This window comes from Amia ocellicauda, chromosome 1, assembly GCF_036373705.1.
Source record: "Amia ocellicauda isolate fAmiCal2 chromosome 1, fAmiCal2.hap1, whole genome shotgun sequence".
Taxonomy (NCBI): domain Eukaryota; kingdom Metazoa; phylum Chordata; class Actinopteri; order Amiiformes; family Amiidae; genus Amia; species Amia ocellicauda.
Genome location: NC_089850.1, coordinates 20,743,183 through 20,863,992, shown reverse-complemented (window position 1 = coordinate 20,863,992; position 120,810 = coordinate 20,743,183). Strand labels below are relative to the sequence as shown.

Below are 120,810 nucleotides of genomic sequence, written 5' to 3'. Positions count from 1 at the left end.
CTTTCTTTTGCTTATTTTGTTGCTTTAGTAGTTAATTGTAACTGGTATCAGAAGATAAGCATCAGTTTGTTCTGAATGAATGAATGAAGCAAGGTGAAGACATTATGTAATATCCTTTTTATAAAGGGACTCACTCAATGTAATTGTCAAAAAAATATATTTATATACTTATACGTGAATAAACGATAGATGCCTGCAATACTGATGATCTTTATCAGATCGTGTGTGTTCACATCACAGTGTGAACCCAGACTGTTACATATCCATTATACACATTGTGGCACAAATATCCATTCAACCTGCTTGTAAAGTCTGATTATTTCTCTCAATTTATTTTGTATAACCTCAATGGATGATGTTACTGTATTGCCAGACCTTCTGAAGTATTAAATGACATCAAAACAACGAACCATGCCAAAACGGCCCCGAATGTGTTTGGGGCTACGATTCATGTATATGATTGTTACATTTTGATTATCATCCCTTTCTTTCCTTTTTTATACATGCTTTTATTTGTACTACATAATGTATTTGCTTTATTAAAATATTTAAATGTATATCCTGATCTTACAGTGCATTGTTTATCGTGATTCCAGTGGAGTGGAGTGGAGTGTCTTCCTTTGGAGGGACACCTCTCAACTCTCCTGCATCTTGCTCTGACCATGCTTAGTTTTCTCTTGTCCTACAGACATGTTTAAACCAATTTCTGGAAACAAATATGAAGACGTGACTCCTGTGTTTATTAGAACCTCTTGGACGAAACAACCTTTTGTTAAAAACAAGCAGATCATGCTAAAAAGTTGTGTGCGGCCAGCTGTCACTGGGACCTGGTTTACTGAGGTGACAGCCAATCCAACACAAGCACTGGAAACCTGAGATGGAAACACTCGTGCTTTACAAAAACAACCATAACAAAACACAGGTTGGAGCTGGGGCTTACACCTGGCATTAACTGGCGTCTATTTTTCCATGTATATTCGAAGACATTGGTCAACACTCCTGCAATGCCGAGTTGCAGCCATGCTCTGTGAGTGGACACACTCTGCCCTTGCTCTAGCGTTGCCCTTTCTATTAATTATACTACTGTACTTTGATTTGAATTTTGTATTGATTCATATTACTGCACTTTCACTTTTGTGAAAACTAGCATTTAAATAAATAAATAAACCATCCCCTCCCCCAGGATGCAGGAACATCCTGAATGACCTGCAGCTTCACACACGCAGTCTAGAGGCTGAATCTCATCTTCTACCAGTCCAGCTAAGTCCAATCTAATAGCTGATGATGAATAGCTAACGTGTTCCCAGTATTTGAAATTCATGATTTATTTAAGGGTGGCCTACATACAGAATTAACTACATGGGGGGGACTCTGGGATGGGTTAGAGACCTCTGACTCTTATTAATATACTTGTTCTATGCTGGCAAATTGCATCTATATATATGTATCATGATACGACCACTTAAAATAGGATTGGTTACAAAAATCTTTCTGGTTCCTCCTCGTTTTTAAGACCAGTCTTTGGGACTCTATCCACACTCTGACCATCATAAATTAGGCTTCCATTCTCACAAGGTGAATCGGCTTCCCTTGTTCCTCCCTGCTTCATTGGTCACTGCACACCAAGCCCTGCAGCTGCTCATCCATCAAAAGTGTCAGTCACCTCAGTCAGTGTGGTCCTGTAATGTACTACACCCTTCCCCACTGCAACCGAACACTGTACTAATCATTTGCTGCAGCAGTAACAACTGTATAGTGATGCCCCTATTGTGGCTCCAGTGTGCAAACCTCCCCTGTGGTCCCCAAGTTAACAGCGAGCAAAACATGAAAACTGTCAGCTTTAACACAGTTCACTGCCTCTGGCCTTCATTTTTCCTTGTGACAGAGTTTGTTTACCCATTAGGTTTATTGTAAATGTATCCAGTCAACATGACTTCGTAATGAAACAGCCATCCAATTTAAATTCCACACTGAAAACATCCTCCTGTTGTTTCCAATTATTCTCAAACACAAATGCCAGCTTTATTTCTTAAGAGGATATTTATTCTTAACTGAATCGCACTCTCCTATGACGAAGAATCATTGAGGATGAACGTGGCTTGAACTCACAACAACTAGGAAGCCACAGTTAAGGATGAACTGCTCAGCTTCTGAGGGTCTGCTCTGGCACAGGTGCGTCCAACATGCCCGGCCATCCCTGGCTAACCTTTGAGATTCTGCAGTACAGTACTCAATCCACGTCTATATTTAGCCGCACCTATCATTATGTGGTGAGAGGGACCCCTGCAGTGCAGACTGATTCTGCTCTGACCTTCACACCTCTGAAGGCAGCTGTCACTACATGATTGGAAAGAGGCTGGACTCACATGAATGGCACAGATTCCACTTCCAACGATTTCTCCATTTAATAGGATTGTCAGCCGCAAGTGTAGCGTAAGGTACACTTATAAATTTCAATTAAAGAAGTGAATTTATAGTATCACCTTATCACGAATCCTGGAATCTTGTAGAACTCAATTTCTGTAATAATTGGACACAGACACCAATTCCAAAGATATAAATTGTCAAATTTATTCAAAAACAAAGACTAAATGTAGCACTACACTAATTATACAAAAGGGAAAAACTAATTAAAATTCAACTCTAGATCAACAAATCAAAGACAAATCACTTCCGTGACCAAATCAAAGACCATGGGATCGCATATGATAACACACAAATCGTTAAACAAAAAAGGTTATAAACACATTGACTACAATACCGGTTAGTAAGACAAAGGTGAGTCTCTCATTAGTATTGTTAGTCAGACATTAAATAACTACGCAGGTTAGTATTTAATGTCAGGTAACTTCTTGTTATATATATATATCAGTCTCATTTACGTTTAGGTGCCGAGAAAGATCCTATCATTACTTGTTACCACAATTTCCCTTAACTGATTATTATTCAATGATTAAGGATAGGCAGGGCCACCAATAATCTAATGTCTATTAACTTGTGTCAATTTCAGACTAAACAGTTAAACAGGAATGAGAAGATATTTCTCGGCGTTGACAGATTTTATTTCTAAAATTATCAACAAAACAGTTTAATGCAACACACATTTATATTTAAGAAAACTAAATGATATTACACATTCTAGAGTTATGAATCACAGATTAACATTTCTAATTGATTTCTCAAATGTCATGAATCATGAACTCCAAACTGTTAAACTTATCTGAACTTCGTCGCAGAGAGGCCTCTCTGTCTTCAGGCTCAGATAACGGCACACGTTACGAGGTCCGTGTGGTTTGGAACAAAGGCAGTCCGGTTCGGCTTTGTCCAAGAACTTCCACTCAGTCGATGCACCTGGAAGTTGGGGTTTCACGAATGTAGAGTCTTTTCCAAACAGATTTTCCACTGGTTTGAAGGCTCCAAGGTTGTGCACAAAATCTTCTTTGTAAGCAGGGTCTCTCACCGTAGTTACTTGAAGACGAAGTCTTTGAGGAAAGCAGGGCCCTGTTTGTTCCAAGGGTTAAGTTTCTTAAGACTCAATAGCTATTTAAATGACTGAACACTTTCGTATACAGTCGACTTAGTCAATTGTCCAGCTGTAAAACTCCACTGATCAGGTGGGCACAGGCGGGCAGCGCAGTCTGTAAAGTTCTTTATTTAATAAAGTCCTTTAAAAGAATTCTTCGTACGGCTCAATCTCCTTCTCCCAGTTTAACTCTTCTGTTGCCGGCAAAGACTTGGTTGGTTTCTGGTTCCGGTTCTGGCAACAGAGCTACAGGTTGAGCTGTGGCAGCGAGTTTCTGGTTCAGGTGAGAGAGAGAGAGAAAGAGAGGCCGTGCGCTGTTCTTTATAGTCTGTCAGATCAATAGGTGATTGGTTCTTGAATTTTTGAGATTGGATTTCGGATTCAGCCCCAGTGTCCTATTGGAGGGGGGCTTGATTTATGACTGATGTCAATCCATGCCATCTTTTGGAAATGCCGGTTGGCCCGGGTTCGTAGCTCTATGTCGGGATTTCGGCTCTCGTCCACTTCAAAGAGTTTTTATCACCTACAGGCCCCTTTCTCCAGACATTTCACAGCAGGACTCCAAACCATTCGGCCCATTCTCGGTGCCATCCTCCCCAAAACTGTCACTTTGATGTAAACCAGTTCCAAGCTGATGAGTTAAGGAAATCTGATAACTTCTTTAGATCAGTGCTTCAGCTCAGAGCTAAAATGCTCTTATCAAAATACACCCAACATAACGCTACACAAGTCTCTCTTCATTCACTTCAGCACATTTAAACTCTTCCTGAAAACATATCACATATTCCTTTGGGGGAGTGGAGGACTCATTTCAATTCCATATTCATTTGGTATGGTGCTCTCCCCAAACAGATCAGAAATACTGCTTGGAGGGGACGCCACCATTAGGCCCAGACCTTAAGCCGTGAGAGATCTACCCCCAGAGATCTACTCTACTGTAATGATCTGGCATCCTATCACAGGTTTTGGTTCTCTCTCCTCTGTGTGGTTTAAGTTTCTTTGTATTATTGCCATAAGCTTTTGTGTTGTTTCTCTTACTATGTGAAGCACCCTGGAGTGCAAAATGGAGTGATTCTAAATTAAATACAGTGGGGGAAAAAGTATTTGATCCCCTGCTGATTTTGTACGTTTGCCCACTGACAAAGAAATGATCAGTCTATAATTTTAATGGTAGGTGTATTTTAACAGTGAGAGACAGAATAACAACAAAAAAATCCAGAAAAACGCATTTCAAAAAAGTTATACATTGATTTGCATGTTAATGAGGGAAATAAGTATTTGACCCCTTCGACTTAGTACTTGGTGGCAAAACCCTTGTTGGCAATCACAGAGGTCAGACGTTTCTTGTAGTTGGCCACCAGGTTTGCACACATCTCAGGAGGGATTTTGTCCCACTCCTCTTTGCAGATCCTCTCCAAGTCATTAAGGTTTTGAGGCTGACGTTTGGCAACTCGAACCTTCAGCTCCCTCCAAAGATTTTCTATGGGATTAAGGTCTGGAGACTGGCTAGGCCACTCCAGGACCTTAATGTGCTTCTTCTTGAGCCACTCCTTTGTTGCCTTGGCTGTGTGTTTTGGGTCATTGTCATGCTGGAATACCCATCCACGACCCATTTTCAATGCCCTGGCTGAGGGAAGGAGGTTCTCACCCAAGATTTGACGGTACATGGCCCCGTCCATCGTCCCTTTGATGCGGTGCAGTTGTCCTGTCCCCTTAGCAGAAAAACACCCCCAAAGCATAATGTTTCCACCTCCATGTTTGACGGTGGGGATGGTGTTCTTGGGTTCATTCCTCCTCCTCCAAACACGGCGAGTTGAGTTGATGCCAAAGAGCTCGATTTTGGTCTCATCTGACCACAACACTTTCACCCAGTTCTCCTCTGAATCATTCAGATGTTCATTGGCAAACTTCAGACGGGCCTGTACATGTGCTTTCTTGAGCAGGGGGACCTTGCGGGCGCTGCAGGATTTCAGTCCTTCACGGCGTAGTGTGTTACCAATTGTTTTCTTGGTGACTATGGTCCCAGCTGCCTTGAGATCATTAACAAGATCCTCCCGTGTAGTTCTGGGCTGATTCCTCACCGTTCTCATGATCATTGAAACTCCATGAGGTGAGATCTTGCATGGAGCCCCAGACCGAGGGAGACTGACAGTTATTTTGTGTTTCTTCCATTTGCGAATAATCGCACCAACTGTTGTCACCTTCTCACCAAGCTGCTTGGCGATGGTCTTGTAGCCCATTCCAGCCTTGTGTAGGTCTACAATCTTGTCCCTGACATCCTTGGACAGCTCTTTGGTCTTGGCCATGGTGGAGAGTTTGGATTCTGATTGATTGATTGCTTCTGTGGACAGGTGTCTTTTATACAGGTAATGAGCTGAGATTAGGAGAGTCCCTTTAAGAGAGTGCTCCTAATCTCAGCTCGTTACCTGTATAAAAGACACCTGGGAGCCAGAAATCTTGCTGATTGATAGGGGATCAAATACTTATTTCCCTCATTAACATGCAAATCAATGTATAACTTTTTTGAAATGTTTTTCTGGATTTTTTAGTTGTTAATCTGTCTCTCACTGTTAAAATACACCTACCATTAAAATTATAGACTGATCATTTGTTTGTCAGTGGGCAAACGTACAAAATTAGCGGGGGATCAAATACTTTTTTCCCTCACTGTAGATCACCACGGAGCACTTTACAGAGTCAGAGAAGGATACAGACAAGCAGAAAGGTTATGAGCAGCACTGAGATTGAGGATTGTATAGATGGAATAATAGAATTCCTTTAAAACTCCATCAGACAGAGAGAGACCCTGACTCTCGTCTGGTTCACAACAAAACTCTTATACAAGGAAACAGTTCTGTCCGGTATCCTATAAGGTCCCAGACTCAACCATTTAATTCACTTGTTGATCTGATCTACACTGGAGATATTAATCAGTGATTTATTCCTACAGTTTGCCCATTTCAGACAGGGGGTGCCATACAGAATCATGTTATATAACAAGACTATCAGATCCTCCCACTTAGTTAGAGATTCAAAATTCAGAAAGAAAAAGAAAACTCAATACATGTCTGCAAAGAGAAAAGCTATTTATTTAATTCTCAGTTTGATGGATTTTATTCCTTCAGTTGTGAGGTTTCAAGTTACAGTCCCACCATAACTGGATTTCCCATCTAAAACAGTGCACAGCTGCCCACCTCTTAATCCCTGTTATTTTTCTATTTTTAACTTCACAATGTAATTTCCACTTGTCCGCCTCTTGCAGGAACTCTATTAATTAAATAAAAGCAATTCTGTCCTTGATTTCCTAAAGCATTATATAACCTCCCCCTCCTGGATACTCGCGTTTTCTCTAAGGCAGCATTGTCTTCATGCTGTTTGACAGAGGGAACACCCGCGCAAAAGTCTACATTTTAAGGAGGGTAAAGTTGATTCTTATTTGATAGTAACGACAGAAAAATTGACAATCTGTTGTTATTCCAATAAGCAACAACTAGGAATGAATCTCACTCGTCTTATTCTATTTTCACCATTATAAACACCAGATTAGTAAAAATGTCTGGTCCCCTACAAGAAAAATGAAAAGAAAAGTCATTTTATTTATAATTGTCTCAGAACCACAATATTACCTGCTGTTAAGTCATGACCTCAAGACAAGACTCACCATAAATTACACTTTATTGAAAATCATTTTTAAAAGGATGGCAGCCCTAAGGGGATACACTGCACCTACGCAAGCAAGCATCTTCAAAGTGTCAGGCACATTTGGAAAAATTCAGTGATTGTTCTCCTTTCTCAGTGGGATTTCAGTGGAACTTCCCAAAGATCTTACTGCCATTGCATTTCAGGGCAAAGTTTATAAAGCTGCTCTACTTATGATAGGGGAAACTATTGTCACTCTTTTAATGTGTACATTTAGAAAGGTAATACATAAAAGCAATAAATAAACAACAAAAAAAACGACTCCACTTTATCTTAAACCTGTTCTGCTGAACTTATCCTCTTAAGCTTGTTAATTTGCTTGTGACAGCACTAATGTGCTCGATATCACACCAAACCACATTCCAGTGGCATTTGCTTTCCAAAAGGATTTTGATGCCATGAAAAATACTGACGCGTGCAGTGTGGGTCTGTCTGTAATTACCCATTAAACTGCAACAGTGAGGGATCTGATGGGACAAGTCCTGTTTTTAAATCATGGGGTGCAAATGGTATATTATTGCTAGACTCAGATGGGAGTTATATTGTTAACTAGATCATCAGCAAAAGCTTTTTCTTCTCATAGGTAGATGTTGCCCTGGTCTAAATCTGGGTGAGGGTAGGGTGCTTTTCCTGTCAGATATCGAACATGTTGGTAGTAATTAACTTGAATTGGTGCAAAATCCAATATAACTGCAACCTGATCTGAGCAATGTAACAGTAATATAACAGCCAACTGTTCTTTCAAAACAATGTAAACCATCTGATGTAATTCCCAGTGAATGTCCTCAGTTTCACTGGGGCACCTGGGTAATACACACTGTGTACACAGAGCCTCCACTGATGCTGCTCTCAGTGCTGCTAATCTGTGGTGGGATGTGAAGTGAACGCCCAATGAAAAAGGGAATATTCATCCAGGAAAAACAGGAAGGAAAACTAAGGTGATGCAACAATGAAAGCTCTGCAGCTCTTTCAGTGCCAGAGCCCCCAGCTACACAGAAAAGAAGTGTGTGTGTGCGTGCGTGTGTGTAAAACATGAAAACATCCCTGAATTTCAGAAAGCAGTAGAGCTATAGCTGCTACAGTTTTACAGTGAGGGAAAAAAGTATTTGATCCCCTGCTGATTTTGTACGTTTGCCCACTGACAAAGAAATGATCAGTCTATAATTTTAAAGGTAGGTGTATTTTAACAGTGAGAGACAGAATAACAACAAAAAAATCCAGAAAAACACATTTCAATAAAGTTATAAATTGATTTGCATGTTAATGAGGGAAATAAGTATTTGACCCCTTCGACTTGGTGGCAAAACCCTTGTTGGCAATCACAGAGGTCAGACGTTTCTTGTAGTTGGCCACCAGGTTTGCACACATCTCAGGAGGGATTTTGTCCCACTCCTCTTTGCAGATCCTCTCCAAGTCATTAAGGTTTCGAGGTTGACGTTTGGCAACTCGAACCTTCAGCTCCCTCCAAAGATTTTCTATGGGATTAAGGTCTGGAGACTGGCTAGGACACTCCAGGACCTTAATGTGCTTCTTCTTGAGCCACTCCTTTGTTGCCTTGGCTGTGTGTTTTGGGTCATTGTCATGCTGGAATACCCATCCACGACCCATTTTCATGCCCTGGCTGAGGGAAGGAGGTTCTCACCCAAGATTTGACGGTACATGGCCCCGTCCATCGTCCCTTTGATGCGGTGCAGTTGTCCTGTCCCCTTAGCAGAAAAACACCCCCAAAGCATAATGTTTCCACCTCCATGTTTGACGGTGGGGATGGTGTTCTTGGGTTCATTCCTCCTCCTCCAAACACGGCGAGTTGAGTTGATGCCAAAGAGCTCGATTTTGGTCTCATCTGACCACAACACTTTCACCCAGTTCTCCTCTGAATCATTCAGATGTTCATTGGCAAACTTCAGACGGGCCTGTACATGTGCTTTCTTGAGCAGGGGGACCTTGCGGGCGCTGCAGGATTTCAGTCCTTCACGGCGTAGTGTGTTACCAATTGTTTTCTTGGTGACTATGGTCCCAGCTGCCTTGAGATCATTAACAAGATCCTCCCGTGTAGTTCTGGGCTGATTCCTCACCGTTCTCATGATCATTGAAACTCCATGAGGTGAGATCTTGCATGGAGCCCCAGACCAAGGGAGACTGCTCCTTTAAGAGAGTGCTCCTAATCTCAGCTCGTTACCTGTATAAAAGACACCTGGAAGCCAGAAATCTTGCTGATTGATAGGGGATCAAATACTTATTTCACTCATTAACATGCAAATCAATTTATAACTTTTTTGAAATGCGTTTTTCTTGATTTTTTTGTTGTTATTCTGTCTCTCACTGTTAAAATACACCTACCATTAAAATTATAGACTGATCATTTCTTTGTCAGTGGGCAAACGTACAAAATCAGCAGGGGATCAAATACTTTTTTTCCTCACTGTATATGGGGGGATAGTGTTATAGAGTGACTTATGTAACTGCTTAAGAAACTCAAGAGGATTTGAAATGTAGGTAAGAAGGGAAAACTCTGTGGAATATCACCAGTAATGAGAGGGGAGAGCGCACGACATGTGCCAAAGTAATCAGTGAATCAGTCTCCCTGGCTTCTTCCTGCACAAACTGATGACCAATCAATACAAACCCTCATAGCTGCTCTTCAGCTTTTAACAACAATCACCTCAACCAGCGTTACTTCTGTATCTACATCCCTCCTAGAGATAAACACTATCCTAATGAAGTCCCCATTCATAATTTCCTTGTGTAGTGCAGCCCTGTTGGAAATTAGGAGGACTGGTTCTGGACTGGACTATATCTTTGCATAAGTATGCAAGTTAAAAAGAATAGTGCAAAAACAAAAAACCTGAGTGAAACCTCTGGAGTCATACATTCGCAACAGACATACAGATATGTTGTTTTCTGTGTTGTCCACTACGCTCCAGTGCTTCTCGTTTATACAGCACACTGGAAAACATCTCCACCTTGCTGGAGTGGAAGAAACTGACCTTTACCTACAGTGAAGATCATTCGTCCACAGTGGTCAGAACTCGAAGGAATCCACAGCTCACCCGTGTGATTGATAAACAAGAGCAGAAGGAGTGGAAAGCAAACAGACAGAAGTGACAAGCTAAGCAAAAAAAATTAATAAATAGAAAAAACTGTCTTGATACTCACAGTAGGAGAAGTTTTAATAGCGGCAGCAGGCGATGATACAGAAGCAATAACAGTTGAAGCAGAAAGCCATTGTCAGATGTTGTGATTTAATGGTAGGTAGCAGGTGCCCTTTCATTTTCTCCCAAAAGCCTTCTGTGTCAAAACAGGTCCACTGGCACTGTGTTAAATTAACACACACATTAAATATAAATCTTCCTCGAGCATAGCTTCTTGCCCTTATCATTTTATCAAAATGATAGTAATTATGTCTGGCTTTTCTTATGGCTTTTGTTTTGTTTTGTTTATAATCCAAAGGTTTTTACTGTGCATTTGTACAATCCTGCTTGTCGCATTACTGGAATCATTATGAACACACTAGACACAGGTTTAAATTACATCTTCTGTCACCCAGGACAACAATTTCTATAATCTAAAACACTTTGGGCTCATGGGTTATTACGGATTTACATGTACACCTATGCTTAGAATCCTGTCCCCCATTAGTGAATACAGATGCACCCAGAGGCTTCACTATGGATAACTGCAGTACCTACCAGTGTATTCAAACTGTAATACATTGATAACTGTGTATGCTTTATTGTTAGAGCTCAGCTTTAATAGCTTTGTATTGCCAGCCTCTCTCAGAATTTAGGTAGCAAAACAAAATGTACTTCAGTTCCTCATGTTGAACGACTTACTGCTTTTCAATGAACTATTCATTCAGTTCTTACTCTCTCATGTAGACATGCATTATAGATTAAATGGGAAGTCACTAATCTTCATGACTTTGGAAACAAAGTGGATGGATGTTAGTAATTAGAACACAGTCCTTAGTGGCAGCTCAGGTGAAGTCTGATCTGTGTGTCATGCACAGCCCCATGCATGTCTACTGGGGGAGCTGCCCATGAAAAGGCCTCTCTGTCTCTATCCTCTACACAACTAAAACAAAACACCACAAATACAATTTTCTTTAAAGCTGCAACAAATGTGACTTTGTTGAGTTAAAGGCTTATCTTCTAGTGAATTCTCTCAAACTATAGATTACAAATCAAATTATCAACAACCGATATTTTTTCTTTAATAGTATTTTTAATATATTCAGAGACAACATCCTTCTACAATTTAAAAGAAGAAAAACCATTGTCAATGCCATTGTTACGTGGTGATTTAACTATGTGTAACCCCACCTTGGTCACTGTCACTCAGTGTTGGCAAGGCATCTGTACACCTAACATGAGCACCTGAAACATAGGGTTTAACATTTCAAAACACTAGGAGATTCCTGGTTCCCAGGCTAAAGGTTTCATTGTTCTCCCTGTATTCCCTGCAACAAGGTATTACACTTAGGGCTCGTTCACACTAGAGGTTTGTTTCGTATTCAGTACAGTTCGGTTCTTTTGGAGAAGAGTGTAAACAACAAATTTCACACTGGAAGGTCTTGGTTCTTTTTCAATCAGGAAACGAACTCCACATTTCACCCAATAATGTGTAGTTTTGACTGTACAGTCAGTGACTTAAGATAACAGGTGGATTTATATTAATTTGTTCATGTACTTATTGTTAATGGTAACATCAGTAATCTTAACAATTGGATATTGGGGTATATCCATCAAGGGTGCTCAACAACATTTCCATATTTGTTTCAAAATGTAATAAAATACAAGTAAAGTTAACATGCATAGATAGAGCGTACAATTTGATATAAAGATGCCGAAGCGAGCCAGTAATTTTTAATTCATTTAGCGGCTTATTTGTACTTTTGTTTGTGTGAAAAAGTGTCAGAAATAACAAATTGCTTTAACAAAACTTCGAATACAACCCATTATGTTTAATGTATTATGTAAAGTAGCACTATATTTTTTAAAGGTATGGCAGTAGCAGTAAAATACTCCAGAGGATATTTATGGATGTTGCACTGCGCGTTCAGACTGTTGTCATAGATTCTGAAACTGAATTGCTTTGCTGGTCAGATCTGCGCACAATGATGGCATTCGTATTATATTTATTATATTATATTTGGTTGGTCAAGTGTTTGGTGGACTACTGTATGTAGTTACTGTATTACCTTCATATATATATATATATTTGTTATTTTACGCATCATGCTGCCATTTCTTATATGCACTAATCATGTACAATGTACACCGATCAGCCATAACATTATGACCACCTGCCTAATATTGTGTAGGTCCCCCTTTTGCCGACAAAACAGCCCTGACCCGTCGAGGCTTGGACTCCACTAGACCTCTGAAGGTGTGCTGTGGTATCTGGCACCAAGACGTTAGCAGCAGATCCTTTAAGTCCTGTAAGTTGCGAGGTGGGGCCTCCATGGATCGGACTTGTTGGCCAGCACATCCCACAGATGCTCGATTGGATTGAGATCTGGGGAATTTGGAGGCCAAGTCAACACCTTGAACTCGTGATTCATCAGACCAGGCCACCTTCTTCCATTGCTCCGTGGTCCAGTTCTGATGCTCACATGCCCATTGTAGGCTATTTCGGCAGTGGACAGGGGTCAGCATGGGCACCCTGACTGGTCTGCGGCTACGCAGCCCCATACGCAACAAACTGCGATGCACTGTGTGTTCTGACACCTTTCTATCAGAACCAGCATTCACTTTTTCAGCAATTTGAGCTACAGCAGCAAACTGAATGTCTATCAGATTGGTGGCTACAGTCTATGGGAAATACAGTCTCTCCCACTTAAGTAAAGTGCCTTACACATGCTATAATATAGATGCATTTTGGTTTTCCTATAGGTTACTACCCTGTGACGCTTTTTTGTCCCGTTCCAAAATTTTAGTCCTGTATGACACCTTTTGGTCCCAGATTACATTTTATGTTTGCATATAACATTTTGGTCACCTGTGAAATGTTTTAGTGCTCTATTACGTATTTTGATCATGTATGACATTTATGACAAGTCCTCTATGACATCTTTTGTTCACATATGACAGCTTTGTTTTACATGTGCTTATTGGGCTAGTGTTTGCATATTGAAGCGATTATGATGTTTAAACAGGCAGTTACATTTAAGTTTTCTTGTGTTACATATTTTTTTAGCTTGGCAATCATTTAACTATCATTTCCACAACACTATAACTTATTTTTAAGGCATTTTGCTAACCTCAGCTCCAGTTCTTCCTCCTGGAGTAGTATGATAAATCTCAGCACATTCTCATTTCCCTGAGTCGGCAACCGCCTCTCTCTGTGCCTCTGACAGAAGGCTCTTAACTATTTTGTCAGTGGATATAAGCTTTACAGTAAATGTTGTAAACTAAAAGGATGTAACACAAATTGTGCATTACTGACACTTTCCACCTCCCCCGAGAGAAATAGACTTGGAGTTAAAATGCACTAATTCACAGCACATACATGGTTTTCTGGGTACCCATCGATTAGCAACTTATGACTACAATCAATTAAGTCATTAAGACCTGGATGGGATTTGGAAACCAGAAACCCCTGTGACCCCCAAGGACTGGAGCCCTGCACTAGTCACTGATATTATTTATATGAAGCAGAATTCAGATTTTTGGCTTCAATATAATTAGGCTATTTTGTTGACCTATGATAAATGGGATTAAAATACCGTGCAACTGGGACAAGCTGCCCAATATAGTGGTAATTTAATATGATTAGAAGCTGGATCCATGGAAGACCGACAGCTTTTGCAACAGCTTGAACTCCTTCAGACACGGGATCAGTGCACTAGATCCCCCAGTCAACCACAGCTCTGTGGAATGCAGGTTCACATTCTGACACAGTCAAAGCATATTACACAAAACATGGATTCAGTGTGCTTCACCAGGTTAACCAGGAACAACAGGAAACAATATGGCCGCTGCTCCTCCACTGCAACAGGCTGGATTTACATTTACTTACTTGTACTCATTGTTCATGGATATATAAAGGCATAACAAACACAAACTGCTTTTAATTCTACAAATAAAAATAATAACCAGCATTCTCGAGAGCACCAAACCAGATTTCCATTACTTATACCTAGAACTTATAACCTAGAAGTGCATTTAACAGTTTATAATAATAATAATAATAATAATAATAATAATAATAATAATAATAATTATTATTATTATTATTATTATTATTATTATTATTATTATTATTATTATTATTATTATTATTATTATTATTATTTAAAATATCTTTTAGGTATGCTGTTTACAACCTGGAATCGTTATTATTCAGGCAGTAATCGGACATTCTCAGTTACTTTGAAAACACAGTCCATTGCTTTAATTAACACCAAAGAAGACTGCAGATCAAAACAGAATGAAGACGTGTTCCATCATAAAACATCTAATTAATTTGACACTTCCGTTCAAAGACAAACTTTAAAAAGCCCCTTTTCATTAATGATTAATGTAAGAGGAGTGATTGATGCTCTAGAGATGTTCACAAATCCCCCTTTTTAGTTTTGAAATAAAGAAACAGGACAGGTATTGCCCCGATTCTGTTCAATGTAATTTTCATTCAGGGTGATGTTTTACACAAGTGTTTGCACTCTTTACTGCAGTGATTTGGAGTGAACACCTATGTAAATTTTATGGGTCTCTTTACAGTGTATATTTATGCTGAAGAAGAATAGCAGCTGTTTAACTCACAGACTCTGTTTATACACCGTTTATTGCTGGAAACAAAGTACAAACCAGCATAGTGTAAATCTTCTGTCTGCACAAACAGTAGATGGGAGAAGGTCTAACGGCCAAACAATAGGAATTAACTGCCCCTGCTCTATATCTCATTTTGAGGGATTTTACATCTTATGCTACCTATGCAATGTTATATTCAGAGGAGATTTTAACTTGCCCTTGTGAAAAAAAAAAAAACATTTTTCTTAGGAATATTTCAGTCCTGTACAAGTACGGAATAATGTCAATATAGAAAACACAGTGTTATGGTCATGCAGAATGACATAAACATTAAAAAATAAAATTCATAAATAATAAAATGATTACTGTTGACTTACATCCTCCACTGAGAGCAGTACAGAAGTGTGTGCTTCCAGCAACTCTGTGCTCCATAAATGGTACATCAAAGAGCATCACTGTGATTGACATTCTCTTTCTGCACATCATCATCCTGGATCCTTCGAGTTTTCTCCTCGTTCTGAACATCCTGCACAATTAAAGAAATGCTCTATGCACTGTGGCCCATAGTCATAAAACATTTAGCATCTGTTCTTCCTAAGAATTACACAAACAACAGGGGAGGGCCACAAAAACAACTTTCAGAGTGCTAATCAAAGTTAATAAAAGAAAATTAAATGCTTATATTTTTGTTCCATTGGGTGTTTGTTTTTCAGCTTTTAAAAAAGGTAAATTGTAAAGTAAGTTGTAAATTTTAATATGATTACAGTTTTGTGAATATGACCCAATATTCAAGATTAAAAAGAAAGACGGGTTGGCCCAGTCACTAAAAATCCTTTCATTATATGCATTGCTGACCACAAGACAAAAATCGCCCCCCATTGATTGCAATAATTATTTCTTGAAATAGTAAATATATACATGGATTAATGAGGGGAGTGCACACATTCATATTGCAGAACCAGGATGAGAATTGTCAGTCCCTTCATGTAGTCTTTAATTAACTTGTAAGCACAGTATTTGTGTTTCTGCTTATCAATGTGTGTGTAAGCTTGTAAACCCTGCAGTTTAATTAGAGATTATACCTAGCGACATGGTTCATCAGGAGCGCACAAAAAGGGCTGTAAAAAGAGAGATTTTTAATCAAGATAAACCTGCAGATGAGTAATAATTCAGTTCACCCTCCTGCGTCTGCATTAACGCTCTATGAAAATATGACCCCCCCCCCGCCGTTTTCCATTTAAAATTAATCAGCCTAAAATGATACATTGACATCATCATGGCCTTGATCCCCCCAACCTGCCCACCCTTTCCACATAAACTTCCTATCTGGCTCCTATCGTTCTCTCTGGCCAGTGCTGTTGCTTGGACAGGGATGGTGAAGAGAAAAGGGTATTTCATGCATACAGCTTGGTCTGGAGGCAAATCGTGCCAGTCATAATAGAGGGGGCAGCGACAGCGACTGTGACTGCGGGCCACTTACAGCGCGGTGCCGCTGTCTCCATCGCTGCGCTCTACGTCACGCTCCAGTTGGTGCCACCATGCTCTTGTTTGCTGAATCAGAAAAGGAAGAAAGAAAAACTAATCTGAAGCATTGCAAACAGCTGCTATAACTAGAAGACATGCTTCCTCACATCCCGAGACCCTCAGAGCAGGAGAATGAGATGGTCAGCTGTGTGGGATTGCAGATGTGTGTGACTTCTCTCAGAGAATCACTCTCACACATACAGTCACTCACATATTTACCAGTCACCACTCCACAACCCCCACCCCAGGGTCTGTGCTTTCTGCTGGTCAGCATTTTCAGAATGATCAGAGACCTACATCTGCAGTTAACACTTACTGTACACAGGCAGCTGTAGGGTAATATTGACTATAAACACATTCCACTCCCATGTAGGGTGTGCTGACCCCCCACTTGGATTTCATCACAAAACCTGCTACTGCAGTGGTTCTCAAATCTGTCCTGGAGTACCACCTACCCTGCTTTGTTCCAACTGAGCTCTCAATAACTTAATTGAACCCTTAATTGAACCTTAATTTAACTAATAATGTCCTAAATCAGAGCCTTTTGATTATTTTTAACAGTAGGGGTTTTAAGTTAAGTATAAAATTGTATAAAGAAAATATTAAGGAACCAACTTATTATCAGTTACACCATTTTAGAGTCAAATGTAACTACATTTCTTCAATTAAGCGTTCAAATAAGTTATGACAGCTCGGTTGGAACAAAAACCAGCAGGGTAGGTGGTATTCTAGGACAAGTTTGACTGACAAATCAGTGCCCTGACACAAGAGGGGTCTGACTGCTCTACCAAGTGTGGCGTGAATACTGTCACGGGTTCATGTCTTACACTATGAGAGGTGTCTCCCCAAGACATGACTTCATAGACCCGAACAAATACAACTACTGAACTAAATGAAAGGCAGGTGCCATGGGAATCCCAGTATCCTGCATCACAACAAGGCACATCATGAGCTACTTTTCACTTATTAGTTCAAAGAGGGTAGGAATGGAGTTCCCTCCCAACACAGATGATACTATATGGACTACTCAGATATTTATAACATATGTTTAAATATATATAGTGTTCTGTAAATGCATTACAAGTATTTGACAAGTATAATGAAACTATACTGTAAATATATGAGTCATCCACATGGGATGTTCTATGATTTGCCAGTTATCTGCAGTAGCCAGATCTCTCTGCACAGACGAGTCTAATGAGAAACCTGGCACTGTGGGACAGGCTGACCGCAGCTCCAACTGCTGCTGTGAGCAAGAGCTGCCCTGTCCTCACCAGCACCGCGCTCATTTCATTGTTATTAACCTCCCTCCCTCTCTCCCTATCCCTCCCTCATTCCCTCTCTCTGTGCCGGCAGCATTGCTCAGCAAAATCATCGGCTAACCTCAGCTCTCAGCGCTGTCTCTGGGATGTTAATGTCCTGTTAATGCCCTGTCCCTCCATTTATGCAGGAGGAAGTGAAACCAGCCACAGACTTCTCTCCACTGTTAAGGTGACAAGAATAGTGGTTAATAGACTATATATATTATTTATTTTAGTCTCTTTATTTATTTCCACACCTTGTATTGTTTCAATCTGTAAAGCTCTGTGTGGCTACCTTGCAAATGGCACTATACCAAATTAAAATTGATTGATCTCCTGTTAATAGAGAATTCAAAATAACCCAGACATGTAACCTAAGTTTCTTTGTATTATTGCCATAAGCTTTTGTGTTGTTTCTCTTACTATGTGAAGCACCCTGGAGTGCAAAATGGAGTGATTCTAAATTAAATACAGTGAGGGAAAAAGTATTTGATCCCCTGCTGATTTTGTACGTTTGCCCACTGACAAACAAATGATCAGTCTATCATTTTAATGGTAGGTGTATTTTAACGGTGAGAGACAGAATAACAAAAAAAAATCCAGAAAAACGCATTTCAAAAAAGTTATAAATTGATTTGCATGTTAATGAGGGAAATAAGTATTTGACCCCTTCGACTTAGTACTTGGTGGCAAAACCCTTGTTGGCAATCACAGAGGTCAGACGTTTCTTGTAGTTGGCCACCAGGTTTGCACACATCTTAGGAGGGATTTTGTCCCACTCCTCTTTGCAGATCCTCTCCAAGTCATTAAGGTTTCGAGGTTGACGTTTGGCAACTCGAACCTTCAGCTCCCTCCAAAGATTTTCTATGGGATTAAGGTCTGGAGACTGGCTAGGCCACTCCAGGACCTTAATGTGCTTCTTCTTGAGCCACTCCTTTGTTGCCTTGGCTGTGTGTTTTGGGTCATTGTCATGCTGGAATACCCATCCACGACCCATTTTCAATGCCCTGGCTGAGGGAAGGAGGTTCTCACCCAAGATTTGACGGTACATGGCCCCGTCCATCGTCCCTTTGATGCGGTGCAGTTGTCCTGTCCCCTTAGCAGAAAAACACCCCCAAAGCATAATGTTTCCACCTCCATGTTTGATGGTGGGGATGGTGTTCTTGGGGTCATTCCTCCTCCTCCAAACACGGCGAGTTGAGTTGATGCCAAAGAGCTCGATTTTGGTCTCATCTGACCACAACACTTTCACCCAGTTCTCCTCTGAATCATTCAGATGTTCATTGGCAAACTTCAGACGGGCCTGTACATGTGCTTTCTTGAGCAGGGGGACCTTGCGGGCGCTGCAGGATTTCAGTCCTTCACGGCGTAGTGTGTTACCAATTGTTTTCTTGGTGACTATGGTCCCAGCTGCCTTGAGATCATTAACAAGATCCTCCCGTGTAGTTCTGGGCTGATTCCTCACCGTTCTCATGATCATTGAAACTCCACGAGGTGAGATCTTGCATGGAGCCCCAGACCGAGGGAGACTGACAGTTATTTTGTGTTTCTTCCATTTGCGAATAATCGCAACAACTGTTGTCACCTTCTCACCAAGCTGCTTGGCGATGGTCTTTTAGCCCATTCCAGCCTTGTGTAGGTCTACGATCTTGTCCCTGACATCCTTGGACAGCTCTTTGGTCTTGGCCATGGTGGAGAGTTTGGAATCTGATTGATTGATTGCTTCTGTGGACAGGTGTCTTTTATACAGGTAACGAGCTGAAATTAGGAGCAGTCCCTTTAAGAGAGTGCTCCTAATCTCAGCTCGTTACCTGTATAAAAGACACCTGGGAGCCAGAAATCTTGCTGATTGATAGGGGATCAAATACTTATTTCACTCATTAACATGCAAATCAATGTATAACTTTTTTGAAATGCGTTTTTCTTGATTTTTTTGTTGTTATTCTGTCTCTCACTGTTAAAATACACCTACCATTAAAATTATAGACTGATCATTTCTTTCTCAGTGGGCAAATGTTCAAAATCAGCAGGGGATCAAATACTTTTTTCCCTCACTGTAGATATGTACCTCCGCTTTGATGTCCTGTTTCTGTTCGTCCTATGAATCGTGTTCACCGTTATCTTTTGGAGGCAGAATGTATTAGTTTAATACAGCCTCGTAATACCTGCTCTTATTGAACTGAGAGTTGAATGACTCCCAAACTGTTTTATTTACAGACACAATGTTTCATCCTCCTTTTTTATTATGTCTGCTTGACCTGCAGAGAACCTTCTTTCACAGCTGCCCCTAAAGTTCAAAGCAATCAAAATGTGTAATGTGTGTCATTGTTTTTTGAGGGGGGTCCCTTTCTTTGCTTGTTTCTCTTGTAACTTAGCTACATTTTAAAGATGCTCTTCTTCTCATACTGATAACAGACCTATACAGGTGTCTTTTGCACCAATTAAATAATTATGTATTCCAGCAATAAAGTCTAAGCTCTTGGCCATTGAAACTACACTGTTTTGCCCTTCCGTCCAGAGAGTGCAGTCTGCATGGAGTGACGGGTAAAGAGACAAGAAAAATGAACCAGTGAATGGAAAGACATTCAGAATCCTTAGTGCTGTGCTGCACTGTATTAGGCTGTAGCAGTGGAGGCCAACATGTTCCTGGAAAGCCAAAATGCTGCAGGTTATACAGGTCTCTGTAAGTCATCAATCACTGGACACCCTGAACACGTGTAAATTGTGTCTAATTAACCCCCACAATTGGATCAATTAAGCAGTTAACAATTTGGCTGGCCTAAAAACCATAAGGCTCTGTGGCGCTCCAGTAGCAGGGCAGGCCCTCTTGGGATGTGGACACAATTTGGGTGATTAAGCCAAGTTTTATTTGTGCCTTGTCGTGTAAATCAGACAATTCACTTCAAGTCATTCGAAGGGCATGAATGCTCTCCACTGGGGCCAGAGCTCCTCAGACACAATCTGGAAGCTGCTGCAGGCGTTTTCAGACCCCTGTTTGAAGCTCATCTAGATCAAACAGAATGGAAAAGGTTTAGAGAAACAGGCGGGTCTTAAACACAGTGTATTGGTCTCATATTCCTTGTAGATTTTGTTTTGCAATAAAACCACTGCCTTTCCTTTTCAGTTCCCCAGCACAGTCGACCCTGGAGAGCACATGAAGTTAAAGGAGAAGAGGGTTACGCAGCACGACTCCAAACAGTCAGACCTAATAACCTTCAGTTCTGCACACTGCCATTTCCGAGAGATGCTCTTCAATGAAAATAAATGTAATTACCACTAATTATGGGCTCCAGCTGTTTGCGAATTATGGATATGGGCGGCAATTATTTTCTACTAGGGGCAAAACGTGTCCGCTGGACATTAACTTTTCTCTGAGGTATCTCCTTAACGGTGAGCCTAAATTAAGTAGTCTTTGAGAGACTTCATTAATGTCTGTGCTTGACTGTACTTTCTTTCCTGCAGCTTTGGTCATGAGAAGTGAAATCAGGTGACTGTGAAAACATACTGTCAAACACTACTGGACCAACCACAGACAAGACGTCCCACTCTGCTATCTCTGTTTCGTGATTTTCTGATTTTGAATTGTACAACCTCTGGACAGGTCTGTTTGGCAGTAAACTTGCAGTGCTGGTGATGTATTTTATTTTCCGAGCTCTGGTTTGTGTCAGGGAAGAGACAGCGATCATGTTGTCATAGTAACAGGCAGTTTCTCGTCTGAAACCATGTCAAAAAGGACAGCGTGTTGTTAATTGTAAACGCAGTACAAACACTGACTCCAGGTCTGTCATTTCCTAACACTAACTTTTTGTAGTTTTCTGTTGCGGTTTGTTTATTTAATTTTTGGTTTGTTGTTATTTAATTGCTGAACCTGACTGGCATCATCAACAGCAACCAGAAAACTACATCCATCATCCTTCCCCCTGACTGGCTCCCTTAGAAAAAAATAAAGAAGTTATATAATGCTTGTCATTCATGTCAAACTCTCTTTCCCAAACCTGAAGCTCTTTGATAAGCAATTAGTATAATTGTGTTATACCAGGCTTCAAAAATGTCGTTCTGACATCCAGTCCGGTCTCACATCGGAAGCTCAATCATTCATACCGTGTCACTGGCTCCCAGGCCTCAACTGCAGGGCAGGCTCCTCGTTGTGCGCAATTAAAACTTCAGACAAGACCCCGAAGATAAAGTGTTGCTTTATTGAGTTTTCTAGGGGAGCGAAGAAGGAGTTTTTAAAACCACCTCTGCCTGGCTCGCAGTGACAGACTGACATGATTCCCAGACTTAAGATGAAGCGTGCAGGCTGGACCAGACGCACTCGATGGATTCTGAAAGCACGTACTGAGTTGTAATACGAACCAGTAACCTCGACTCAGAACGTCTTTCGAAGGAGAAAATATGATACTCTATATTACAGCCTGCTTTAATTATTTATTTGTATGTATTTTATTTTCGTTTTTTTGGTCAAGAGGCCATGTTCTGAAAACGTCAGCTGACTTTGGACTGTCATGATGACACACCAGCCCTTCAACAGTCAGATATTCGGTATTCCTGTACTGTTTAGTACTGAGCCTTTAGTTCAGTTTATTTACTTTGGGAATTTAATTTGATTTGTGGAGAAGCTACAGGAACAGACTCAAACTCTTGTAAGTGTTGTACAGTGCACTACATAGTGTTGCATAATTGCTGCCTAGCAAAACCCAAGGGAATCGTTTTCTGAAAGACACAGAAACTTCATTGCCTGCTTCCCAGAGATGAAAGAATGGCTGTGTGTTTGATATGGAAACCGAGTTACAGTCATATGCCATTCATGTACCTTGTATCAGATGCCACCCCACACCCTGATAGCACCTCCTCCGCATTGCTCTTGCTCTCAAAGTCCATGCAAACAACAAATATAATGTTGGTTATGTTGTCCTCAGATCCTGGTGCTCCAGTGGGGGTAATACAAACAGAAGTTCACAACTCTGTGTAAAGAAGCACCTCTTACTTCCCTGTTTTGAATGTACCTATACTTAACTTGCACTTGTGACTTGTGGCCCTTGTTTCTTTATTGAGCTATAAGTAATTCTGCTTCGCCTCAACAGATGAACTCTCTACAAAAACACATGGGGGGCTCACAATCTTAACAGTAGCAGCCTGAGAAAACCTCCACAACAACAGAGGTATTCTGTAAACTTGGTGGCGAGAAATGAGGGACACAACAATGCTCGATATAAACACGGTCTAGCTACACACACCGCTATAGTACCAAAAAACTAAGAAATAATGTGTCCCACCACTATCAGCCCAGCGTTTTCTGTCTGAAAGGGTATAAATGGTAAAAGTACCCCACCTACTGTCAGCCCAGTGAAACAACCTGGGACTGTGGAAGAGTTCCTCTCCTTGTCTTGCTGAGGTCTCACCCAAGTCCCATATATCCGATGTTGTTGTCACATACACACTTTGACCAGTGTTGGCCATAAAAGCCTGTAGCTCTTTCAAAGTTGCCATTGGCCTCTTGGTAGCCTCTCTGATCAGTCTCCTTCTTGCTCAGTCATCCAGTTTGGAGGGACGGCCTGATCGAGGCAGGGTCTTGGTGGTGCCACACAGCATCCACTTCTCAATAATCATCTTGACCGTGCTCCAATGGATATTCTAGGACTTGTACATTTTTAAACCCATTTCCTGATCTGTGCCTTTCAACCACTTTGTCCCAGAGTTCTTTTGAAACTCCTTGGTGCTGATGGTTGAGTCTTTGCTTTGAAATGCACTGTCCAGCAGAGTGAACCTACAGGAACTGTTGATTTGATCCTGAGCTCATATGATCCATTACTACACATGAAAACAGATCAAGGCCATTTAACTTGTGTGATTTTGAAGGAGATTGCTTATACCTGAGCTAAACTGTCAGCTTTACAGAACAATTTTCTAATTATTCATCTGTGGTTCAGAGCGGGAGTTGAAATGAATTTAGCAGAAGACATCAGTAAGTTATCCTAGCCTAGCCACTTTGGAAACCTGTGGAGAACCAAATATAACCAGCTGCAGTATAATAAAGTTTAACAGCACCTCCAAACTGCATGAGTCACACATTTTCTTGAATTTTTCTGAAGTTTAAAACAGGTATTACTCGCAAGGTACCCAGACTAATTCACAGCTGGAATGCATTTTTTCATATCTCATATCAGATCCTCTTGTTAAGCAGAGGGATTGTTTTCAATATTGAGATTGAGCCATCATTATTATTACTGGATTTGAATATATATAAATCACACACTTGTTTACTTGTCTGAGAGAAGTTTGAAATTATATTCAGATTGAAGGCTCTTCTTCAGAATAAATGAAACTATAAAGCTACAAACAGTACTTTTCAGGATTCCTACTCAAACCGCTCAAACACGCAGTCCTCAACCTACTGCATAGCCCAGAAAATAAATTCTCTCCTTAATGGTCCGTTGTCAAACTTAGAATGAAAAACTGGTGCTATGTGACAGAAAAGTGACACTTTACAACTCCTTTATTGGATGGTGTTTTAGCCAAGATACAAAGCTAGCATCATTGCTAGCAAACTCTCTGGTGCAAAATTCTGAGTCACTTTCTATCCTTGATACTGTGTTTATTATATATTAGCTGTGCATTCGTGCTGTATTTCATTCCATTACATTTGTCTAAAAGGTTTTTCTAAGGTCGTAAATCATCAAGAGGAGAATACGTGGGGACTTGATCCAAGTCTTCAAAATCATGAAGGGCATTGACCACATCAAACCAGAGGAGCTTTTCCAGATCAGCAGGGACACACGCACACAGAGAGTTGTCACAATCTGGAACAAACTCCCCAGTGATGTGGCTGAAGCTGAAAATTTGGGCACATTTAAAAATAGATAGGATATATATAGGATAGGATCCTTAGATCACTTAGTTATTAATGGACACCAAACAAGCACAATGGGTCGAATGGCCTCCTCTCATTTGTAAACTTTCTTATGTTCTTAAGTGGGCCAGGAAACTATGGTGCTATCCTGGTAACCGTTTCCCTGAACTCCCTGTACAGTAATTTATCCAGATTGGACAATAGCCCCTACAATGCAAAGCAGTATACAAATTAATGGTGAAGGGTGGCCTTTTGCATTGTGCAGTCCACTGCTGTTGTCACGAGTGCTCTGTGACCTTTGATCTTTATTAAACTGATTCTATAGAAGTGACTGAATGCTAAACCTGTGTGATGTGAAGAGCAGTGCAGTGTCTGTCGATTAGCTGCTGGAGGTGTCTGGATGAGGAGCGCTGTGAAGGTGTGCCAGCTTCTGCCTCGCCAATGATGTGATCCCACCTTCGGGGACGGATACTCCCCCTGCTGGAGCCCGAGTCCAAGTGCTTTTATTCTTTTATCCTTTTATTGATGATGATTGTTTTTAACTGTTTTAATGTATTGAATTTTTAATTTTGATCCTGATTTGTCTTAGTTTTTTTGTGGTTTTGTTTTGTTTGTGATTTGTCTGGTGCACTGACCATTATTCTTTCTTTACATGCATTAGATTGTTTTGTTTGGTTCTTTGATGGTTTTGATATGTTTTTTTTTTATCTAGTGCATTAACCGTTAAGTTTTCAATGCACCAGATTGTTTTTTTTGTATTATTGACTTTAGCTGAATATTGACCTTTTGTTACTTGAATGTAATTAGTTTACTGTAATTATTGTTTTATGCACGTATCACTTGGTTTTGTTTCAAGTTCTGATCATGATTTATGTCAGGAGTTTAATAATTGTTTAGAAATGGATTTTACAAACTTAGAGAGTATTACAATCTGTTTGTTTTTATATGCAATGTACAATACTATAACAAATAAAACAGTATTCTGCTTTGCCAATGGCATTTATTGAATTCTATAATTATAAAAAAAGCTCAAGCAACCTGGATCTGTATGACGTTTCATAGCCTATATGACAAAGCTGTGGGAGTAATTCATGATTGTCTGGATCATCATCATCATCCAATGGAAATAGCCAGAAAACTAATAAACCTTTTTTTACATCATAACACTTTAATCTGCAAAGTCAAATAAGGAAAAGCCACAATGTGGTACAGGATACAAAAGTGTTATAAAGTGTTATACACAACCAAACACTGTCATATGGGAGAAAAACAATGCAATAAGGGAATAAAAAGTGTTATATGCTAACAAAATGTTTTATACAGGACTAAAAACATGTTATACTAGTGGTCAAAACGTGTCACACTGGACAAAAACGTGTCACATGACAGAAACGTCACACTGGACTTTTGTCAATGTGACATTTTTTGTCATGGACAAAATGCATCCATATTATAGTATAGGTGTTGCTAGATTTGACGAAATGCGAAGTATCCTTAATATTTACATATAGAAGTGATTATTTACTACCACCCTATTTTACTGTAACACACTGTATACTATAATATTATTCCCACACAGACGTGTGTTAAAAATACACACTAATGTGTTGTGCTTTGACAGACATGATACATTTGACACATTCGTTCTAAGAGTGAACTACAGACAATGTGTCCATGTCGGCGTTTTGATGTTCTTGAAGAATTAGTACGTCTGCACTGTAGCTCCTTCAGATCTGTGTGCTCATGGACATCATTACACGTTTCTTCTTTATTTTTGTTCTTAGTAGCTAGGTGAAAACAGTATACACTGCAATTAGGCGGAAGGTGTTTATTTTTACACCCAAATAAACTGGGTCAGCAGTACAGAGGAACCGCATGTGATACCGAGATCGCTGTGCCATCGGGTTTGATTTACAAGACCTGAGCACAGAACCAAACCCGGTCTGATCTTAGATTAGACGGTTCACTGGTTTCTGTCAGACACAGTGTGCAGTGTCTCCACAGCAGCGATGTGTGTGTGTGTCCAGCTGAAACTGCGACGACACGGACACCGTGACTGACATGACGGTGTCATCCTGTAGCCGGCTACTCCCAAGTCTAACGTCGCATTCTGGGGGCGCAGATGTGCGCAGATCTGTAGAATCCCTCCGATCCCATTGGTGGAGCACCGCAGACCCGCGCAGAACTGCGGACATCTGCGCTATGAACGCGAGCTAAGCTTGCTAGAGAGAAAAACACCTCTACAAAGCAGGGATCTGGAGCGACGTGGCGGCGGGGCACCGGCAGATACACAGCACTGCTCGGAGAAAGAAAGGCGGGGCACCTTCGCGTAGGCGAGGAGGAGGAGGAGGAGGAGGAGGAGGCAGAGGGTGAAACTCCGGCTGCAGCGCACGACACGTCCTCGGATCCACGTGGAACCTGTCAGGGACCAAAACACGTCCGTCTGTCTGTCCGTGCGGCCGCACTGCAGGGCGGCGGGTCCGGCTCACAGCCCACAGCGCAGCAGCCACCATGGGACAGGCGCACTGTGCGGGAGGTGAGCAGTATTTGGCAGAGCTCGCCGGCTCATGGATGCGTGTTGTGTGCAGTGAGTGAGTGCAGGTGTGCCCGGACCCGGGCTGTGCGAGCGGGACGAGCGCCCGGTACAGCGGCCATCCTGAAACCAGATACAACAATATTGCAGATGAGTAGAAAACGGCTTCAGCGCGGTAAAGCTTGTTCATGTCGGGCATTGTGACCTAGAAAATACAATTATATATATATATATATATTGTGTGTGTATGTTATGTTTTATATAATAAGAATAAAAAGTATTGGAATAAAACATCAATAATATAATATGTCATGTCATTTTCAAGAAAACCTAAAATCTGCTTATTGTCGGCTTAAAATGATGTTCCGTCTACTTCTCAGTTGTGTTCTGTGGATTACGCAGTGGCTAATGGGCTGCACTATTTGATAAAAATACACTCCAGCTGGTGTCTTTACGCTAAGGGCGCTCCTCGCAGCAGCAGCTCACACTGTCGTCCCTGCAGGCCGGCCGAGGCTCCGCGGACGCGGGTGGGGGCTGATGGCCGCGCTGATGGCGGTGCTGGTGTTTCTCTCACAGCGGGGCCAGTGCGCACCCCAGGGCTCCAGCAGGTAGGCCCCTCTGACGGAAACTCAATATGACACATTTTAATGTATTTGTTACATATTTAGAATACATGCGTATATAAACGTATATTACAAATATCCGAGGTTTCCACATGGTAATTACTGAATATGGGTCACCAACTCTACTACTACTAGTGTTATTATAATGATGAATACCATGGTCACACAAGACCAGTAACTAATACTGCGCCAAGGTGGGGGGTGGGGGGTGGGGGGCTATTTAGTTGGAATGGAAAAAAAAGAAAAAGAAAGCTTTGCATGTCTGATCCCGGGAAGTCAGCCCTTGTGGGAGCTCTGGCATCTCAGATGCTCATGACAGCACCACCCAGGAAGCTCTTGTAAGTAGTGGTTAAGAAGCCAAGCCCCAGTCTGCTGAGCGTTCACTCACAATCTCAGAGCTCTCCATTCCTCCCTCCCTCTGGTTTACCAGCCTCACCGTCACCAGCCGCCCTGCCGACATGGCTGATCTGCCAGCACGAACTCCCTCCCTCACAGAGCAGGCATCTGCCCATGACATGAGTGGGTAGCACTGAGCGCACAGGATTTTCTGTGCTGTGCCAGTGCTGCAAAGAAAGAAATTACATTTACAAGATAATCACTTTTGTTTCTGGGTATATATATGTTTACACTAGTTGTATATATACTATGGTTGTCACATTTACAGGGTCTCGGCCCAGGAAAGTCATTTAGGGGGTGGTGCTGGCGCAGTGAACTCCTGCCAAGAACTATCACAGTGTGTATCAGGGTTCAATGCTCTTTATTTTAGCTTGCTATCTACATTATTCAAAGCTATCTGCATGATTCAATTAAAATTAAACAATCTGTCCTCTCTCTCTCTGTCTTTTCCCCACCTATTCTCTCCTCAGGTCAGATGCCCAGCCTGAAGCCCCTGCCTCCACTGGGACATTGGAAAACCCCTTTGGCACCGGGGATGAGGAGCGCAGGTAATGTCCGTGTGGTGTGTGTGAGTGTGTGGCACGCTGGTGGTCGTGTGTAGAGTGTAGAGCGCTGGCAGTGGAACAGCGGGAGCGGTCGAGCGCGAGTGTGCACGGTCATTGTGTGTGTGTGTGTATGGGTGTGGCACTGGTGCGTGTGCAGAGTACTAGCAGTGAAAGTATTCTGTTCTTGCACAGGCTGCTGCAGAGCTACATCCTGGACCGACTGAAGGAAGGACAAGGGAGCCCCGATCACATGACAAGGGAGCAAGGTAAACCATGAGGATAACCCGACAATAATAAAATAAAATTACACTTAAAAAAATAAATAATCAAATATCTTCAGTTGTCATAGATATTGTTTCATGTTTGAAGCATTTAATAATAATTGTGTTGTCCCTTTGTCTCTAGTGGAAGTGCACTCTCACCAAAGGAACATTGTTGATTTTGGGGGGAATCTCCACTGCATTTATTTTTATAGAATAAAAGGAGTAGTGGGAATGAACACAGTCATGCGCTGGAATATGGGAGCCAAGAAGGGCATGACAAATCTTCTAGCAGGACAAGGGTCAAGGTCGAACTCAGGCAGACATTAAAGCAATGACCGTGGAGTGAAGATTATACTCTAGCCAATCACAGAGCAGCTTTCACAGCCATTTCTCTACCTGTTGTCTGGTTTATTGATGTCCTCCCATGCTGTGAAAGAAGGCTATATTCAACAAATATGAAAGTGTATTCTACAGTGAAGATACTTTTGTGTCTAATCCTTACGTTTTTTGATTTATAAGTCAATACCGTGGTGTGAGGGGCGTCTCTATGTGTACAGCAGATATTGTGCAGCCAGAGCCGCCCAGCCCTTACTGTCCATGTCTCCTGCCTGTCACTCACACACCCAACCTTCCCGTCTCACCTGCAGAGATCTTCTACCTGTACTCTCTCCACGACTATGACAAAAGCGGGCAGCTGGACGGGCTGGAGCTGATGGCCCTGCTTTCTGACTTCCTGTCCCATCAGGACCCAGCACAGCAGTCAGCAGAGTCTGTGAGTAGAGAACGCCTGCCCCTACTGATCCACACCACGAGTGTGAGCATTTGCATGTGAGTTTCCCTGTTATGCAAATCATAAAATAACAGCAGGAAAAAAGCAGCCTCACACAAAAACGATAACAAATACTGTGTAGTACCGTTGCCCCTCTCTGCCTCTCTCCTTTCCTCCTCCTCTCACCTCTCTGCCCCGATCCTGCTGTGTTTCAGGTGATCTCGACGGTGGACGTCCTCCTTCAGACTCAGGACCTCAATCAGGATGGGCTGCTGGACCCCTCGGAGCTGCTGTCCCCCGCCTCTGAGCGCCACGCAGCCCCTCTGGATGTCGACGAGCAGGCGCAGGCACCGGAGACGGGCATGGATGCTGACACGGGGGCACCGGAGGAACAGGGAGCCCAGGAGCCGCCCTCCCCACAAGCCAAGAATGAGGAGGAGGAGAGTGTCCCACAAGAGGAGCCCCAGCCTCACCTTGAAGCTCCAGAACCACCAGGTACCAACCATGACAGCCAATTTCAACAACAGCTGGAGCTCCAGAACCCAGATGGTGAGGTTCTAGAACAGCACCACGAGCAGCCTGCGCATCAGGGCCAGTCTGAGATGTGACCTTCGCCAACGGCAGGAAGGGGTCAGACTTAGGAGACGCAGCTGTCCGCCTCGCCATGCCACCCCAGCAAAAAGAGAGGGGAGCTGCCAAACAAACAGGAGGGGAGGAAGAGATTGGAGGGAAGGGGAGAGGAGAGGAGGGGATGGGATGGGAAAGCGGAGATTAGGGGAGAGGAGATGAGAGGAGTACCACTTTTTATGTAAAGCTTTGTGCACTTTTTTTGGTACTGAACCACCAAAGCCCAAAAAAAAATCAAGAAAGAAACAAAAAGTAAGGTTTTCGTTACGCTGTGATTTGTATTGTTTGTTTTGTTTTGCTTAATTTTGTTTGTTTCCTTTTCTTGGGACTGCTGTTTTTTTTTAAAGATGAACCTTACACATACACACTTACACTTAAACACAGACACACACACAGACTTGACTTCATTAGTTTTGGAAATGCAATAATTGTTTTTGTTTGCTTGGCCTGTTGGTTTGTTCATCATCTTTATTCACCATAGTAAGCCAAGTGTTTTTCATTGCAGTAGTTTTTCCACTATGGTACGACTGACAATAGGAAATGGAAAAATGAATTAAGGGCAATGCAGGGCCTGACCTCTGGAGGCCGCAAACCAGTCCTGGAGTTTGTGTTCCGCCAGAGAGGCCCTTTTAACGATGCGCACATTTGGTTCCCTATCATTTCATTCTCTCACACTTCGCATGTCCACGCATTCAATGTCCATTATGATTCATGCGACTCTTTTAGCTCCTTGACTTGAATAAATATTAAGCACTCAGAAATTATGTCAGATATGAAGAAGGTCGGCAGCCCTGGTCCTGCAGAGGCACAGTCCCGCAGGTGTGACAGGTATCTCTCTATCCACAACCGCTGCCGAATTAATTCACTCTCCACTCTCAAGTGCTGTGGAGTTATCAAAAACCAGAAGAGTCCTCACAGCCCAGGACCAGCATATCTGTAAATCGAAACATAATGAATAACCTTGACTTGACTTTACATTTGGGTGTTAAATTTTGAATTACAATACCTGTTTCCAGAATCATTATTAATATGACAAGTATTTTTGCTTGATGGGTGGGTTTACTCTAAAAACGTCCAATCGGCCCCATCGGTCTAATCAGCCCGGATTTTCATAAGACATTGTTTTTTCATAAGACATTACATTTCTGCTATTGGAACAAGCGGTTTGTGAAATGGATGTTATGTTTTTCACCTGATTTTAATTATTAAAAAGAAGGAAGAAAAAAGGACTGTTTGTTTGACTTTTGTTTCAGACATCCTGGATATTCGGGGTGATGTGAGCTTTCAGACTATAGTTCAGAACCTCGGATATAGAGAGTCTAATCTTTTGTAAACCCCGGTGCATAGCAGCAGAAGCAGGAAGTCAAAGAACAGGTCATTTATACACACAAAGGCAGTTTTCGATGGTATAACCAAAACTGAAAAATTACCAAACTAATAGTGCTAAACCAGTGGGAACTTATTTCTGTGCTGCAGAATTCACAGTTGCTTTATAGCAGCGCCAGCAGCCCTGTTTCTGAAGTGCCACACAGCCAAGGTGTGCTCCTTGTAAAGAACTTGAATTGCCATGTCTGTCAATGCAGAAAAATTCATGCTGTAAATGTATAGCAGTACACCCTTATTTAACAATCTTTACTTTATTACTGTGCATTCCAGTGTTTCTGGAAGTGTTTCTCTCACACCAAGTTTCAACAAGTTGTAAAAGGCACTGCACAACTCTCTTACACGAGCAGCTGAGTCTCATACAATTTCCATCACGTTTTGTCAGCTACAGTACTGTGCTGTAAGTCTGAGTTATCTAAAATCAATTAATTGAATCATTGGTGGCAACAGACACAATCTGGATACATCCTGACTTTTTCTTCTGCAGACAGAATCTGATAATTCCAGATGTTTTTTCCATTTTTGAGTTATTACGGGTCAGTGTCGAATGGATGGGTTTGTGTTGTGTGGACGGGTCGGTATCGGGTGGACGGGTCGGTGTCAGGTGGACTGTTCTTGAGAATTTACTGTTACATGTTCACAGCAGCTGTGTGTCTCACGGTCGATGGTGTGGGCTTGTGAGCGCTTGTCCTCTGTGACAAGGCAAGATCAACACTCAGTGCGTCTTTAGAGACCGAGAACATCAGGAGAGTGAAAAGTGCCTGCCCAGCCCAGTCCTCTGATAATCTGATTGTCAGCTGCTGGCCTGTACAGTCCCTCTGTGCCCTCAGTGTCCTGGAATGTTTGTCCTCCTCCGTGTCTCTTTAAATCTTCGCCAACGTGTCTAACAGTTGTAGGAAACAGCCATTCGTGGGCGAGGTGCTCAAGACACTGAGAGCTCAGAAATCATCATCCCAGCCGGATAGGTCCTCGTCCTCCAGCGTTGTGTCTGGAGGGAACCGGTCAAAGTTTATGTACGAGGGACCCTAGAAGACAGAACAGGACAGGACAGGAGAGTTCATCTTCAATCTTTCAGTTCTAGGAAGGAAGGAAGGACACAATGGTGACTTCCTGATTCCTGAGTAGCAGAACCCTAAGTCTGCTTAACTGGTCAAAACATTTCACATAAGCCACTTAAATGAATCCCTGCTGAAACTGAATCAATATAACCCTAGTTCACATTTCAGCCTCACCAAACCTTTACCCTGGAGCCCACAGACACATTAGGGCTTCTTAAAGCTCAGCTCATCCCGAGCCTCTCAGGAAGGCGTCTCGAGCCCTTTCTGCAGCTCTCACCTTGCGGATGAGACACATGGTGGGCGCTTCCAGCTGCCCGGCCCTCAGCTTCAGCCAGTTGATGCTGCCAAACCACCTGAACACAGAGGAGGGTGTCAATGCCCTGAACATGGGGACGGATGTTAATGCCAGCATGAGACAGTGGGCCCAATCCCCCAGAGCCAGAGCGATGCTGCCCTCTTATACGATACCACTGCCACACAGAATAATTGTCAATTAAAGTCACTTCCTAATGGATTATAAGAGTTAATTGATTCATTTTACGATTAATTAAATCAACAGTTATAGTTGACTTATTCCAACCATATTTGGTTATATTTACATATCAATTCTGGTGCCCATTGATATCATGTATTTTGTTTTTGTGTGTAATCTCTCCGGGGACGATGTTCCTTGCTGGGTGGCTCAGAAGCAGTGTCAGGGTCGAGCAGTTAGATTTGGAGCCCAGACCTCTCTCCACCACTCCACACTGCTGCTGGGTGGCACAGTGGCACAGGCGCACAATTTAATAGAGGTGTGGCACCAGAATAAAGCTCCTTGTGCATCCCTACAGAGATCAGACATATTGAATATCCACAGTAACCGTCACCTGTGGTTCCGCACATCCTTGATCCCGTTCTTGGTGTTTCCTAACCTTTGACCCGGGCGCTGCCTACAGGAGAAGACCAGAGTTACTCAGCTCGTGAAACATTCAAACTTCACACCACCCTGGAAACTCAATGTTGTGAAAGCGCTGTCGTTTGAAGTGGAAAAAGGCCTAATTCCTCTAGAGAAAAGTGCTTGAATTGAATTTGGATTTTCAAATTGATTAACAAGGCAATCTAGATCACAGCAGGTCTTGTTTCGTGTTTGTTTCTGAGGCCTAGTTTGTAGCCCTCAGTATGGAACTGTAATCCTTTATTTATTTAGTGCTGCTATTTCAGTGCTTCTCTTTCTGTTCAGTTTCACTTTCTCAGAAAGGCAGGAGGTCAGCTTCGTGCACACAAATTATATTCAAATTGTTTCTGTTTATCATCACTGTGATGTCCCTATCTTTGTATCCTCATTCATATTTGTTTCATGGAGGTTTCCCTGTGTAGCACAGTGAGGAGCAGAGAAGGGTACCTGCACAGCTTGCTGACCAGAGAGCGGGCGCCCTCACTCAGGAAGTGGGGGAATTTCAGGACCCCATCCAGAATCTTACTGTAGATCCTCTGGGGGTCTGAGCTGCTAAAGGGGGGACTGCAACACAGAGGAGCCACAGAGCACACAGAAAGGGAGACCAAACAACATAAATGACATTAAAATTAATTAGGAGGACTCTGTCAACATATTCCTATTCCTAATCCTATCCAGAGCAAACAGTGGGATGGAGGGAGTAGCCCCTCACTCACCTGCCCGTTAGCAGCTCATAGACCAGGATCCCCAGGGACCAGAAATCAGCTGCAAAGTCATGGCCCTCATTCTGAAGGATCTCAGGGGCCAGGTACTCAGGAGTGCCGCAGAAGGAGTACGTCTTCTGCCCTCGGGACAGCACCTTTGCAAACCCAAAGTCCACCTGCCGAGGGAGAGGGGCGAAGGAGGACGAAAGCTCAGAGAGGTAGGGTCATAGTCAACCGTGGTAGAAATTTATGGTAAAAGAGGGGGAAGCAAAGTGAGGACAGGGTGAAACTGAGGGAAGGCCGTGGGAGAGGGTTTTCAGATTTACAGGATGATTCTCTCACTTCCTTTGAGATACATGCATAAATTACAGTTACATAATATGCAGGAAGGAAGATGGGAGAGCTCACCAGCTTCACATAGCCGTGTTTGTCCAGCATCAGATTCTCCGGCTTCAGGTCCCGATACACAATCCCCTTCTTGTGGAGATAAGCGAAGGCCTCCACCACACAGGCTGCACAAAAAACCGCGATGGGCTCCTCGAAGCGCCCGCTGCCGACAGGAGCGCAGACACAAGCGTGAGTGGCCTCAGACAGGGTGATCAATACAATTAAATCACTGTGATTTTCCCTTACATTTCTCTGAGTTTGGTCCAGAGCTCCCCGCCACAGCAGAACTCCAGGAGCATGTAGATGTACCTGGTGTCCTTGAAGGCAGCATGGAGTCTGTCAGGAAAAAACAGCACTCAGTTGCAGGGGGAAATGATTCACTCGACAACAAAAACATGCAACGAGCCGACAGATTCCTTTGCATCACGAGGAGGGGGAGAACACGTGAACCTGCATGCCATTGCTTCCCTAATCCTTCTAACCTCATCTCTCTGCCTCTCCCCCCTCCTCCTCCTCCCTCCCCTCTACTCCACTCTCTGGAGGCCTGTGGAACTGCCACTCAGCTTCCAACAAGGCCGACTTCATCTCCGCCTTCGCCTCCCACCACTCCCTGGATTTCCTCGCACTCACCGAGACATAGATCTCCCCGGACACCTCTACCACCCCTGCTGCCTTATCCTCTCAGTTCGTCCTGTCCCACTCCCCTCGTCTTACCGGGTGGGGAGGAGGAACAGGGCTCCTGCTCTCCCATTCTCTCCTCTTCTGTCCCCCCTCTCTCTCCTCTATCATGACCCACAGCTTTGAATTCCATGCAGTGGAAATCACCTCTCCTTCTTCTCCTCCAAGATGCAGACATCTTCAAGCTCTTCAACAGTACCCCCTCCTCTCCAATCACACCCAAACCTCCCACCGACCAAGCTTCTTTTTCTTCATTCTCACCTGTCTTGGACTCTGACGTTTCCGCTCTCCTCCTACGTCACAAACCTACAACTTGTGCCCTGGACCCTCTCCTTTCTCGCCTCCTCCAAGCCACCGCTCCTGATTTGCTCCCCTTCATCTTCTCCCTCAACTCCTCACTCCTCTCTGGCTGTTTCCCCTCTGCATTTAAACAAGCTGCTGTCATCCCACTCCTCAAGAAACCTACCCTTGACCCCACCTCTCCTCAGAACTACCGCCCTGTCTCCCTACTCCCCTTCCTCTCAAAGACTCTCGGGGGGGGTCCACCATCAGCTCTCTGACTTTCTGTCCCAACACTAACTCCTTGATTCTCTGCAATCCGGCTTCCGCACAGCTCACTCCACTGAGACAGCTCTCCTGGCTGTCACTGACTCCCTCAGCTGTGCTCGGGCAGCCTCCCTCTCCTCCGTCCTCATCCTCCTTGACCTCTCCACAGCATTTGACACTGTCGATCACTCCATCCTCCTCTCCTGCCTCGCTGATCTTGGAATCTCTGGAACTGCTCTCACCTGGTTCTCCTCCTACCTCAGCGACCGGACCTACCAAGTGACATGGCGAGGTTCCTCATCCACCCCCCAGCCTCTCCCCAAGGCTCCGTCCTGGGCCCCCTCCTGTTCTCTCTCTACACTCGCTCCCTGGGCCCCCTCATCGCATCCCATGGTTTCTCCTACCACTTCTATGCTGATGATGCCCAGATCTTCCTGTCTTTTCCCTCTTCTGACCCTCTCATCCCCTCTCGCAGCTCTTCCTGTTTGTCTGCTATCTCCGCCTGGATGCACTCGCACCACCTCAAGCTCAACCTCTCCAAATCGGATCGCCTGTTTTTCCTCCACTCTTCCTCACCTTCTGCTGACCTCCCCATTTTAATCCCCGTTAGATAGCACTTCATAGCATTTTTCATGCTTCTTACATTATTGATTGATTTTCCTCCTTGCTCCCTTTCCTGTAACCCTTGACTGTGACCTTACATCTTAACGGCACTTAGCTTTACTTTCCAGGATGTATGTCCGCACTTACTGTACTTAACTGTATAAATTGGAAGTTGTAAAATGTATTATATTTTGAATTGCTTTGTTTAATGTAAATTTGAATTTGTAATGTTTGATGCCTTGTACTTAAACTGTATTCTTGCACTTTGTATTGGACTTGTGTTGTAAGTCGCCCTGGATAAGGGCGTCTGCCAAGAAATAAAAATAATAATAATAATAATAATAATAACACTGCAGATATGCCATTCTGACCTCACAATGAAGTTGCTCTGGATCTCCTGCAAGAGGCGCTTCTCCAGTTTGATGTGCTCCTCCTGTTTCTTGGCCACAATGTGTCTCTTGCTGACTCGCTTTAGGGCGAAATACTGGCCGTGCTCGAGATTTGTCACCTGAGCAAACAGACAGTGACATCAGAGACACGAGGAACACCACACACAGGACTCCACACCCAGCATGCCCATTACTTGGGATAAAGGCAACTGACAAAAAATAATAATAATATTCATGTGTTGCATCTTTAAACACTACAACACTACTCTCTCTTTGAATCAGAGCTAGGCTGAGGATGTTGTGAACCCACCAGCTCCACGCGTCCGAACCCCCCCAAGCCTAGAGTCACCGGGTCACCATGGAAGCGCCCTTCTTGGTACAGCACGGGTACAAGGTCCTGTAGTCGCAGTGTAGTGCTCAGCCTGCAGGGGGCGATGGAGAGAAGAACAGAATAGAGGTGGCTCCCTGCTTAACCAGCACAGGAGAGGGTTTGAGTACGAGGGTGTCCCCTGACACAGAGTGGGACTTTCTCTGCTCTTCTTGTTGGAGGTGAAGGTGTGTTTGGAAGGGAGGACACCCACCCACACAGAAAAACAGAGAACTATCCTGAGAGTGTGTCATAATTAATTACCATATGCCCCCGGAGTTTCACAAATGGATTGGAATATGTTTTGAAAATTGAATGGCAGATATAATGAATTCATATCCAGCACAGTGGACAATATTTTTTATATATATATATATATATATATATACATACAATATATATGAGTGTGATTGTTGAAATATACTTTCTCCTCAAGGTCTCAGCAAATGGCTCACCTCTTTCTCTCTGGCACCACTGGGATTTCAAAGACCTCCGAGCTGTCAGCATAAGAGACACACAAATGTAAGTCTTTGCAGGGGAAAGTTATATTATTTTTTCCTTCACACACTATTATATTGTATAACCCCTACTCACTCTATATTCACAGGATATCTCAAAATACCCAGACAATATAAACAAAAATGTGATTATGGAAATGCAGCATATGTGGGACAGAAAAGAAAAAAGAAAAGAGCAATAACAACAAGAGCAATAGCAATACTCACTCATCAGGCAGTTCCAGATTTTCAAATGGAATAGTTTCTTCAAAAACCCTGAGTGCAAAAGAAAATTGTCAAAACTTTATATATTAAAACACACACTCATCTCTCCCTCTCTGCCTTTACAATGATTTGTTATAGCTGGTAATCCACAAGCTTCAAAACCTAATAAAACAAAATAAAATCTCTCTGTCTCTCTCTCTCTCTCAATAAATATGAGCTCCTATAAGAGGGTGCTGGACTCACTCCTTGTCGATGGAGATGCAAGTGACCGGTCCCACTGCGGTGCACGTTGCCGTTCGCAGGATTTCACTGGAAACAGGAAAAAAAAACAGATTAAACACCTGTACAGAGAAAGTTAAAACCAATGGAATCCAGGAATGCAAGTTCATTTTGAAATTTTTAAAAACTTTGGAAGACATACATTAACTGCTGTTCTGTATAAAGTTTTCCATCCCCAAAGCAATGAGTCTCAATCAATTTTTCTAGTACATTTTCTACTGGACATTTTCTAGTCTAGTTGCTTCCAAATCAGCTGTCCTCATTTCTCATTGAAATGAAGGAAACCCCACTGACAGACTTTTAGCAGAGGCACTATAGATCAGAGAGTTTGTGGCTATATACATTAACATGGAACAAAGAAAAAGAAAAGAAAAATCTTTTTCCAGTAACCAGCAGATAAAAGGATTAGGAACACAAGAGGATGTTTGTGTCAGAAAATGAAAAGATGTACTAAATCTTGGGGAAATTTTTTTTGTTTTCTCTTTTGTGTTGTGTTTTTGACAGCAAACAAGCTAAAGACAGTACAGCAGGAAGATTTGAGCAGACACTGAGAAACCTGATTGGAGAGACAGAATAAAAGACTATCCACAGGTGGGATGTGCGTGAACAGTGCAGGCCGCAGGTTACCGCATCAGGGCCAGCTCCCCAAAGTGCTCCCCCTTCCCCATGAGCCGCAGAGCCTTCTCCTGCCCGTTCACCTTCTTAGTCACCTGTACCTGAAACACACACACAGACAGGGAATCAGAGGGTCCTTACTCCACAGAAACATGGCAGGGATCACAGTGCGTATCCTCAGAGCCCTGGAACACTCCCTCACCTCTCCTTTCAGGATGATGTAGAACGTGTTGCCCTCTGCTCCCTCGCGCACAATTACCTCGTTATCCTGGAACTTACACTGGAAAACACAACACACGCGCGCGCACACACACACAAAACAACATTATTCATTAAAATTGAATACTTTTGATTATGGAGCCAGGGCTTGTGCAGTTCCTAGTCTGAACTACAGCCAGGGGATATAATGCATAACATATTGGCAAGGGCAGTGTCAAAGATTAATTGCACTGTTGTGGTGAATGTCAAATACTAATGCCAGGTGTCAGACATGCAGCTACAGAGCTACCCAGGTACGTAGGTCAGTGAATAGGATGTGGTTACCAACCTCCTCCATGGAGTCGATGATTTTTGAGAGCTGAGTGTCACTGAGGTCCTTCAGGGTCTTGGCGCTGTAGAGAGACATGGATACAGACGTCACCTCACCTGCACCTCACCTGAAACTACTGTTCATGGCTGCATTCCCCAATTCATTGACAGAGACTGTGAGACGATTTGCTGAATGCACGGGGGCCCATTGATACTGTTGCCTATATTGATACTGTTATTAGTGTTTCTTTTTCCTATAGATTTTCGGAGCAATACTGTGATGCTGCATCGGAGTACCAGACACAAAATACTGACCAGCCGTGCAGCACTCCATCACATTGATGAGCGACCTGCCCCAGTATCAACCCCTAGCGATATCCAGAGCACCCCACCCTCTCCCAGGCCCAGGCCATTTTTGCCCCGTTTCCACTGGCTAAGCATCCGGACGCGTCCGTGTTTTGTGGAGGTTAAATTTCACAGGACCGGTGCAGTGCCGTGACTAGTTAAAATAAACTGAAGGATAATAATCGGATCGGTAGCACCCGATTTTATTAATATTGTATGAGCAGCTGGCTGGTGTTCAGGCTGTGTTGTGTGAATGGTGTGCAGGACAATCCGCAGAGACAGTCAGTGTGAAGGCGAACACGATTCAATTAACGTGTCCATTTACAAGTTAAATTAATTAATAAATAAATACAACAGATCTGGGTTTCACTCTAAAACATTAAGGACTGGTTTAATAAATGCGTCCATAAACGCCATGACTGAAACGTGCACACTTTAGTTAAACTAGTATAACCTGCTATATTGTAGCTGGATGATTAATCGTGAAACATGTGTATTTTGTTCCAACTATAACTTGCCCTGGTTAAGGACGTCTGATAAGTAAATTACAAATAATACGGCAAAAAGTATTGTTTGCAGTTACAAATCTGTAGTAAGAGTAATAAGTTAAGGGAGTCAAGCTGTGCCGTTTAAAATTCATATATACTAGCACAAATGATGACGATAATAATAACAACACATATTTGCTATTTAGTATTATTGTTGCACATGGAAACGTATTCTTATGGGACGTGCTTGTCTGAATATAATGTTGTCTATACATGTTTAGCTCTTCCTAATATCTCTTAACAGAAACGTGTATTTATTACGCTGTCTCCAATCATGTAAAGCACACAGAATAAAACAGACACACAAGTCCTCTCCACGTCAGGCTGTATCGCTCGTAGTGTTGATCTCTGTCTCTGTTTTTAACACAAACACAAACCAAACCCACAGTCACAGTCACTGCTCCTCCCATCAGAGGGACGGACTTCACAACCACCTGGTTTAGCAATAAAAGCTCTGGGACGCGTCCGGCACGGCATGGCACGACACGGAAGCTTAAGCCAGTGGAACCAAGACATTTGAGCTGGCACTGGCACATGCCCAACACTCACGTCTTTAGGAAGCCCATGACCTGCTCCCGCTTGTGCTTGGACTTGTTGGTCATGATGGTGCGGTAGGTCTGCCGGTCGATGCTCCACAGCCGCACATTGGTGAGCGCTGCAGAGAGAGAGAGACAGACATAGACTCAGACACAAAACAGACATGTCTTCAAAGAGATAGAGAGAGAGAAAGAAAGAGAATGATTTTTTATTTTTATTATTGTATGTCATGTGTAATAGGCAATAAGCTGTAATTCAGAATGCGGTCAGAAATATGGTTCCGTTCCACCAACATGGGGACTACTTTCTCCCAATGGTTTCAGGATCTCAAATATATTTGCTTAAACTGGAAATAAAAGTTCTCCACGTGAAACTTGCCAGTAATACAACATCAAACTTTTGGTCACAAATTTATATTTTTTGGTGTTTCATGGGGTTTCATCGCTTTTCATGACCCCATCATTTTACTGTCTCTTCAGTTAACAAGCTGATTTTTGAAGTCCTATAGACCTTAGTACTTTCTATCAAAATACCTAAATGCCAGGGAGACTCATCTTTGACATACAATGTAAAGCAAAACGTAAAAGTACATGTTGTGCAATATCTCAAAGGCAACCACTGAAACTTCATCATACTTTACCATCTTCCATCTGTATTTATTTAACCCATTACACTCAGACCCATTGTTTCAACCTGCTGGTGGGATATATCTATTAATAAATCTGTCACTATTATAGCCAGATACATAATTTTTATATCCCTGGAAACTAGAGACTTGGTGCTTTCAAGATTGATGATACCAAGATTGTTAAGATCTGACATTGCTGTGTGGAGATATTGACTTGCAAAGTAGGGGGGGATATTGACTCGATTTCGAGAATTGCTATTTTTAATACATTACAAATAAATTATCATAACTCCTTCAATTTGTATCAAATTTTCACACAGTTTCTTAAAAGATGTATTCTGACTAGTACTTTAAGGAAAAATTGAAAGAAAATTTACATTTAACTTCATCATAATTATGATGTTATTTATCTTGGAAAAAATGTATTAGTTTTGCAATATAGAGTGTATAATCATTATCAAAAATTCAGAAACTGATTCTGTACTTTGTATGCTTTCATTTGAGTGGTCCCACATGATTGTGGCCCTTATAATGGAGAAATGGCCTGTTTGCACGTATTTTGTGGAACAAATTTTGCTAAACTTTCAGCATACGTTAGGTTCTTTCAAGTGCACATTATTCCTTAATTTCTTACGGTATTTTCACCAAACAACTTCTAGAAATTTCAATTTGAGTGGTATTTCAACATAACATTTTCATATAAAGATTTCCCATAGATTTCAATGCAGGAAAAGGTCAAAAAATCAAAATGTATAATGTAAGTCTTGTGAAAAAATAACATAGTTTGTCTAATCATGATTTATCAACTATGCAGAATATTATAGTACAGGTTGTCTAGTTTCATTTGATAGGTGTCAAATACTTGTACTCCTTATAATGTTCATAGTAAATACTTGTTCATATAAGAAGTTCCTGCCAGGCGAAAATGAGTGTGAAGTGTTAAAGCTTTAAATAAACTGCCTGCTAATCTATGACTCACTCTAACTATCTTTAGACATACAAACTATCAATTATCTTAATCATGAGTTCAATAAAATTTAGTTTTACACTTCAGTGATATAATGCACTATAGGTGCACAGCAGAACTTGCTGAAAACAAGTCCAACTTTGAACAAATAATACAAAGAGTTATCTTATCAATTGTATAATAAACAAATTTATAAATAATAATAAAAAATATGTTTTTAAAGTGTGTAGGTCGTAGGATTGAACAATTGTGCAGGGGGTAAGAGTCAGTGATCATTAGAATGAACACATAAGCATTAATCAGTATCCCTTTCATCTGTGTCAGACTGACAGTCATCAATTTAAACAATACTCCGGAGTATTTTCACAATTTTCAGAACCCACACATTGACAAAATGGAGAGCATGAAACCTCTGCCTTTAGGCATGAACACCTTCCCTCCTGGCATTTTCCAGTTTTACACCCGCAGTGGGATTACTTCAGAATCGAATCTGCAGCAGGAGCTAAATTCATGGGCGCCACCATCTTTGCTCTGATCTCGATCAATACAGCCCTCTAGAGTACGGTGCAGTGAATCTACGCATATGTTTCAAGTGTGATCATTCAGTAAATAGAGTTCAACATTGTAGTCGGAATTTAACAAAAACTGGCAGAAATAATGCAAACTTTGAGATTCACCATTAAATAGTATGAATAGAATATTTTAAAAAGAGTTCATTTTTTAACCCCCGATAATGAGAATGAACCTAAATGATAAGGCATACAGCCTATGGACTATAAAAACTTATTTGGTAGCACAATACTACTTCTGTGTGTCATGCCTACAAAGCAAACTTAAATTGAATTGAATTGAGCGAGAAAGAGAGAGAGAGTATCTCCCAAGCCAGGGCTTCACACAGAGCAGGTGCAGAATGAGGAACAGTGAGTGGTGGTGGGGTGTGTGGAGCTGTTCCCCCACCCTGCACAGTGCCCCCTGCCCCACTCCTTATTTTAAAAAAGCTTGTGAGGATTCTAGGATAATTCAGCCATGGAGCAGACAACGTTGCAGGCCGCTGCTGCGCTCTGCCCAGGAGACTCAGGGGTTACCTGTCACAGTGGCGGTGCGTTTGCAGTTGTACAGGATGGCCAGCTCTCCGAAGACATCCCCGGGGGTCAGAGTTCGCAAGTAGCGCCCAGCCTGGGACACTTCCAACTCTCCATCTGGAAAACAAGTAGTGTCATAACTCTCGAAGTGAATTATCTGGGGTGAACTGGAAGTGAATTTTCTGGAGCCGATTTCTGATGACTGATCGCGGATTGTGAATAAGCTGAACGAAAAACCAAACTGACACACAACAGCACAACACCACGACCCAGGCGGGCAGTCGGACCTGCTACGATGTACATGGCGTTGCCCTCCTGCCCCTCCAGGATGACAGCCTCGCCCTGACTGCACTGCTCAGCACACAGACACTCCACCATCATGGACACCTGCTCCTCCTCCAGCCGGCTCAGGAAGTCATTCAAAGCAATCGCCTTCAGAATCTGCCTGCTCTCGCTGTGGGAGCCAATCAGCAGAGGAGCTAGCTCAGGGTTCACAGTTCACAACAGAATTCACAATGCAGAATTTAGGAGACAACTGTTTTCATATTTACGTACACACACACATATATATATATACACATTATGGATCATTGTAAAAGATTATTAAGTGAATAATGTCAAGTCTCCCAGGTGAGGGGGCTGGGTACCTGGTGGTCTTGTGGATTCCAGGCTCTGAGAGTAGGCAGTCCTCAGGCAGCGGCTCGGGGGCGATGGCTGCTGTCCGGCTCTTCCTGGCCTGTGGCTCGCTGTCCGTACTGGGGCGCTCCTGTTGACGCTCTGGGGGACAGACAGAGAGAGATGAAGGTGGGAATTGAGAAAGAGAGAGGAAAGGAGAGAGAGATGGCAGAGGGAGGGAATGATTGAGGTAGAAGGGCAAAGAGGAGAGTGGGATGAAGGGGGAGGGTGTTAAGGTAAGGAGGGGAGAAAGAGATAGGGGTGGAGCGGGGGAGGGAAGGCGCAAGACATGGATTGAGAGGAGAATGCTGAGGCCTGAATTTAGATTTAGAGGTGGGTGTGAGTTCGTGTGTGTCAGGGAGCTGCCTGTGTGAGAGTGTGATCAGTTGAGACTGCGCTGTGCGGCACCATACCCAGCTGCTCCACACGACTCTGCAGATCCTGCACCAGCTGCTCCCTCTCCTGCAGCCGCTTCTCTGAAGTTAAGAAGATGGGTGGTTGAGAAAAAAAAACGTTAAAAACATCTTAATAGGACACACAAGGAGTGGAGGGAGGGTACGCATATGACATTTGCCTGATGAAGAGTTCCTGTAGGGCAACATGGCAGATGCATAGTTTAAAGCCAGGAGGGAGAATAGTACTGTAAGCCATGATACAAACTGTGGCAAAGCAAAGTGTAGGATACTACGCATGTGTGGGTAAAACAATGGGGGAAAACTGCTGAAATATCAGACAAAGCTACTGTGGGTTACTCTCATAAGGGGCTAATGGGATACGCAGCTGTGATTGTGGCTCATGTAAGTTAAGGTGTGCAAACTCTGGAGAACCACTCCCTGGATCAGTATAAAGGGTGAGCACTACAGCACCACTACATCAGCAAGTCCCAGAGTGAGAGGAGTGCGGGGAGTGAGGCCGCTCTCACCCAGCTCCGCCTTCTGGATCTGTAGGTCCTTGTTCAGCAGACCCTGTCTCTCCAGCTGTAGCCTCAGGTCCCGCAGCTGCACCTCCATGCCTGGGATACAGACAACACCCAACGTTGTATTGATTCCTTAGGTATTCATTCATTGTTTCCCTGTTTTACAGAGAGCCACAGAGCACACAGGTGATCTCAGAGGGTGGGACAGCACCAGCCTCTATACATTCATTGATCATAAAATACATAAACCACAGTAACAATACATGTAGTAATAAACTCACACACAAAAGGAGTCAGGACTTGGTGACAGGACGTTCTCCAGACACATCAAGGAGCCCCAGGAGAGTGGAGAGGTGGACATGGCCTGAGCAGAAACACTGTGACACTCTAATCTGAGCTATAAACTTCACTGTTGTGCAACCCCAGCCTCAACTATAGCCTCAGCTTACTGGGCTCTCTAAACACAGACCACAATGTAACCTTAATTTGAACACAACTTCATTTAAATGCAAAATTGTGCTGAATTTCTGAAAGTAATATTCTCACAAAAACTGAAAACAAATCTTATAAGCATTCCTACACTTATTTGTATCTCTAATTAAAAAAATGATATATATTGGGAAAAAATGGCAAGCTGTTAAACTGCAATGGATTACCTGCTCATAATTTAAACTCTCCATTGTGAAATTTTCAGGAAAGGCAATGCAATGCGAGAATCAAACTTCTATTAAATAAATAAACAAGCAAGATCAGTTTTAATTCAGTTTAGTTTTGAAGTCTGTAATGAAGTGGGCAGGTGGGAGGGGCTGGCGTGTGATGCCAAGGGGATGGTTTTTGAGCTGTGACTTCAGCAGTGGATCCTGGGAAGCCTTATCTCCTGCCTGTCAACCTCTGACCCAATCTTTTTTTATATACGTGTCCTTGTATATTTACTTACAATTCACACACATACTATATATAAACGTATATTAACTCACTGTGCAACCAGATGCCCCCTGTTTAAATTTTTCCCATAATCCATAAATCCACACATTTTATGTGTCCTTCCTCGCCTTTACAGGGAATCTCAACTGCTGTCCTTTAAGCTATTTCAGTCTCTTTTATCATGTTTTATGACTTGAATTGCTCCATAGTACAGAACACAACAAATTGACTGGCAGGCGTCCTGAATCGCAGCTCAGCTGGCCTCGGTGGGGCTACGCGCTCACTATGAATATTAAATATGGACAGAACGCTGCAGGGATGGTTGTTATGAATATTGACAGGGTAAACAAATAAATGTCAAGACACTAGCACACACACACTTTGATAATAAAGTCAAACATTAATTAAAGGGTTGTGTTTTGTGATGATTGCCAAGTTATGTGCCCACACTTTGTAAAACCTTTTGGGTAAAATGTCCTTTACATTTACAAACACTGACCACAAAGCAAATGAGAATTATTGGTAATTCTTTGTAATTTAATCTCTAATCTCTAACATTTATCGTTCAGGACCCGCAGAGACACAGCGCACAGTGAGGAGCCCACAGCTATAAATACATTTAGATTAGACGCTTATAAGGAGTTTCAAGGGCTGAGGTTGCTATTAAAGTTACTGCTTACCTTGGATATGCGAAATCATTCCCATCCTCTATTAATTTGTTAGTAAATAAAAAAAAACAGTCAGGTCTTGACTTCTTCAATGTGAATGTGTTTGTTTATTCTGGGATAGCCCTGTTTTATTGCTGGTGAGATGCAGAACACTGTGAACATGTATCAATAACACCTTAACAGCAGACAACAAACAATCAAGCATTCAATAGCCTCATGAGCAAACTCTTTAGATAAAAATACAGCAAAGCTGAGAAAGTCATGTTCTCTCTATGCCCACTTGTTAATTCCTATAGCAAAACATTGCTCCACAATCGGTGTCAGACTCAGAATCTCACCCCGTCGGAGACACTACAGTTGTATTTGGGTGGGATGAAGGCAAACTGCTGCAAAAGTCTTAGAATACACAGAGCAGTTATTTGGCAGATTTCAGGGAGTCAGATTGTGTTATCCTGACTCACTGAGAGAGAGCAGATATAATATGCACCTTGATAAATAGTCAATGTCTCAGATTTTGCACTGCGGGCCATTTTATATCATCAAGAAATCTGGAGTAGATACCGAGATAAAAGGCCTTCTATAAATAACAAATATCTGGGGGACAGGGGACAAGAAGAAAGGGGGGAATACATAATTACAAATTTAATTCACATTTTCATAAGTTTACTGTAGGTGAGCAAACATATATATATATATATTTTTTTAATAACTAATTTGCACCAAAACATCACCTTTTTGACAAATTATTCAAACAGAAACATCAGCAGCGTCAGTTTCGAAAAATACCTACATAACACATACCTGATGGAAGTTAATTTATAACCTCAGCAAATACGATATATCCACAGAACTGCCCCCCAGGTGCCAGGTCTAATCAGCAAGCCAGACAACCTTCTTTCAGCCTGCTGTTTTGAAGGACACTCTCGTGTCCAGTTTGCCCAGATGCAATGCAGAGGTTGGGAAAGTACCCCCTAGAAAGACTCACTCACCTGGAGCAGCAGGAGGACTCGGAGCAGCAGGAAGGAGGGCAGTCCAGTACACTGCACACAGGTAAAAGTTCCCCTTTCAGTCGGTCTCAACTGCACAATGAAGGCAGATAATGCTCTTCCTCTCTTTCTCTCTCCCTCTTTATTACTGTCTTGGTCTCTCTGAATGCCTAGGTCTTCTCTGGGCTACCCTGCCTATCACAGCACGTACCTGAATAAAATGAAACATTAACCAGCTTGCCTCAAATTCCCTTGCTTCCATGCCAAGGGAGGGAGGGAGGGAGTGTGTGTGTGAGAGAGAGAGAGAGAGAGACCAAGTGAGTATGTCTGTGTGCGACAGTATCTGTTTAAGAAAGAAAATAAAGAAGCTCAAAACATATTCCTGTTTCCATAAAGCTGGAATTTCTGTTAACTTACTCAAGTCTTAAGGTCTGCCCAGCTGACCCCCTTACATAGTGTTTGGGAATTTTTAATATAGGATACATTAATTGAACCTTTGGAGATTAAGACATCTGAGCTCCTTGTGCTGTGGTTTCATTTCTCACAGCTTTTCAAATTAAAACATGGTTTCAAAATCCATCTAGAGAATACCGAAACACCCCCCCCTCAAAATAATGCTAACCAAGCAATGAATTTACAAGGAAGCTCTGAAATTCTCCGCTAATCTCGAAGGAGGACGCAATCCTTGACTTGGCATCATGTCTGCTGCGTTGTTATCGCAAGGAAAGTGAAAATACAAAAATATTTCTGACACACAAAGCTTTAGAGGGAACACAGGGGATTTTACATGTCATGAGTCCAGACACCAGTCATCAACAGCCTTCAGATCCAGCCTAAACGCATACTTTGGATCCTCTGTCCTTGGCCAGTGGAGGTGCTGGTTTGGGTGCTTATCAGGCCACAGGGAATAAAGACACTGATAACACATGACCTTCGCTCCTTCAAGCTGCTGCCCACCCCCTGCCATCCCTCCCAGCCTTTTTATTTCCTAAGCTCCTCATAAAACTTTAAGGGAAGATTTAATTAGCAGCTGACAGGAGCAGCTTCCTGGGGCGGCCGGCAGGAAGCAGGGAGGGGGCAGCGGTGGGGGACAGCAGAGCCACCGGGCTTTGAACAGGACTGACTGACAGGCTCTATAGTCACCAAAATATCAATCACTGGGCATTCAGTCGGGGAATTGCTTTCTCTATGGTGACTGAAAACTGTTGTGGCTCTGTTACAAAACCATATTTCTCCAGACAGGCTAATGGCAGATACAGAGACAGACAAAGTGAGAGAGAGGCAATTGTGAGTTGTGAGGTGAGGGTATAATTTAACTGAAACATTGAATATTTAAATACACCAACTGATCATTCGGTTCAGCTTGTAAACAGACATAAATGGGTAATCAACAGTCTTCAATAAACACAATCTCTTGCTAGAGTGAAATTACAGCAATACAACAGCTGGACAACCTTCGTGATCTGGAGGATTTACTCCTAATGACAACTCTGTCAGAGAGGAGAGGATGTGGTGTTGCTGGGAAGCCAATAAGCAATAACACAGACTGATCGTGCTTGTTGTTTTGTTTATTTTACATTCTGCAAGAGTAGTTGAATACTTTCCCAAGATCCTTTGAAGAGCCGAACCAAAAAATAAATCTAATTAATTCAGTTTCCAGTGAAAGAAGACACGTCTGGTGAATTAAAACTACAAACACAAACAAAAACCACACAAAGATAAAACTTCATCAGTGCTTTCTTGAATTTGCTACTTTTCATCAATCACTGTAAACAGTGCATTCAACATTCAAATTTTAAATAAATTAAAATTATTTAAAAACAATAAGAGCTTGGTTAAAAAAAGGAATATCACCTAAAACAGAAATCAGACTGGCAAACTCACATCTCAATGAAATGAACAGCTGTGTGGTAAATTCCAACATCTTACTGGAGATCATATCCACACACATTCACCAGGGGGCAGTCGATCTACCCTCCTGCGGCCCAATTCCAACTTACCCAACAACTGTTCAGTGAGATCTCTACAGCTCCAAGGATCCTCAACCATCTTAACTTTTTGCTTTTTTGTATATTTTCTAAAAGTATATAATTAAAAACAATCAATGATTATTCTAGTACACTAGTGGTGTAAAAATAATGCCCACAGTCAAGTGCAAGACCACAATAGTTTTATAGTCCATATAAAGCAAAGACAAATTTTAAATAAACACTCAACTAAACCTCTGTTACTGATTTAAGTGCAGTTCCTTCTACTTTGCATTTTACGCCAGTGGCATTAAACTACTTCGTTCTGCATTGCAGAGTTCCTGGACTTCAGTTGCACAGATTTCCACAGAAGGACACACTGGGAGAGGGGAAAACCTTCTAACACTCAAGCTAGTCAATACCGGTTTAACACAACTGGCCCTGACTGGTTACGGGCGGTTTGGTATGCGGATCATTTCAATTCCAAACCCCCCGGTGCATGGTGTTGACGATGGTCTTGCAGAGAAGTTGTGCGTGTGAAGAGACTCTCCTCTGATTTTGTGCATTTCTTCAGGCTTGCAGACAGCAAGGGTTATAAAAACGAAGGCCTGAGCACGGTGGTCATGAGGCTATGGACACATCTCCACAGCAGCACAGCACCATTCGGTCGGACGAGCCAACGAGAAGAACAGCCATGCGTCCCACAGCCTGACAACACGGCGCTGCACATCAGCCCACAGCTGGTTCTGTTTTTTTTTTTTCTTATAGCAGCACCATTATCAATCAGTCAAGTTAAAAAAATGGTTGTTCTTATTGCAGGTATCTGTGTTCCAGATCATTGAAAATGATAATAAATAATCAAGTTTCATAAGACCTAATATGAGATTGTTTGAAGGCAGTTTGTTTTTACTTTACTAATACAAACAGATGACAAAACCAACATAAAAAATACATGACTAAAGAAATTAGTTTCCCCTGTTTTTATCCTCCCAGGACCCTGCCCTGAAAGGCCCTGGGCTGCTCATGCAGGCTGGTGTTAAAGGCACAGTCCAGCTGCAGCACACAGACACAATTACACACACACACCTGTCCCCCCAGATCAGAGGGATGGGCATGGCGGAAGAGCATTGTGCACCTGCAGTGAAAGTACGACACTGAGCCAATCAGATCGGCTCAGCCAGAGGCAGCGCTGCGTCCCACGGTTCTACACGTGGGCCAAACATCCTCAAACCACCCTGCCCTATAACTAGCTGTTGAGATGCAGCTACAAAGACTGCTTGAGGTCACTAGGGTTATTTGTCATTAACAAAGAAACAACTATCTAGTCTACCTTATCCACATTCACAGCTGGGGCCGATTCCCAATCCTGGAATCGGAACTGCAGAACATGAGATGTTACAGAACTGGCATCACAATCGGACTAGACCAGGCAGAATTCAGGCCGGACTTGAGCTGAACATAAGGAACTGGTCCCTAGCTCTGTCTACATTGAATCTCAAAAAGGCTGTGAATCACATATTATTATTAAGTACAAATAATACAAAACAATATTGGTCTCTGAAGGCCATTAAATGTCTGCCTGCTGAGGGCACTGAAATGCACTGGCATTACTCCAGTGTAGCGTCTGCTTGGCACAGAGCTCTGATATAGTGAACACCCAAACACTGTGCGCTACTCAGGAAAATGCATTTACAATCCGTGGTAAATGCAGAGATATTCCGGTGACTTTTGCTTACAACAGCCAGGCGTACTTAATCATGTCTAACTCACAAGGCTTTTTTTGTATAACATGAGGTACTAAAAATGTCTTAATACAAATATTTCATTGTTCCTGCTCTATTCAGTCATGGTATAAATATTAGATCATAGGTGCCATAGCTTAAATCTTAACATACATACAAGTAGTCTTTGACATTACACTTTCTATCGACTGGGATCAATAGCCCTGTGCCACTGGAATCCATAACATTCAGTCAGTCAGTGTGCCAGTCAATCAGTCAGTGTATCAGTGTGTCAGTCAGTCAGTCAGTCAGTCAGTATGTCAGTCAGTCAGTCAGTGTGTCAGTCAGTCAGTCAGTGTATCAGTCAGTCAGTCAGTGTGTCAGTGCATCAGTCAGTCAGTCAGTGTGTCAGTGCGTCAGTCAGTCTGTGTATCAGTGGGGTCATCAGTGATCCCACAGGCGCCCCTGAGATCCTGGGGGTGTTCGAACACTGCCTGAACAAATTGCCCAAAGAGCCGGTCCATGTACCCCTCTCCGCGTGGGAAAAGGCCCTCCAGAAAACCGATGTGTCCACCACGTGCTGTCACCAGCAGGGCCACGTTGGGCAGGCGTTGGGCCTCTGCCATTGGGATAGCTGGAGACAAAGGAGGGGAGCGGGGTTAGAGCCAGGCAGTGGTCAGCACCCTGGCCTAGTACAGGACAGTCTGGGCCGCTCTGGACCGGTCTGGACAGCATTCAGCAGCCCAGCACTTCCAAACTCTAAGAATCTTGTGACTCTGTTACACTGCAGAGCGCAGATCCACAGTAATGTACGGAGAATATAGGCCAGAGCCAAAATCTGTGGCTAGCTGTGAGTTAATGTTGTGCTGGGAGTAAAGGTGGGGTAAAGAGCCCATACCTACGGTGACAAACTATCTTGTGGTGGTTCTGATGTAGGGGCAAGGATGTGAACACAAGCTATTAGAAATGTATCCATTACCTTTATTCACAAACAGCTCAAAGGCACTGGCCTCTAAATTGAAAGAAAAAACAACAACCTATATCATAGCATTTTAGCCTACAATTAAACATTTATTTAACTACTAAACTTGGCACTTTCACACCATACTACAAAACATTTTAAACTTTTTTTTTTCCCCTTGCCCAGGTGCATAAATATTTTGAGTTAGAATCAGCCCATGGGGTGCAGCCCGGATGGTGGGCCTTACTGTGCTCTGGAGAGAAGGGATCGTCCGCTGCATTCAGGCACAGCACAGGGATGGTGGTGCGAGGTAGTTTGTAGCAGGGGCTGGCGTCCCGGTAGTAGTCCTGGCAGGTCTTGTAGCCGAACATCACAGAGGTGTAGCGCTCATCGAACTCGCGGAGCGTACGGGACTGAAAGACAAGCAGGGGGACACCGTGGGTACAGGGCTGCGCAGTTGTGTGTAAACCCTGTCACCATATCAGCTTAGGTTTTCAGATTAATACATAATCAGATGCGTATAAAATTAATAATAAAGCCCTCCTCGATACAGCAATTATTTTTGGCCAGGTGCCAAACCTGTCAGTAAGTGGGGTTGTCATTGTAAAGGGTAAAGAGAAAGAGAAAAATAGACTAAGAGCAATAATAACAGGCAATAGCAGTGGGTGCCTGACCGAGTGGGTGCCTCTCTGGGGAAGTGAGTGAGGAGGATCCAGAACTCTACCTGCAGGACGTGGTCCACATCTACCACCGACTCCAGCATCTTCCTGTGCCTGTAAAGCAGACACACAGCACAGTCACACTGAGCAACAAGAGCTGCAAATCAGCGCTAATAAATATATACCGGTTAAATATACACAACCGCAAAAACCACAACCATCAAAACTTTCTGCGCAAGTCCAAAATATTTTACTTGATGGCACCACAAGACTTTCTCAGCTGGGTCTCACAAGTTCCTCAAGTCTCGTGCAAAGGTACTGTAGTATATTAAACCCACACAATTTGAAAGCATTAAAGTCTTGAATTTAAACCACATTTTTAAGCTATAACAAAGCTCTCAGACATACTCCAGTCTTTACAAATACATCAATAAAAGCCTGTGAAACCATTACATTGTATATTAATATTGCATTGTTGTCACCTCTGCAAGCTGATTGGGATCACGCTGACAGAAAACTTAGGAAAAATAAGAAAAACTGTAAAAGTAAAAGCAGCAAGCCTGGCTTCCATGTGACCCTGGAAGACCCCACCCACCTGGTGATCGTCCTGCGCAGGTTTCCGGTGAGGTGGCGGTTGAAGAGCAGTCTGTTGATTGGTTGCTCCAGCGAGGCACAGGACTCCAGCGTGTCCCAGCTCACAGACATGGTGAGCCCTGCCAGCAACCCTGCCTCACTACCCTTTCGGGCAAGATAGTTCAGCAGCAGCATGCTGAGAGAGAGAGACACACTTTACTCCACTGGGAATCGGTACCATTATCCATCTCAGGCTCTGGCTTCTAAGAGGAATCACCACACAAAGTACCTGTAACATGCTTCTAGCTGCAGTCATCGGGTTTCCAGGGCGCACTGAACTTAAACATGTATACAAGGGTGACTCCCAGTCGCTCAGATCCTCTGCAGGATTGAGTCCTGTCAAGCTAGACCAGGGGCATCAAATACACTTCGTGGAGTGTCCTCTGGCTTTTATTCCAACCCAACCAACCAGTTCCCATTTCCTTGGTTGGTCTGATTAGCTGACTGTCTGGATGAATCCACTCACCCTCCCAGAGAGACGCCGGCCCCCAGCAGCGGCGCTTGTGGGAACTTCTCTCGGACGTGGAGAACCACGTGCTCCAGGTCCGAGGTGTCTGCCGCAGAGAATGTGAGGGGAGTCTGGAGGGGGACACAGAGGGGGACAGTTACCTTCAGCCAGTGGATCCAACGCTGGTGCTGGAGGAGTCTGGTGTCTGCTGGTGTTTGCTCCAACCGAGATCTTAACCAAACTTACACCAACTGTCTAATGTCAGCCTTGTCACATCAGACCGGTATGCAGATGGCAACAACCAGTGCTGGAACAAAAACCAGCCGACAGACACGGGGAGTCCTCCAGGACCAGGCCTAGTCTCATGGTTTACTGAAAGCCAGGCGTTGCATTAATCTTATGCATTAATCTTACTCACCAGTAAGTCTTCACCCCCAAAGCCTCTGTTATTAAACACCACAGCTCTACACAGAGAGAGAGACATTGAGACAGAGTAAGAACCCAGAGTGAGAAAAGAAATCTGAGAAGCAGGAGAAATGAGGTTACAGCAATAGCACTGCCCTGCTGGCATCGCTGGGGCAACACGAGAACTGGACACCAATCCAGGAAAAACACGGACCGACTTGAGGCAGGGGAGGTCAGGTCAAGAGCATGAATTGCACAATGAAAGTCTCTTTCCCTGGACTGCACCATGCCGTGTGGAAAATAAAAAAAGAAGCAGTTTTCATGCATTTCAAATTGCTTGTTTCCTTTAGATGCTGTGCAGCACTTTCTTCTTCAGACAGGAGAGCCGTTTAACACCCCCTCCGCAATGCTACTACCCACTTTACACACACTTGACTGTCCCTCAGGGAATGAGAATATGGCTGCAAATATACTTAAAGAATTCTGAAGTCCTGGAAATAATATTAAGTGGTTCCCTTTAGCAAATACTAAATTACTGTAGATCAGTGGTGGGAAGCAATGTTTTTTTGGTTTTCGTTTCATCAGAGTTCTGAAATGGTCAAATATCAGGGGTGGACAGAATCAATTATGTAGATGGAACTGTCTTTCTCGATGTCTATAGCTGCTGTGCCTGTGTGAATGCATGTGTCTGTAGCTGCCATGTTCATCTGTCAGTGTGTGTTGGTGTCTCTCTCTCTTTCTGCGTGTTAGTCTATCTGTACTTCTCTACGTTTGTCTCTTTGTGTGTATCTGCCCTGTGTGTCTCACCTGTACCCTCTGCGCGTGGCCTGTCTGACTGCATGCAGGACATAGGTCTGCCGGCTGTTCCCTGTCAGTCCGGGGAGCAGCAGCACTGTGGGCCGCGATATGCTGTCTGGGTACGAAACACTGTCCACATTATCCACCCAGTCCAGGGAGATCTGACCCCCATCCACTGTCCTGATCAGCTCACTATGAGACGGGGCAGGAGAGAAAGAGCAAAGAAGAAAAAGGCAGATCACTCACTACATTCCATGTGATAAATGGACACTGATATTTGTATGCCAACAACTGTTCTTCTGTTGGGGAAACTTCCTCATGTGCTTTATAAATAAATAAATAAATAAATAAATACAAATCTTACTCTCGCCATTGTTTAATTTGTGCCCGTGCTTTACTAAACTGTGTGCACAAATTATTCACTATGGTTTCCAATACATGGGCAAAGTATACAAAACCCCTAATTCACCTCAAGTTTTATTTGATCTATGCTAATCTCTTATTCTATTTCATGTGCTGTCAAAACAACAAAATTAAAATTAAATTAAAAAAATAGGGACAGGGAAGGCATTACTTACTTCCTGTAGGAGACGGAAGGGCTGGATTTGATGAGGACGCGAGCCAGCGTCTGCACACGGCCACCCCAGCACCAGGGTGTGGGAATGAAGCGCTCAGCCACCACAGGGCAGTGCTGCTCCAGGAACACCCGGAAGCCATCGCTGCACACCAACACAGGCATCTGGAGCACAGGTTAGAGAGAGTGAGTCTCAGGTGTACCTGTAACCTGCGTTTCTCTAAAAGACACAGAACTGGAAGACACAACAGGCAAGACTGAGCAGATGGCACTGTGCATTTACTGCAGTGCTGGGCAGGAACTTGATCCTGGGTGCAGAGGTGCAAACCTATGGGTTTTCTAGGTCTGTTTAAAACACCTGGCACACTGTTTATGACCTTGGTGCAATGCTGAATTGCTTCAAATTTATAATAATATATTGCATTGATGTAGCACCTTTCGTGAAAGATGATCCCACAGCACTTTACAATTAAGAGGTATCTGACACCAGACACAGCCAGGCTTGCAGAAACAGGGCTGCCCAGGGCTGTTTTATTGCACAAGTATTCCAACCATAGAGAGGAGGGGTCAGCAAGTGTGGTCAATTGGGGTGTGGGGGGGTGTCAATCTACAAACACAGACTTCTCACTGTGGTCCCTATGTGAGTACAGCTGGGGCCACAGTAAGAGAGAGAATTTGGGGAAACATTGCATTTGTGAACGAGGACAGGCTGGGTCCTCTGCTCCTCCGCACATGACAAACACAACAAAGTAACTCCCGCCCTGCTTCCATTCAAAATGTAACTTTCATAGACGGTGAGCAGATTCCATGCAATCAATCATAAGTGACACACTATCACATTACTTACATTCTTTCCATAAACTTTAGTTTTAAAGATATGTATTTATTATGTTCAGCATGCTACAATGCAGAACAATACAAAACATATTTTTTTGGTAGCTTTAAAAAGAAGGAAACAGGGGGGAGTTATGGGAATGAGACTTGCTAAACGGTTAAGGCCCTCTGAAAACCTAGAAAGCAGCAGCAATCTCCTAAGTAAACCTGTGATCAGTTACAGTTACAATTCTCATATTACATCTGTGTCATGCAGATCAATTACACCTTCAGGATCGGACGTGTTATTTTCTGTCGTGGGTTAAGTGCAAGTGAACGAGATACAGAACCACTAATGTGAGGAAAGCAGTGATTGTACGTGCACTGTAACTGGTCACAGGTGGAGTACTGCCCTCCACACCGACACTGACCTGCCCCTGAGAGCCCCACAGGTAGTACACGAAGGCCGAGACAGCGGCCAGGCCCAGCGCATAGGGCCTGCTCAGGTAGTCCGTACACAGTTCAAACACTTCATCGTGGATAACTTGCATGACCGACATGGCCCACATAATCACCAACAGGAAATTATAAAATAGCTGAAAGTGACAACAGGTTGGTTTTCTGAGATGGAACTTTTGGGATACACGGCTGGTTTACGCGTAAAACGACCGAGTTGTTACTTTTTCACTCCGACAGCCAACTGACTGAAATGTGCTTTTTCTACAACAGGCGGTCCAGAAAAGGTTCACTAATGCAGATAGACGGGATAGTATAAATGCAATATAACGAAACAGAAGGGCGCTTAAGTCGAGGTAGGGTGACTAAAACGTGTATATTATTATAATGTTCAAATAAAACAGGGTTCCCATTATCCGGTCAACAGTGCTGTATGTTATCAAAAGCTACCGCCGGTCTGCCGTTTCCTATGTCACAGTACAACCAGTCTTGTAAACATTTGAATGGATACATTTAAATGAATAGTTGCATCACATTCGACATTAAGCAAAATGATCCCTTATCAATTAAAGTTAATATAGTAGTAGTAGTAGTAGTACTGTAAGTGTAGCAAAGCGGAAGTAGCGGTCCCGTCATACAGAAAACGGAGGACTAGGATCTTAACGCCCGTGTATTCAAATAAATCCGACCTTCGCTATGTACTTGACCACTTGTACCAGTTGCAGACGAAATTAAACGTCTTTTTATTGCTCGCGAAATAGACACGAATACCACACGCAAACAATCGTTTATACATGTATTTGTAAGGACAACACGAATGTAAACCGGCGATGTCAAACCAATACAGAATGACTATTCCGACCACTGCTCGCTAGGACCCACACATAGCTGCCCCCAAACCTGCCTTTACAAGAAACATCAACGGACTCGGATTGATTAATTGTTGTCCTTCTCCCAGCAACCTGGACGCTTCTATTATCTAACTTGTTTTCTCCGGCGAACTTGAAAATGTCACATAAAGATGTTCTTTGCGAATGGCGAAAAAACAAGGTTATTTTGTGAACTCGTCAATTGATACATCCAGGGATAAAAACGGAGAAAAAAGAGGCGGTGGTAGGAGGCATTCGTTTCCGCCTATGGTAGCGAACACATACAGATAAATAGATGACTTGCATATACAACACGTCATTTCGGTGTTACGACGCCATGTTGGGAGAGGCGAAATTAAGGACTTGTGTTTTCCACTGTGTTTAACTGTACTTTATACTGCGCTGGGTGGTCCCATCACATTAGAGGCGTTTGCTTAAATTAAAATGTTGTGAGAGGTGGACTGGTCAGTTATTGCTCCGTTGCAGACCAAGTGTGACAGGGCTGTGCTGCCGGTCTTCACCAGTGTCAAGTGCACTGCGGCTTCAAGAAGACAGGGGGCAGCACCGCCACACAACAGCACTCGACTCCCGACTTCTTAACCAAGACTGTGTGCTGCTAGAATACCGGAGGGTGGGATTTGTTATTACTTGTCTCTGATTGGCTGACAATGACAGATCTGCGCAACTCTATATCTGCATCACTTGGATCATTACACAACCACATCCCTGTATATATAAATATGTAAATCCATATAAATGTTGATTATACACCGATCAGCCATAACATTATGACCACCTGCCTAATATCGTGTAGGTTCCCCTTTTGCCGAGAAAACAGCCCTGACCCGTCGAGGCATGGACTCCACTAGACCTCTGAAGGTGTGCTGTGGTATCTGGCACCAAGACGTCAGCAGCAGATCCTTTAAGTCCTGTAAGTTGCGAGGTGGGGCCTCCATGGATCGGACTTGTTTGTCCAGCACATCCCACAGATGCTCGATTGGATTGAGATCTGGGGAATTTGGAGGCCAAGTCAACACCTTGAACTCGTGATTCATCAGACCAGGCCACCTTCTTCCATTGCTCCGTGGTCCAGTTCTGATGCCCACGTGCCCATTGTAGGCGCTTTCGGCAGTGGACAGGGGTCAGCATGGGCACCCTGACTGGTCTGCGGCTACGCAGCCCCATACGCAACAAACTGCGATGCACTGTGTGTTCTGACACCTTTCTATCAGAACCAGCATGAACTTCTTCAGCAATTTGAGCTACAGTAGCTCGTCTGTTGGATCGGACCACACGGGCCAGCCTTCGCTCCCCACGTGCATCAATGAGTCTTGGCCGCCCATGACCCTGTCGCCGGTTCACCGCTTTTCCTTCCTTGGACCACTTTTGATAGGTACTGACCACTGCAGACCGGGAACACCTCACAAGAGCTGCAGTTTTGGAGATGCTCTGACCCAGTCGTCTAGCCATCACAATTTGGCCCTTGTCAGAGTCGCTCAGATCCTTACGCTGCCCATTTTTCCTGCTTCTAACACATCAACTTTGAGGACAGAATGTTCACTTGCTGCCTAATATATCCCACCCACTGACAGGAGCCATGATAACGAGATTATCAGTGTTATTCACTTCACCTGTCAGTGGTCATAATGTCATAATCTCTGATCTGTGAATCTAGGCTATATTAAATGTAGGCTATAATTTCAAAATCCAGTTTTGAGTCTCTATTGATCAAAGGGCTAAACTACATAACTTATACCTTGGTGACACAGCAAGATTTATGACCGCATATTTTTGGACATGTACACAATGACACATGCTTCTCACATAACCTTTATTGAACTAATGATCAAAAATGACGATGGGTTCATTTGTAGATTTCCTCACGGATAGTCAAATCACTCCAGTCACAATACCAGGTATTGACCAGCAGATGTCACTATAGAGAGCATGTATCGAACACATCGAGGCTTCAAATGGTTCAATGCTTCGGAAAGCTTGGTTTCCCCCATCACTGGTATCTCAACTCCTTAATTGAATCAATAATTGGCCTAATCAGAGATTCATACACATTTTAAATCACTGTAGACATCAGGTTGAATATAAAAGTATATTGGGTATCCAAATTCTCCAACTTATCAGTTATTACAATTTTAAAATTAAAGCAAATTAGCTCAATTAAGGTTTAAGTAAATTGATGGTGGATCAAAAATCAGCAGAACACCAGGTCCCCAGGAGCAGGATTGGGAACCACAAACCTACATACTCACCAGACATGTCACCCATTGAGCACATTTGGGATGCTCTGGATTTACATGCATGACTTTTCCAATGCCAGCCAATATCCATTTGCTTCACCCAGCCTTTGAAGAGGAGTAGGACAACATTGCACAGGACATTCAACAGACTGATCAGCTCGACACAAAGGAGATGTCACAGCATGAGGCAAATGGTCACACCCGATATGGGTTTTCTGATCCACACACCTACCCCTTTAAGTACTGTGACCAACAGATACAGATCTGTACTCCCAGTCAAGGGTAAGCCATATATTTAATGGACTAGTTTCCTTAACTAGAATTCTATAAACTTCAGAATTCTTGAATTTGGGGTTTACATTTGTTTAGTGTAAGACTATGAAAATCCCAGGACTACCGGCACCAAAAAGAGGTTCTAAATATTAAGAACCTTTCAAGTTCGGCATCAATCACAAGCTCAGCTGGTCACTTGCACTCAGACCATAACCTTTCAGTTAAAGGATCTTCATAAATGGGACTAATTTTGTAGCAGAAGGCCCCAGGCCCATGGTCAGTTTCAGATACAACACTCTAAAAGAGCCTTGTGAACCATTGTAACAGATGTGGTTCTCACACCCTGTGCTGGAGTGACCGTGTCTGCAGGTTTCATTTCCTCAGAGCACTAAATTGCTTCCCAGGGAAAATTGTACTTCAGTTTATAATTCAGGTGTTAATTGATAGGTGGATTGTGTAAATTAGTATCCATTTAAACAGAAAACACAATGACAATATTTTTTTTGTCTACGCATTTTACTTATAAAAAATACAAAATTTAGAAAGTTTCCATAGGAACACAATGTAAATGTAATCCCATCTCTTTCACATCCATTTTTAAAAACATAACAAACTGGCTTCTCAACATTAAAAGTTAAAAATAAAAAAAGGCAAGTTTTGTATGCAAGGGCCCTAGAAGCGATTTCTGCATGGAAGACAAGATCAGTGTATTTAAATAAGTAGCAGCCATACTCCTTTCCAGAAAAACTTGCTCTACGACATCCTAAGGCTGTGCTACACATGCCCAAGAGTCACCACCTATTCATCATCTGCAGAAAGATGCACCCCCCTCCCACAGACTCCCCCACCCACCACCTCCTGCAACCAGTGAATCGTGGAAGAAAGTAAAAATAAATTAATCTTAAAGCATGCACTCTAGTTTGAGTCACCTTTATCCTCTATGGCGCCCCAAGGAAGTCCCACAGAAGACAAGTTTTAACTTCCAGGAATTAATCTGATCTTTCATACAGAAAGCACAGTATTGCATACAGTTTGCCATCAACCCGACTGGTCCCTAATGCCACCCCAGGTAAGCCGACGCTGCAGCGCTCCAATGCTGGTGCTGGTTAGAGCACGCGAGTGGAGCAGGAGGACGCAGGCAGCTCCACCCCACTCTCCCAGGCACAGCAGGAGGGCAGAGTGCTGGGGCACAGCTCCCCCAAAGGCAGAGTCAAGCCCTGCTCCCGGACCTGCTGCATCAGTTGCCTGGAGACAAAAATAACGGGAAAGTTAAGGGAGAAGATGCCGTGCCACCTGCACACTCCAGTCAGTGGTAGTGAATGCCAGGGTCTTATCCTTTAACCCTGGGACTACATCCAAAACATGCCACACTGGACAAAAATAGTCACAAATCTAGCAGGCATCTGTGTGCAAATTTATACACATCAAGCCGTGATCCGAAGTTAAAGTTTTCTTCACTGCAACACTGAACAAGTTAGTGTTCATAGAGATTACCCTGGTAATTGTGTACATGTTCAAAGCTACAGATCAGTGGTTACAGCAGGCAAGCCAGCTTGGTTGAAGGAGTTACAATAGACCAAGACTCACCATGCAGGCCTGGACATCACATAGTGGATGTCTGGTTTCTGGAAGCCATTGAAGGTGGAAGAAGCTGCCACAGTGTAGGCACCCATGTTCTCAAACAGCATCCAGTCCCCAACCTGCAGCTCTGGCATGTCACACAGCTCCACAATGCGGTCCAGGCCATCGCAGGTCGGGCCCCAGATGCTGCAGGAGTAGAACTTCTCATCTGGCTTGGGTTTCTGGAAACCCAAAGAGAGGGTTATTATAACATTGCTAGGACAAAGGACACATCACAAGTTGAAAGTCAGTGAGCAGGTCATCTGCAAGTCAAAGGCTAAACAAAACCTTTTAAGTCAACCCAAATAAAAGGTCAACTTTTTGATCCACCAAGGAACTGCTGAATGTTCCCTGTTGGACAGAAACATCACGCTAGGTTTGAGCAAACTGGCAAGCAAGAGAATTTAGATCACATAAGTAAAAAGTCACCTTGTGCAGCATGGGCAGGACATGAGCATGGTCATAAAGGATGCAGTTGAAGGAGCCATAAACTCCATCGTTGACGTAATACATCAGGGTCCTGTCGTTTGTGCCATCGTCTTCATCTGTGGAAGAGGAGGGAGGGAAGCCAATGAGAGAAGCACCTCGCCTCAGACTGCTAGGTTGTGCATTGTGTTCCTAGGCTTTAGGAGTCTTAGGGGATTAGGATTGTAGTGGAGGAGGGCCCTCCAAGATCTATGCTGGAGACCCACCCTCCTGACCCCAAACAAACACCCGCTGCCCCTTTCCCTACTCACCATCAGAGGCAGACTGTTCCTTCATCACCACCTTCTTAGCAATTATGTTGACCGCCAGGGTGTAGGCCGACGCCACATAGTAGCGCCCCGGCTCTGCGATCACCTGCACGCCAGAGTCCACTGGGAAGTACTTGTCCAGGGCAAGGTTGATCACAGCAGTGATCTGAGGGAAGGAATAACCGTGAGCGTGGGCTTTTACGTGACCATATACCAAAATAGCCGTTCTAAAAATAAGTGCAGCAGAAGCGCCAACAACTTCTGCCCATTGTCAGTGACCGCCTACTACGATTTCCACTGCTTTCCGTGTGAACTTTGCAGTTCAAAATCCTACTGGAGCTTCAGATGTTCAATTACAATGTTGCAACCTCTTAAGACACCGAGCTGAACCCATAAGATCACATTTCCTTGAGGCGATGTGGGCGGAACTCACCTCTTCAAACTTCAGCTTCACATCCTCTGACCCGGGGAACCCCCCACCGATGTCCAGGAGTGTCATGTTGAACCCGAGTTCCTCCTGAAATAAAAACTATCCTTTAGAAAAGCAGATGCACAAATCATGAATTAACATGTTTAACAAATTCTAGAAAGCCGTGATGTCGCAGAGGAGACTTACCCCCATATCAAAGACACAGCGAGCATCAGAAATGGCCTGGGAGTACGTCTCAGGGTCAGTGCAGCCACTCCCAACATGGAAGCTGAATTGAAGGGAAAACAAAATTGGTCAACTATGAACCACACAGGTCTACTTGGGACAACTACTGCCATAGCACCTCACCAGAGGATAGTGAAGAAAAGCTGCTACATTTAATCCTTAAGTTATCCGTACTCCTAATGCAGGTTACACAGATGGATTAGCACTAGGTCTTGTCTATGTAGTGCAGGACTAGTGCCAATCCAGCCCTGTGAAACAGCCAGGCAGACTCACCTCACACCAATGATGTCCACCCCCAGCTCCTTCGCCCTCTCCAGCAGCAACCGGGAAGACTTCAGCGTCGCTCCAAACTTCACACTCAGACGGCACACGGCTTTGGAGTCATCGGTTGCAATCCGGAGAACGAGCCTGGAGAATGAGCAAAAAGGACAGGTTTAGAGCCAACTGAGTTTAAGGAAAGGGCCGAGGCTTGTATTAAATCACAGCACACTGAGAAGTATAAAAGGAAAAGCAAGGAGAAAACCTGGAAGATCCTTACTTTGCATTGCTATGGCTGCGTGCCACTTTCATCAGTTCCACTTCGCTGTCAAAGGTCATTTTCTGGACACCGTGGGCCGCTGCATATTTGATCTGGGACACCTGTTTGCAGGGGTTGGCATAGATGATGCGTTCTGGGGCGACACCAATGCTCTGCACCAGCTGAATCTCATTCTGTGGGGAGAAAGTGATGTCGTCAGTGATGTTTACTGGAGGATCCCCTTTACTGGGATCAGTCACTGGAGCAAACTGCTCATCTTTCAAAACCAACTCCACTAACTAAAAAAAGACTGACCCATCCAATTTACAGGCCAGAACTGGAGAACATTTTGATTAACCCCCTCCCAAAAACACTGCCAGTACCACAGCAGGAACTGGCAATGTGCGATTAAGCAGGCGTCTGAGCTCTGCTGTTGCAGTTCCAGTCTGGGGCCACAGTATTGCCACACATACCTTGCTGGCACAGTCGAAGCCGGCTCCCAGGGTGGCGAGGGTGCGGACGACGGTCTTGCTGTCATTGCACTTGACGGCGTAGAAGGGGGTGATGCGTGGCAGGGCTCGGGCCCAGCGCAGGTGCTTCTTCAAGATGTCCCCCAGGTCTGCCACATAAAAGGCATCCTTGTCATCCTAGGAACAGGAGGGCAGGGTGTTAGCTGGGGGTGTCAGGCACACACGGGGAGCTACACAAAAAAAAAAAAAAAAAAAACAGGGCCCGGGCTGCCTTACCGATGTGGACACCTCATTAATCTTCTGCTCCACGATGTCTCTGGCACTGAAGCCCTCATCCAGGAAAGTGAGGTCGAACTCGGCAGGGCTGTAGCTGTTCATTTTCTTTAATGCTTGATTTAATCAAGTCACTGGAGAAGCTATGTAAAACTGTAGAAGGGAGGGAGAAGTGGGGGGTTAAATAAGATTATACACTGGGCAGGGTATTTTGACATCCCATTAGCAACCTTTCCACTAAAGCACTGCTTTATTGACTATAGATTAGGGAACGAACTGCACTTGAGTTTATAACCTTAAATATGAACAGTATTGGTTAACTTATGTGCAAACCATACAGTCTACATAAACTACTAGATCAACCCTTTGCAATACAAGTAAACTTCTACATTAGTTTTAAAAGGACAAATTACAATATACCAAGATCGCCATCTATATCTAAAGCACGGGGTCGGCAATTGGAGCTCGGCACTCGGGAGACTCAGAGCTTAGGCCCTCGCCGAGGTTAAATGATCGAGTTAGGATCTCAATCGTGTGTATTTAACTTTAAATCAAACCCTAACCAAGGTCGCCCAGCAGGAGTGCGTGTGAAAGACTTACATGAATAAGAAAGAGATGGGATCGTCACAGAGCTGCGATCAGCTTTACAGCCAAGGAGGTTCGCCCTTGAAATTGAACACTTTCAGATAAAAGGCAAAATCCGGGCCTTCCAAGAAGCCGTTATGTGCTTTACTGAAGCGAGTATTCTGCAAAAGAAAAACGCATGCAATCAAACAAATCGCAAAAAACATTGTGATCGTGTTAAACATGACTGGGAAGGTTTAATTAACCCCACATGACGAGCGACAGTGCAATAACGTACAGACTAGCCTTGTGACAGTGCGCGCAATACCGCCGATTTCACCGCAGCGCAACCCGCGCTTATGCGCTGCCAGTAATGGCATGTGCGATTTAAATTACTCCCACTTGAAGATACTGAAGTCATGCATGCGAGTGTCCTGAAGTATATTATAAATGGGAGGGGGGGTGTAAAAAATGTATATTGGCCTAATAGCCTCTCTCTCTACAGAATGAATGGAGTCTCTGAACCGCACTGAACCGGCGAGATCAAGTCCCGCCTACAAGGCCTGAGGACATACAACGGCCAATGACGAGGCAAGCGGGCTCTCAACCCGGCTGATTGACGCGAGACGGAGCCAATGGGAAGACACGGATAGAGCACGCGCGCCTATCAGCACGCAGTCCCGTCTGCACCGCTAACACGAGCGGCTCCGCTCCGCTCAGCCCGGCTCCGCTTCCTTCACATGTCGACGTACAGGCACGGATGTGTAAAAAGCCCAATTTCAAAATTAAAACAGTTTTGGCGAAAGCGAAGATCTTTACATAGAGCTTAAATTCTCAAATACTAAAGCTCACTAAATATATATAATACACACACAATATAATTAATAGAAATCTATAAACCATCCGCTACATTCAGAAAACGTATTACAGATAATATAATTAGGTTGAAAAACTGGAAGATCAGCAAGAGATTCAGCAGGACCCGACGGGGGCTTTGTGAGCCACAGACACGCGTTTCTCCCAGAAGCCACGTCCTGGGTCGAGCCATTCAGAGCTCTACCCAATAACAATAATGACATAAAACACTTGTAAATTAAATGATGAATGATTACCTTAAAAAGCATTTACGAAGATTTTGTCCATTAGACCAGAATTCTTGAAATGAAATAAACCTGCACCCCCGTCCCCTCTAGCCTCTCTATGCGACTGACTGAAGTGAATACGCAGCCGGCGCCGCAGCCCGGGGTATTTATATCCTGCTGGTTTCCGTGACAACACACCAGCTGGAACCGGCCGAGGAACCGGTTTGGTCTCGCGCGGGCCACGCTCCCGGGGAGAGGGGGGACTCGCCTCATTGTGACGTCATCCGCTGCTGAAACCCCAAAAGAGGCGGGACTGAGAGAGAACATGGAGTGCCGGGCTTGACGCAGGACGACACATATGCAATTTTCTGTAACTGCTAACCCAGGTGTGACGCCTTCTTGGTGAAGTCACCCCTTTGCCTGGCAAATGCCATGCCCAAGTTTTCATACAGTGCAATTCAACAGCTGCTTGCATAATAAACTGCTGGCATGGGTTTTGACATAAGACGCTGCCCTTCCTTGGAAAAAAGCGATAGTTTCTAACTGAAAGAAGGCTGCACAGAGCTGTTGCCAGGGATTCTGAGGCTATTGTTCTGTGGTCAGCTTGGTGGCCACGAATGCCCATGTCTGTCTGCTGTGCCTGGCTGCACGGAACCAGTGAAGTGAATTTTGCCCTTCCGTTTTTCCCCTCCGGTGTTCATTAAATGGGTGCTACACAAAGTACTCTAACACATTAGAAGTGAATGTTCCAGTCTGGTGAAAAAGTATTTAACACGTACAAATTATATGATCTAACATGAATCAGTAAAGGATGTTAAACCCTTCTTTGCATAATTGTGTTTCTGTATGTGTATTATTATTATATCATTATTATTTTTGCATTTAACCGTTACATTGCTGTTTTTACTGCAAGAATTACAGATATCATCTTTTTTTATATACACAAAATACCTCAGAGTCATATCCCAACGATCCTGAGATCTCACACATCGTTACCCCAACCCTAGCCCAACACACAGCCTAACCCAAGCCTGAGCCTGAAACTTAATTTAAATCCAAATTTTATCCAGGGCCAGGGTTGGGGTTAGCCTATCCTGTTAACCTACACTTAAATTAGTGGTAGGGTTGTGTTTCTACTGGTTACACCAAGATGAGATGAGTGGCAGATTGGGTGTAGCTTCAGAGTTTGCTGTTGGCTAGAGCTGGGGTTGTGGTGGTTGTCAGTATTGGGGGAGGTACCTTTAAGGTTGAGTATAGCAGTGCAAAAGTGTTGAGACTTGCCACTCGTCCCATTTTAGGGAAGAAACAAAAGTACTTGCTTCCAATGTCCTTTGTCTGATCTCATGTTTAAGGAGTCACATGGTTAATGAAAACACTACCAGGACTTTAAACAACAGTGTTGTAGACTCAACACACTTTTACAAGTGGAGTGATGAGTGTTGGGGAATGGCACACGTTCAGCTTGTGTGTAACACTGAAAAAATGTCCTTCACATGACATGATTTGTGTTCACCCAGGGGCAATACAACGTGGTTGTAAAACCAACAAAGCACAATGAGAAGAAAATGTACTTTTGTTCAGACAGGTCTGTGGTAGTAACACATATTAACAGGTCAGAAAAAATCCCATAATCATGTCACTGTTTTTAGTTTGAACTAAAAAAAAAAATGTGTTGTTTCTGTCATTCACGCATTGCAGCGATCATGATTATGATCTTATGATTTTCATGAATATTCACTGTAGTATTATATAACTATTGCAAGCTACTTCAGCAATAACAAATAATAACACAAAGTGAAAGGAATTACAACAGCACAATATGATTTGTGAGAGTCATATGGTTTTCCATGACGTTTCCCATCCAGATTTTCCTTAAGCAGTTCCGATTTATTCCATCCCCAATGCCATCTCATCAGCACAAACGCTCCTCTGTTCCTTTTACGAAAGATTAAAAATAAATATATAAATAACCCACCCACAGCCCACAGACAAAGGCGCTCTCCTTAAGGGACTGACCTAGACAGGCTTGATTTGTGAGGAAGTGCTGTCCCTGTGTCTCCACAGTCAGATGGCGTCTGGATCTTCCATATTAATCCACTCGGTAACACAAGGTGGACACAGATGGAGATCAACAGGCACACAGATTACCAGAAGACCAGAAGTGGTGCACTATTGGCTTTCCCGATGCTAAAGAAGCAAATCAACAAATAGTACCAGCAGTGTGCCACAAACAACAACAACAACATTATCAATCTCACCCCAATTGTTGTTTTAGTATAATCTTCTTCATGATTTTACCCATGTCCTGTACAGATGCGGCTGCTAAAAAACAGGTTATGATTCATCCATTTGCCTGTTACTTCTATTCAAAGCAGGGTTTTGCAATTCTGTATTATTTACATACCCATTCATGCATGTATTATGATTTATTTATTTATTTTTACTGGAGGGATTGTGGGTAAAGTGCCTCTTACCTCACTGCTGATGAGGTCACCCTGCTGTTTAAGAGCAGTAGAGATGATTGAATGAATGGTTGTTTTCCTAGTATGGGGTCTAACTGTTGTAACTGTTGTCTTTTAACTCATGCAGTCTTGTAGGTCTTATGAGTTACAGAGCTTGTGCTGTTTGTTATAACCTTGTTCATTCCTTTCCTTTGTGTCTTGGGACTTATCCAGGATTCCAGCTGGGGCAGACCAATGACCTTGTCAGGTAGCAGTCCTTGTGTTTCCCTGCACAGGTAAATAAAGGATATGTGGTGCTGGGGATTTTGGAACCAGACAGCTAACAGTTCCGCTTGGCGGGTAATATCCACAACAGGGGGGTGAGAAGCTGCTTCTGCATAAACACAGGCGTTATTTCAGGTAAACACATGATAAAAAAAGGAAATGATCAACAAGATATGCTTAGGAAAATCTGATGACATTCTTCCCTTTGATATGGCTCTGTTCTCCAATCCACAAGTAAACAGTTCAGCAGAGATACTGAAACTATAACGTGAACACCAGGGCTGGTTTCCAGTACTCCCCAGGTCTCAGAGACTGATTGATTGGAGGCATTATTAGGATAAGAAGTCAGATTGCCTGTTTTCCAGGTCCTAATCAGCCCCCTGCACTGAGGACTAGACCTGTCCCGCCATGTGTGTGTCTGTGAGTGTGCGTGTGAATATGTGTGTGCTTGTGTTTGTGTGAACGCAAAACAAATTTTCAGTCAGTGGTGTCAAATGCCATAGACAATGTTTAATTTCACACTTGGTTTTCATTGTTGATCTCTAATAACCTGGTTGTGTAAGATAAACACAAAGCAGAGATAATTCAGAGCTGGGAATATTTGAAACCCCTTTTTTCATGCTTTTATGTTTCATTCGAATAACCCTGTCATGGGATGATGGGAGTTTGAAACATTTTTTTACGTGAAGATTACATTAATAGCTCTGCATTCCCGTTCTCTCCTCGCCTCATTATCCCCCATCTTCCGAAGCAAAACCCGCCTTCACACATACAAATCTAAGGCAGCATTTCTCTCATGGAGTTTTTGTTTCTTCTTATTATTGTTTCAGGAAAGTCCCTGACGTTAACAGTAGAAGCTGCAAAAATCAGTTTTCCAACATCCAGAAAATAAACAGTGGCGGGTCTGTGAGGGGAGACAAAGGCCCGATCTGCACAGTGGCGAACAGGGAGATAAAGATCGTATTCGCATTATGCACTTCATATTTGTGTCAAACAGGAAATATTTAGAATGCTTATTATAGTCAACAAGGTTACCAGGCCTCCCAATCCCGTCAGTGGTGCGCGTCACACGACACCGTACATTAAACAGAAAACACAGGCGAGCCACATGCCTTCAGCTTTTTTTTTTCTTCTTCTTGGAGAGGGATTCATTGGGAAAGTCTAAAGGTGCCAGAAACAATACCAGTATGGCAGACAGACAGTGGTCACAGGGCAGGAGATTCAGTGAGCCCTTTTAAACCGTTCTGTGCTGGACTACACTGAGGCCCTCCAGGACAACAGCAGAATTCACCTGCATCTCTGTCCTTGGTGGACACAGTGAGAAGATCTGCAGCTCCTCCCTGGCCTTGACCGGTACTGACCCCGGAGAAGAACCATGGTAGAATCACGTGACTGCTCCTTTAAGCTGTCTTTAGCGAATACTTTCTTACGGCTTTTGTTTACTTGTGCTTGTTTAGTTCTCTGTTTTTGCAGTTTTAAGTTTCTTTCTTGCCACTGTGCTCTTTCTTTCTGTATGGCTACCCATTCCTTTGTTTCATGTGCATTTTTCAATAAGATCTATATTGTGGTTATGGCCAGTGAGCAGTATTGTAATGTCTGTGGACAGAGGTCACACTCTGGGGACTCCAGGACACCGAAAGGCCTGACAACAGAAAGTTTCTATGACAACAGAAAGCCTTAACAACTCAAAACTATGCAGTGCACACACTGTACTTTTAAGCATTTAAAAATATACACTGTGATCTAGTTATTCGTTAACTTTGTAAGTCACCTTTGTAAGATGCCTACCCAAGAAAGAGTAATAAGTAATAATAATAACATTTCTTGTAGTTTGCCTGATATCCTGCTGTTTTCTTTTACTTGCATCCCCCCCCCCACTAACCCCCGCCCCAAAACAGCACATAGGTGAAAGTCCATGAACAAGGTTGCTTCCTCTCTGGAGGGGTGAGGTTGGAGCCAGTCTTGCATGTGTTGTGTCCACAGTTAGTCATGTTGTATGTTTTAATTTCTTTTTCTGTAAATAAGCTAAGGAGTTTGTGTGCTGATCTGAGATGGCTAGGGGCATGTTCTGTGTCAGTGGTCAGTGTACTTTTCAAGAACACCGTGGTATGAATGGATGACGGAACACAGTTTTAGCTGACTTTGACCCCACCTGATGCTTACTGTGACTCTCGATTTTTGTTTTAAATCCATGAAGGTGCTCTGTGACCATGTGTTGTTGTGAAGGGCGCTATATTGAACACAAAGTGATTGATTGACTAAAAGCACAGCACTGGGCACTGCACTAAGCATGTCAACACGGCCATTGGAAGACTGTTTCCTAAAGCAAACCTAACTAGCTCAGACCAGCGCAATTCGCAGTTGCAGGTGTGTCAACAAGCTGCCAAAGATGCGACACGGGCCAGGCTGCACACCCCGGGGATTAGAAGAGCAGCCTTCACCAACACTTAAGCTATCTGCCAGTCTCCAGGAATCAGTAAGAAATAGATGTCGGGTTGACGTCAGCCCTGCCCCTGTTCTGAGCGTGGCCCGGCCGCTCAGCTGCTCTCTGTGTCCTCCAGGGCTCCTGGCTCACGTGCGGCCTGTGTGTTTACTCCAACACCTCCTCCTCAGCCCTTCCTCTGGCACCGTGTCGGCAGGCAGAGGGATGCAGCTGCACTGGGATGGGCTGCGAGGCCGGGATTGGCTCTCCATGTTCAAAGTGATGGATGTTGTCATTGTGTTTTTTGTACTGGTAGTAGTAGTCATAGTTGAAGGTGTTCAATCTCTTTAATCCAGCTCTGGCACTTGTTTTAATTGTGGATGGATTCCATTTATTTTTCTTACTTGTGTGCAAAACCAACGAAGACAAACATCAACACACATCTCAAAGCCACTGTGAACAGATACCCAGGCACAGCCACTGCTGCAGCTCAGGGTATAGGCCTGACTGCAGGGCCATTTACACAAGGTCACCCTGATTCTTTATTTTCAAGGATTTTGATGCCCTTATCACAGACCATTTCGACAGGCTGTTGATTGCGCCACTTTTTCACAGAGGTTTGTTATAGGGAAGGTGGTGGGTGTTAGAACATTTTACAAATTCTCTCAAGACTCCTGAAATGTAGTACTTGTACTAAATATACTGTATCAGCTGCTCAGACCTTACATTGATCACATATTCCCTGCTACCTTTAGAGAGTTCACAACATCCTGTCATTTATAAAGGTCTTGGTTTGTTTGGTTTTCTTCAGGGTAGAAAAACAGAAAGTCACTAAAAAACATCAGCCAATTGCTGTCAGGCTCGGCGTAGCTGAAAGTTTGTTTTTTTAAACCCTTGTCACGCTGCTGCAATCCGAGACATCTAATTCAGCATCACTCAGACTCTAATCTGCACCTGACCCACATTTCTTTTCTTTCTTTTTTTTTTCTTTTCGCAGCCACATGACCACAAGGCAGATGGACTGTCCTTCAGACCTGCTATCCCCAAGTGTTTGTATTCTGTATTTCCAAGGGAAGGGCAGGACAGATAAGGGAATATATAGCTGTGGAATGCAGACTGTGAGATACAGGAGGAACTAACTAGCTAGCTAACTTTCTAAATAATGAAATAAAAGCATATATCCTTTAATTAATAGTGATCATCACTGTACTGAATGAGTGAAGCTGATGACTGACACTTCATATCAAGCTTTAAAAGTTATGATTATAAATACATACTGATCTATAAAGTGTTAGTGTGTGTGTGTATCTATCTATATCTGTATCTTCCTTCCTTCATTTGAACATGAATGTGACACTGTAATGAAAGGGTACCTCAGCTTCAGTTCCACTAATCTCCAGCGAGCTGCTGTGGACCCGTAGGTACCGATTCAGCACAGTAGACTGGCAATGGAGAGCTCTGGGGCAGCAGCAGCAACATTACAAATGTGGCCTGATTTAGCCCAGGCAGCTCTTGATATCATTCTCTCTCTCTCTCTCTCTTTGTCCCTATGTCCCCCCCTCTCTTTCTCTATCCCCGCCCCTCTCTCTCTGACTCAGCACCTCTCAACCTCACAGCTCTCCCAAACGAAGTGCCACATGTCCCACTCGATCAATCACCTGGAGCTCTCCCTCTCAATTACTTAATCGATGTGGTTAATTGATCAATTAGATAGGTGTAAAACAGGGTTTAAAGGTATTTTACACTTTGTGTCTTTAAAGATTCTTTTGATTTAAGGGTCCACTGCCTGAAACATAATTCACAGCCTGTGGAGCGGTATTTAATTATCCCAGTTAATCAGGTAATCAGACCACTTAAGTTCCTGGGAGCTAGACTGAAACAGGAACCAGAAGATGCTGTGGCCTTATTGGAGACCCCAGACCCAGGTTACTGTACAGGCTCACATACTGGCAACTGTCTATATGGCATCAGGGCAACACCACTCCAGCACAGTGCAGTCAAGCCCAGTCATGTGGAGTTTATAAGTCTCTCTGAATCCTCATTAGCAAATTAAGTGTGCAGGGCTGTGCTATGTCTGTGTCTGTGCTGTGCTATACTGTTCTTTGTTCCAGGACCAAAGTTCTGCAGCCCATGTCTATACAAAAGCCAACACTCACCCCAAGTGACCTAGAATAAGCCAGTCACATTTCAGAACATAAATCAGGGCCCTTAGCTTAGCACACTGACATCCCGGATTCCCTCATACAGGCTCTGTGCCAGGAAGAGGCTTTCTTATTTTATTTTTTTTTAAATACAGACACTTTCTGCTTCCTTCACAGCACGGGCCATTCCTGCCATGTATCTATAAAACAGAACCAGGAGACAAAAAAACAACAGAACAAAACAGATTTATTTCTTTACCATCATTACCTTGTCTTTCACAGGCTTCCTCTCTAAAGAAAAAGAAAAAACAGAATCGCTTCCGGAATCCACTTCAAAGGCACAGCTGTCCCACTGGGTGAGTCACACTCTGGGGCCCTAAACAGTTTTGCACATGCTTTGTCATTAAACTTTCCACACAAATCCTTCACCTTCACCATGTTTATGTTTACGCAGTGGCATTGGAGGGAACAGACACTACTGTTAACAATACCTAGTGTAGCCCAGTTTATCAGTCTGTTGCTCTGTGTCAACTTTGCGAGGGGCTTTAAACCAGACAAAAATTGAGTGATTATGGTGACATCACCCCCTCTGAACTTGACAGAGCATTCCAGACCCCGTGTCACAGTCCTGTGTTTGTCACCCTGGTGGCGGGGCTGTGCAGGTCTGAGACGGGGGTGCAAATTCCAGAGGGGATCTGACCACTCAGGCTGCAGATACATGGGTGATATTGGTGGAAGCCACTGTGTCACTGTGGAGAATGAGAAGCAAAGCAGCAGCCCAACCACCAATTGCTCTTCTTCTTCTGATAGATTCAAGTCATTCAGTTGATACCTGTGTTTAGGGTCATCCTGCAGGTAAATGCCACACAGACTCCAGAATTGTCAAGTTTCTGATGTTTTTAAAAGAGCTTTAATAATCCTTTGTAGGCTTCATACAGCATTAGTAGGAGCATCTAGACGTCCTCAGTGCACATAGAGCAGAGACAGCATGTGGAAAAGGACCTGTGGAAACACTTTCGTTCGTTTCTAGTTTGGTGGAAAGTGTGTGTATCTCTACAGAAGCTTGTGGGCGACAAAAGGAAAAACTGAGACAATACCACACAGTGGCGGTTAAAGCCATTCTGCAGACATAATGTATATTTTAATAACCTCAAAGCCTCTGAGAGACCATGGATGACTGACATTTAAGCAGCATGGAACCCGTGATGCAGGAAGACGACGTTATATTATTACAATTCAACATGCTTTCTAATAATTTTAAAGGCTGTGCTGCTGACTGCCAAAACCCACAAATCTTGAAATGCTGTCAAATAAATAATTAATTTTGAAAGAGTGAAACTCTGTGGTTTTATTAAACCTATTGTATCCAGGTTGTACTCAGGTTGTTCATAAATTTCAGGTGTAGCTTCTAAGTGTGTCTTCAGGGCAAGGTTCATTCTAACCCTACTATTGAAAGTTTACCAAAGTCATTTCGCAACTTAAACCATTTTCTTTCCATGGTTTTCTTGTGTGTGTACTTGGCTTTGCCCTGGTTTCCCATCCTATCCTATACTTCTCCACTCTTTACCACAGTTTTACTCTGCTCTCGTACAGGTTACTATGGGTTTTATCATGGTTATACTACAGTCAACTTTGAAACGTCATTGCTTTATGGCTCTTTCCACAGTCTGCATGGCAGGAAGCATGAAATGATGGTGCCATTTATTACTATTTTCCTGATGTGTCTTTACCCTCTGTGGACCCAGGCACTCTTCACAGGACCAGTCTGTGCTTCAGCGTCACGTTTCACAAGGCTGGCCGTCTCTGTGCTGCCTGCACACTGAACTCACAGCACCTCCAGCCCTTTAAAGTACACAAGGGTTTCAATGTCAAAGCTCTGCCTGAACTATAACCACCTGACACCACACCTCACAGATGTCTCCTTAGAAACCATTATAACCACAAACATACTGTTTTACACCACATGAAATCTGATTAAATGGCCTCTTTTTACATGTATGGGTTTATTTCAAAATCACAGTGTACAGTAGCACTACAAAGATTCCACTTAGGGAGACACAGTAGAGGCCAGTGCTCCGAGAATTTGTCTCTGCAGAGGTCTGTGGAATAAACCACCTGACTCCCGACAGAACCGACCCTACTTATTCTCAACTAAACCCAAAACTTCCATATTACCAGCTGTTCCCTCTTTTGTGAAGCTCAGATAAATTAAAAGTGACTGTCAGCATATTTCTACAACAGCTCCTTGTTGTTCGCCTCTGAGAGCCTGGTGTGAGCAGACAAAGAAGGGACACAGGAGCCTGGCCGAGGGAAGCTTGCGGAGAATGCCTTTCTTGTTTTGGGTGCAGAGCCGTCATGTGTTGGTGTAAAGATGCAAATGAGCTGAATGGTTTTAATGCTGATTAATAACTGACTCAATCACAATGTTACATAAACTAAATTCCCTGCACCAGAAACTGAATGACGTGCATAAATGTAATTTTGTGATTATATACTCACGGTAATGTAAATTTGAGTCATGTGCATTAAATAAACTGAGCTGTAAGTAAAACCATGCTTCTCTTGGTACTATGAGTGAACTCTGGAGTCATGCAATTCAATTTACAATAACGTGTGGCGAAGTGATTATAGATAGATGCAACTGCTGTGATTGAATGTATGCTACAAACAGCTGATCAGCGGTTCGAGTCATGAACAGCACCTAGAGTGTGCTAATCACTCAGTACATCATTCTAGTGGGAACATTTACTTTTATTATTTTCTTTATATTCATCATATTTTTAATGGTTTCATGTCATTAATTCCATTTTGTCTATAAAGCAATAATCAGTTTGTATTTACTCCTTTTTAGAGGCTACTTTAATTATTAGTTTCCTGGAGTTGTATTACAGCTACTGCCTTTAGGATATTCAATCAGCTAAAACAGTATAATGGCTGTGTGTTTTGGGGCACAGGTATTAGGTTGAGGACTTAAATCAATGTCTTAAATCTGCTGCCTGACGAATACTGACCAGCACCAATTAACTCATCAAACACTTAAACAACAGTAACAAACTCAGGCCTGTGTTCATTATTATGCATGTGGTAAATCGATTTTGAATAACTGTTTTTTAACGATATGTAATCACTTCTGATAGATTGCAACCTATTGTCTGTCTGAACTTATAAAAAGGCTTCTCCAACTCACATCCTTAGTTATTTTCATCACTTCATGTGAGAGAAGAGCTCTGGGTTAACCTGCATTTATTTTTTTATAATAAACTTGTTACATCTTCATCGGTGTATCCTGAGAATTTCTAACACCGTAAAACAAGTGATCAGTGCTGTGTGCCCCTGTCCCGGCACTCACAATCCCATGCTTCTCCTTCAAGCTGGAACCGAGACATGTCTCTTGGGGAAAATGTCAAACAAACAAAATGTAATCTGACCTGGCTGCCTCTGGGGCTGTTTACTCAACAAAGTTCAGAAAAAGACAAGCAAACTGAACTTGTGTCTGCCCTGTAAGACCCAGAACCCCAGACACCAGCCTATTACAGACCGGGACAGAGTCAGGCTGAACTGGATCCCTGCAGAAATTCTCTAGCCAGCTCCCACCCAATAATAATAAAAAAAAAACCTCTGACGTAACCCCCTCGTCCCATCTTTCCATTGTGTTTCTTTTTCTTTTTTGATCTTTTCTTCTCTTTTTCACACACGCTAAAATGTAGCGGGGGGGGAACGTTAGACAGCGGACTGTGTTATCCTTTTTTCCAGGAATTAATCGTCCCCTCATAACAGCCGCCGCGCTCTCTGCTTACAAATCAGCGTCACTTGGCTCTTTGAAGCAGTCCTGCGGGTGAGGCTGACAGCAGGAGACGGGCTCAGGGCTGCCGGGCTGTGTAAACGGGCCTATTGACAGCCGCAGTGGGAAAGGATTATTCTGTAAAAGCAGCTCCTTTTGTGCTGGCTAACCAAACCAGCGCCGGCCCAGGCTTTTCTTCTGGCGTTTTCTAGACTCCTTCTAACCCATCCTTTCTCATTTAGCCTGCTCTTCCTCAGCAAACCGTACTTGCCAGCTCCTCATCACCCTCGTCTTCGAGGCCGTTGCCACTAAAGAGGTGACAGTGACCACATACTTATGAGCTTGAACACAATCTGATCTTAATCACTTTTCAGTCCCTTTGACTTCCCTGTCTCTCTGAAAGTCACACCAGTGTGAGCAGGTCAGCTGGTACAGGAACAGGCCTCTCTCTGTAGCCCATTGCCTAGTTACCATGGAAATGACTCAGAGCGCAGAAGTTTTTGGAAAGAAAGAATACAAAATACATGGCAGCTGTGGTGTAGAAACAGCCAGCTCTGAAAGGAACGGGTCTTTATTACAGCTAGTTACGAAGAGCGATACGGAAAAGCTGTCAGACTCAAATGCTTTAGAGTATTTTATGTCCATTCCAAAGAAATACGCTAATATAATTCTGCAGCCAAAGATAATACATGGTGAAATTAATTATTAAATATATATATTCCTGTTGGTGTAATGCTTTTACTAGCATTTTGTCAAAAACACATTGATTGTTATGTTTTTATTACAATTCGCATAGTTCTTTAAATTGTAGGTGGTCTCCACGGATACCCACGAAACACATAAACAAACAAACAAACAAACAAGCAAAAGTTTTTATCCAAACCAAGGTGCTGTGAACTAGTGTAAAAGACAGCACAGAGGTCCCTTACACCACTCCTTCCTGCCTTGTAGTCGTGGACAGATTGCCACATTGTCTATTAAGAAATACATGTGAGTATCTATTATGTAAGACAGGCAGGAATGTAACTGAAATGTTGAATGAAAAAAAAAAAAAAGAGCATTCTTCAAAATAATGCTGGGACATACCTTTCAACCTCCACATGTCTGAGCACATCTGGGTCTGTGTAGGAGCAGGAAACCCTGGTGTCAAGACTCCTGTGTGCAGACTGATACCAGACCGGACACTTAATGCATGCAGGGGCTGGCAAGAGGTGTGAAATGAGAGGAGTGCTGCTGGCAGAAAACATGCATTCCTTCTGGGAACAAAAAGTCTGAGATTTGACCGTTTTGAGAGTTAGAGTACAGAGCAGCGTTGCGTAACGACGGCACAGGAGCACAAAACTGCAAACAAACACTTCATTCATGTTTACTACAGTGAAAGAAAAACATGTAAGTCAACAATCCTTGGTACACAGTTACAACAATAATAATCAATCTGGCAGGAAAACAGGTAAAACCATGTATATGTCTTTGAAAGAGCCAGCAGATAAAAATACTGGAAATTAACTTTCAGAATCAACACAATCTCATTTCAGTACATTATATAGTCATCATACAGACACAAACACACACACAGACACACAGACACACAAAAACACAAAACAGTGTTAGGTTGCCAATGCAAAAAAAAAAAAAAAAGGCTATATTTGCATTTGTGCCAAGAGGGAGCTGACCGGCTCCAACACAGCCCTTCCTTGCTGTCTGCAGTTTTCCCAGCTGCAGTGATTCCGGGATTCTTATGCACTAAATTGAACCCGAAGGCCTTGTGTCAGGAAGGCCTTGTCACACAAGCCGCTTTGATCTCTCACGACCGCACGCCACGAGCACGGCCCTCAACAACTGCCCAGCACAGTGTGGAGGATACTGCCGCAATGGCGTAATGCAATGTCGATTTGTTGTTTTCCATTAATATGTTTGGTGGTCAGAAAGATTTTTTTTTTTTTTTTTAAAAGATGTACTACCTGTGATCTTAAAAGTATAATTACATAGAAATTAGATTAACAGGGAGTGGTAGGTAGGCAGGGCTGTTAAGAATGTGCCGATTCATTTTTTATTTGTGAAACGCACACAAAAAACTAAAACAAACAAAGGTGTTGGGAAAATAAAAGTAGGGAGAGGTCACCTTTGGACAACCATTCCTTATGTAAGAGGATGTGAATGATGAAACTCCAAATCAAAAGCAGGTGACAGGGCAATGAAGAATAACGCTGCTGGATTAACAAAAAAAACCACTGAATCCCAATGTAAGCTGCTGACATACATGGCAACGCATCAGAGAAGTGCTTTAGGTGAGCAGCGCTGCACAACACTTGAGTCGGTGACATCATTCTCGCTCCAGTGATTACAGCAGTAAAACTCGTTAATGGAATTCCGATGAAATGTTCGTGTTAAGCACCAAAGCAGTGTGTTGTTATGTGTAATATGTAATGTGGAACGTACAGTGTAACAATGTAAAGGTAAAAGCAGGGGCAGCTCAGCCTATGAATTCACACCCCAGCAACCCTGTCTTTTTGTTTCCTATATTAAGTCATTCGGGCCTTTTAGCCCACATTACAAATCTGTTGCCATCTGTATTTATCCTTCTTCCACCTCCAAAAAATTAATCAACAAAAGCAACGTTAAGCCCTTCCTGTTGTTATTGCTATGTGGCACTGGGGAAGCCCACCTGTGGCTGGGATAGGTGACATTAATTGGTACAGCGCTGGCCAGCGACAGCTACACTACTGCGGAGTAACGCAACAGTATCCCCCCTGTGAGGTCACAGGCAAAATTCAGCCCATGCTGTCAGTCATGGGATACAGACCTTATAACAATGTTTCACTGAGCTCTGAACACAATCTGAGGGATTTAAAAGCGTAATCCGCTCTGTTAAAAAAACACCCACTTTTTCTTTTTAAACTTCAATTTAGATACACCTTTTAACTTTTCTTCAAAACATATAAATGCCTGGTTCTCTCTGTTGAGAAATGAAGAGAAAGAAAAGAGGAAGTCAAGACTGCTGAAAAACCGTTACTGGACTCATGTATTTCAGCTGGAAATGGCAAGAAGCCGTGATTGTCAGCCCTGTGGGTCGTCCGATTTTTTAGGTCCAGCTGAGCTCTTCACCCAACTGGACGATTTCAACTGCTTAACAGTCAACAATAAATGAAAAGGGTCCAATGAAGCAGTTTTAGTTCAGGTAAGCATCCAGTCAAGTCATTTGGGGCCAAAGTCAGGAGATGCAGGGCTGAGAAACATTTCCGCACTCCCAGGCCAGAGAGGGACAATGCGCTTAAGGTACAAGACAGATCACTGCAGACCAACCAACCGCAGAGCGAGGAGCCATTGCTGACATCAGTTCACCAGCCAAATCATTCTGACGCCTGTAAACACAATTACTGATGAAACACAACACTCACTCGGAAATACATAAGGCAAAATACATTGCTACCTGTTTTTATTGCTGGCAGTGCTACTAATAGGACTGACACCATGCAGTCCAGTGTGACCTCATGCTAGCTGGACTGGACTGAGTCACACTACACACACAGCTCATAAACACCTCAGAAGCAGACCAGCGGCTTCCCTGAGGCCAGCCTGGAGAGCTCTTCTGGAGTCTGGAGTCTTCAGAGGAGGTGCAAACTGGCAGTGTGTCACCAGAGATGGGGAAGGGGTCCTCTGCTTTAAACAGGATAGCCCCCCACCGCCGTGGTTCACACCCCCCGCCCTCACTCACACATTCCTCTTCACTGAGCACAGTTGGAAATGCTCTGGGTGTGGTCAGCTTGTCCTCCTATTGTCCCTTGAAGTGTCTTTTGTTGGGACTGGGACTGCAGGAGTGGATAACCCTGTTACGTAATCAAGTTGGAGCTGCAGCAAACTGGAGCCAACCGGTTTCAGAGCCATGTGAGACAACACCTCAGTCTCACCCCCTGCAAGCACACAGCACCACACAATCTCCCACTGGGTGTATTAACATGCCAGACGAGTTCATCCAAGTTGCTTTTTCATTAGATGTTTAAATCATCTAAGACAAGTTTTCATTCTACCTTTAAATGAAGGTGTAGACCTTCGTGTTCAGTGTGGTAGACTATTGCCACATGTCTAGTATGAAAGATGGTGATATTGTCACAACCCCTCATCAACAACACGTTTACCTTCACAGCAATGGAAAACAATCTAATCACTCGGCTAACAGACATGTTCAACGATCAGTGACTGATAATGAGACAAACCCCGGACATGACACAACAGGTAAGAGGCAGGTAAACCTAACACAGCAACTCTTCCTCAAACCAGCACTTTGGGTATGAAACATCCCTCTGGACAGAGCATTACGGACAGCGTTTCTTTAGCAGTGTTTGTTTGAAATGCACAGGCAAGGCTGGTGTCGCAGTGTTGAGGATCCGAGCAGGAGAGCAAGGGAGGGAGCTGCTCAGAGGTCCCTGCTCTACACATTGCTCGGCGCTCAGAGGGCCCCGACCAGCACCAGCACCAGCACCAGCACCAGCACCAGCACCAGCACCAGCACCAGCACCAGCACCAGCACCAGCACCAGCACCAGCACCAGCACCAGCACCAGCACCTCCTCTCACAGGTGACAGCTGCTTCCATGAGGAAACCACACACGCCCACCAACCACTCCCCTGGCTTATAAACAGCCCAGTCCACCTGCAGCTGCTACCAATATGCTAATTTCTCCCCCGGTATTATAAAAAGAGAGCATTTTTAAACCAAATACATACTTTTTTTGGTAGTATTATGAGTTTGGGCTATCACTAATATCATTACAAATGTTTATATCTCTAATAATCAATTGTTCTGTTTCTTTTCCTTAATGTGTGAAGCGCTTTAGGGTCACTTGTGAAGGGTGAAGGGAATAAAAACTGAACTGAATTGAACTTTCTGGAGTTTCACTGCTGTCTGGTTCTTTATAGGGATGCTCTTAGACTGCTGTTGTAATTACGGGACTGTGTGCTGTGAAAATGCTGTCACACACGTTCCCTCGTGTCTCTGAAGGCATTCCATCTCTGTGCTGGAGACCACATCAAGGCCCTCCAGGAAGGGAGCCGACCCAGAGTGGTTAGCACTGATCTTCACAGGGCTGGACTCTTTCAGATCAAAGTCACTGGGAAACCACAGTGAAACACCAAATGGTGAACAGAAGAATAATTGGCTCCAGTATGTTGAAAGGTTTAACACTAGATTCAACCATTTGGAGAAATGCCCGTTAGTTATGTTCTGCTCCTATTTCTGCTTTTCACAAAAAATAAAATTATCCTGGAAGTCTATTAATTAGTGTATTGCTGTTCTCTTATTACTCAGTTCTCATGCATTAGGTCAGATTTCATGAATTCAGAAGTTATGTGGATTGAAAGGTGATTTTATTTTGCACCCTTTTGTTAGGAAACAAGATCAAAGTGAGTGTTTGAAAGGAAGAAACAGAGGAGTCTTGAGTAATGAATCTACGCATCAACTCTCCTTCCCTTTCCTCCATGAGCCAGTCAGGTCTGGTTTCTACATGCAATAGCATTCAGGCAGAAGCAACAACACGGTTACCACACACTGCGGTGTACAGTCAGTTTAGGGGGAAGACACCAACCCAGAGACACACCCAGTGAAAGAGAAAAAGAAAGAAAGGGGAAGGAAAAATAAAACTGTACTTGTTACAGGTTGGCCCCGTCACAGCAGTTGATGGCGAGGGCTGGATTATCTCATCAGCGTTGGCGGCCGCATCTTGTTTAAGTGTTTTGGCGCTGGGTAATTGGACGCACCTGCCGCGCTGATGCAGATGGCAATCAGCGCTCTCACCACAGCTGTGCCTTACCTTATTTAAACCCCGTCACTTCATTCAATGAGATCCCCACACCACCGCAACCAGTATTGAGCCTCGGAGTGTTTCATTTGCCTTGTTACAGTACTGTATGGACATTGTACTCTAGAAATACTGTATAGAAGATAATTTAGACTATAGACACTGTACTAATGTATAAACACTAAGGTACACATTAATATAATAATTAAAAACAAATAATGCACAAACAGGCACGAGACTGCACTGGTTGTGGAGAATCTGCTCACAAAGGCATCTTTGACACAGGACTGCTCTGAACCAGGATTTGAATTGGGGAGAAAGCAGAGAGGGGAGGAGGGTCAAGTAAATGGCATTGAAAGGATTCTCTTTGATTACAATTGATTTCTCTGAAGCAGCTGCCCTGCACAGAGCAGCCAACAGATGTGACGCAAATTCACTCAGCCCTCACTGTGAAGAACCTATAAAGATCTTTTTTTATTGCATTTCAACAGGTTAACTTCCTGGAACAAGTTTTTATTTTTAGCTTTTCTGAAAACTGCCACCCTTCCCCACTGTCAGCATCCATATGTCTAGGCCCCCCACACCCCACCCCCGGAGGATAGAGCGTGGCTGCCGTGGCAACTTTTTCCGTGACCTCTCCTCCCGGCAAGCGGAAGCGGGATGATTGGATGATTGCAGGGATGTGCGCCGGCTCCCGGGAGGACCGAGGAATTCCGAGCTGCTGTTTCCACAAAGAAGGAAGCCACAGCTGGGCAGCCAGGAAGGGAGGGGGGGAGAGCGAGAGCAAGAGCGAGAGAAGGGAAGATTGAGGAGAAAGAGAGGAGAGAGGAAAGAAGTGGCAGAGGGAGACCCTGCCGACTGGACTGGAATGGAGCTTCGTCCCAAGGACTGGTGTCTGTAGCATTGACAGCCCCCCCTCACAAGTTTCTTGTAAAAACTAGGGTAAAGGGCATCTGTTATAAAACACTAATATTAATAATAATAATAATAATAATAATAATAATAATAATAATGAGGGTCCCCCCCGCTCCATCAGTATACTGAAGAACAATATAAATCTGGCAGGAGCCTCCTATGGGTTTATTGAGCCAGTAATCCAGGTCAGCATTGTGAGCGGGTGAGTACCTTCGTCAGAGTAAACGATCCAAAGTTGGTTTAATGAAAGAAATGAAATAAAAAACAAGACACACATGCGGTAAAGTGTTTTAAAAATGTAATTGATTTAGTGCTTCAGTAGGAAGGATGGTCCTACTTTCTAAAGCTTTGAATCGGGAATACAGTTGTTTTGTCTGTACAAGGGAACACTTCCCATTCAAAACAAAACCAGAGGAGCGATAACATCAAGGTCTGCTGGCACAGTGGCTGGGGCAGCCAGTGGCAGCTCTCGCACAGAGGTCAGAGTTCATGACCAGAGCCCTGAAGCACAGCTGCATTACACGGCTGACGTGAAGAGGAGTGAAGTTCGTGCTCCTGGAGATTGAGCTCGGGGTCGATGCACACAGTACCTCCACACCGCAGGATCCGTATTACCTGCTGGGGAGGAGTGGAGGCCTGCGCGTTTCCCTACAACCATGGGCACCTGTACCCAACCCATGCAGCTTTAATCATCATCATCATAAGAACAACACTAAACGCACACAACGAGCCCAGACACTGAAGCTACTCAGCCGCTAAGGTTTTTGCACAGTAACTGGGCAGTCTCGCCAGGAAGGGTCTGGCCAGGTCAGCTGTGGAGCCGTGCAGTGGTAGGACACTACTCCTCAGAAGTGTCCCCGGCCACGGCCCCTGCCTCGCATGCCGCCCCGCCCCCTTCCCCGCCCCCCACCACGGGGGGGGCCAGTGCGGAGATGCCCGGCGGCCCGCCGCAGGTTCTTCCTCTCCTGGTGGTGCTGCCGCTCCAGCTCCTGCTGCCGCTGCTGCTGCTCCGACTGCCGGAGACGGGGAGGGGGGCGGGAGGGGAAAGAATGGTCAAACAGTAGAACTCAAATTGGCATAAAAAACAAATGACTGCAGAGAGTAACCTAATCTACAGTCAAGCAAAATTGACATTAACTTATATAACACTCACACAACATGTGCACACAGACTCTAATGGAGGCGCAACACAAGAAGAGTCACCTCAACTGTGTTATGACAATAGAGCAGGACAACAAAAAGCACAAGAACCACCAGGCCGCACTACTGTGTGTGCCCCTGCGCGGGTCACTGGGTAACCAGAGGTCTACGCCACACACCTCCCTGGCAGCGACTGTGTACCCAGCTCATCTGGGCTTGGGTCCAATGCTTGCTGCACTGCAGTCTGGAATTGGAGCTTTTTAAAGTCCGACTCCAAACCAGGCTTCCTTTAGCAGTCCTGTGCTTGCAGGCTGCAGATAACACAGTCCTGACTGACTGCAATGGCAGTGCTCAGTACTAAGGGACGACTACCCTGAGTCAGTCTGCAGGAGAGAATGGACAAGAAAGCGAAGCGTGCGAGTCAAACTGGGCAATTTCTGTGTGAGGAGGAGAAGAAAGGAAGCTTTCTGAAGAAAACAGAATGCAGTTTAAGGAATGCCAAAACAACAAGACAAGAACTAAATTATTAAAAGTAATCTTTGAAATTTCAATCAAGTAATCTTTGTTTGGTCTGTTAAAAATCATTCATTAAACTCTGTGTGCATCAGTGATGTCTCTGCCGTTTGCTGAAACACTGATTCAGCCCTAGAGGGAAAAGTGTAAAGATGGCAGCTGAACGAATTGGGTAAAGACCCGGGGGGAGAGCGTGCAAACTTCTGTCTGATATTCAGGCTGAACGTGCACTCGGCAAACTCCCAGAAGACATCACTGTCCAAGGAGTGTAACTTCAGAGGGGGATGAGTATGTTACAGCTCTGACACCGAACAGGAGCCCCCCGACTCATCACTGTTCATTCACCACTGACACCCGAGAACGAGGGCTGGGGGTCGTATTCTCACTCTGACTGGCCGTCACATCTGGGCTCTCATGGAAATCCTGGAAGCCTGGGTCATATTCCCACAGCCTGCTACTACCACACAGCGAGACCACCAGGACAGGGGAGTGGTCAGTGTAAACCTGTATTTAATTGCTTTACATAACCAACCAGGAACACCGCAGCCAAGTGATGAGCCAGGAACAGCCCTTTGAAATCATAAGAAGGGAAGTATATGCGCCTGTTTTTACACCGAATGGATTTAATACTTTCCATTCTTGAATTGAAAAACCTCCATTTGAATGTCTACTCAGCCCTCACCATGAACACAATGGACACTGACAGAGGAGAGGAGGCTGTTTGACCCATCGCAGTCATTAAAGAGCTCAGCAATCAGACACTCACCTTCTTCAGTGTGAAAGTGACCTGCTTACTGCCCACGGTGTTATCAGACACAGCCATGGCTCCAGAGCTCTCCTCCAGCTTCAGACGGTCCTCAAGTGTGACCCTGGTGAAGAAAAAAAAGTTTGATAGAGAAACGCTAAAGGACACTGCATAGAGATGCGAACTGACCTTCAACAATCTGCAAAAAATATTATATTTGCCTTTGCATGCAGGCAGCAAAATAAATGATTATAAACACTGTGCTGAAAGGACAATAAGGAAATCTGAGGGGTTTTGAAGCCCAAAGTCCTTTGCATGCATCACTTGTGCTTAGTACTGGGATTTGTTCTCAGCCGGAAAAAGAGCAGTGATTTTAAAATCTTTGGCAAGTTTAGGTTTTGAACTTCTGCCTTGAAATAAATTTGGTGAAAAACCCATTTATTTGTGGAAGCCAATTCTTTTGCAAGTTTCAGATGGTGAGGAGGTTCACCAGACACCATGACGGTGTGAATTCCTGAAGGGAGATTATGTCACACGAGATGGCAGGGTCATGAGTAACTACTGTAGCCGGGGCCCAGGACCGGCCACTTCTTTAAAATTAAACTGCAGCTATATTTAGACACTGGCAAAGTCCCAGCATGTAAAAATATAGGGGCTGACAGCAGATCTATATGAGCTCGACTACTTGCTATTTAGAGCCCTTTTGGCTCGTGCTGCAGAAGCTTCAGATACCCTGCTAAACATGGAGCAAGACTAACATCAATGCCTCTCTGATGTTCATTGAGAACCAAAGGGCAGAGAGCAGCACAGCCTGTAACTGCAAGTAGCTCCATCCCACACGGGGCAACGCAACGGGACACAGTGGCACCAGAGGCAGACTGACCACCAACTCCGGTCAGTCATGCCTTGCGTTGCCGTTATGAAAGCTGGTGAAATGTGACACCTCGGACTGAAGGTATAAATGTAATAAACACTGCGGTGTTGATCCAGCTGTAGTTAGTAGCCGCCGAAGCGTCAGATCTCTCCCGCACTCACTTCTGCAGCTTCTGTTTCCGGGACGCGTCCTTGAAGCTGCGGAACTCCTCGCCGGCCTTGATCTCGAAGAAGCGCGGCTCCAGCTCGGTGTGCCGGTCCTGCAGCCGGCGCTCCCGTCGACGCGCCTTCTCCTCCAGGTACAGCTGCTTGCGCTGCTCCCTCACCTCCTCCACCCAGCTCTTGTCGTCGTCGGAGCTCTCGGAGCTCTCCTCGTCGCTGGGTTTGCCCTCAGGCTCCTCCTCATCCTCCTAAAGCAGGAAAGACAGTGAGGGGATGTCACTGCCTGGGAGACGGAGCCCCTCTTGCAGCGGTGCAATACAAACAAACTAAACATAAAAGTCTCCCAGGAGCTTTGCAACCTTTATTGTTACCGTAGTACCTTTTTAGCTGGTTTAAAAAAATATACACATCATACAACATATGTATCTTTGCATTGTGAGCAGGATAGAGACACTGCCACAGCCATTTGACATGAGTAGCATGGTTATATCAGAGGCCTGTACTAGAATACACAAAGTGTTAAAAATAAACATTATTTATGGGGGGGGTGGACACTAAGTACCTTTGCTTTGTACTAAGCCCTTAAAATTACACTGGCATGTAGATATACCTCAACACCTGAAGAGTTTGGGTTTGGGCCAAAGCAGGTGAACAGCAGGACAGTCTTAGAAGAGCAGGCCTGTATTCAAAGTGCAGCTGCAGGGTGGCCCACTGGGGCAGGGCGGGGAGAACCACTCCGCTCTGTGAGAGAAGGCCAAGGTCTGCTGCCACCGTCCGGCCTCGGGCTGGAGCTCGTCCAGCTGGCACAGCCATGCTCTTAAAAGCACCCGTTACCATCACCACATGAGCGTCTCGCAGCACCCCCCCGCTGCCGAGAAACGCTGCCCCACTGTCCAGGAACCGTGGGGCTTTACAGTAACTTGTCAAATTGCTGCCAGGGAAGGACAGGCTCTGAGGTTATAACCACACATTTCAGCACCATCTCCCAGACTACTGTGCCTCTGCCTCACTGTACTGTGTGCAGTTCAAACAGAATAGAAATAAAATAGAAGAGTGCATGAAAAGGCAAAGTACAAATGCGTATTGGCATCTTGATTTGTGTGCGTCTGTGTGTGTCAGTGAGAGAGTGTGAGAAATGTGTGTTCCTACTCTGGGGCTGCAGGGTGAATAAAGACATTCAGATCCGAGTCACACACGGCTCTGTGCTGCTTTAGGAAGTAGGTGCAGTATAGTGAACAGTAGTGCAGTGCAGTTTAGTGAAGTATAGCCCAGTGTAGTGCAGTGTAGTAGGTGCGTTGTGTGTGTGGATCAGGTCTGACTGCACACGCCACACAGAGGCTGCAGGCACCGCTGTCCATACCTGCTGAGCCGCTTCCTGCTTCTCCAGCAAGCGCAGCTTCTTCTTCCTCTTCTGCGTGACCTTTGACACGATGGGGTTGAGCAGCCGGAACTCCTCGCTCATCTCGTCCACCTGGTAGTCTGGGTTCTGGAACATCACCTTGAATCGATCGTCGCTGAGGATGTTGGGAGTGTTCTGGGAAGGGGAAGGAACATTTACATACAGCAATCTCCCTCCAAGTTGCTCACTGTACTGTACTATATTGCAGTGTTTTATTGACTTAAAAGTGCTGAGGAACATTGTGAAATACCCTTAACACAACAGGGAAGCTGCACTGAAGTCATTTTATGCTCCTCGTCAACAGTCTGTAAGAGCTGCCAACCTTAGTGTAAACCTGCTTCACATAAATAGTGTGTGCAACAAACTAACCTTGTGTGCAACCTTCGGCCCACTGCTATCATACACGGTCAGTGAGTAACCTGAGTTTATCCTGATGCGCTGCACTGTTTATTCACTGGCAGGAACTGATACAAGTGAACTGGACTGGATGTGTGGGGCTGCACACCGGCTGGGAAGCCCTGGTGGAGCTGCACTCCTCTCTCTCACCTTTCCCTTCTTCTTCTTCAGCTGCTTAGCATCTTCATCTTCTTCCATCAGCTTCAGCGCCAGCTCCTTGTTGACCTTGGGCAATTTCTGTTTCGATGCGCCGAAGCAAAGGACAAATAAACAAGCAAACACAAATAATGCACACACACATTAAAAACCTGTCTGTTGGACATATCAAAATTCTGACACTGTCAACATAAACAGAAACTGAACTGCTTAGGCCACGATTTTCTGATGTATAAGTGGTTTGGATAGAGTATTACATTTTGCAGATTTTCAAATTAAGATCATTTATGGGGTCTTTTGACAACCATTGTGAGTGAGAAGACAAACTGAAAGTATGAAAGTATGGATGTTAGAATAACTCACACACACACTGGTCTGAGGCACTAGGAAAGGCTTTACCAGCTTTGGAAAATTAGGCCCTTAGCGTCACAAACGCAAATGTGGTCCCACAAGCAAATGTGTGGGACTGTTACCACTCTGCACAGGAGACCGCGATCATCTCCCCTAACTCTCAACTGGGATGCAGTTGATGTTCAGAAACTTCCTTCTGCAACCTTTCTTGAAACAAAGATCCCATCCACATGGTGCACAAACTGCCCTACCTTGATCTGCACTCTCTGAGTCCTCGTCTCCTCGATCTTCTGGCGGATCTTATCCTTGCGGTACTCTTCGTAAGCGAATGGGTTGGCCATGGTCTTCACCTAAACCAGAGCAGATGCATCACGATACAGACAAGTACGTCTAGAGAAATCATATTACATTTTAACAGCAATTCAATCTAAACATCAGCATTGTCCCAGGTGAGTCGGTGATGCGTGCAGGATTGTTTCTATTCATGTTGTTATTGTAGAATAGCAATGTAGAACACTATGCTAGTGATTGTTCAGCTAAATAAGTTGACAAGACACAGAACAGATATGCTGTCAAATACGCCTTGTGGGTGAAGGTTAAAACAGACTTGAGATTTGGCACAGCACAGTGCGGGTGGCGGGAGGGGGTATATTTTCTTTATGTAGCAGGAACACAGAGCTCCTCAGTCACTGTCTGCACACAGCTCGATACACTATCAGGCAGCGTGCACAAAAAAGGCAAAACCGTCGCCCATTAACAAGTGGCTTAAATTAATTCACCCCCCTGTTATCACTGGCAAACTTTCCCTGTCTGTTTGGTATCAGCTGATCACATCTGAAAACCTGAGTGAGGGGCGGAGAGGGGATGTGCGACGGTGCTGCAGAAGCATGGTGTGCGTGTGCATTGAGCGTCACAGGCACTGCACACCCAGGAGGCCATGGGTTATCTCAAGAACAGCACTGCGGCGTGGTGGACACACCTTATGATAGAGCCGGATATCCATGAAGAAGCCATGCATGTAGGCTCGCAGTAGTGGGGAGCCAATCAGGTGCACGAGGCCTACAAACAGGAACATGAGACAATCAGGACAAAGGTTTATCAAGGACTGGCTTTCAGAGGCTATGAGTGAAAATATTCCCATCCTTCAGGCCTAGCTGTCCTCCTCCTCCATTCAGCCAGTGACTGGATTAAACAGTGACCCGGGGTGCCAGGGACGCTTCACGGAGCTGCTGATGTGGCGGCAGCTTCTCTGATGTTTTTTTGCCCCTCCTCCTCTCTTCAAAGAGGGGGGGAAAAAGAAAAGAAAAGACTATCCCTGCTGTCACATGTCACTCACACAGGCGAGAGCCCAGGTTTTGGTTTAACCTGGTTTAACCCGCAGTGCAGTCAGGCGGTGCGATACGCCGTCTGATCTAGGTCATCGAGGAATTGTCCCCCTGAACACCACAGCAGACTCTAGCTGACTCAACTAAATGGGCTTTTTGATTTGATTTCTGCAGAGTCAGTTTTACTGCAGCTCCCAGGCACGTGTCGCCTGCGGGCTCCAGGACGGTTATGCAACCGCGCATTCCTGAGCAGGGAGAGAGGGGGAGAGGAAGAGAGAATGCAAGAGAAGGAGAGGGAGGGGGGGGTGGACGGGGCGCCTCGCCTCACCCAGGTTCTCCAGGTCCTTCCGGGTGACGAACTTGTAGTCGTCATAGACCGTGCTCTCCGGGTTCTCCTCCAGCTCCTCCGTCAGGCTGTCCAGGAAGGAGCACCAGCGAGGGGCTGGACCCAGAGCCTGCAGGTGAACACAAACACTGTGACGGCGAAGAAGAAGAGGGAGCAGAACTTCATACCGGCAAACAAAAGCAGTTCAGAAGCCTTGTTCAAAACTACTAATCTGATCATCTTGCGTGGCGTGGAAGGAAGAGGGGTATGAAATCAGGCTGAACCCTGCCGAGACAACCACCCACCACCCAGGAAGCGTTGAGTGACAAATTCCCTAGACAGCACAGGCAGGCAGAGAGATCTACTGCAGTGTTTCATTTCTATCTCCCATGTACCAGCGTACTACTGTTCTGCTGCTGCTTAGACAATCAAATTTAAGAAAGAAAGAAAAAAAAAAAAAAAAAAACTTGTCTCAACTGAAAGTAAATTACAACCAAGCAGTGAAATGTGAAGTTCAAAGACATGAGCACTTTGAAAAGACAACAAACTTCCAATTTCTGTGCGACACTTTACTTCTCTCCAACCATTCTATTATTATTACACAGAGGTATGCAACTGAGCTGAACACTGAACACACAGTCATGTATTTAAATAAACTGCTACTGCTTGCACTGGACTATCTCGTAGCAAAGGTTTGTCAATGTCAGCTGTTCTACTTAGCAGTGTGTGAGCACATCACAAAGTTTCATGAAATGCAGGAAGACAGTTAGCCAAAGACTTTGATAGCATGCGGTCAACTTATTTGACTTTTATATGCAATAAAACAATTCAAAACTAACTAAATAAATAAAACTTACAGGAATGTAGTAGGTATTCATTTTGGGATCTTCATTGGCTGTAAAAAGCATTCCTGGAGGGAGAGACAGAGACGTAGTGTTTAACCTGCTATAATTTCCAGAATAAGAAAATGAACGCTTTACCAGTATTTAGTTCCAGACTAAACTTCAGAGCTCATCTCATGTCATATACAGCTTAAAACTAATTATACCTTTTCAAAGAACATACCACCAAAATTATAGCAATTAAACAACAAAGAAAACTATATATATATATATATATATATATATATATATATATATATATATATATATATATATATATATATATATATATATACACACACACACATATATTGTGTCTTAGAACCATCTTAAACCATTATAAAAGAGGAGACATGGGGAGACGCACACCCAGGCATTTTGTGAAATGACATCACAACCTGGGTCCTAGCTAGTGCAGTTCCTGTAAGCTGCAAGGTCTTCTGTTTTCTTGTTTCAACTACAGCTCCTCTCTCTCTCATGTTACTTAATCAAAGTATGCTCTCAAACAGATCTAACATTGTTTGAAGGTATTTTGCAGTTCATTGCTTATAAGATGTACCTGTAACAAAACCGGATGTCTGTAGAGAATAAAGTAATTAATTAAGGAGTCAGAAGAGCTGGGGGTGGGACATAAAAGCCAAAAAACACCGTGGCAGCTTCTGGTGCCACCTGCTGTTTGGAGGAAGAATTACTAATGGACCACCAGCTGTACTGGCTGATGTCCGTCTCATTTTCAATCTAATTTCAAAAAGTATAATAAAAGTGTAACACAGAGAAACAAAGAATAATAAACAGACACACACACAACATAAGTGACACACAAGCACACACACTGAAGGAGAGGTGTTGCTGATGGGCAGGGTGAGGCACTCACCAGAGCTGGGATACAGGCAGACGTCGTTGATGTTGTGCTCTGGCTCTATGGAGGAGAAGACCTTCCCCTGAAATGAAACTTCCAATGAGGAACAGTCTACAGTAGAGCTGGGGAGCCACAGGCCCAGAGGACATTATTTAGGACACGAAATACATGTAGTTCATTTCGTGGATAAAATACAAAAGAGCGGTGGAAGAAATGAAAGGAACTTTTATATTTGTGAACAAAATTTACGTTTCCTTACATCATTTCATAGATATAATGTACAGTGAGGGAAAAAAGTATTTGATCTCCTGCTGATTTTGTACGTTTGCCCACTGACAAAGAAATGATCAGTCTATAATTTTAATGGTAGGTGTATTTTAACAGTGAGAGACAGAATAACAACAACAAAATCCAGAAAAACGCATTTCAAAAAAAGTTATAAATTGATTTGCATGTTAATGAGGGAAATAAGTATTTGACCCCTTCGACTTAGTACTTGGTGGCAAAACCCTTGTTGGCAATCACAGAGGTCAGACGTTTCTTGTAGTTGGCCACCAGGTTTGCACACATCTCAGGAGGGATTTTGTCCCACTCCTCTTTGCAGAACCTCTCCAAGTCATTAAGGTTTCGAGGCTGACGTTTGGCAACTCGAACCTTCAGCTCCCTCCAAAGATTTTCTATGGGATTAAGGTCTGGAGACTGGCTAGGACACTCCAGGACCTTAATGTGCTTCTTCTTGAGCCACTCCTTTGTTGCCTTGGCTGTGTGTTTTGGGTCATTGTTATGCTGGAATACCCATCCACGACCCATTTTCAATGCCCTGAGGGAAGGAGGTTCTCATCCAAGATTTGACGGTACATGGCCCCGTCCATCTTCCCTTTGATGCAGTGCAGTTGTCCTGTCCCCTTAGCACAACACTTTCACCCAGTTCTCCTCTGAATCATTCAGATGTTCATTGGCAAACTTAAGACGGGCCTGTACATGTGCTTTCTTGAGCAGGGGGACGATGGTCTTATAGCCCATTCCAGCCTTGTGTAGGTCTACAATCTTGTCCCTGACATCCTTGGACAGCTCTTTGGTCTTGGCCATGGTGGAGAGTTTGGAATCTGATTGATTGATTGCTTCTGTGGACAGGTGTCTTTTATACAGGTAACGAGCTAAGATTAGGAGCAGTCCCTTTAAGAGAGTGCTCCTAATCTCAGCTCGTTACCTGTATAAAAGACACCTGGGAGCCAGAAATCTTGCTGATTGATAGGGGATCAAATACTTATTTCCCTCATTAACATGCAAATCAATTTATAACTTTTTTGAAATGCGTTTTTCTGGATTTTTTTGTTGTTATTCTGTCTCTCACTGTTAAAATACACCTACCATTAAAATTATAGACTGATCATTTCTTAGTCAGTGGGCAAACGTACAAAATCAGCAGGGGATCAAATACTTTTTTCCCCCACTGTATACTAACATGTTCATTTAAACCATGAAAGGTAAAGCACATAAAAAAGTAGGACAAAATACAAATTTTGTGGAAACATCATTACATGCAACAAAATGCTCATTTCGTGACACAAAATTATTATGATTAAAGTGTTAGAAACAAAAAAATGGATTACCCAATAAATCTGCAGCATACATAGTCTTTAAATTTTAAATGCCGAGCAGTAATAATACTGAACAATATTACAGAACTAATAAATATGTAATAATGTAATAAATAATACTAATAATAGCTGCACCCAAGAAAATCAGATCCATTTGAGTGGTTTTGTTTCTATACATAATTGAATGAAATGAACAAATCTTTTCATTGGATTCACTAGACTGAATAAAATTAATATAGTCATGCGACCACAAAAGGAGTATTTTGTACAAATACTTATTTTGTCAGACGAAACTGATTTTTGTGCACATAATTCACATTTTGTCCAACAAAAGCAACATGTTATGCACAATTATAGTTTTGTCACGCACAAAGAACATTTTGATTTTCACACATGACGACTATTTTGGAATAAACTGGGTGAATTGATTCCTGATAATGGCGTCAATCTATTCCTTCCTTAAAACTGGAGGTGCAATTAAAACCAGGAACCAACTGTCGCCCTGGAGGACTGGAGCGGCCCTCACCGTGTCCTTGTTCCACATTTTGATTATCTTGGAGTCTGCGGACAGAACCAGATCCAACTGGTCTTGGAACTCGATGGCTTTGATTGGCAGGCCATAGTAATGATCCTTCACGATGAGAGGCCGGTCAGACCGTAGATCATACACCAGCACCTTGGCAAGACATGTGAGGGAGGAACAATAAAATTAAAATCTATAAATACACATCATTTTATGAGCCTATAGTGCCATCGAGTTCGAGCAAAACCTAAGAGTACCAGTGTTTTACAGCCCCTTTCAAATGTCTCTATTGCACAGTATCTGGAGTGATGAAACAGACACTCAAAAGCCCTTTTATCTATCCATTCATTCCTTCACTGAGGAGCTCTGACGCACCTGTCCAGTGCTCGTCCCCACGGCCATGTGCAGAGCCCCTCTGAACTTCAAGCAGGACACAGAGGGCAGGCCTTCCACCCTGCAGAGACATGGCGGCCAGAAGGTTAAGTGAAGTGGTTGATTTAGGCTGGTTCACAGCAATTCTTATGAACTCAATTGGGGGTGGGGAGATAAAATAAAAACTTTGTTTCCCACTTTACAATTGTACAATTGTCTTTCTTTAATGTTGTGTTAAATGAAAATTAGGGTTGTCAGAGTTCATTTAATTTAGTAAACATTTAGACATGAAAACAATTAAAATCGGTAGCATATCCATTGTGATCAATCCTCCGTGGTAAATCCTGCCCATGTCGTAGTGACAGACTGTATGGAAATAATGCTTTAGTTTCATGTGGTTCTGCATCGTTCCCACGCTGCACTGTGACTAAACTCTACGTTTCACATGTTGGTCTCCGCTTTGGTCAAAACACCCGGACAGTACTGCGCTTATTTCTTACTCCCCAAACTGCCAACACAGTAAGAACTACTAGCTTTGGCACTACTGGGACCAGCCGACCCCACCTCTGCCCAGCAGGAACCGTTATGCTGTGGCAGTGAAACTGTGGGGCATCTGCACTGTAAACATGCGCCTGCAGAATTGCACTGTAATCAGGGCTTTCAGCTCTGGGTGATTATTTCCCTCATCAACACTTGTTTTTTAGTCTCAGGTGTCTGCGTCCTAATTATCCTGAAACGGAGACCAACTATGGGGCTGGGAGATGGGTAGTTTAGTTGGTAGGTTGATTGGAACACAAATCAGAAGAAGCTGTGGCTCTCCCACCCCCAGGAATTTGCTAAATCCCCCCCTTCACTCACTCTGTGTTCTCGGTGACGCTGCTCAAAGCGCAGTCCAGGATGCCAGCACGTTTCCTGGCCCTCGGGTCCCAGCATTCGACCTTCCCCTGTGGACACAGCAGGCCAGGGGTGAGACACACAGGAGGAGCACGACGGCTCCTTCACAACTGAAACCTTATTGCTTCGAACAGTCTGGGAGTGTGGCATTATTGTTACTAAAGCATATCAACATTACCAACAACAAACAGGACCACCTGTTCTACGCTCTTTGTAAAAAGCGACTCCTTGGAGAAGAACGCTGCTGTGCCATAAAGCAGGACAGCCCAGGCCTGCAGCCCACTGAGCAATGACAGCACCGGCCCGGTGGAGGGACCAGCAGCACATGAAACCGCAGAGCATGTCCTCTCAGTATGTGTGCTGTCTTAAGATGTGCAGTTTCCAGTGGCATACAACTCCACATACACCGCCATACCGACTTCAGTGCATCGACCCCCTTAAAGCCGAGGCACAGTAAGGGGAAGAGTAGAGGGCTGTTTACGGTCACTCATGCCAGGTGGTTAGACCAGCGTGAAAGACAGAGGAACAAGAGGGAGAGAAAAACAGGACACTGGGCCGTGCTGTACCTCAGCTGATCCGGCGGCAAACAGGTGGTGCACAGGGTTGATATCACACACATTGTTCTCCCTGTAAAGTGAACAGGAGAGGAAAAAGGTTACTCTGTTCTGTTGTGAAGCTTCTTACAGAGAGCCACCCATACTTATACAAGGGGATGGTCACATTTTCCATTTTTTAGCATTCAAATCAACGCACACAAAGATTAAACGAGCATCATTTTAACATTGGGATTTGTTTTAATGCTTTAAATCAGGGGTCCCTAGGCCTGGTGCTGGAGGGGACTGACTGAAGACCCCGTCAGAGATGGGGAGAGCCGCACTGGCTCTGTTAGAACAATAGCAAGCAGAGTCAGAGCGTTAAGAGCTCAGGGTAAAACCTGAAGAACAGAAACCTGAAGCCCCTGCGGACCCTTCAGGACCATTACTGACTATCTTGAACAGACACGAGACACAGAGGAGTCTGAATGGTTAGTGTGTACTTACGCAGCATCCGTCTGTAAGGAGTTTAGAAATCTTCCTTGTTCCAAGTTCAGTCTGAACACCTCTGAGCTGTTAAAACAGAGAAAAACAATGAGGGGTGGAAAAATACCTTACCGAGACATTATTCTTCCACTGTGTGCCCCCAGCACAGTACACACAGCAATGCACTCACTAGGACAGAGCAGGGAAACTCATAGCAGGCATGTTAACAGAACATACAGATCCTGGTCTGAGAACTGGGACAGCTGCGGAGGAATACAACACTGTACTCCACCCCCATCTGTAAAGCTAGACTCCTTACCTGGCTCCCACAAAGTACAGGTCACACGAGGGGTAGTGGTAGGAGAAGGCTCTGCCAAACTTGGGGATCCTGGTCTTGTAATAATAGCCATTTTGCGAATGAAACTCCACATACCGGTCACAGTGCAGGAAGACCAGCTATGCAGGGCGGACAAGTGAAAAGAAGGGACCAGAAAGGAAAATGAAGGCCCTTTAATTGTAAATTACTTGTTTGCAGCAGCAGGAGAGTGTGTGAGCATTCATCATTCAAGAGGCAGATACAGAGGACTATAATTGTTACTCAGTGTGTTTGTGGGTTTTAAAGCAAGTCTGCTACAGATTTTTGCATTCTTGTATAATGTAATTCCCTAAGAGGAGGACAAGCCAAACTGAGTTCTCCCCACAGAGAACAGAGGCTCTAAACAATCTTGTGTGATGTACCATCTAGCTGTAAGGTAGGCTTGTTTTACAGGGTAGGACTACCTTGCAGCTGCCCTTACCTTGGAGTAGTCATCTGACAGAACATCAAAGGCCACAACTGTGAAGAGAAATTGAGTGGTTGTTTAGTGGCAATAAGATTCATGAGTAAAGATCACATCATCATCACAAGGTCAGTGAGAGTACTGCTCTAAACGATGTGGGAAACCAAGCAGAATCTCATTTGTGCGTGAGACTGTTAGTTTGTCGCGTAATCTGAGAGCAGGTCGAAGCACGAGAAGGGAAGTTGTATTGCGATTCAAACTGAATCACTGTGCTGCTTCTTCAGGATGGTGCGTTTTCATCAGAAATCAGGATTGAGTCCCAGAGGTGCGTGGAGAGCTCAACCTGATAAGAGTCCCCTGCGAGACGGATCTCGTTCCCATATGGCCGGGGGCGCTGCGAGACGCAGTCTCTACACATATTGAATGGCCACACGTCACCCACACCTTGAAGTCCAGAGCTGAAAATGCTTTTTGTCTCTCTCTCTCTTTTTTTTTTTTTTTAAATATTGAAGAAAAAAAAACAGCTACACAGAGCTAAAATGTAACTGAAAAAAGCTCCAATCAGTTCTCTCCAGGAGCTCCAACAGAATTCTTCACATTTATAATTGAACCGCGTACAATGTGCTTACCATCGGAGTCCAGGCATCTTTCGAACTTCAGAGACAACTGATACGTGTCGTAGCATCGAATCCGAGGCTTGTAGGTGCCTACAGGGAGAGAGAGAGAGAGAGAAGAAGATAAAGAATAAATAAGATCAAAGGGCAGCGCTATAATGCCAGAAACCTCTGTTGGGTCTTTAAATGGAAGAACATTATTTCAGGGATATTCAGGGTTTAAAAAAGGGACTTTTCATAGTACAACTGGTGTAACAAGCACCATGGGTCCAAAGAACATGATACAGAAGGAGCAGGGGTGGAAGACTGTTCCAAAAGACAGACCTAAAACCCTCTCAATGTTTATTTACCACACACGACCACCTAGTCATTAACAACCATAAACTTGAAATGGCAAATTCTTACACTTTTTTTCCCCAACAAGGCAGCCTTCATTACATTTCAGCTAAAAACACACTTCTCTGGACTTCCTCCAGGACATCACTCGCCACCTACCAGCTGCCAGCACATACTGCCCATCACGGGACACCTTGATGGACGTGCTGACCGTGGGCATCTCGAAGTCCTGGATGAGCTCGATCCTGCGTCGGATGTCTCGGGGGTAAGGAAACAACAACAATGTTAATATGATAGACAACTATTCAGAATAACAAGGATTGCATTGCAGCACTGAGTGCCTCTACGAAGAAATGTACCGTGCTGTTACTCCATCTATTATCTCTTTTCATATATGAAATTACAGAACCGATCATCAGTCATCTCACTGGCAATGCATGCATGTCCCCTGCTGTTCTGCCTTGTGCATTCTGTTTGATCTGATTTTTCTCAAAACACTACTAGTTTACCTACTTGTAAACAATTTCTAGTTTGTTGAAGATTGACACCTTGTGTAGGTTTGCATTAGGTGTGCATTACTGATGGACACTGTGATGCTGAGACTCCTATCTGAAGCTCCCTAGAATCACTAGAACTCGTGTTTTGGTGATTTTCTCATGACTGATCGCTGTTGTACTTCAGTTTTAAACTGACAGTGCTGACACACTCACCGACATCTTTCTTCTGTAAAGCCCGTTTCTTCCTGTCTGAGAGCCACTGCAGATGAGAGAAAGATTGAGTTCACGACACTTTACAATTCTCGACACAAAGCAGAACAAGTTATCCAGCAGCCTCTCACATTGAAGAACATCAATATAAATTGGCCACAAATAAACATGTCACTAACACCTCACTATCCCAAGACAGAATATTGCTGCTGTAATTCCGGCCTAACTCTCATCTCGTACAGCTACTACTAGTTGAAATGTATAACTAGGGAAACTGGGCATCGTGTCGGTATGCTGAGTGGGTTTTCTTGCTCGTACCTCCGGCAATGATTTTCCGTAGCTCAAATTATAAATCTTCACGTCGTTAACACTGGAAATCTGCATCCTGAAGCCCCTCAGTAAAGCAGCTCATTCATAATAATAGACGTAAACTTGGGAAATGTTCAGCGCAATCTCGCCCGTCCTCCAGCGCTGGCCCACGTTGTAAAAGCCAAACACGCTTTCCAGTCGGAGGGATTCCGGCGGCGCACCCGGAAGTGCGTGCAGCGGCGCATTGTTCCGTACAGAGTCCGGCAGCGGCACTGTAGTTCCGCCTGGGATACAGTGTATAATGTAATAATGATCATTTGTAATTCCAATGCCTAATTCGTATGGAGGATAATCCAGGCCAAAACTAAAAATGAATACACAGAGAAAAGAATAATTAAATAAATTAATAAATACATATTTTTTTAAATCAATAAATACATGTTCAAATAAATTATCATTGTTACATTATTAATGTATTTATTGCATCGTTTATTTATGTATTAATGTATTTATGTATTAATTTATTTAAATGTATGTATGTATTCGTTCATTAATTCATTCATTCGTTAATTTATGATTTTCTTTGTGTATTTATTTTAAAATGTGTCATAGTGCTCCATAAATTCTTGGTTACTTGTGTATTAACACCTCTTACATTATTTGTCTGTGTATATTGTGGCATTCTAGGTGAGATACATAAATACATAAATGCATAGCTATAATAGGATTTCAACATTTTAGTTGAAGAAGTTTAATTAGTTTATTCATTTATTTTAATATATATGGTTAATTAAACTATCAGTGATAGCTTTTCTGATTCAGTCCTAGAGATAAAACTGTAAAGGGCTACACCCATCTACCAATGATCTACAATAAAAATATGGACACCAGTTTCATTAACATTGGATTATATTAATCTTCTTAAAAACTGCATTCTCTCATCGGGAAACAGTATAAATATTTAGTGTCCGGCATATGCGGGGTGCATGACGGACTGCACTGTTATTGTTATTGGCATGTTTTTATTTGGACTGTCCTCTAAGACTCCTTCCCTCAGCCCATTGTTGACTGTAATGTTTGTGAAGGACAGTTATTACACACACTGTACTTGTTGTGAAAGACAGCTATTACACACACACACACACACACACACACAACTGTCCTTTCACAATGGCTGTTATAGTGTCACAGGTGTGTCGCCGTCACAGGCAGCCTATACATAATGCACTTAACCTTTTCTCTACTTGTATACTGAGTGTACAGTTACTTGTTGAATGCAAGAAAGTGAAAAGTAGGCTAAGAATGTACCGGTAAATAAAATTGCAGAGCAATGATTGCACCACGTCGTGAAACAATGCCACTCAATAAAAACACCGTTTCGAACTTTAGAGGCTTGTTCGAAAGAATAGAGAATAGAGATTCTGTGCCACGAGAGGTGCCTTTGTTACGAGACCGCAGGGAAGAAGTCTGTGCGGCGCTATAACACACACGCAGACCCGCTTATTGAACATATGACGAAAGACACACCCAGCGACAGGTGAGAGGACCACGTTACAACCCCCCCACCCCTTACCTGCGAAGCTGTGTGGGTGATGTAATATATTAGAACAGCCTCCACTCCGCTCCAGAGACACACCGCTCCGTGGGGAGAGCAGAGAGAGGCGCTCAGGTGAAATACAGCAGCATCGAGGTCTCATGTGGACCTTATTTCATTATTTCAGTTCAGTCAGTACTTGTGCAAAGTTTTTCCAAGGCGCTGGAACTGGATTTTATGAGGACATGAAGGCAAGACACAGCATCTAAAGGTACAATTATATTTTGTTTTAATACCTATATAATTAAGTGATATTTGTATGATGGTTATGACGTTGCCATAACCTCATATTCTGGTTGTGCCTCACATGGCTCATATATCAATAAGACAATATTAGAAAACGTGCTCTTTGTTTGTTGAATAAATAAGTAAAAAAGGAGACTGTTCTTTAAAGTGTGGAAATATTGTTCTGGTCGCGGAGTAAGGTAAGGAGGTTTACTGTTGCTCATTACTTTATAATCGCTTCTTCAACGCTTGGTGACTTCCATGACATCATCTTTGTTTTTGTTTTTGTTGTCTTTTTGGTTTTGTTTCCATTTGGTATAACTTGTATTTCTTTTCCGTATACAAAAGTAAGTTTCTTGATTAACTTTTGTAAAGTAAAACTTTCATTTATAAAAAAAACAGACAATTCTGTCTTCTTCCGATACTGAGCAAGTATCAATCAATTAGTATAGCGCCTTTCGCAGGGTAGGCACAGGGCGCTTACAGATTGAAATAGGTTGACTGATCCTTGAGAAAGGTCAACGAACATTGAGATTGAATAGGTACCTAGCAGACTAACTGGAGAACAGCTTTTTGAGTATCTTCATCCTCATCTGCCGTTTCAACCTTTTCCAATTGAACCCGATTGAGAGGCCAGTTGATCGCTATCGTACTGGTTTAATCCGCACCTGGCGGTTAAGGTCATCGTCTCCTTGTGGTATTGAGGAGCTCAGCCACTGTAATGTTCACTGGGAAATTGAAAACATATTTTATTATAATCTATCAGTAGTCTAAATATGTGGAATTAAACTGGATACAACAAAGGGATCACCAAGGCAGTGATATTGTGGAGATACTGATCTTCTAGAGAAGGGGTTATTAACCTGGGTTCCTCCAAGGGGCCCATGGGGTAGGACCAGGGGGTCCATGGAGGATCAATGGGGAAATAAATGTAGAATTAAACATAGATCCCGAATAACAATTTTATAAATTACACATCCATGTGTTCAAAAGGTTCTGATAACTGGGAGATCATCTATATCTCATAAAAGTGACTAATGTAATAAGATATATAAGATATATAAGTTTTATAGTTATGGCGCCCTCAGACTATAGATCACACCTTTCTTTATTCTGCACTTGCCCTCCCCCACTTTTACTGGAGGCTGTTCTCTGAGATACACTGAGGGGAAAGTTAGGGAGGTTATATCAGACACTTTCTAGGGTGAGACAAACAAAGGTCAGTACAGAGGGAAGGAGGAACACAGGACAGCAACACAAACCCTCCCTAACACACCCAACTATGTATAAACATTATGTGGTCATTCTCCTCCCCTTGTCCACCTCTGGGCCGGCAGTAGTCCCCATTGTGCTAATACCGGCAGCAACCCCACGGTGTAGGTCTTTCAAACACCAGACGGAGCTAAGTATGAGTCGTGTATGAGTTTAATTCAAAGACGCAGGGTTTCCTTTACAGTTCAACATATTTCAGAAGCAAATGAGGTAATAAAAGCCTACATTTAGATATTAGAGGATAGTGACAGGGTGCCAATGTTATTTTATTTTCCCTTCTGATCTCTTCGTAGGAGAGTTTCCTAGCAGTGAAGACCATAGACGTGGAGCAAATGGCGCAGTACTGGTTAATATCTGCTCCCATTGACAATACCAGTGAAGAGAATCTGGAGAAAATGCTACACGAGACGACTAAAGCCAACATGTCTAGTAATTTCAAATTCCCAATACCTGATCTGCAGGTACTCACACAACCTTTCCCTGCAGTCTACCATTAGCGTATGGCTTGGTTTGTTGTTTGTTTTCGGGGGGACATTGGGTTTGTATGGTCTCTTTTAGTTGTGATTTCCCTACTACTTTAGTTTTCACTCGGTTCCTCAAAACTTTAATTATTCTGATTTTCTTTTGTTCTTCTCCTCCCCCTCCTCACGTTGTTCTTGTTCTTCCTATTAATGCACAAAAAACAGTTACACCCCCCACCCCCCCACATAATGAATGCATGTTTCCATTGTCTCACAGGTAGGGACCTTGGATCTCCTCGTCAAGCTCTCAGATGAGCTGGGGCAACTGGACTCCCATGTTGAGAGGTGAAACAAAACTCATTCTTGGCTTTAAAAGTGACTTTCACCTTCCCACTTGTAGTCAAATTACAAACCCCAGCCTTTGTCAGAGGCTGCTCCCTCCCTCACAAGGCATCATGTACTGGGGTGTCGTTTGCATTTGGCAGGCGGGTTTTCATTCAGTCTGGCCCCTCGTTTGCTAAAAAGGGATAATGATCTTTATTTACTCCCTACAGATACAAGAGCTGTTTGTAATTAGTGTCTCTTACTCAGAAACTTTCCTAGTGCAACTGATCAGGTATGAACGTGTTGCAATTCAAGAACCACAGGGGGAATTTAAAAAAATGCTTGCATGTTGACATAAAAAAAACTATTCTCACACAAAGATGACAGTAACCCAACAAACCAAAAAGAGAACAACCACATTGATAATATTTACCAGCAATCGCTTACACATTAGCACCCACATCTGAGCTCAGCAACTAATATTGGGAGTGAGGAGGCAGGTCAATTAATTGGTAGTTCAGTCTGGATTCCACCTGGAACAAGTGTGTGTGTGCTTGTGCATGCGTGTGTGTGCTTCTCCATGTGAGTGTGTGCGCGAGTGCATGTGTGTGTCTAGAGCTCCTGAAGACACTCCTCTTCTGTGGCAGCTCTCCGAGGCCAGTCCCCCAGAGGCAGCCACAGTGTAGAGTTGCAGTATTACCCTCACATCAGTAATTGATAGCAGTCAGCAGGACGGCAGGCTGGATTTCCAAGCGAGGTCTAAGTTCAACTCTTGCCAAAATAGTGGCTCCGGAACAGGGGCCGACGTGAAGCTGCTCTCATTTGTCCTTGTCGAAGCGAGCACAGCGGTGGAGTCTGTCAGTTGAGTCCAGGCCCGCTGATATTGAATTCCTAGAGAATTAATAATGAAAAGTGTGAGGAAATTTTGCTCCCTACGTTCAGCACCAGCAGGTTGAAAGAAAACATGGCACATGACAACGCCACTTCAGATACAGGTTAATGAGATAAAAGGACTCGGAGGTCACAGGTCTCTTACTCTGGGCAACAGGGGACTGAAGTGCGATTCAGAAAACCTCCAGCTTCACTACATTTCTTACAAGCATTACAGCACACCTTACACACACAGCCACATCGGTGCTCTTGCTGACCATATTACTGACTTGTAGCCAGTTGTTAACCCTTGGACCAGTTGTATTGATAGTTATTATCATGATTATAGTCCAAATATATGTCTCCAAGTAACTGCTGTTTATGGAATATCTTGTGCTGAGTATCAGTGGCCTTCAAGACTTGCTGTATCCCCAAATGTTCCCTCTAAGCATGCTGAGTTTACAGTACAAGACAAGACACACAATAAGGCTTAATACGTTTTTTTGACATTTTAATAGAACTGATTTTTTATGTCAAATGCTGTCTAGCAAAAGGTTGGAATTAAGTGATATTTGATCTCTGCAGCGTACTGAAGAAGACGTCCCAGTGCATGTGTCAGGTTATGGAAGACTCTAATGAAAAGTTTCAGGAAAACCTGCTGGCCAATGGCGGTGAGTGCAGCTGGGAGCCTCCGGGCACATCCCCCCATTCTCTCACTAACAGCAGGAGCATGTAGCACACATGATGGACACGTTCTTTCTTCATGTGATAAAACTGCACATCCAGCCTGTTCTCTGACCTCATGTTCCTCCTCTTAGGACCGAAAAAGATGCAGGAAAGCCAAACGCCCAAGAAAATGTACTTTCAGGCCCTGATGGGTATTTTGTCTTTGCTGAGGTTCTGCATGCCTTTGGTGTGCTGCTGTGTTTGTGTTTCATTTGTAATATATATATATATATATATATATATATATATATAGCTCGGACCTTTGTTTGGACACCTGCTGTTGTGGGCATGTTGCGCTTTTAAAACTGTGCCTCACAGCCTCCGGCAATGTGTTGTCTGGTGGAGAATAAATTAATGAATGATTGAATGATCAGATGCAAATGGAGAGAGAATCAGTGAAGGAAAACAGTGACCACTGCTGATGGTAACCGTCTCCACTGGAGAACACTGTCCCCAGTGCTTTTTTCTTTTTCCCTTTTGCACACACCTGTTTTCTGTGTGGCTCCTGGTTTTAAAAACAGATCTGCCACTTTAAGGTGTTTTATGTTACAGGTTGATAATGTTGCCTTAAAGATGATCAACTCTTAGGTCGCATTGTACTCTGTGCTAAAGAATTTGTTTTTTGCCAGTAAAAGAAACACCCTGATGAGAGTTTCGTGCATTTGGGGAGTTTTTTCAGACGTGTGCTTGTGTGCTATGTGAAATTCATCTGTGCAGTACAGTCCATGCCCACACAGTCTTTGTGTTTCTTGTTGTAGTCGATCTGGTGACGTACCTCACTAACTTTCAATGGGACATGGCCAAGTACCCGATCAAACAGCCATTGAAGGGCCTGGCAGAAATCATCTCCAAGGTGAGCGTCTGTCTGCACGTGCATGATGGGAAGTCTATAGGCACACCATGGGGACACTGCTTAATTACTGTGCCAATTTACTGTGGTTAAACTTTCATAAGGGAACACCTTCACATAGTTCTCAATTACCATTAGTATAAGTGAATCTGGCTCTCATACACACAGTCACTCTGCATTTTCCTTTCTGGGTTTTGCCGTTTCCAGTTCCAGCTTCTGAGGGACTGTCCTGAAAAGAAAGCATTATGTAATTGGCTATACACATACCGTCAAGCTCATCAAATAGATCCATTAATGTATTCTTTTGGTTAATGAAGTTAACAGAATGCATTGTCTTCTGCTGTCCAGCAAGTTTCTCAGATTGATGGAGAGCTGAAATCGCAGATGGAGGCGTACAACCGATTGAAGGGGAATCTGCAGGCGGCCGAGAGGAAAGCAGTGTGAGTCTCCCGTCCTAACTGCTTTGCACCAAACCATACTGGCAAAAGCAATGTTTAATCTATTATGGTTTTAACTTTATCGACGATTAGCCCCCCAACAACAGAACCAAACCAATTAAGTTTCTTTTGTTTGTGCTGGTGAAACCAATGCTTCTGCCATTCCAGTTTGAAAGACATAACAAAATTAAATTATAAACCAGTGATTGCATCTCCCTGTGTGAGGATATGTCTCCTGTTCTCTGTAACCGGTGGTCTTTTCCTATTGCCAGAGGGAACCTTTTAACGCGAACACTGACCGACATCGTCAAGAAGGACGATTTTGTGCTCGACTCAGAATACTTGACCACTCTGCTTGTGGTTGTGCCCAGGTACATGCTGCAATTTGACATGGGGTATTTAATAATCTGTCTGCACCCCCACACTGTGGAAATCCACCGAAGGCTTGTATTACTGTACCACTTTTCACAGAAGTGAGGACAGGGCAAGAGAATTTGTAAATCTATTATTTTTCCTGTTATAATTAATCTATCTTTACATCTTTATTAATCTATTATAATTCTCACTCCCAGAAGCATAGATGGTTGCTAGTTGTTGTTTATATCATATTTTGTAACTGCAAAAGGGATATCATTTTTTATGCCTTTCAATTGTTTCCTGGGTTTGCAGGACACAAGACACCACTTGGGAAAAGACCTACGAATCTCTGTCTGAACTCGTAGTGCCGCGGTCAACAAAGTAAGTACATAAGACACCCGAGGACAGTCAGGTGTTCATTCCTAGGAGATAGCATTTCAGTACCATGATGGGGAGTGGAGATTAGTGCATTCTTCATTTTGCAGAAAATATTCACATTTCAGTAGCAGACATCAGCCTGCTTGCAATTGTAACACCTGTTTGATGGTATAAGATTAATCTTAATAATCAAAGGATATAATAGCCCTCAAAACTGCCTCCTTCAGTGCAGATTCTCATCACAATGTAGGACTGTGGTTTGCCAGCAAGTGTGCAGTAACTGTTTCTGCTGATTATTTGCACATCACTCTGTATGGCATTGGTGTGTGGTCATGCTCACCTGAATGTGCTCTGCTCTGCAGGAAAATCACAGAGGACTCAGACGGAGGGCTCTTCACTGTCACACTGTTCAAAAAGGTGGTTGCTGACTTCCGAGTGAAGGCCAGGGAAAACAAGTAAGCCTCGGCCCCTTGTGGTCAATCAAGAGTATCTTTATTCACAGCACCGACTTAAAACACCATGGTTAACGCCATGTGAGACAAACCCTTAAAACACTCCACTCCAAAAGGAAAATAAAATCATTTTAGTTGCCATTCATGTTGCTTTGCTGTGAAGGTGGCCTCTCATAGTGGTCAAAAAGCCCCTTAAACTCCCACAGAGCCTGTGTTCCCTTGTCTGCAGGTTTATAGTACGTGAATTCAGCTACGATGAGGCAGAACTGGAGGCAGAGAAGGAAGAGATCACACGTTTCACCACGGAGCAGAAGCAGCAATACGTGAGTGAGGCGGCCGTCCCACTCTGCCCCTACGCAGTCGGGGGTGAACACAGGAGTTATGGAAACAACACGGGGGAAAGCCAAGCCTAGAAACAATCAGTGGTTTGTCGAAGCCATGACCACTTTAGATCATCATCCATCTCAGGATCTGGACAGTGACAGTCATATCCTGAGATAAAATCTTAATTCTGTATTATTAATGGATCTAAAGCTTCTGTCCACCACTCTCTCACCATCTGTTCACAGGGCCCCCTCCTGCGATGGCTGAAGGTTAATTTCAGCGAGGTGTTTGTTGCCTGGATCCACATGAAGGGTCTTCGGGTGTTTGTGGAATCTGTGTTGAGGTACACTGCCCGGCCGCTGCAACATAACACGCGTCTACATGGGTTTTAGCCCTGAATTCACAGGAGGTGCTCCTTGGGTGATGCATTGTGTTTGCACCGAACATAATGATTGGCATTTAGGCCAAGAAGTTCTATTTTGATTTGTCAGACCACCAAACTATTTGCCACATGGCTACTCAGTCTCTAGAGTTTATTTTTATTTTTTTTAAATCCAACCTTATTCAACGTGGGCTTTCATGAGTAATTACTTCCTTCTTTCCACCCTACCATACAGACTAGATTTGTGGAGTGCTTGGGATTTTGTTGAGTCAGTACTGCTTTCAAAGTTGACAGTGGCCAATTCTCCTTGCTTGGTCATCACAGTTTGAGGGACAGCCTCATCTAGGCAGGATCTTGATGGTTCCATACACCTTCCACTTCTTTATAATCTTGACTGTGGTCCAATGCCTGTGATATATTTATTTTATACTCATCCCCTACGCTGTGCCTTTTAACAACTTTGATCTGGAGTTCATTTGACACCTCTTTTGCGATCACGATTGAGTCGAGTGCTTTGAAATGTACGATCCACCACAGGGAGCCTACAGGCACTGCAGAATTGATCTTGAAGTCATGTGAATCACTACAATTTAACAGGGGGAGGCCACTTTTGTAGGAGATTGCTTACACCTTACCTAATTTAAGATTGCTATTAAAAGAGGAGTGGACACTTATGTAATCAAGTTAATTCAGTTTATATTACCATTTATAGAATATTACAACTTGTAAGTTGTGGGGAAGAATCTAATTAAAAAACAAACAAATTGCCCCTGTATGACACTTCTTTTATGGGGGATTATTGCATTTTTCTGGTTTTGCCTCCTGAAAAATTAGTACACATTTCTGTGACAATAACTGGATTTTAATAGCACTGAGAGGGAAGAAGAGTGGAGCACATCTGCAGCAGCAACACATCAACACTGTGAAAACATATTGCCAGTATCATCCAACCCCTCACTCCCCCCCATAATGCATCTGTTCCCCACTCAGGTATGGCCTCCCAGTCAACTTCCAGGCGGTTCTGCTGCAACCCAACGAGAAGAAAATCAAGCAGCTCAGAGAGGTCCTAGCATCGCACTTCAGTTACCTGGATGGGAGAGGTGGCGGCAAACTGGACGTGGGTACCATCGCCAGCTCTCCTTTACCTTCTTTCATTTCTTGCTCATTTGATATCGAAAATATCTTGCATTGTTTAACAGTTGGCCAGTGATGACATATGCAATTAAGCAGTACTAGTTGAGTTTCCAATTAAGCAGTTCAGTAAAGCACAGCTAGGACAAGGGTCGAGATGGGCAAAGAGATGCATATTCCTCAGGCTGCCCTGAACAGGCGCAGCAGCCCACTTGACACCCAGTGAATTACAGCTCATAAAGACCAGAAATCACTCCTGGTTCTCTTCTTTACACAGGTCAGAGGAGTTGACATCCCTGGGATGATTTTAGTGAATCAGGAATACCATTCCTACGTCTACTTCAAGATTGATGCGGATGTGGCCAATGGCATCTAGAGACGCTGCAATTACCAGAACAATTAACTCTGAGGGGAACGTCAGCCATCCGGGGGAGGGGGTTAAAAAGGGAATATTTCGAACATGTTAACAACAAATCATACTAGCACTACATTACTGTATCCAGCATGGGATTGAACTGTTACATGTGTTTTTCTTCAAATGTAGAACTGCAGACTACATTGTAGCCTTTAATCTGCTGCCTCATGCTACTGGGGATAGTCATTGATTTCCCTACAACACCAGGTGACATCCACAGATATATTAACCCCGAATGAACTGGTGGCTTAAATGCCGACCAAGACTGGGTTACTCACCTCCACTCTGTTCCCGCTCTCCTCTGAAGTTAAACAGTACAAAGTATATGATGCAGATTTGTATACAGATGAGAAACCATAATAGTTTGACCAGTGCAAGTCCAATCTAATGCCATCAATGTGAAGCCCTAGAAAACTAGATTCGCTTTTACTTCCATTTTGTGTGTGAACCAATGTTGTAACATAATTGAGAGGTTTTAATCTGGGATTTGTAGGCTGACTGGGTTGTAACTTCAATTCTAAGCTTATGCCCTGACAGCAGCTCTGTGGATATGAGGGGTATATTGTTCCCATCCAATGGAAACGTACAGGTTTTGAAAAATGTGCAGTTGGTGGGTGGGACAATCCTATTACTAAAATCTACTCCTAGACAGAGAGCTTTGATTTTACCCAGTTGATTGCAATAAAAATGTTTTTCTAAATATTCCTGTTCTTCCAGACTAATTTTTCACTGTCACAAATATGAACCAGACACTTACACTTTCCATCTAACAAGAGCTGCCAAACAAAGCAAGACCAAACTTGGGCAGAACTCTAAGCTTTCATGCCAACCAAACTGCTCTGATTGACTGGATAACTAGAGGAATTAAATGCTTGTCTACAAGCAGCAGCTCAGAGTCTAAATAATCTTTTAAGCCCTGAACTGGAAGACTTGAAAACAACTTGTCAACTGGACCTTTATCTCCACTAATTAAGCAAGCAGGAGCTCAATTCTGATTTTTGCCTTAGTGAGTTAATGAACACTATTACGCATTTATATACCAAAGTTTACCACTTCAAAACACCAAATCTTTTGGTCAGGTAAAAGTGTAAAAACATCCCCTTATTTTCAACATTTAAAGACTCTTCCTGGCTCATCTGACCTCCAATAGGGAGTGAAAAATCCAATTACTATACATTACTGGCTATAAAACCACAAACGCCACCAACAGCTGGTCCATACACAATTGGGGAGAAAGTTCTGAATTAATACACTGCTGATAAACCCTCATTCTAAACAAAAAACATTTTAAAATACAGCAAAAAAACAGGGTCTTCATCATACAGACATTTGAGTCACCTGCCATCCTATAAAATCTTTCTACAGAAAACAAGATCTCTTCAAATTAAAATCCACTCATTGAATTGGTGTTCATTTTGTTTAGTTTTTTTTCCAAAATACATCAATACATTATTCACAATCAAAGTTGACGGCTGGGTAAGAAGTATACAAGAACTACACCCCCCCCCATTCCCCAATGCCTTTCAGGGACTACTGTAAAAGTAATAAAATTGGAAAGAAACATTCAAAGTTCATACCAGAACAAAAAAACAAAAAAAAAGCATTCAATTATATTCCCAATCGGACAGTAAATAAGAGTTTTCTCCCCAGTTTGCACTGGTGGGGGGGGCTGGGAGCTGGTCAGAGAGTGGGGGCAGGGGGCTGGCCAGTGACCAGCAAGTCCTTTAAAACACCAGCATTCCCAGAACAAGTGGACAAGTGCACCTCTGGGGCGGGAAAAAAAAAAAAAAAAAAAAATTGCAATAAAAAGGTCCCCCCCACCCGGGAGGCCGGGAGAAGGAGTGCGCCACTCAGGGCAAGTCCCCTCGCTGGGTGTGGAAACTGCCAACCCTGGACTGGACAGGGAGATGAAAGCAAAGTTGTTCAGTCTTTGTAAATTTTTGTAGTTTTTTTTTTTTTTTTGACAAGTCTAGATCTCCGGGTGGCCAGTCGAGACTGCTCATAGCTCATCCTTGTCCAGATCATCCAGCTCCACGTCACTCAGGTCAATGTCGTCTTCAACTGGCAGCTGGAAGGGAGAAACGGGTTAGTGATGTCCAGCATGGTCCCCAGCCCAGGCAACACTCACCGTTTATAGGCTAAAAGTCAACTTGAGAACCTTGTATACTTAAAGGGCTAATGACAGTCCTTGCTTTCAAGTGGAGATTCTGGTTAACTACAATTTTCTTGTCACCATTGCATTTATGCTTTAAAAATGCTGACCTCAGGATAGAGCTCTCCAGAGCTTCTTGGGTAATTTTATCATCACCCACTGGGAAACTGCCACCTGGTTAGAAGTTCACCAACAAGTGCCTGCTGGCAGTGGAACCCAGGCTAAAAATCACTGATAAAGCTGTAACAGCAGCCCACAAGAGACCAGCCACTCAACATGACACTCAACACTGACTGCAATGTGCACAGACCGCAAATAACTGGGAGGGAGGACACTGGTGGCAGCGCTCCATTTACCTCTCCGTCTTTGCCGTCCCATGGGTCGACCGAGTGGATCTTGGGAATCACTCCTCCACCCACTGTGGCTGTGGAGCCGCGGCCCACGGAGAGGTCCCTGTGAGGAGAGAGCACAGGTCAGTTGAGAATGGAGGGAGAGACGGGAGATGCAGTTTAAGGGATATGGGAAATGTACATTTAAAATGTGATTTTTACCATTTATGCATCCTAAGTGCTTTGGCACCAATGTTCAGCCATGCCAAAAAACAAAATTGAAGAATAGCAGCTAACAAAAGCCAGTGTGGTTCACCTCCCCTTAAAAGTAAAGGGGGCGAGGGCGGGAGCGGGAGAGGACGCTGGCCAGCTGAGCTGTGGGTAGACAGAGCACACCCAAGGGACTCACCTGAGGAACTCGTGGATGCCGGTCTCACTGAAGGAGCCTTTCAGCAGGGCGTACTTCATCTTCCTGGCATTAATGGCAGCCATGGCCGGGTAGCCAAAGCCCCCAATGCCCAGCGCTCCCTCCAGATCCATCTGAGCCCCAGCCTCCGTCCACAACCACCTGGGGGAGACCGTGACCGAGGATCAATGCTGCACTCCACACACCATCCCATCGACGAGTACTAGAGACCAGCTGCGTCAACCAGAGGCTCTCAGCCCTGGTCCTGTAGTGACCCCCACTGCCTTTTGTGAAGCATTTGGTTATTTCCAACCCCCACCTTCACCTTTCCATTACTGGGGGTGGCAGTACATGTAAAAGTGTAAGAGAGCCCCTGTGCCCTACCGAAGAGTAAACAAGGCAGCAAACAAAACAGTCCATCCTATCTGCTCCTCCAGGGCCATGGTGCATCGGCTTCTCATCAAACAACGAAGGTCTAAACTATGCATTGAACTGAAGTTTAAACCCCCCAATAACAGGTCTAATTATTAAGAGACATGTACCTCCAACAAGTGCAATGGAATGAAAACTCAAGACCTACCCCCACATCTTCTTCTTGTATTTGTCTGCCATTTTCATCATAACTTCCAAATAGGCATTTCTGCCTGAGGCTCCTGTTAGAAAGAAAGCGTTTTGGGATGCTCAACAAAAACATCCTGGGGCCGGTTGCATAAACATAGTATACGAAGACAAAGACTTCATCTAAGTCCTAATAATGATAGACACTCAGTTAAGTGTTGCATCAAGTAGTCTTTCCTTAGACTGGTCTTACTTAGTTTATCATGCATTGCATTCTGGGAATTTTAAAGACACCTGAAGAGAAGAAAACAAAACATGGCAGACGTTTAACAGCAATTATCCCAGTTAACTGAAAATCTATGCTAGTTATTGAAATAGATCTGTATTTGGGCACCATTTTCATAAACCTTCACTAAAGCCTTGGGATAAAAGTGAAAAGTTAACATTGTCAAGCTGGTCTGTAAAAGACGGGAGAAATGATTAAATGTTAAATTTAAGAAACATCCCCATACTAAACTCAGTGCAGAGTTTATTTATTCTTTTGCCAGATGCCCTTGTCCAGGGTGATTTAGGATATAGGATACAATGGCAAAACAAAAGTGCTAAATACTGCACAAAAAGGTCATAATACAAACTGAAGTTTAAAAATGACAAGTGTAGGTAAAATACACAGATTGTTATTGAAGTCTGTGGGGACTGCAGTGTGTGAGACAGCGGGGTGCGAGACACAGCCGGAGCTCCATCTGCCTGTCAGCATCAATGTGTCGCCGTAGACTCAGGCCAGCGGTTTCAATTGAAAGATAGAAATAAGTTCCAAGTTGACCTGGGGGTGAGGAGGCTAACTAACTTTTCAGGCTAAGTCTTAGTCCGTCTTAATTTTATGCAACTAACTCGCATAGACTAGTCTGTCAACTTAAGAGCAGTCTAATAGTTTTATGCAAACAGCCCCTGGATAGACAATACACAACCTCCCACTCCCTCTAGGAAAGGCAACGCTGTAAAGAATGATAACCCTACAAGAATTACAATCTTAAATGACTGAAGCCCATCATACCAGTATCAAGAATGTGAGGCAGAACTGCAATGATGCACAGCTGGAAGTCATCACAGGTCTTCTTCAAAACCCCTTCATTCACGATCTGAAGGAGCAGAAGACAGGGTTAACGCCTGGACTGAACACCCAGATCTGGGGTTGCAGAGTTAAAGAGGTCATTAGTCAAACCCATGCCAGATCACAATCCTAAACACGTTTACTTTTAAGTAACTTGCATCGAAACAAACCAAGTTTCCAAAGAACGATAATTACATTCAAGAGCTTAAATTTTAGGAAATGGGTCAGAACAAGGCAACTCATCAGGATTTCTCCTCAGCTCTACTGCTGTATCCGCGCGTGTGCAGTGCAAATGTAGCCATTGACACTAGTTCCATTGCAAAGCCCCTTGCCAAGCATGGTCAGATACTAATGCAGCGGTGTGCCTCTCCAGGACTGGCCACAGTTGTTTTACACATCTCTCTAGATCACAGGGAAGAGATTAAAGCCCAATAGCTTAACCAGTTAGGTAGTCAGTCTGCATAAACAACCCTAGAAAGAAACTGCATGTCTCCAGAAGCAGAAGTGGCCAGCCCAGTACACAATTCTGCAGTTAGCCAAACAGCACACGCGATAAACACCATAAAATAACCAGTGAGTGCCGTGCACGGTCAGGGGCCCTCACCTCCAGCAGCTCAGGGGGGGCCGCATTCTCCGAGTAGAAGTCCAGGGCGCGGGCCACAATGTCTGCCCGGGTTCGGCCCCCATCAAATTCTGCTGGCTCCTCTCCCTTCCGGAACACCTTGATTGTTGGAAACCCGCGGATCTGTAGGTAGAAAAAAAAAAAAAACCTAAATGTGTAACAGTCAGGTGATCGTTTTCAGAGGAGTTTACACTGAGTCGTCGCACCCTGAATGCTTTAAAACTCTTCCCCAGCAGGGAACTCACCCCATATCTGCTGGTCAGCATCTGATGCACAGTGGCATCCACAGCCCCGAGCTTCACTTTGCCCTTGGTCTGCTCCTTCACCTCTGAAGCAGCAGCTGCCCACTCAGGTTCCAAACTAGAAGGAGAAGAATGACAATCAGGAGTGCACTCTTGTCTCAAAGGCTGCCATGTGCGTCATCGTAGGAATTATTCGACACTTCCATTAAAACTGAAGTGTCCCCCAGTAGAGCAAAACTATCATAAGCCAGCTGTACAAACCTTTACTACCATACATAATAAAACATTAGCTGCAGCTTACTTCTTGCAGTGGCCACACCATGGCGCAAAGAACTCCACCAGCCAGACGTCATCGCTGTTCAGCACTGTGTTGTCAAAGTTGTCATCCGTAAGCTCGACCACGTCCTTCTTGCTGCCGCCACCGCTGCTGCCACCGCTTCCGCCACTCTGCAGAGTAGGAAGCAGAGAAGATAGGAAGTCAGACCTCCATAGACAGGCTGCCTCCTCTTAACTGCCTTGCACAACAGGAATGAGATTTCAATGGTTGTCAGTTCAGCACTAGCCTTGAGTGCAGGTTTCATCTCTGCCAGGCTCAGATCTTAAAATTAAACACCTTGACCTTTGCTCACTGGACACAGACTACAACTGCCCAAATACACCTGCTAACCCACAGAACTGGGGTACGAATCGAGTTAGAGAAACTGCATTGCCCTTCTGGAACAAACATTTAACAGATGTTCATTCCTTATATTTCTCACATCTAAACGGTCACCTTTCCTGATGCATTTAAAACAGGCTTGACTAACCCACATCAATTTAAGCAAGGTTCATTTCTACTGTAAACTTTGAGCTTATAAAATTAAATTTGTAATCCAAACAATGTTAAATCTGCACCATGCAGTTGGTTCCCAGCGATGAAAACCCAAATGCCAGCCTACCTGCCGGCCCTGATCAGAGCCGCTGCTCTTCCCACTCATCCGGTCCTTGACCAGGGACCTCAGCGAGTTCAGAGCCGAGTCCACAATCGCTTGACTCGTCCTGGCGCCTTGAGGAACAACAAAGCATTTAAGATGAAGGACAGGACAAAGTGGGACAGAGGAAGGGCAGAAGATCTGAAACATGTTACATTACCTTGATAGTCCTCTGGCTTGTTCTTGTTGGCACCAAACACTTTGATGGTTGGAAATCCCCGAATGCCATACTGACCACCAAGGTTTTTGTGTTGGTCAGCATCCACTGCACCAATTTTCACAATTCCCTGGACAGAAAAAAAGAGTACCCAGCCATAGAAGTCTAGTCTCTCCTCAGTTTTACAAGAAACTCAACTACAGTTGTATAAAAGGACAGATGAAGCCTTAAAGCTAATGTCCCGAAGGTTGTCATGTTAAAATACCTTACAATAAATTACAATGTGTTTACAGTAGATGTTCTGAATTTCCAGTGCAAGACTACGCAAGGAAGGAATCATATCTTTACAGGTTGTCTCACAGACCTCATTTAGCACTGTTTGTACACAACCCTATCTACAACATTGGGTGCAGGAGTAGTGCTAATCTGGGCATGTTAATGCATGCCTAGGACGCTTACTTTAAGTGCAGTCGCTGCCTTCTTCCAGTCCGGGGTCAATCTTTGACAATGGCCACACCTGCACAAAGCCAGGAGCATTTATTGACATTCAGTATGACAGCAAATAACAGGCAAACTTTACAGCTCATCCACACACAATCTCTTATCACAGACTAAAAAGTGTTTAATTCTTAAGAGCAAAGAACCTTGGGCACCAAGATTAAAATCTTTATCATTCTACAAAAAATGCATTTGTTACTACTTTACCAGATTAGAGTTAACCAACACACACACCTTTGTGAAAATGTGTGCTTTGCATGAGGTTAAGAAAAGTACAAATAAGTAATGCTCTTACCAAGGAGCATAGAACTCCACCAGCCACAGACTGTCACTCTGCAGCACCTCTTTGTTGAAGTTGGCCGGGGTCAGCTCCACCACATCGTCACTGGAGGAGTAGAAAGCGCTCACCGACACCAGCAAGGTGCAAGCCGCCACACCTGAAGCAGACAATGCAAGAACAGAGATAAGGGGAGTTAGGGACGTTTCATTCAAAGCACATTCATTAAGCCTCCAAGCAAAAGGCTGAACTGTAGTCCATGCACACCAAGAGAGCAGAAAGCACAAAGCTACACGTCAGAACTAACCAACGATCAGTCCTACCTAAACCTACCTGCCTACATGGACACACACCAGTCCCTCTGGCGACTCCATAGACTTTCATATCTTTAACTCCACTCAAAAACAGCATAACTAAAAACAAATGCAGGTCTTCCACCTGGAGATGGTTTCTGCTTGGGTCGCTCACTCATTGTCTCCACCTTGACAGTAGGTAATGCCCACATATTACACCTACCCAAACACCAGCTGCCTTCAAGTCTGCGTCGTTGACATTACCTTTTTAATACACATGCTGCCTGTTATGGATGAGGGTGATCGTATTATACCAAAATCATACCGAAAAAGAAAGAAAGCATGAGTTTCGTTTTATTAAGGGGGGGCGCAATAGGTGTAAACTTCCCATTGGAGAAACATTCCCGCACCGGGTCTATAAATCAACAGGAGCTACTAGCACCATCATACTGCACCCATGCACAAGGTTTATGATAGAGAGCGAACGACTGCGGAAGCCCGAGACAGTTAAAGTTGCGCTTCAGCCCAGCAGCACAAGCTGGAGAGGCGACTACTCGATACTGGCTTCGCGGATCCGCACTGGTTTGCCCACTTATTTAAAACCGAGTAGTCCAAGACGAGTGCTGATCAAGTTCTGGGAAGCCAGCAGCAAAGGAAGTAGTTTGTTTTACCCAAATATATCATGAAGCATTGCTTAAATACCCGATCAATAAGGAAAGTTATAACAGGCTGGGCACCACCTCGTTCATCACGTACTCCTCTTCAACCACAGCCATTCCAATGTGCCACAGACGCAGTTACACACCAGTACAGGACATACACTAGGTATGGACACACAATAATCGGCTGCTATTCGAGGTCATGTCTTGCACATCATTGAACAGCAGACACAGGCCGAGATCGGGGGCGTGCAAGACAATAGCTACAAAAATAACCGCACAGGCGCAGTCTGCCACATCAAGACCAACGGGGCCCGGCCGCGATTCAGGCGCCTCTTACCTATGAAGGCATTCATGTCTGTTGTTCGCTCAAGCCGCACAGGTCCGTCGCTTCCCCGCTCGCCGCTCTCTGCGCCTCCGAGCCGCGCAGCCGCTCACAAAGTCTCCGGACTCCGCCGTGGCCGCAGCCGATTGGTCCCCCGCACGCCGCGCCGCCGCGTAGCCAATCGGGAGGCGACGTGTAGTTTTGACGCGGCGTGCCCGGCGTGCGGAGCGGCGTGGGAAGCGGCGGCGGGGCTGTCGTAGAGGGATCTGAGAGGCTCTGTGGACGGGCAGGATGTTAACACAGCCGGTTCCTGCTACAGCCATTCAATCTGACTGATGCAATTTACATACACAAATGCACACATTGCTGTGCATGCAGGGTGCAGATATAGCCTTCACTGTATTTACTCACTCAAACTTCATCTAGCGTGTCATTCAGTCCTCTGACAATGATTCATCTTTGACTATTGTGTTACCACAGTGCAGCACACCACACTTTACTTTTAACATGGTACATCACAGTACACTTTACTGTGAAGTGTTTGTAATGCCAGGGGTATAAGGAACAAGATGTTAGACCTAGAAGTCACAGAGCTGGCCGTGACTATGATGCTGTAGGAGTGACAGAAACATGGCTTACAGAAAATGATGGGGTTGAATACAAGTTGAAAGGATACACACAGTTTAGGAGAGACAGGCAAAATCGAAGAGGTGGTGGGGTAGCATTATATGTCAGAAATGACGTTGAGGCAGAAGAATTCAAATTAAATCTTAGTAACGAAACAGAATATTTGTGGGTTAAACCTTTGAATAAAAGATCTGGATGATTAGTGGCAGGAGTGTGTTACAGACCACCCAACTCAGACGTTCAGCAAGACGTTGCATTGTACAGTGTAATCAGGACTGCGTGTAGCAAGGATGTGGTTGTTATAATGGGGGATTTCAATTTCCCAAACATAGACTGGGAAAGCCCGGTTGGGAATACAGAAGCAGAAATAGAAATGGTTGAGATGGTAAATAACTGCTTTCTAACCCAATTTGTCAGGGAACCAACCAGGGAGAGAGCATGCATTGACTTGATCTTTTCAAATGACCAGGATAGAGTCAGAGGGACACTAGTTAGAGAACCAATGGCAAACTGTGATCACAATATGGTTAGCTTTGAGGCATTGAAGTCTAAAACAATGATTTACAATTTCAGAAAAGCAAACCTTGAAGGTATGAGGTGGTACTTAGAAGAGTTAGACTGGAGCACATTGGATACAGAGTCAGTTGAAAATGCATGGTTATATTTTAAGAATATACTATATATACTACTGTATATACTCAGGAGAA

The 120,810-nt window shown here is 43.7% G+C and overlaps 7 protein-coding genes and 3 long non-coding RNA genes across 15 annotated transcripts; 4 read left to right on the top strand and 6 right to left on the bottom strand.

The window, feature by feature from the left end:
* Window positions 1–26,995: 26,995 nt before the first annotated feature.
* cgref1 (cell growth regulator with EF-hand domain 1) lies at window positions 26,996–30,712 on the top strand. 2 transcript variants are annotated; one of them, XM_066698507.1, is made up of 6 exons: window positions 26,996–27,184; window positions 27,684–27,789; window positions 28,671–28,748; window positions 28,938–29,011; window positions 29,656–29,780; window positions 29,993–30,712. In XM_066698507.1, the coding sequence occupies exons 1-6, from the start codon at window positions 27,160–27,162 to the stop codon at window positions 30,383–30,385; spliced, it is 801 nt and encodes a 266-aa protein (XP_066554604.1). In that variant the 5' UTR covers window positions 26,996–27,159; the 3' UTR covers window positions 30,386–30,712. The 2 variants fall into 2 exon arrangements, with proteins under 2 accessions (XP_066554604.1, XP_066554611.1); XM_066698514.1 differs by lacking the exon at window positions 26,996–27,184 and adding an exon at window positions 27,199–27,356.
* A 1,226-nt stretch (window positions 30,713–31,938) lies between these two features.
* Window positions 31,939–47,941, bottom strand: prkg3 (protein kinase cGMP-dependent 3). Of its 2 annotated transcripts, none has more exons than XM_066698466.1 (22): window positions 47,877–47,941; window positions 45,302–45,391; window positions 44,793–44,855; window positions 44,352–44,481; window positions 43,992–44,158; window positions 43,708–43,821; window positions 41,040–41,145; window positions 39,617–39,680; window positions 39,272–39,349; window positions 39,082–39,170; window positions 38,419–38,484; window positions 38,179–38,226; window positions 37,909–37,950; window positions 37,397–37,508; window positions 37,069–37,205; window positions 35,117–35,206; window positions 34,892–35,033; window positions 34,496–34,659; window positions 34,227–34,343; window positions 33,712–33,774; window positions 33,123–33,198; window positions 31,939–32,812 (listed from the first exon to the last, which is right to left on the bottom strand). In XM_066698466.1, exons 2-22 carry the CDS (start codon window positions 45,387–45,389, stop codon window positions 32,726–32,728), a joined length of 2,043 nt encoding a protein of 680 aa, XP_066554563.1. In that variant the 5' UTR covers window positions 45,390–45,391; window positions 47,877–47,941; the 3' UTR covers window positions 31,939–32,725. The 2 variants fall into 2 exon arrangements, with proteins under 2 accessions (XP_066554563.1, XP_066554554.1); XM_066698457.1 differs by lacking the exon at window positions 47,877–47,941 and adding an exon at window positions 45,577–45,857.
* On the top strand, window positions 47,757–50,600 carry LOC136741158 (uncharacterized). Its single transcript, XR_010813956.1, has 2 exons — window positions 47,757–47,937; window positions 50,415–50,600. It is a non-coding gene; the product is annotated as an uncharacterized LOC136741158 (long non-coding RNA).
* LOC136740894 (phospholipase ABHD3) lies at window positions 49,424–58,434 on the bottom strand. 2 transcript variants are annotated; one of them, XM_066698486.1, is made up of 9 exons: window positions 58,213–58,434; window positions 56,044–56,204; window positions 55,475–55,657; window positions 54,681–54,726; window positions 54,281–54,393; window positions 53,777–53,950; window positions 53,247–53,295; window positions 52,770–52,935; window positions 49,424–52,195 (listed from the first exon to the last, which is right to left on the bottom strand). In XM_066698486.1, the coding sequence occupies exons 1-9, from the start codon at window positions 58,225–58,227 to the stop codon at window positions 51,978–51,980; spliced, it is 1,125 nt and encodes a 374-aa protein (XP_066554583.1). In that variant the 5' UTR covers window positions 58,228–58,434; the 3' UTR covers window positions 49,424–51,977. The 2 variants fall into 2 exon arrangements, with proteins under 2 accessions (XP_066554583.1, XP_066554575.1); XM_066698478.1 differs by lacking the exon at window positions 58,213–58,434 and adding an exon at window positions 57,284–58,206.
* Window positions 58,435–61,202: 2,768 nt separating this feature from the next.
* odc1 (ornithine decarboxylase 1) lies at window positions 61,203–66,800 on the bottom strand. The gene is made up of 12 exons (XM_066698444.1): window positions 66,651–66,800; window positions 65,575–65,720; window positions 64,978–65,127; window positions 64,705–64,878; window positions 64,253–64,425; window positions 63,988–64,122; window positions 63,676–63,757; window positions 63,493–63,576; window positions 63,063–63,225; window positions 62,755–62,870; window positions 62,293–62,507; window positions 61,203–61,950 (listed from the first exon to the last, which is right to left on the bottom strand). The coding sequence occupies exons 3-12, from the start codon at window positions 65,077–65,079 to the stop codon at window positions 61,812–61,814; spliced, it is 1,383 nt and encodes a 460-aa protein (XP_066554541.1). The 5' UTR covers window positions 65,080–65,127; window positions 65,575–65,720; window positions 66,651–66,800; the 3' UTR covers window positions 61,203–61,811.
* A 3,655-nt stretch (window positions 66,801–70,455) lies between these two features.
* On the top strand, window positions 70,456–76,694 carry LOC136740315 (uncharacterized). 2 transcript variants are annotated; one of them, XR_010813256.1, is made up of 3 exons: window positions 70,456–70,724; window positions 74,192–74,265; window positions 76,151–76,694. It is a non-coding gene; the product is annotated as an uncharacterized LOC136740315 (long non-coding RNA). The 2 variants fall into 2 exon arrangements; XR_010813205.1 differs by lacking the exon at window positions 76,151–76,694 and adding an exon at window positions 74,572–75,239.
* Window positions 74,140–78,938, bottom strand: LOC136740159 (uncharacterized). 2 transcript variants are annotated; one of them, XR_010813102.1, is made up of 3 exons: window positions 78,777–78,938; window positions 75,640–75,751; window positions 74,140–74,911 (listed from the first exon to the last, which is right to left on the bottom strand). It is a non-coding gene; the product is annotated as an uncharacterized LOC136740159 (long non-coding RNA). The 2 variants fall into 2 exon arrangements; XR_010813071.1 differs by having other exon boundaries at window positions 74,140–75,751.
* Window positions 78,939–84,680: 5,742 nt separating this feature from the next.
* Window positions 84,681–100,904, bottom strand: nol10 (nucleolar protein 10). The gene is made up of 21 exons (XM_066698408.1): window positions 100,688–100,904; window positions 100,373–100,418; window positions 99,822–99,920; window positions 99,342–99,419; window positions 98,731–98,768; window positions 98,253–98,389; window positions 97,955–98,020; window positions 97,481–97,541; window positions 96,879–96,964; window positions 96,024–96,102; window positions 95,652–95,801; window positions 93,540–93,606; window positions 92,642–92,694; window positions 91,788–91,914; window positions 91,114–91,193; window positions 90,386–90,484; window positions 89,778–89,864; window positions 89,193–89,366; window positions 87,833–88,080; window positions 86,819–86,921; window positions 84,681–85,412 (listed from the first exon to the last, which is right to left on the bottom strand). Exons 1-21 carry the CDS (start codon window positions 100,751–100,753, stop codon window positions 85,245–85,247), a joined length of 2,112 nt encoding a protein of 703 aa, XP_066554505.1. The 5' UTR covers window positions 100,754–100,904; the 3' UTR covers window positions 84,681–85,244.
* A 1,387-nt stretch (window positions 100,905–102,291) lies between these two features.
* On the top strand, window positions 102,292–111,578 carry LOC136739845 (V-type proton ATPase subunit C 1-A). Its single transcript, XM_066698395.1, has 13 exons — window positions 102,292–102,483; window positions 104,063–104,230; window positions 104,508–104,575; window positions 106,010–106,095; window positions 106,909–107,003; window positions 107,349–107,440; window positions 107,710–107,808; window positions 108,107–108,175; window positions 108,535–108,627; window positions 108,854–108,947; window positions 109,194–109,291; window positions 110,321–110,447; window positions 110,739–111,578. The coding sequence occupies exons 2-13, from the start codon at window positions 104,102–104,104 to the stop codon at window positions 110,835–110,837; spliced, it is 1,149 nt and encodes a 382-aa protein (XP_066554492.1). The 5' UTR covers window positions 102,292–102,483; window positions 104,063–104,101; the 3' UTR covers window positions 110,838–111,578.
* Window positions 111,579–112,279: 701 nt separating this feature from the next.
* pdia6 (protein disulfide isomerase family A, member 6) lies at window positions 112,280–119,606 on the bottom strand. Its single transcript, XM_066698383.1, has 13 exons — window positions 119,492–119,606; window positions 118,218–118,359; window positions 117,884–117,941; window positions 117,428–117,554; window positions 117,235–117,341; window positions 116,598–116,743; window positions 116,300–116,414; window positions 116,037–116,177; window positions 115,376–115,460; window positions 114,344–114,416; window positions 113,767–113,925; window positions 113,385–113,481; window positions 112,280–112,944 (listed from the first exon to the last, which is right to left on the bottom strand). The coding sequence occupies exons 1-13, from the start codon at window positions 119,505–119,507 to the stop codon at window positions 112,876–112,878; spliced, it is 1,335 nt and encodes a 444-aa protein (XP_066554480.1). The 5' UTR covers window positions 119,508–119,606; the 3' UTR covers window positions 112,280–112,875.
* Between the last annotated feature and the right edge of the window lie 1,204 nt (window positions 119,607–120,810).

Coding starts and splice junctions, on each gene's coding strand:
- cgref1 (XM_066698507.1), top strand. CDS start 27,160: ATGGGACAGGCGCACTGTGCGGGAG. Junction 27,185..27,683: donor ACAGGCGCACTGTGCGGGAG/GTGAGCAGTATT, acceptor TCGTCCCTGCAG/GCCGGCCGAGGCTCCGCGGA. Junction 28,749..28,937: donor ACCGGGGATGAGGAGCGCAG/GTAATGTCCGTG, acceptor GTTCTTGCACAG/GCTGCTGCAGAGCTACATCC.
- LOC136739845 (XM_066698395.1), top strand. CDS start 104,102: ATGGCGCAGTACTGGTTAATATCTGCTCCCATTGACAATACCAGTGAA. Junction 104,576..106,009: donor CTGGACTCCCATGTTGAGAG/GTGAAACAAAAC, acceptor TGATCTCTGCAG/CGTACTGAAGAAGACGTCCC. Junction 108,628..108,853: donor GTGAAGGCCAGGGAAAACAA/GTAAGCCTCGGC, acceptor CCTTGTCTGCAG/GTTTATAGTACGTGAATTCA.
- nol10 (XM_066698408.1), bottom strand. CDS start 100,753: ATGCAGATTTCCAGTGTTAACGACGTGAAGATTTATAATTTGAGCTAC. Junction 98,021..98,252: donor CTGTACTTTGTGGGAGCCAG/GTAAGGAGTCTA, acceptor CTGTTTTAACAG/CTCAGAGGTGTTCAGACTGA. Junction 97,542..97,954: donor TCCTTACAGACGGATGCTGC/GTAAGTACACAC, acceptor TTCACTTTACAG/GGAGAACAATGTGTGTGATA.
- odc1 (XM_066698444.1), bottom strand. CDS start 65,079: ATGAACAGCTACAGCCCTGCCGAGTTCGACCTCACTTTCCTGGATGAG. Junction 64,426..64,704: donor GCTTCGACTGTGCCAGCAAG/GTATGTGTGGCA, acceptor TTCTCCCCACAG/AATGAGATTCAGCTGGTGCA. Junction 64,123..64,252: donor CGCAGCCATAGCAATGCAAA/GTAAGGATCTTC, acceptor CTCATTCTCCAG/GCTCGTTCTCCGGATTGCAA.
- prkg3 (XM_066698466.1), bottom strand. CDS start 45,389: ATGGAGGTGCAGCTGCGGGACCTGAGGCTACAGCTGGAGAGACAGGGT. Junction 43,822..43,991: donor CGCCATGTACATCGTAGCAG/GTCCGACTGCCC, acceptor CTTGTTTTCCAG/ATGGAGAGTTGGAAGTGTCC. Junction 41,146..43,707: donor ACGCACCGCCACTGTGACAG/GTAACCCCTGAG, acceptor CTCTCTCTGCAG/CGCTCACCAATGTGCGGCTG.
- LOC136740894 (XM_066698478.1), bottom strand. CDS start 57,421: ATGTGGGCCATGTCGGTCATGCAAGTTATCCACGATGAAGTGTTTGAA. Junction 56,205..57,283: donor TGTGGGGCTCTCAGGGGCAG/GTCAGTGTCGGT, acceptor CCTGTGCTCCAG/ATGCCTGTGTTGGTGTGCAG. Junction 53,951..54,280: donor GCCGGCGTCTCTCTGGGAGG/GTGAGTGGATTC, acceptor TCTCTCTCTCAG/CATGCTGCTGCTGAACTATC.
- pdia6 (XM_066698383.1), bottom strand. Junction 117,555..117,883: donor AGGCAGCGACTGCACTTAAA/GTAAGCGTCCTA, acceptor TTTTCTGTCCAG/GGAATTGTGAAAATTGGTGC. Junction 112,945..113,384: donor GGGACGGCAAAGACGGAGAG/GTAAATGGAGCG, acceptor TCTCCCTTCCAG/CTGCCAGTTGAAGACGACAT.